We start from the raw sequence: 144,179 nt of genomic DNA, 5'->3' as shown, positions 1-144,179 counted from the left end.
AGAAATCCGTCTCGGGACATGTCAAATGCTTAACCGATGGGAAACTAAAATCCTGTCCATGCTGGACTCAGTCGCCTGCAATATGGAGGACCTTATTAGCAACCCAGTCAGAGTAATTAAAAAAATCAAAGAAATGGATTGGATTAACACCCTTGAAACAGCTACTCGATATAAACTTACCAACCACCTCCCCCCGTTCTGCAAAAAATTAGACTCTGTTCAACCATACTTGAAACTATTCCCTAATAGATCAACTAGAAATTTCTTCTTAAAAATTCGACTCAATCTACTAGAAACAAACGAAATCTTGGCGATTAGATGCATATCCACGACCAGTAATTGTCGGCTTTGCAAATCTACAGAGACTAAAGAATCCATAAGACACCTGCTTTTGACCTGCCCTGCGACGACAGACATCCGTCGAACTTACCTGAAAGACACCCTCTCAAACTTCACCTTGCAAGAAGAAGAAGCGTGTTGGAATAAACTGATAGACGGAGACAAACAAACATGGCAGTTGGCAACAACAAGCATCATGAAGCACATTTTTAACGTCCTCCTTCCGCTGCAGTCTCAACACAATGTTCCTCCGATTCAATGATTTTCTTTTTCTCCTTACATTGACAAATACGTGAGGCAGTTCTCGACTATTCAACTATTAGGAACGTCAAACGTCACAACCGCATCAAACGTGTCTTCAAATTTTCTTTCTTTGTTAAAAAATCTTATTTAGATTAAATACAAAAAAAAAAAAAAATATATTCACTAGAAAAAACTTTGTTAGAGGGAGGTTATGGTTAAGTTGCACTACTAAAAACCTGTGAAATTCACTAAAAAAAACTGTATAAATGTCACATTATGGTTCAAAGTACAATCGAAAAACCCCTGAAATTCGACAGTTATGGTAGGCTAAGCAACCATAACTGCCCGCACCACTGTGCACTGCTAACACTAACACCCAGGACATCAAAAATGACATCACAAATGTCATTGATGACATCACTGATGACATCACATGTGCATTTACTCTTCAGACGAGGGGTTGTGAATGTAATTTTAGCAAAGAAATATCAGGGAATATCACGACATGTGTAATAAAGTACATACTTCAGCACCCAATGTAGTGTTGTAAAGAAAATTCCATTGCAGTGTTTTTTCTAGTACAGGAACCTACTCATACAGAAATGTAGGTATTGGCTGCAGCAGACACCACAGAGGTGCTAAGTTTGTACTTTCCAAAGTTGTATAATGAAAAGGTGAATGCTTCCGTATCACACTTTTCTGGTCTGTGAAACATGTACTAAGTTGCTAATAATGCATCACTTACTACATATATCTAGTACTACACACAAAACATAAATAGACTACAATGCATACAAAGATGGGGCTTATATATGGAGAGTAAAGTAAGCAAACAAGAGGCAGCATCAGTAGCAACTGTGTATAATCTACATGATTGGATTCACGCACAGAAATGATTGCTGTGTTTCAGGCCTGCTTCTACCCCTATATACATATGTACATCAAACGCTGCGATTAAATTCTAAAGAAAGTAGTGCAAGAACATGTGAGAATAGCAACGTTAATAAATGTAATACCTTTTGAAAGTGAAGTTTCTGACTGTCAGTAAATAAACCCACCTGGCCTAGATATGGCAGTGAACAAAAACGAAGGGGCTACACATGTGATGTCATCAGTGATGTCATCAATGACATTTGTGATGTCATCTTTTATGTCCTGGGTGTTAGTGTTAGCAGTGCACAGTGATGCGGACAGTTATGGTTGCTTAGCCTACCATAACTGTCGAATTTCAGGGGTTTTCGATTGTACTTTGAACCATAATGTGACGTTTATAAAGATTTTTTAGTGAATTGTACAGGTTTTTAGTAGTGCAACTTAACCATAACGTCCCTTTAACAAACTTATTTTTACTCAATCTTACAGCTTTCCAGTAGAGCAACTTAACCATACCGTCCCTTTTGCAAAGTTTTTTTGCTAAAGATGATCGGTTTACAGTAGTGCCACGTAACCATAATGTAAAGCAACTTCTGACTTATTTAAACACCTTGCAGAGAATACCACTTGACAATATGCTGGTGTACAGCACGGTAACATGTCCCCAAATCCGTAAACACTTAACAGTAAGATGTTTGTGTCGTTGACAATGTGGAAACAGATTTTATATTGATGTAGGGACGTCCACCTGCAACATTTGCCTTGCACAGCGCCAACACGTATTGGTAGTTAGCCATTAACAATGTAGTACACACTGCATACTTTCAGCAAACGTTTTAGTTATCTGAAAATGACATCAGCTAAGGCCATCCCTCCTCCCCAAGAAACAGCAGCACTACTGTAATGAAGGAGCATGACGAACACTGCCCCAACCTTAGAAATATCAAACGCACAATATTTTTGCACTGGACACCTACTCCCCCATATCACGGTTTGATGCGTCTTTCCTCATTTCCGTTCGCAAATGGCCTTTTTAGCTATCCTACCAAAAACGAAAACAATCCGTTATCAAAGTAAATGTTGCGTTAGGAACCACCTTTCACATTAAAGGACATAGACGCAATAAGATTTGACAATAATAGTATAGATGCGCAAAGCATTAACGTATGCTACGGAAAAATAGGATTTCTGGTTATAATCCGGCCCGCCGCGGGCCGGATTACAAAACAAAATCCTTTTTCAAGATGGCCACCATCGAAAGGAAAGGCGGTTGTTCCATACATAGCCCCTCTTTGCTTTCCATGACAGCAAAGAAAAAGCAAACGTATGTACCGTGACGCAGAACCTGTAAATAAACATACAGCGACGTATAACGTGGTACTTTACATTTCGATATGATACACCTGATTTTAAAAGAAAATGGTAACATTTTAGAATTTGGAAAGTACTTTTATTTAACAAACAACTGTCAGAGATGAACGGACTAATTCCATTTCCAAATAATTTGTAGCAATGACTCTAAGGCCAACATTGAAAATGTTCATGGAGAGACACATGTAGTTAATTTTGCATACACAAAGTATGCGTTTCTGTTAAAGCACTCGATTTGTTTGCACAGGTATTTCCAACATGGCGGCATCACTGTTGCTGTACACCACCATAAATGATATTAAGTTGCTCCTTGTCGCTAGTTCAGCGTAGGGACAGAGCGGCCCTGGCCTGTCGTCCCATAACATTATAATGGACAGGCACCCGGTCACCAACAGTTGCATCTGGCGTGGAAAGAAGCCGTCACTCTGCATCTGGAAACCATGGCACGCACAGTACGGCAAAATGTAGCTAGGCGGAAAACGTAAGAGAAAATCTGTGTCAATACCCAACCTTTAGGAAAAATTTCCAAAACAGACACAAAGATTGTGGAAAATACTACACAAAAGTAAGTGGCCAAACATGACATTTTAAAGAAATATTAGAGTTGACCATGGCTACATATAATGACACCCTACAAACACAGATAAACAGCACTTGCCGTAAGGGTTAAAAAAAAAAGGACAACTACACAGTGAGATGGTAATTCAGTTATGGAGGTAGCATGAATGGACAAGCAAGAAAAAATTACATGTCGTAATGTTACACAAGACCAAAGGAACATGCAAACTGATACAGAAAGCTATGTGGGCAAGCATAACATTTCAAAGAAAAAGAAATAACGGTCACCAACGGTGACTCTAGTCTTAGCCTGCAAACGCGAACAATGTACACTCTTTGTTATTGGAGGAAAATTACAACTGCGCAAAAATATAATACTTCAGTTACATTATCACAATTAGTGTACATTCGTTAAAATTAAACTTACATCATCTTGACAGCCTCCATTATTTTTGCCAAAGTCAGACAGCAAACTGTTATTAGTATTATTTTTCCAAGCTTTCATTCCTTGTGTAGCTTTTAAACTTTCCCTTTCGCTCAAGGTCAAAAAACAATAGCCCCTTATGAATTGACTTGGATGCGTGGGCCTACTGAGCTCGCAACCGAAAAAGCAAATCAACGGACCTTCACTCAGAAGGCAAATACATTCTCACTTTGCAACAACATATGAGAACCGCTACTCCCATACGCCGCGTAAACCACTGTTTCCATCAAACACTAAAGGTGGCCGCCTCAGATTTCAAAACATAGGACGCCAGACCGACTTTAATATTAATCTGAAAATATTGTAACACAGACGCAGGCACAGGTCGCCATGCATTGAGCACCAACTTCCACTTTACCGTATGAATTTGGTGGCAAGAAAACACCACTTTCTCAATTTTCCGCGGCCACATTCCATTCCAACCTAAGTAAAGCTCACCTTCAGAACAGTATTTCATAATTGTGACAAGTGCATTAGTGTCTTGTTTTGTATGTGTTACCGGCGATGTCCGTATACGCCAAAACATGAACATAATATGGCGGAGGCCGTGAAGAAATCTGACACACTTCACGCTGTTCCACAACCAATCAGTGTAAGCGCTACATGTCCGCAGACATGACGCTACGGATTAGCCAATCGATTTCTTGTCCGCGGAGCGTACAGGGAAGTGCGACCGCGGACATAGATATCACTAATTTTTTCAGACCTACTTTTTCATTGTTTTGAAGAAAAGTACTGGACAGATTTTCACCAAATTTACAAAAGCACGCTTTCGAGAGCATGCCACTGCTCCTGCTGCAAATTTGGTGAAAATCCGTCCAGCGGTTTGGGCTGTAGGCATGCGCAAAGTTTTTTCCCCATTCAGTCTATTGGAAAAAAATACGTTTTGGGACCCCCCTATAACTTTGCCCCCCCCTGGACCAAACCTCACCAAACTTTACAAAAAATACAGAGTGACCCATATACTTTCTCTGCAAAGTTTGGTGAGGATTCGTCCAGGGAGAGCAAAGTTATAAGCCACCCAAAAAGGGCTCTTCCTATGGAAACAGCAACTTAACCATAACTACACGGCCACTACCGTGGCCGTGTAATATACATATATATATATATATATAATATAGGAATTCATTGTTTGTCTATAAATTAAAGTATGCATAATAGAAAGGGTGGTCAGTCAAAAAACCGAAAACAAAATCTCGAACTGCAAAAATATCGAATCCAAAATCTCGAAAAACAAAAATCTCGAATTATTTATTTATTTAGTTATATGTGTTTTTGGGGTCAGGTAAGTAAAAAAAAGGGTTAAAATAAAAAAAAATAGAAAAAAGGGGGGTTGGGGGGGAACCCCCCCATTTCGAGATAAAAACGTATTAAAAAAAAATTCGAGATTTTTTTTTTTCGAGATTTTGAACTCGAGATTTTTTTTTTCGAGATTTTGTATTTCGGTATTATCACTATAAACCAATAGAAAGATTCATAGTTTGTTGCGGGTTCATCTGTAAACATGATTTATTCACAGTAAAATGATCAGAGAAGGATCTACTTAACCTTTCCCTTGTGTGACTGTTTCCACATACATATATTGAATGGTGGCATCGACAACGTCCTCTTAATCTCAAAAAACATGTGGGCATCAAAAAAGGACTGCAAGCATGTTAACAAAATAATTCCACAAGTGTCAAAAGGGTTACTAAATATCAAGGAAAAGGAAAAATATGGAAAATGTGAAGTAAGATTACTCGAATGCATGCCCGGTGTTGCATAATTCTACACCTTCTTAGCTGTGCGTGAAATAGTTTACATTAAATCATGAATACTAAAGAAGTATGGTAGGCCGGAAAATGCAGGACAGACCTGTCTCTTCTTTGATACATGAAGAGAGTGAAAACACATTTTATTTATTATTTTTGTGCAGGTGCTGAACTGGAGGGGCAACGTGCTCGCCTTGGAACCAAGACGACACGGAGCAACACAGGTTCGATCCCCTGGTCCGCACTTAGAAACCTCTGGGTATTAAGCACGTTATAAATAACCTATCATATCATAAGGAACTCATGGTGGTAACAGTAAAGAAAGACACAAGTGATCACAGTTCATGGGTGTTTATTGAACTTTAAATGCACGGTAAACCTGAATCTAAGATGGGAGCAAGCATCAACCATCAAATGAAAAATAAGGCAGTCCTAGTGGCGTTGTGGCAAATAACGGGGCCTATTCTAAAAAAAAAACGATTGCCAAATCCTTACAACTAATTACAGAAAGAGTGTTGGATAGGGTTTCAATAAAGAAAGAAGTGTTCACAACAGTCAGGATGTGATTGCTAGGGATCTCCCTTACCCACATTTTGATGACAGGATAAATTGTATCTCCTGTGCCCAGCACACGCTCAAGCTTTCCCAGCACGAGCTAACAGTTCTGTATCAGCTAGTAGGTGCTTTGATGTTAATGTTAAAGGATATTTGTACCGCGCACTATCACCACCGGAGTGGTCCCCTGGCACTCTGGCAGATCTGAAAGGAAAGGGGGGTAGGTTAGGGGTGTGTTAGTAGGACAACGTTTGGAAAGGAGCAAGGGAGCTGTGATGTACTGTTGGCAGCTTCAGTTCGGTTAACACCGTTCGCTGAGCTGTTTGGTGTGCTATTCGGTCTGATTCCAGAGTGTGCTGTTGTGTGTAGGTCTGTGTGGTGTGTTTTTTGTTGTGGTGTGGTGAAGTGTGTGCAGGTTGCTGCAGTTTAAGAGGTGTGGTTGTGTTTAGTTAGAGTGTGAGAGGTGTGTGAGGAATGGTGAGGGTTTTGGAGGTTTTTGTGTGGTTGGTTAGTAGCCTAGTAATTCGGAGAAATGCACACTCCTGTTGTGTGTCGTTGGCAATTTAGACATGGTTATCTTCCTTTCAATGACTAAGTTTCAGTATGATAAGGCTGTCTCCCATCTCTCTGTCATTATGTTAAGTTAGCTAGTCTTTGAATTTCTATCTTTGTATTTGGCAATCCTTACCTCGCAGTTTGTGGTTGGTGCAAACTGGTACTTTCTGATCAGTCTGCTTGCGACCTGCACCCGTACCCTATGCCCTGTCTAAGTGGTTGAGGTTGGTGATTGTGCCTTTGTGTTAGGTATGTTTGGTATTGTTCTGTCCTGATGGGGTTGTCGCTCGTGTTCTGCTCCACCTAGTGTTGTGTCTCGTGTTCTTGTAGGAGTTTCCCTTAGTCGGTTCTAGGTGTTGTCTGTGCCGTCATATAGTCTGTTAGCCAGTTCTTTTATATTTCCTGTTTGATTGTTTCAGTTGTTTCCGTTTGGTTCTGAGGTGTTGAAGAGCCAGGTTTTTATTAGTTTTCTAAATTGTAGGTGATCTTTGGTATTTCTTATTCCTTTCGGGAGGTTGTTCCAGGTTTTTGCGGCTAGTTGGGATGGCCAAGTCTCTTTTCAATAAAAAGTCTCTTGCCTTCAAGGCCTGATGTATCCAACAGACAAACACAAAATTCAGTTCCACGTATACTTTGGGAGATGACTTCACGCCTGGGTCTCCCTCTTCGGGGAAAAGACCCCTCACATTCAGCAAATCAATCGAATAGTTCCCTTCTCAATGAGCTTTGGGTGGGGACTTTCCACCCCGGATCTCCCTCGACCGGGCTTGGACCCACTCGACAAGGGGGACAATTCACTTGCCCTAGTCTTCCAATACTTCTTACTTTCATATGTTTTAATGTCTTTTTGAGCAGTTCTTTGGCTTCGCGCCTGGGTCTCCCTCTTCCGGGCATAGACCTTTCACAAATTGTATTCAACAACTCCATTGAACAGTTCCCTTTTCAATCACCTTTGTGTGCTAACTTTACACCCCTGGATCTCCCTCCTTCAGGTTCACTTTGGCTCTTCTTACTTTTTCAAAACAGTTCACTGTGGACAACCCTCTGCCAGGTTCACTCCTGCCAACACACTGTTCATAGGGAACTCCATCTGCATCCCTCTGCCGGGTTCACTCTTGCCAACTTTTACAAAACACACTGTTCATATACTTATTTCACAAAGCGGGATTCATTTTCCTTAACTTCACAATCATCTGTTGGTCAAAGACTTTCGACGGTACAGAGGTTTTTAAAAGAACCCTGTTTGACCACTTTGACCTCTTCCCAACGGCTTCTTGTTACAGTAGTTTCTACCTTCGGGTAATCACCCAGAGTGTCCTTCATGAGCACTCATGTGGTGTGGGACCCCCCTGTTGCTGGTTTTACCCCTCTTAAATCAATAGTCTTTTTATGCTTTTTCAACAGTTCAAATTAGCCATTGGCTATTTATCATTCAACACAGTTTGGTTTCTTATTGGCTCTCCCTCAACTCACCGGCTGTGATGAACTGCTTGTCTTTCTTCTCCTTCGAGTTAAGGTTGGTACCATAGAGACCCGTGTCTCTCCCCTGCCTGGTTATCAGCGGAGGAGGGTCTCATGTACCATAGACATCTGCTGCAAAAGACGCTGGCTATTTTATTGGACTTATAATTCCCTCTGCAGAGGCTTCAAGGGCCTTGGTTGGAAAGTGCAAGGTTGCTTCTCTCCTTGCCACCCACTCGGTCTGCGCCATCTTTCTCCTCCACTTGAACTGCCGTGCAGAGTTTGATCACATGTTGTGCAGTCTGCCTTGCTCATCCTGTGCTCTTGTGCTCCACCTTTTATGCCTGTGGGTGTGATTCTGGTCAATTGCCTGACTTTGCCTGACCCTTGTATTGGGACATGTCAGGTAAACGGCTCCAGTGTTAGTCCATTGTCTTTCATGTTGTGTGAAAGTGTTTGTGTCGGAAAAGGTTGGGGGTAGTGTTTTGGAATATCTTACGTGGTAGGATGGGGAAAAGGTGTTGATACAAGGGGGATACTGCATCTCACCCATCTGTGTCCCACTCCCCATGGACCTCCCATCCAGGTGATCCTCCATCACTGATCCACATCCAAGAACTGGATCCAATAGTGATGGCTGTGTCCTAGCCACTTGGATGATAGATCCCCAGGGACCAGCCAGGAAGACACCTTCAGGTTTCTCAAAGGTGTCTCTCCTCCTTCCTCTTTTGCCCCACCTCCCCACGGGCTGCTTCTACACCTCTGCCGGGCATACCTCTGATTTGTACCTCTCCACGGAAGTCTTTCAAGGACGGCAACCTTCTCCATATTGCCACTCTAAACACTCGCTCAGCTGTCAAACACTCCTCTGACATCTGCCGCTTCCTGGTGGAACTTGACCTTGATGTCCTCGGTCTCACCGAGACATGGTTCACAGCCAGCTCTGCACAAGCTTTGACACTCTCCTTCCTGAAGGCTACAAGATCCTCTCGGTGCCCAGATCCAACTTTTCCGGAGTGGGTGTAGCCCTGATCTTCCCTGAGTGGATTCCTGCCTCTGATATTCCTATGCAGGCCTACTCCTCTTTTGAATGCCTCATCTACAGGCTCTCCCTCTCCTGGCTATTCCCTTACTGTGGCTACCATCTATCAACCACCTGGTCAGATCTCCTCCTTCCTCTCTGAGAGGGTGGACCTCTCCTCTTCCCTCCTGGTCTCAGCCACTCAACTCCTCCTTCTTGGAGACTTCAACATCCACCTGGATGCTTCCTGTCCTTAGTCTGAACTCTTTCGTGACCTCTGCGACTCTCTCTCACTCTCTATTCTCCCCTCTGGCCTGACTCACTCTGCAGGGCACACTCTGGATGTTCTGATCTCTTCAGACCTTCCCCTTTTGATCCCTCTCACCACTCCTCTCTCCTGGAGTGATCACTTTCTCCTTTCCTCCCATCTCACCCTCTCTACCCCTCAAGCCAAGCCAACTCCAGCCCTTCCACCTACCTTCTTGGTTATCCGACCCATGAAGCGTGTGTCAGTTGATGCTTTCGCCACCACATTTGCACTCCTCCCTCCCCCCTTGACTGACTCACACGCTGACACTTTCCATGCGCCACTCTTCTATATCTGATACTCTTAATGTTCTTGCCCCTGTCATGAGGATCCGCTTGAAGCCCAAAGCCAAGTGCAACTCTTGGTATGACTCAGACCTCGTCACCCTGAAACGCAAGTGCAGGGTGGCTGAGAGGAAATGGCGTGTTTCCAGTACATCCTCTGACAAACTGGCCTGCCACCTGCTCCAAAGGCAATACCGGCTTTCCGTCCGCACCAAGAGAGCCTACATCCAGGCCTGCATCTCCGCGGCATCTAACAACTCAGCCAAACTCTTTAAAATCTGCAAGGAGCTGGCCAATCCTGCTGCAGTCTCTACCTCTCCTGTCCCCTCCCAGGCTCTCTGCACGGCCCTGGCTTCTCATCTCATCTCTAAAACTCGGGACATCCTGTCCTCTCTCTCTTCCTCTCCCTCTCCTCTCTCTACTCACTGATCTTCCTCTGGCCAATCTTTGGCCACCGCTCCACCCTCCTTCTCTGCCTTCCCCCTGTTCTCCTCAGATGAGGTTTCTAGACAAGTCTGATCTATGAAAGTCTCGTCAAAACAGGTTCACCCCTGTTCTTCCAAAACCATCAAGGACCACTTTGACACCCTGGCTCCTGCTCTGGATGACTTCTACAACCACTTGTTTCTCCACTGGAGTCTTCCCCTCGCCCCTGAAGCACTCCCTTATTCACCCTCTTGTTAAGAAACCCTCTGCCGACCCCTCCTGCCCGGCTAACTATCGTCCAATCTCCATCACTCCTTTCCTAGGCAAACTCCTGGAAAAGCTGGCCATCTCCCAGCTTAATCTTCACTCTGAATCTGTTGGTTGTCTCCTTGACCATCAGTCTGGCTTCAGAGATGCCAGAATCATGGAAACTGCTCTCCTGAACATCCGTGAAGACCTGCTCTCCAACCTTGATTCCAATACCCCCCGTGTCCTCATCTTACTTGATCTCTCTTCTGCCTTTGACACGGTCAACCATGCCATCAACAGTCTGCGTGATAACCTGGGTATCACCGATCAGGCCCTGGTTTGGCTGGCCTCCTTACTCTCCGATCGACCCTCCCATGTCCTACTTGGGTCCTTCTTCTCCACTATCTCTATCTCTACTTGTGGTGTTCCCCAAGGGTCTAACCTCTTTCCCTGGTTGTTCAACCAATACCTTGCCCACCGCATTGCTGCTCTCTGCCCCAACTTTCAGTGCTACACGGATAACACTGAACTCTCATCTCTGATTGTCTGTCCCCCATCCCGGAGTGGTGTGCCACCAATGATCTCTGCCTTAATGCCAGTAAGACTGAGATTCTCCTCATCGACACACTGGCCTCCTTTCCTGTCACTCTCTAGCCGGCCTCTCTTGGCCCTCTTTCTGCTCCCACCTGTGAGGTGAAAAACCTCAGGGTCATCTTCGACTCCACTCTTTCCTTCTCTCCTCACATCTCTGATGTCTCTGAGAAGTCACACTACGAGCTGCACCTCCTCAGAGGTGTTCTTCCTTTCCTCTCCTTCCCCAGAAGCTCACTGTTTCCAGAGCTCTGGTTCTCTCTAGGCTGGACTACTGCAAAAGCCTCTTTCTTAATCTTCCTGCCTCTACTCTCCGCCCTCTGCAACTCATCCAAAACAGGACTGCAAGACTTGTCCTTGGCCTCAAGCCCAGTGATCGTGTTTCTCCAGGACTGAAATCTCTGCTCTGGCTCCCAGTGGTGGCGAGGATTAAGTTCAAAACCCTCTGAATTGTCCACAAGGCCTTCTGGGGCCTGGGGCCTCAATACCTTCAACTCTCTCTTCCTAAATATATTCCTTCTCGAGCTCTTTGCTCATCCGCCTCCAACTCCCTCACGGTTAGTCGCTTCTCCAAGCAGCGAGTTGGTGGTAGATCTTTCTTCTGCTTGGGCCTCCCTCTGGAACAACCTCCCTGCCTCTCTGAAACTTGAGGAGAACCATCTCCTTTTCCAGAAGCACCTCAAGACCAGCCTCTTTGCTTCTGCTTTCTCTCCTCATCTCCCCTACTGATCTCCCGGCTGAATCTGAAACTGGTTACCTGGCTACCCTCTGTTCTTGGGCCCAGGTCCCCTCCCCACCAGTTGCACACCTGCACTGCCCCCCTGGCAACCCTTGTACTCGGGGACTGTTTCTGTATCCTTACAACCCCTACTAGCACTTGACACCTGATGTCTGCACTTACCCGTGCACTTGCCACCAGCTGGCCGCACTTTTATTTATTATTTATTGTCTCTATTTATTTTACTGTTATGCTATGTACTGCACTGCCCCCTCCCCTTTCCCCCCACACTTGCCCCCTCCCCTTCCCCTGCACTTGCGTGATCTCAATGTCACCTAGCCTAGTAGGATCGCTGTCTCTGTCTTCCCTCTGTTTCCCCTCTCTTGCCTCGTCGCGTCTTGAAAAACTTGTGTATAGGCGCGTTATAAATGCCATATCACATCATATGAATATCTATCCATCCTAATGAAGGCCAAAAAGAGCACCCCACTAGTAGCTCATGAGGCCGAAACACTCTGTGCCGACAACACTCTGACAATGCCCATAAAAGCATTGGTCCAATAGGTCAATATTGACATGCAATAACTGGTGAGCACAAATAGGATTACTCACAAGATGTTTCAAAAAAACACACTTGTAAAGGTTTCTGTGAAGTCTTGGTTGTTTTTTCTTCGTGCTTCCTGTGCTACTTTGTTGGTCCAGTTTTAACAGTTGGAAGAATTGTAAAAATGTCACTAGGTGTCAACACATTGGGATTGTTTTAAATGTTGAGAAGGATACGGATTCAATTTGTCTTTTGACATTGGAATAGTTTTAGTATTATTCCAATGAACTAATGTAAACCGTTAGTAATGGTTAATAAAAGGATTGCTTTATATTTGATGTAATCAGAGATTGCTGAGGTCATTTCACTGCGGCATGTTTTGATTGAAGGTCTGTCCGAAAGGGACCCTGATCTGTTGTATTTTTGTATGTGCAGAGGAACCTGGGAGATCAGGGTCAGCACCAGAAACCCCTGGTTTAGACAATGTAAAAAAAATGCATACATGCTCGTAGCACAAGAATATAGTGTTGATGCATATTCAAAAGATAAGCTCAAAAAGGGTATAACAAACAGTACAATAACAAAATAAAGGTGCAACACGACAGCAAGCCACATTGCGTCAAAACTATGAAACTTATATATATATATATGTGTGTGTTAATAGCTTGATGACACCAAACAAAATATGTGTTTACAAAAAGTGTTAGAAATAACAATTAAAGTTCTAGCCCTCATTCATGCCTCCTGGTATTAGTAAGAGAGGCTGGACATCATCATTGGGTACAAGCAGATTGTATTTAACAAACTGAGCTTCTCTCCTGGACCACATTCAAGACATAAGGTGCCAGGAGAGTCTCTTCCCAACAGTTCCAATAGGACAGAGTTTTCCTCTTAAAGTTGTCATGGTCCGGGGTACTTATTCATCATTCACATTTTCTAGGGTACTCACGCTGAGTTTCTTCTGGCTTCTCTCTGCTTGTTGGTGGGATACCATAATCTCTGATTTCCCTGGGAGATCCTGGAGACTTTGCTGTGTCTCTTCCACAAGCTATAGGTAACACCTGAGATTCTCCTCCACTTTTAGACTAGGCAAACTGAGTTTTCCATCCCCAGTTTCCACAAGTGATTTAGAAGGACTTTGTCACCTCCCTCTTTACTGCCTCTACTATCTCTGGTCTTGCTGCTCCTCAATGTCTTGCCACATGTTTCCTCCTCCCTCCATCCTTGGTTTAACCCATTCACATTGGTGTCTTACACCTTACCCCCATGCCCTCCCATGCCTTTTTGATCTTGCCAGCTATGGCTTTGCTAGCCACTGTCTTCTGATGTCTCAGCCCACCCTCCTCCTGATGTCTCAACCCACCCTCCTCCTGATGTGACCAAACACACTTCTGCTGATGTCACCAACCACCACCATCCTGAGGTTTCCAACCAACTTCCTCCAGACTTACCTTTTCCTCCTTCTTGCTTGGCCTGCTGGTCCAATCCTCTTTAGCATTTAACTGATTCTTGGCATGGGATAAGCGTCAACACGATAGATTTACTTTCCTGAAATCTTTCCAAAATGCCTGCTCCCATCAGTCTTGGGTACCAAGCTAATCGGGGATCACCTTGGCTTTGTGAGGTTTCAGTGTGGCCAATGCCCAGTATTTTCTTCACCTCCTCCTTCTGACAGCCTTCTCTTCTCCTCCCTTAACTCGCTCTTTAAACTCTGGCCTCACTCCAAACTCCTGTCGTCAGCCTCTACTCCAAACACTCACACTGCCTGACTGGGACCATCAGTTTATAGAGCCCTGTGTCCACTCCTTAGGGTTGGGCTTCCTCTGAGGGACTTTCAAACTTTGGGGCCAGATGATTGGTTGAACAACCAGGGAGAGAGGATAGACCCACGACAGGTAGAGAGTGAGATAGAGGAAAGGAAGGACCCAAGGTGGACCTGGGACCTGGGAGGGACCACTAAAGCTAATAAAGCCTGCCCCCCTAACCCAGTGCCCTGACCCCCCCCCCCACCTATTTTGCCAACCCTCCCTTCCATTTCCATCCTCTCACAGATCTGTAAACCTCTAAACGTATTTCTGGCCTGAAACCATCACGTTGCCAAGGGGACACCTGCCCTGTCCCTCTCATTAAGGATTGTGCAGAAGCTCTAATCCCCATCATTACCACTTTCATCGACCATTCCTTCACCAACAGCTTTGTCCCCTAGCCCTCAAGGAAGTTTGGATCTCCCCACTCCTCAAAAACCCTCTTTAGACCATATGTTCCCTACTAACTACAGACCCATCACCGCTAGTCCCATCTTATTACACATTTTGGGCTGCACCGCCTACTCCCAAATGCAATCTTACCTTGAACTATACCACATCCTCAGCCCCTGAAATTCTGGCTTCCACCCTGGCCACGGCACCAAGACTGCCCTACTAGACCTAAAAAATCAACTGGATGACATCTGTGACTCAGGTGACTTGACCCTGCTTGTCCTGCTGGACCTCCTAGGCGCTTTCGACTTAGTCAACCACCAGACTCTCTGCCACCACCTCATCACAGCTGCCAACTTCTCCCTGTCAGCTGTCAATTGGATCTGCCCCTTCCTTATAGATAGATCTGCTTGTGGCTATGCAGGTAACGGAGCTGCCCACCCAATTCCTGTCCCTTCTGGAGTCCCATAAGTGTCCTGTAGCTCCCCCACCCTCTACCATGTCTACACAAAACCTCTTTTCGACCATCTTGACTTTTTGGGCATATCGTTCACAAACTACACTAATGATACCCAAATCCTCACCCCCCTCTCAGGAAACCACAAACAGGACTGCAGCAATGGTAACACCATCTATGACATCATCCAAGCCTGGATGATGTCCCATCAAATCTGTCTGAACAATGACAAGACTTAAATCTTCATTGTTGGTCCCCCGTCCCACCTGGCCAAACTCAATCGAGCCTACCACACATTTACCATTGGCGCCTGCAACATACCAGTCTCCTCTAACTTCAAAATGCTTGTCGTCTACCTAGGCTTGAGCATTACGATGACCATTGCATCTTCCGCAGCCCACACCACTAAGCTTTTGAATGCCACCAACCACCTACTTTCTACACATAAAAACAAAATTGAGGTGTGCCGGTGTGGTGAGGCGCTGGGTTAGAACTAAATTTGAAAAGACAAACTAAAGTCAATGCGACCCTTACAAACCAAATAAGTTTGGGTTGCTGCACGAAAGTGGGACCAGCAGTCACCTCAAAAACTGCTAATAGATACAAACACTTGAAAAATGTCACCTCTAAATGATTGCGCAGCCCTAAGCGAATGGTAAATGTTCTATTCAAATTGAAAGTGTAACTGGACAACAAATACAGTGAAACAAAGAGTCCAAAGCAATAGATTCTTCAGTCAAAATAACGCTGTTGAAACAGATTTTATGAGTTGATGCAAAAACAAGACTGCCGACACGTGTTTCGACCCAAAACAACGGGTCCTTTTCAAGACAAGACGTATGTTATTCAAATTGAGTTGGAAAACCCAAGCCCTTCTTAGGGGCAGATATATGGGCCAATTCTAAAGTAGTTGATTCTCCTCAAGAATATAAACGGCAAATAACTGAAGCAGTCTCTGTTACTGTTAAATTTTTCAAGTGTTACTTTCTACACATGACCATAGCAAGAGCCACCATTGGTTCCCGGCTTGTATAAGGCTTCCTCTTCTGGCAGGCACCACCAAACTGAACCTACGCAAGCTTCAGACTATCCAAAACAATGCCATCCAGGCAGGTATGGACCTTCCCAAATGCAATCACGTAGCAGCACTCAGGATAGAAGCTCACTGGCTTCCTGTCAAAGAACGCATGAACTTCAAAATCCTCTTAATTACATGCCACTGCATTTCGAACATTGCGCCTCCTTACCTCTTGTAAAGACTTAACAAATATACCTAATCGAAGCCTACAAGATCCACTTACATCCAGAGACTCATCACACCTCGCTTCAAATGAACAAGAGCTAGATGTTACAGATTCCGAGTCATCACTGCCCATCTCTGGAACAACCTCCTGCCCCAACTACGCTCTGAACCCTCTTTCTGGCTGTGAAAGGTTTAATCCCGAAGAGGTCTCCAAAAATAACAGACTGCACCGCAAGGAGAAGGTGCAAGGAAAACATCATGTGGACGGTGCTTAGTTAATTGATGGACAAGTTTGTGCTACAATAGAACATGTATCAGTAACGGCCTGGGTTCTTTTCTTTAATGCTCTTTGTTTTGGTTGCCAGGAAACAGCTTGTAGAGGCGTCGCGAGAGCTCCCGCTCTCGCGAGACCTCACAGCGCGACGAAGCCCGCCCCCGCGGCTTCGCGCGCAGAGACGAGCGGAGAGAGCGACACGACAAGGTGCGTCCCGCCGGCTCCTCCATAAACGGGGCCTGCAGTGCGTACACTGCACACGGACATCACGGCAGCTTACCATGAGCTCCATTAGGCACGTTGGCCTTTATTGTTGAGACACGCACGTTGCGTGCATTGATGCATGAAACCAAGAAGGAATAAACAGATCGTTAAAGATTCCCCGACTCCTGTCTTTACTGCAAGCAGTTTACTACATAAATTGGCGACGAGGATCATCACCAGAACCCACGGAGAATCATGCAAGGCGCAACGCCACCGCCACCCTTTCTACAAACTCCAGGTAGGCCTGCCATCCCATGGCCACAATGGCAACCCCTGTTCACAACATATGTGGAAGCTCTAGGAGGAGCGGGGTTCTCAGCGGCTAGGCGCAGGGCCATGCTACTCAATGCCCTGGGAGTTGAAGGCCAAAGAGTGTTCAAGAGTCTCACCCCCATACAGGTGGCTGACGAAAATGACGATGTTTTTAAGGAGGCGGTCAGGAGAATCATAAAAAGATTTGCCAGTAAGGAGAACACAGTGCTCCACAGGATAAGGTTTTACACCCGAAAGCAAGAGATGTCTGAACCAGTGGACGATTATGTCACAAAACTGAGGGAACTAGCGGCGCTGTGCAGTTTTGGCAACAATGCAGAGAGTCTCATATGTGATATGTTGGTTGTGCACACCAACAGTCGCAAAGTCCAGGATAAATTCATCGTTGAAAAGGAACTGCAATTGGAAAAAGCAATAGAAATTGCCAGAGCAGTTGAGGAAACGGCTGGAAGACGAAAGGAGCTTACAGGAGCCCAGGGTCCCGCTGAGATACAAACGGTAAGATTCCATTCAAAAAAAGAAAGGCCAACAATGGACACGAGAGAAGGAAGAGGGAACAGGAAAGAACCCCTCAAGTGCCACAGGTGCACTAGCACAAAGCATCTAGCGTTCGACAAGGAGTGCCCAGCCAGAGACAAAGAGTGCTCCATCTGCAAACGAAGTGGCCACTTCTCTATAGTGTGTCGGTGGAGAAACAAGAAAGTCTCCAGTCTCGACGCAGATCGCAATGCAGAGAAAGAATCTTCCTCAGAAGATGAAGGAAGACCCACCGTCATCATGGTGAACAGCACAAGAGCAAGAAGAGAGAAGCCCCACTGCACGATCAAAATCGATGGCAGGGAAACAAGGGTCATGGCGGACTCAGGTTCTGATTTAACGATCATACCCCTTCGGACCTACAAGGAAATGGTGGGAAAAGAGAAGGTGCAAGTACTAACCACGAGGCACAAACCCACTGTGTTTGGAGGGGCGTCAGTCGAACTGCTGGGATATATCAAGGGCAGAGTAGAATTTAAAGGAAGGGAAACCACAACCAGAGTGTACTTCAGTCACGAAGGTCCAGCAGTGTTGGGTTGGGATGACCAGGACAAGCTAAAAATCAGACTGGATCCCAGCACCGAAGATCAGGTTTTGTCGGTCAGGGTGACGAGTGGACACGTTGTCAAAAGCGATTACCCGACACTTTTCTCGGAGGAGCTGGGGCACATCAAAGGTTTTCTACACAAAATTGTGCTCAAAAGAAATGCTGTCCCAGTAAAGCACCGTGTGAGGCTGGTACCAGCCACAGCAAGGGACACCTTTAAAAATCAGTTAGAAAAAAATGAAAAGGGAAGGGGTCATTGAAGAAATTGAAGCATCCGAATGGCTGAGCCCGGTCGTGCTGATAAAGAAGCCCCAGTCACAGGAACTAAGGGTGTGCATAGACCTGCGCAGCTTGAACCTGGAAGTGGTCACTGATAATTATCCCCTTCCAAGCATCAACGAACTCATTCTCCTAATGAAAGAAGCAAAAATATTTTCAAAACTGGACATGAGAAATGCATATCACCAAATACAACTGCATGAAGAATCGAAACCCCTCACAGCGTTCATCACCCCCTTTGGGACATACCAATTCACCAAAATGCCATTTGGATTGTCATCAGCAGCATCGGCTTTCCAACGCATGATGGATGTCCTGCTACGGAAAGTTCAAAATGTGGTGTACTTCCAGGATGACATCCTAGTGTATGCAGCGGATGAGCAGGCGCACGATGCCACGCTGAGGACGGTTCTAAGCAAGTTACAAGAAGCAGGGGTGCGACTATGGCATGAAAAATGTCTATTCAAGGTGAAGGAAGTAGAGTACTTGGGATACAAAATTTCAGAAAAAGGTATCAGTCCCAAACAGAATCTCATGCAAGCCATTGTCAAAGCGCCGGAACCCACCAGTAAGGAGGAAGTGAGGTCATTTCTTGGACTGGCCGAGTACTATGCTAAGTTCATACCCAAATTCTCGGAGACCACGGCACCTCTCCGCGAATTACTCAGAAAGGGATCGGAATTTACATGGCAAGAACCCCAGAAGACTGCGGTGGAGAAGATAAAGCAACATATCATTGATGCACCTTGCCTCCAGCCATTCAATCCGTTGTGGGAAACAGTCGTCACCACAGATGCCAGTGCATATGGACTAGGAGCGGTCTTAACTCAAAAGAAAGGTGACACGGAACATGTGGTGGCATTTGCCTCGAAGGCCTTATCAGAGGCGGAACAGAACTATTCCACCATAGAAAAAGAAATGTTGGCCTGTGCATGGGCGGTGGAACATTTCAGGACATACGTTTGGGGCACGAAATTCAAGCTGGTGACTGATCACAAGCCCCTCATTCACATGCTTAGCCCGGGAGGCACTAAAGTATCCACACCCAGACTAGCACGCATCGCGGCCAAGCTGCAGGAGTACACGTTTGATGTCCAGCACATCTCAGGCTGGAAGAATTCGCAAGCTGACTGCATGTCGAGACTACCAGAGTGTAAAGAACAAGCCACCACATTCCTGCAAGGAGAATGCATAGTTGCATTCATCACAGACTTGAGGGCACCTGTTTACCTAGAACTCAGTGAAAGACATTGGGAGGAAGAGGATGGAAAAGACCCCACCATGGCCATGATTCGCAAATGGATAAAAGAAGGCTGGCCAAGTGAAAAAACGCTGCCCGAGGCCCTATTGGAAAGTGTCGGATGAGCTGTCTGAAATGGAAGGGATAATCATGAAAACCGATCAGATTATTCCCCCCGCAGGAATGAGAAGCACCATCCTCTGTAGAGCCCACGTGGGCCATTTGGGAAACACAATGACGCGCTGCAGGGTGAGAGAGGCCTACTGGTGGCCATCCATGGACCAGGAAATTCGGTCCATGATAGAGCGTTGCCATGAATGTCTAAATAGTGACAAGAGACTTAAGGTCCGCCAAGCACCCCTGATACCCACAGAAATACCAGAAGCGGTGTGGTCCAAAGTGGGCATCGACTTCATAGGGCCGTTGGAAGCCATGGCACCTGAACATCGATACGGCATAGTAATGGTGGACTACCTATCCAAGTGGGTGGAGGCGGAGTTTGTCCCGAACATAACTACCCAAACAGTCATAGAAGTACTCACAGAAATTTTTCAGCGGGAAGGCCTTCCCAGAGAAGTGGTCACTGACAACGGGGTGCAACTGGTTTCTAAGGACATGGAGGAATTCTTGAAAAGAAACCACATCAAACAAAAGAAAGCGGCCCTATATCACCCCCAGGCCAATGGGCTCGTAGAGAGGGCCAACCGATTCATAAAGGGTGCAATTCAACTGGCAACCGCTTCGGGTAAGGACCCTCTCAAAATCACCAAGGAGGCCATAGCGGCTCACAGACTCACTCCAAATGGGATCACCCAAATATCTCCGTTCAAAATGTTGAGAGGGAGGAGTGCGGCATCCATGCTGATTCCACCATGGTTGTCGAAGGTACGAGAGGACGAAGCAGTTGACATGTCAGAGGTAGTGTGGAGAATTGAAAGCAGTAAAACACGCATGAAGTCATGGAGTGATCGGAGAAGAAGTACTAAGCAAGCATCCGACATAGGGAAAGGAGATTTGGTTAAAATCAGACTACCCCAGAAAGATCAGGTCACGGGGTCTCGGTATAGCCGACCCATCGAAGTGATTCACAGGGGAACAAATCACGTCCGCACGGAAGATGGACGCGCATGGAACATTGAAAGAGTTGCACTATTCCAGAAGACTCGGGAGAAAGTGAGTACGCAGGAGAGATCTCGAATGGAAGCCGAAAGGGACTACGAAAGACCTGAAGAACGAGAACTCGTAGGAGACGACAGAGAAAGGATGGAAATCGAAGTTGAACCTGAAGCATCGAGTGCAGATCCCGAACCAGTGCAACAGGAAGAGTGCCCGGGAACAGGCAATCGGCCCAGAAGGGAACACAGAAGGCCGGTGAGATATAATGACTATGTTCTACAGTGAGTTTGCTGTTGGTTGAAAAAGGGAGATGTGTAGAGGCGTCGCGAGAGCTCCCGCTATCGCGAGACCTCGCAGCGCGACGAAGCCCGCCCCTGCGGCTTCGCGCGCAGAGACGAGCGGAGAGAGCGACGCGACAAGGTGCGTCCCGCTGGCTCCTCCATAAACGGGGCCTGCAGTGCGTACACTGCACACGGACATCACGACAGCTTACCATGAGCTCCATTAGGCACGTTGGCCTTTATTGTTGAGACACGCACGTTGCGTACATTGATGCATGAAACCAAGAAGGAATAAACAGATCGTTAAAGATTCCCCGACTCCTGTCTTTACTGCAAGCAGTTTACTACACAGCTGAAGGAGGTGAGGAGGAAAATGTCAGTTATGAGTGGGTTTATTAATGGAGCTCTGTCGTAACTGAAGAAGAGAGAGAAATATAAGAATCTTTGTTTCCAGCTCTGCTGCGTTTATTTTGTTGAGGAAGCAGAAAACGTTGCGCCGTAGCGCCAAAGCATTTGTTTTAGAGATTAAGGAAAAGTAGCTGCTCGCTTGCCTGCGCTGTGGCTCAGCTGTGTAACTGTTGAAGAGCGTCCCTGACGCTGGTTCCCCGAACAGAGCCTGAAGAGGCGGGGCGTATCAACGTAAACAGAAAGCTTTTGCTTGATCAGCTGTGCAGAGAGAGAGAGGGAGACGAAATCGAAGCCGACGCGTAGACAACGGCAGTAAAGGGAGGTGTGTCCTACGGGGGCTCAGCCCCTCCAAAGGTACGGCTCTACGATCAGTTAGAGGCTTACAAGGGTGATGGAGATGCAATCTGTTTCATCAAGAGACTTTGGACGCTAAGCTACAACCTTCTATGTCTACAGTACAGTGAATTCAAAGGGATTAGTTTATATAAAACTAATGAACTCAAACCAGACAACTGAAGGGGGATTTTTCCTATCTTGTTATATCAGAGCTGCACCAAAGATATTCCAAAGTGAGAAATCCTCATACAGAGACATATAGAACAGAGAATAGTGCTCTTCAGAGAAACGTATTTATAACTCCCTGGAAAAAAAAACTCTGCTTACAAAAAAGACTGGTTGAAATGAAGAGCTTTTTTGAAAGAGCAGAGAACTGCTGGTTCCTCTTTAAATGTTTATAGTTTGGAATACCAGGAAAAGGAACAGTATTCCGTGTGATACACCTTACTTTACAGGAAGGAAAAGAAATCCTGCTTGGTCTTGAAGAAGTTTCACTGATACGTATCCTTTTCAGAAATACAAAATTAATAAAAGTTATGTTTGAAGAAGTTGCTCTGCCTATGTGTTATCTTATTCCCACAAGAAAAGGTTGACATGTGGTGGCAGCGGTGGGATAAGACTGAACCCCATGGAGGCCTTAATTAAAACTTTGAATGAAGGTCAGCACCTTTCACAACAAGCTCTACAACTGCAAAGCCAACAAGCACAGGCAGATCGTCAGACTTTCCAGCAAGCCCTACAGGTCCAGCAGGCTCAACTAATGGAAGCTACCAATATACGGAGGCATTCACAAGTACCCGCCTCAGTTCTTCAGGAGTATGCATCAGGAGAGGACCCTGCCCATTGTTTTGTAAATTTTGAGCGGGTGGCAAGAAATGCCCAGTGGCCCACAGATAGATTGTGCCATTACATCGCTCCACTAATGACGGGGGAAATGCAGAGCGCCTACCAAGCTGCAAACCCTACCAGAGACACAAACTATGGGAATATAAAAAGGGTAGTACTCGAAAGACTGGGTTATGATGAGGAGGCCTATAGAATGAAGATTAGGGAAATCAACCTCCAAAGTGATGAAACTCCCCGTCAATTGTACTACCGTGTGAAGAAGCTGGGGGACAAGTGGTTGCAAATAGTTACAAAGACTACACAAGAAATGGCTGAAAAAATTGTGTTGGAACAGTTCATAGAAGCACTTCCCCTACCCATACATCGATGGGTTAGACAACATCACCGCCCCAGTTTAATGGAAGCGGTCAATATCGCATATACCTACCAGAGAGCGGGCCAAGGTCGACTGGTAACCTATACGGGAACCCCTAGACCTATCACTGGTCCTCCTCCTCCTTCAACAGGCAGACCATCAATTAATCAAAGGTGGCCGAATTCTATGATCGGAAGACCAGACTGGGAAAAAAACAGACCATGAGCTACCAGTGAAGGCCCTCCCACTATTCGGCAACCAAGCCTAAGCTCTAGAGGTCCACAATGTTTTGAGTGTGGTGAGTGGGGACACCTAGCCAGATTGTGCTCTAAAAGAATCAAGCCAGAACCAATGGATGTGGGAACGTTCGAGGTTCCAAAGGAGGGTGAAGGCCAGGAATCTACTCATTCAGCCAAGTCTCCATATGTATATACGTGTGATGCCGAGGTCGATGGAAAGCAGACCCAAGCAATGATTGATTCTGGGAGTCTGCAGACAGCGGTCAGCTCGGAACTGGTAGGTGGAATGACTGAATCGAGTAGAAAGATATCAATTCGATGTGTGCATGGGGATGTGAAAAGTTATCCAACAAAAGAAATCCAGATAAAAGTGGCTAGGGAGCGAATAGGGGTAAGAGCTGCTGTAATGCCTGTGTTGCTGGAGACTCTTCTAGTTGGGTCTGATGTACCCAATTTTTCACAGCTAGTAAAAAACATAGAGAGGAACTGGTTAGAAAGTGCCCCCTTTTATGACCAAGAAATTACAAGCCTTCTCAGAAAAGAGCAAAATAGTCGGGCAGACAGAAGAAGGGTGAAGAGGGAATAGGGCGAACGAAACTTCTTACCAATCGCAACAAGATAACCACTAGGCTATGGAGATTGTATCAATCGCATATGCACCAGTTACTTCTTTTAATGTGAGTCATTCTGAATTGTCCCGGGAGGATAGCTCAGCGGCAGCGTGCTCGCATTGGTAGCAAGATGACAAGAAGCAACACAGGTTCGATCCCCGGGTCCGCGCTTAGATGGTATTTAAGTGTGTTATAAATATGAAAAAAATAATAATAATTAAGAAAAAAATAACTCCTGTTACAGCGCCTCAATGCCCCGGGTTGTGTGAGTGCTTTAAAAATGCAAAATAAATAAAATTAAAATAAATAAATGAGCAACTGTTGCAGACGAAATCAATAAGATCGCTAGGGCCTTCTGATTAACTGATCAGTCTGGCAATTCTGCATGCCAGGTTTTGTGACCACCCTAAAACTGTATATATATATATATTTTTAATTAACATTGTGCTAAACTGGCCGCACCAAACTGGCTCCTGCGGCGAAACCTCCACGCCAAATCGGCCCGCGCCGATCTGGTGCCGCCGAAATGTCCTGCTCCTCTCAATGCGATGTATAAAGTGGTTTAACGGGTACAGCACTGTGATGTTTGCTGGGAGGGATGCTCAACAGGCATGTGCGGGTGCCTTAGATGGTATGTGTTTTGTGTGTGCTAGAATTTGATGATATTAGTGCTGGGAATAATCAGTAAAGACTTCAATCGCCCTTTGGAACATCCATCGTACCAGTGCCAACATCTTGGTAGTGGTGTACCTTAAGTACAGTCATTGTGAGTGGAGGTCCCAAGGCACCCTGGAGTGGGCTGGCGGTCTTAGCAGCTGACCGCGCACAGCGCCGGGTCCTAAATCACATTGGAGAAAGATGAGGAAGACATACAGGTGCAAAGGACAGTGGGTCCCCAGTCAACAGTGGAGTGAAATCACCCGAGGGGGAAATCACAATAGGGACACCTTGTGGCAGAGCTTCAATGGGGCTCCTGGGAACAAAATGACAGCAGGACACATTTACAGTGTGACACGTAGGAGCAACATTACAGTGGGACACCTAAGAGCAACATTACAGTGGGATACCTAGGAGCAACATTACAGTGGGATACCTAGGATCAACATTACAGTGGGACACCTAGGAGCAACATTACAGTGGGATACCTAAGAGCAACATTACAGTGGGATACCTAGGATCAACATTACAGAGGGACACCTAGGAGCAACATTACAGTGGGACACCTAGGAGCAACATTACAGTGGAACACTTAGGAGCAACAGTAGAGTGGGATACCTAGGAGCAGCATTACAGTGGGACACCCATGAGCAACATTACCGTGGAATACCTAGGAGCAACATTACAGTGGGACGTCTAGGATCAACATTACAGTGGGACACCTAGGAGCAACATTACAGTGGGATACCTAGGAGCAACATTACAGTGAGACACATAGGAGCAACATTACAGTGGGACACCTAGGAGCAACATTACAGTGGAACACTTAGGAGCAACAGTAGAGTGGGATACCTAGGAGCAACATTACAATGGGGCACTTAGGAGCAACAGTAGAGTGGGATACCTAGGAGCAGCATTACAGTAGGATATCTAGGAGCAACCATACAGTGGAATACCTAGGACCAACATTACAGCGGGCACATGGGGTCAATTTTCAGTGGTTAGACTCCTAGTGGGACGCCTAGTGCAGAACTGCAGTGGGACACATGGGAGCAAAATAAGTAGGGAACCTAGGAGTAGAATTGCGAGGGGACAACTTGGAGTAATATGGTATAAGGTACCAAGTGGAATGTGAGAGTTCTAGTGAAGGGCGAAAAGAACCAAGCAGCCACAGGCAGCAAAGCATAACAGGGCATACAGTTCTACTTATTGTTCTAATGACCTGTTCCAGCTTGTATATAGGTTTCTCTCACTTTCGTACCTGTTGTTATATTGTAAAGCGCTTTGGCTTAAAGCGTTATATAAATTCAATAAACATAAACATAAAGAGGCCTGATGAAGCAAAACAGCCTGGCCGCCTCTTGGCACCCCTGCCACTGGCCTCTGCGGACAGCGCCCATTTCACCGTTCCAGCTTCACACCGCCCCCGCTAGGTTCCCTCCTCGCCCGCACATTGCACTGTGCACTCGTAGCCACGTGTCTGACATTGGTGTAGGCTGTGTTTCGGAATCATTTTATGGAGAGCAAGGCAAAGTGCAGCTCCTCTCAGGAAATCAGAACTCACCTGCACGCCCTGTTTGCACCATCTTGCGCCAGCAGAAGCGAGGGGGGCCCCAAACGTCCCGAACGGCCCTGCTATTTTGGGAATACTGTACCATCAGAATACGCAGCCCAGCGCCGAGATGGCAATCTTTGCGGTGTTTTGTAAAGTTGCTGGCGCATTGGCGCTATTTGCGGCGCGTGTGGGCCCCTTGCAGCCACATTGCCCGCCCTGTCCGGTTAGCTCCCCCCGTTCCCCTGTATCTCTGCTCCTCTCACCACCCCCCACCCACCCCCCATGATTGTAAAGCGCCTTGCTCCCCGAAGCCAGGTCAGCGCTCAAGAAATACCCCAATATCGAAGCGTGGGGTTTTTACACACCCTGTGTACTGCACATGCTAGTTGCCCTGTAAGCATTAGCAGCGTGTGTGTGTGAGATGCAAGAACTAAGGAGACTTCAACGGTTCCTTCGGTCCTTGCAAGCCCTCCTTGTGCCCCCCCTCGCCCTTTCCCTCACGCACACACCCGCCCTCTCTATTCTTACATGCGCGTGTGCTTGCCTGCGGCCTAATCCCCTGGATTAGCAGCTACTCCATTGATGAGCGCTATCTGTCTCAGAGATCATCCAGACAGAAGGGCCTGGGGGGATTAGGGGGGAGGGGTGGTTCATAACAGCTGACCACTTCCCGTCTGGCTGCTGTGCCCTGACCCTTTGTCCCACCTCCTAAACGGCTTTCCTTATAAGACGTGAAGAGCCGGCGTTTCCAAGACCCCAGGGAGAAGAGCGGAAACGTCCCATGGACTCGGCAGTAAAGGACAGCAGTCTCCCAGCACAGAAGAGTGGACACTAGACTCAGCAGCAAAGAGCAGGTGTCTCCTGGACTCCACCGTGAAGGGCAGGTGTCTCCTAGACTCAGCAGTAAAGGGCAGGTGTCTCCTGGACTCCACCGTGAAGGGCAGGTGTCTCCTAGACTCAGCAGCAAAGAGCAGGTGTCTCCTGGACTCCACCGTGAAGGGCAGGTGTCTCCTAGACTCAGCAGTAAAGGGCAGGGTGTCTCCTGGACTCCACCGTGAAGGGCAGGTGTCTCCTATACTCAGCAACTAAGGACAGCAGTCTCCCAGCACAGAAGAGCGGACACTAGACTCAGCAGCAAAGAGCAGGTGTCTCCTGGACTCCATCGTGAAGGGCAGGTGTCTCCTAGACTCAGCAGTAAAGGGCAGGTGTCTCCTGGACTCCACCGTGAAGGGCAGGTGTCTCCTAGACTCAGCAGCAAAGAGCAGGTGTCTCCTGGACTCCACCGCGAAGGGCAGGTGTCTCCTGTACTCAGCAACTAAGGACAGCAGTCTCCCAGCACAGAAGAGTGGACACTAGACTCAGCAGCAAAGAGCAGGTGTCTCCTGTACTCCACCGTGAAGGGCAGGTGTCTCCTAGTCTCAGCAGTAAAGGGCAGCAGTCTCCCAGCACAGAAGAGCGGACACTAGACTCAGTAGCAAAGAGCAGGTGTCTCCTGGACTCCACGGTGAAGGGAAGGTGTCTCCTAGACTCAGCAGTAAAGGGCAGGTGTCTCCTATACTCAGCAACAAAGGACAGCAGTCTCCCAGCACAGAAGAGCGGACACTAGACTCAGCAGCAAAGAGCAGGTGTCTCCTGTACTCTACCGTGAAGGGCAGGTGTCTCCTATACTCAGCAACAAAGGACAGCAGTCTCCCAGCACATAAGAGTGGACAGTAGACTCAGCAGCAAAGAGCAGGTGTCTCCAGGACTCCACCAGGAAGGGCAGGTGTCCCCTACACTCAGCAGCAAAGGACAGCAGTCTCCCAGCACAGAGGAGTGGACACTAGACTCAGCAGCAAGGAGCAGGTGTCTCCTGGACTCCACCAGGAAGGGCAGGTGTCCCCTACACTCAGCAGCAAAGGACAGCAGTCTCCCAGCACAGAGGAGTGGACACTAGACTCAGCAGCAAAGAGCAGGTGTCTCCTGGACTCCACCAGGAAGGGCAGGTGTCTCCTAGACTCGGCAGTAAAGGGCAGGTGTCTCCTGTACTCTACCGTGAAGGGCAGGTGTCTCCTATACTCAGCAACAAAGGACAGCAGTCTCCCAGCACATAAGAGTGGACAGTAGACTCAGCAGCAAAGAGCAGGTGTCTCCAGGACTCCACCAGGACGGGCAGGTGTCCCCTACACTCAGCAGCAAAGGACAGGAGTCTCCTGGACTCCACCGTGAAGGGCAGGTGTCTCCTACACTCAGCAGTAAAGGGCAGGTGTCCCCTAGACTCAGCAGTAAAGGACTGTCGACTCCTATCACAGAAGAGTGGACGCTAGACTCAGCAGCAAAGAGCAGGTGTCTCCTGACTCCACCAGGAAGGGCAGGTGTCCCCTACACTCAGCAGCAAAGGACAGCAGTCTCCCAGCACAGAGGAGTGGACACTAGACTCAGCAGCAAAGAGCAGGTATCTCCTGGACTCCACCAGGAAGGGCAGGTGTCTCCTAGACTCGGCAATAAAGGGCAGGTGTCTCCTATACTCAGCAACTAAGGACAGCAGTCTCCCAGCACAGAAGAGTGGACAGTAGACTCAGCAGCAAAGGACAGGAGTCTCCTGGACTCCACCGTGAAGGGCAGGTGTCTCCTACACTCAGCAGTAAAGGGCAGGTGTCCCCTAGACTCAGCAGTAAAGGACTGTCGACTCCTATCACAGAAGAGTGGACGCTAGACTCAGCAGCAAAGAGCAGGTGTCTCCTGACTCCACCAGGAAGGGCAGGTGTCCCCTACACTCAGCAGCAAAGGACAGCCGTCTCCTAGCACAGAAGAGTGGACACTAGACTCAGCAGCGAAGAGCAGGTGTCTCCTGGACTCCACCAGGAAGGGCAGGTGTCTCCGAGACTCAGCAGTAAAGGGCAGGTGTCCCCTAGACTCAGCAGTAAAGGACTGTCGACTCCTATCACAGAAGAGTGGACCCTAGACTCAGCAGCGAAGAGCAGGTGTCTCCTGTACTCCACCAGGAAGGGCAGGTGTCTCCGAGACTCAGCAGTAAAGGGCAGGCACCCCTTAGCACTGAAGACCAGCCATATTCTAGACTCATTAGCAAAGTACAGGCGTCTCCTACACGCAGGAGTGAAGAGCAGTTTCTCCCAGCAGTGGAGAGGGGGCCTGTTCCAGAGTCGACAGTGAAGAGAAGGCACCTCCCAGGCTTAGCAGGGAAGAGCAGGCGTTTTCTAGACTCGGCAGTGAAGAGCAGGCGTCTCATAGGCTCAGCAGATAGCAGCAGGCAGATCCTAACCTCAGCCTTGAAGATCCTGGCTCTGAAGAGCTCTGCACTTCCTGGGTCACGGCAGAGGAGAGACTGAGAAAAAGAGCACCAGTATTGAAACGTCCAGTGTCATGATTGTGCTGTCTGCATGTGACACTCGCCCGCTGCCAGGCATCTTCACCCTCTTCTAGCAGGAACGAGTGTGGTCTGAAGCAGACGTCTTCCGGAGTCTAGGGGGCAGTGATGGAGTGGGCTTCCCAGGATGGCTTCAGCCTGGCCCCTGGCAGCAGCACCCCTGTCTTCAGAGTGCCCGAGGAGTGGGAGAGCATTATCGGCGTGTACCTGCTGTCCCTGGGTGAGTACTCCGCCGGCCTGAGGCCTTCTCGCCACTGGATGTGTCTCTTTGGTGTGTTCCGGCTCAGGTACCCAAAATGCCGGCAGAAAAGAGAAACAGCATCATTTTCAGAACCTAGTAAAGGGGTCGTCTGTGTAATGTGAAATAAGGCGTAATCATGTTTTCCGCTGTTGAAAGCTAGGGCTGAAAGTTTACATGTTGTCTGTGCTCTATTTGGGGTAAGTGTATGTTGGGGAAGACTAGAGGGTCCTTGGGCTCTCTGGGAACTGAGGGCTCTTGCTGTAGTTGTGTAACGATCTCTGCCTGAATGCCAGTAAGATCGAGATCATCCTCATTGGGACCCCTGCTCCCGCTTTCCCACTTTCTCACTGGCCTGCCTCCCTTGGAACTGCACCCTCACCCACAAGTGAGGCAAACAATCTTGGGGTCATCTTTGACTCTACTCTCTCCTTCTCTTCTCACATCTCAGACATGTCCAAAAAGTCCAACTACCAGCTGCACCTCATCAGAGGTATTCTACCTTTTCTCACTTTCCCCCAGAGGTTCATCACCTCGAGAGCCCTTTTACTCTCGAGGCTGAACTATTGCAACAGCCTCTTTCTCAATCTTCCTACTTCTACTCTCCGTCCTCTACAACTCATCTGGATCAGAGCCACACGACGTATCCTTGGCCTCAAGCCCAGGGACCGCATCTCTCTGGCACTGAAATCCCTCCACTGGCTCCCTGTGGCTGCTAAATCAAGTTCAAAACCCTATGCATAATCCACAAGGCTTTCTGGGGCTGGAGCCTGCAAGATCTACAACGCTCTCTTCCTAAATACTCTCCCTCTAGAGTCCTCTGCTCGTCCTCCTCCAAATTTCTGCTGGTGAGCCATTTTCTCAAACAGAGATTTGGGAAGGTTCTTTATCCTCTGCTGGTGCCTCCCTCAGCAACAGCCTTCCTGCCTATCTCTCTGGCTTGAGCCGAAGCACCTTCAGTTCCGGAAACTCCACAAGACCTTCCTTTTCTCTTCCTCCTTCTCCTCTGTTAACCTCCCTTCTTTTCTCACCACCCTCCTTCTCCTCCCTTACTCTGTTCAGTTTGTTTGCTGACTGGTTGCCTGGTTCACCTCCAGAGCCTACAGGTCCCAGCCTCCCCCACCAGTCTTTTGCACTTGCCTCCGGGCCACTGCACTTTGTTTAACACTACTACACTTTCAGCTCACGCTCCTTGAGCGGGGAAACTTCTCAGCACTTAACCCAGGGCCCTGCTGGACTGAACTCTTTGTTCTCCCCACCCTCCTCCATCTCTGCACCTTTGTCTGTACGCATACGGGTCCTAAATGCACCAATACCAATTAGTTCACCTGTCCTTCCCACTCAACCCCCCACCCCCACTGTTTTCTGTCCCCACCCCCGTGCTTGTTCTCAACTGTACCACTTCATGCACTTGCACGAGGAGAAATGTCGCCAGGCCTAGTATGCTAGTTTTTCTGTTTAGATCATTCGGAATCTTCAAGGCCTAATAATGATTACTGTACTCCCTTTTTACCTTCCCGCCTTGAAGCGCTTTGAAGCACTCCACCTGTGTATATGCGCTATATAAATAAAATAAATAAAGGAACACAGTCAACCACAGATGTTCGAGGCTTATTGCTACGTTTGTACTTAAACTGGCAGCGTGCTTCTATCACACATCATCTGTGTGCTTGGCTTAGAATTGGATGGTCCGCAAGCCCAGGGTGCAAAGATGTCCATCAAGTATTTGGACTGAGCAAATACGAATATATTGCGCCCAGTAGAACAGGTGCTTATAGGAGAACGGTCGATCGATTAAGCAGACACAGTGCATGCATGGACAAGAGTTCCATAGCCAATGTTAAAAAAAATAATACATTAATCAACAGTACTTTCGGTAAGTATAATCTGGATTAAATTGTATTTATTGAAAATCCTATTGTTTTTGGATTCTTTCATGCTGCGTGCCCCTGGTCCTCTTGGTATATGAACGTGGTATGGCCTGCCTCTCTTTCAAGGCTGTTTAGAGGTGTCTGACCAAACATATTAGTCACCGCCCTGCACGCCACCTGTCTCCACTTGTTAACTCTCCCCATGGGCTTTTGTTCACCACCATCTTTTCGCTGGTTAAGGGCTGGGCTGTTCCTTGACACCCTTCCCCAAGCCTTCCTGGGGTTATTTCATACCCTTGACATTATGACCTGATGATGCAGGACAGCTGGGGGTGGGGGGGGGTGGCAGTCTCGAGTGCTTTAATATGTGCGACGGGCTAATATCAGATGATGGTACTCGCCATTTTATCATGTTCAGTAGTTTAATTGATCGACTCTGAATCAGAGAATTCCTCAAATGGGGAATGAGTGTTATTATCTTGTTTGAATAGCAGGATTTGAATGGAAAGGTGTGCTCTAGCACCTTTAAGCATCAGTCGCGCTAGATGGGATTACCAACAAAGATCACAGACCAAATAACCGGACAGACACAAAGAATATGGCAAAATACGACTTTATCCTTAGTTTAATAAAGCAGGGCAAGCTGGCATGCATCAGACTGATGCTTGCAAACTCGCACACAAACTTGATTATCCAGGGTTTTTATACTCCAATAAAAGTCACATATATGATGTCATTTTACATCGCAAATTATAAAACCTATTGAAGGAGGGATTGGTTAGGTAGGAGAACATATGTACCTATAGTATATGTATGGGTTGACATTCAATAAGACACAGTGAACAGGGTCAGAGAGACCTAAAGTACACACTCCTCTTAAACATACAACGAATTCCACAGTATTTGTTGGTTAGACAAAGGTTTTACTATACATCACAGCAGGATGCGCAGTGTTTTTACAAAACGTACAACAAAAGGAACAATTCGTACATAGCCAGAGTCATGAATCATCTGGTTAATTTACACGTACACGCCCTGAAAAACTCAAAAGGTCACATGAGTGATCAATTCTAATCAAACAGTACATAGTGCTTAAGTGCAACCGAAATGGAACCATGGAACCAGTATGAAATGGGCACTGAGACTCAAAGTCATATGGTCAACACCACAATGTTTCGGCCTTAATTGGTATTGGCAGCTGTTCTTAGATCGGCCTTCATCAGGACAAAATAAGTGCTTGTGGGAGCTTCCTGCGGACTCTGTCAACAAAATGAGACAGGAGGGCGTATGAGGAGTGTGTGCAGGAATCTCAACTACAGATATTATCAATTACAAAAAGGCAATCAATGCATACTATCAAAGAGAAAAAAAGGAGAAAAAACTCCTAAGGAGGGAGGTCTGCGGTTCCTTACCGTGATGTGTGAGTACCACGGTAGGTGGTGGCAGACTGTTGGGACTGTTTCAATAAGTCCTGGACAAAAGCACTGTGTGGATCCAATGCAATGGGCCAAATCTGTTTGAAAGGACCAAAGCTGTTATTAAAACTATACTGGGCCTGGCCTTAGTGTACATAGTGTAGACAACTTAAATGTACCAGAGTGACAAAATCTGTCTTAACTAATAAGCGGACATCAATCCGACATCAGTGGTAGTGTGATGTAGTGTTCAGCGCAGAACATCAGCGCAAGTGATTTCTGTAGTTTCTGTTATTACTGTATATGCGCAGGTTAGTACCTGCAAAAAGGGAAGAGGCAACGGAGGAAACCTCTGTTATCTACATGAATTCGGGGTACATTCATGAGTACCACTAGAGGGATGGAGATTGTGCAGAGACTGATCCCTCCAAGCTGCTAGCATTGGTCTTACCTAATATGGTGGCATCACTCTTAGATGAATCGTTGGGTGATGTGGAGATCCGCGCAGCACAACAGCGTATATGGTGTATGTGTGTCCACGGGATCACACCTAGGGAACAGAACACACAGAATGGGACACCCTCTATTAGGCGATGATCGTTCGAGTGTGATCGTGTGCCAAAGTATTAGGGCGTAGTCGCAGACTGGCCCTTGAAGTGATCGAGTATACTGCAATCAGCGTACAACACAATGCAGTGTGTATCTTAACTAGCGCTGTAGAAAAAGACGTATCTGCAGGGGTCCAGAGCCTCCGGACGAGCGCGAGACAGATATGTTTCGTTGTCATGGAGACCCCTCTGTTTATAGCGATGGCCATTTTGCCACCTATTGACGTGGCAGTAACTCGAACCACGGGTCACGGCGGAAGTGATAGACCTCTGAGTGTCCTTAGTCAAAAATAAATAATTCACGTGGGTACTCCATCACGGACCAGAAAAGTAATCCAGAAAAATAAAAATAAATTTTCAGACGCCGGTTGTCATGGCAACGCAATATGCCATAGGGTACAGATGTTGTAACACACATGTAATTAATCAGTGGAGCTACTGGAAAAGGCCCATATATGCAGCCAAAAAAGGGAGGATTGCCCAAGAGGCTTAAAGCTAAATGGGGGAGCACAGGGCTAGAGATCAGTTGGTTATAACGGCAGAACAACAACAAAAGCGTATATTCTGTATGTGCCGATGCTCACGCGTGTAAGTGTATAGAGAGAGGGTACATGCCAATTGATTTACATTGCATCTTATGGTAACAGTAACACAAAGAAAGAGCCGTTAGAGCTGGATACATTAAATATTGTCCAGTGCCGACTGAATTATAGCACATCTGATTGTGGCAATGACACAAGCAACAAGCCGTTAGAGCTGGATACATTGAATATTAAATATAGTCCGGGGCCCTAAGTGCATAGATGCCCATGCTATTTCAGCCAGTAACAGTGGGTGCTGAACATATAGGGGGTATGGCCTCACTCTCGTTTTAACCTATATATAGCATGGATTAGTAAATGCCAGTAGTAGTAGAGTGGTAGATGTCAAAAAAGGGGGGGATTTTTCATGTGACTTCCTTTGATATGAGACCATCAGTTTCAGAGGAAAGTCATGCATTCAACAGAAATGTTCAGTCCTTCCTTAACAGTGTTTAACTTATGTACCCACTTTTGTTCCAGTTGTGTTAGGGCTTTGCCAATATCTCCTCCCCTGCGTCTCACGGAAAGCTGCTGAAACACAAACCACTTGCTGTCTGTGTTACTGTGCTGTTTGCGAGTGTAGTGGTCTACTAGAGTCTTATCAGCCACTTTATTCTCGATACAGGAATGATGCTCGGAAATCCTGGTTTTTATCGTCCTGATTGTTTTACCGACATACAGGAGTTTGCACGGACACTCAATGATGTAAATTACTTTGTTTGCTGTTGCAGGTAGCTTGGTCGTGTAACTCCAATTTGATATTCTTGTGTTCAAAGACCTTTTTTGTTTCGGTGAAGTTGCAGGCAAGACAATGCCCACATTTGAAATGGCCCTTAACTGGGGGCAAGTCTCGCAGTGTTTCGGTAAGTCGAGTGGGTTCCAAGAACGTGTGGACCAATGATTCCTTGAGGTTTGGGTTTTTCTTAAATGCAAAGAAATGTTTTTTGCTGAGGCTTCACGGATTCCTAATCAAGTGCCAGTGTTTCTTGATTGTCTTAGTGATTAAGTTGATTAGGGGGCTAAAAGTGGTGATGCAGACCAGTCTATCCAAATCAGTCTTTGATTTTGTGGTGAGACAGATATCTCTCGCTGTGTTGGCTGCTATTTTCTTTGCATCTTTGATCGCACACCGTGGATAACCCCTGTTGGTGAGTCTATTCTGCAAGTCTCATGCGTGTGCCTGGAATTGCTCGGTGTCCGTGCAGTTCCTCCTAATTCGTAGAAACTACCCATAGGGCAGATATTTCAAGGCATCTGGATGGTAGCTGTTAAAGTGAAGCAGGCTATTCCTGTCGGTAGGTTTAAGGTAGAGTTCAGTTTTGAGCCTGTTCCCAGACCTATAAATATGGAGGTCCAAAATGTTGATGCACTGGTAATCCCATTTAATCGTGAAATTGATGTGTACATTGCAGTTGTTCAACCACTGATGAAAAAGCAATAGATCATCATGAGTCCCCTTCCAGATCAATAGGACGTTGTCTATGTAACGCTTCCAGACCGTCATGTGGTCTCTGTATGGGTTGTTAGTGGAGGTGATGTTGTCCATTTCAGACTTGGCTATGTAGAGATTGGCAACGTCTGGGGCGAAGGTGGCCCCCATACTTACCACAAAGTCTTCTTGTCTGTAGTTGACACTGTAGCCTGCTTTCTGTTATGGGGCATTCAAGAGAGTGTAAGCACATCACTATCTTCATCCAGAGCTTAATGAATATCCCTTGTTTTCAACTTCTGAATCACATCTGAGGAGACCGCAAATGTGTCCATTTCAACCTTATATTTACTGCTATTTGATTCACTTATACTGGGTGTTCCTGCTCCTCTTGGCCTCTAGAGAGTTGCTGACTCCATGTGTATAGACTTCATACACTTTTAATTGTCCAATACTTGGCTCTTACAGATGTTTTCATGTGCTTTACACTATGAGAAATATGTCTCCCTTTCCTAGCTTATCCATCTGCCTTGAAATAATTTCACAAAATAGCTTCATTGATCCCAGGCCAACATAGACTCCTCTTCGTTTTGCACACCAAGCTATTCTCCAGTGTTTCCTGATTCTTGAGGTAACTGGGTTGAAGTGGACACAAGCCAAGGTCCATTTTCCTGTCATGGCTGTCCTTGCCACTCTATATTTGTCTTTATAGCAAGCTTCTATATGTCTCTTCCACCTTGCGTTACTGCATATTTACATTACATTTATTGGTCAGCAAGTTACTGTATCTTCTTTGTATGTAGGATAACTTTATCCTTAAGTACATGTTTCTCTTGTTGCTTTGGTTATTGTCACTCTTAAGGAATTTCATATCATTTCGGTATGTCTTCATATATCTTCTTTATGAGATCACTCTGCCCTCTTCAGATTTCACTTAATGCTCCATAATGTCCAATGGTGCATGCTGACATCCTTCTATACAACATCCTTCTACTCTTTCAGTGCGCGGGTACATACTGTATGGTTGTCTGAGTGCATATTGTCTCTCATACACTCAATGCGGTTTAGGGACAATGCATGGGGTCCCATTTATAGCTCTTCTCCTATTATTCCAATATGATGGCGTTGAGGGGGCAGGAGCTAGTGAAAACACATCCATCTGCTCATCTACATCCCCCTCTCTGGTCGAGTCCTCGATCACATTCTCTTCTTCAATCTGCTTCATCTTCTCTTCATACGGTTGTTTCTTTGGAATACATATCTTTGTCACGCCCCTCAGGTGACCTGCACTCTTCATATGTTCATCCACACTGCAGGTCATGTGACAGCAATCTCCTCATAGTGGGCAGAATTTACAATGTCCTACTTATTTCTTATGATCCTTGGGTAGTAGAGCTGTGTTCCTGGAGGAGCAAGGATACTTTTCTTTATATTCACAGAAGTTCCTTCCTCATTTTGCACTTCTTCACCAGTTCCAGCGTCTATATCAATCATTATCTTCATCCCAATAGCTTTCTTGGATGATTTCTGGCACTGTCCCAAGATAATCCTTATGCAATTAAATCCTAGAAATACCAACACTAGTACTGCGCCAAGTATTTTGAAGGCATTCGCCAGCCAAGTTATAAGATCGACGACAACAGGAACGAAAAACAGTCTTCTCCTGCTCTCTCATCAGCTTCATCTTCCATTTTTGTATGCAGGGTTGTCAGCATAGTTATTGCTTCTGTCAGGGTTTCATTCTCTCCATCATGAGATGGTTTGAATGTACAGTAAGAAGGCACGACCTTGGCGCATACACCTCCTTCTATTGCTGTAATTAGATCCAGGACATATCTGTTCTAGAGGGTCATCAGCCAGATGGCTCTCAATTCTTCTCTGATTGCATTAACTCCTTTTATTGTTGCATTGATTGTCTGCAGCAGCTCCCAACTGGTGATCTGCAACCACTTGGCATTCACTGCAGTCTGGAGTCCTGGCAAGAATATAGCTGCCATTAGCATTGCTGTCTTGCTGAAAAAGTTATACTGATCTGGAATGTCTTCATAGGCCTTTATTGATTTGGATGAGAAATAGTTCTCTCCAGCCGACGGTGGTTGAGCGCCCACTTCCTCCTCTGATGATCATACATTTTTTTTAAATCCATCAATATTGAGATCATTTTGGGGAATCACCAATGCTGGAACATGTACAACTATCATGGAACATATTCCTCCCCAATTCGTAGGCAGCTGCATGTATGCCCTGGATCCACAGGTCCAATATCAGTCCATCAGTACTGCAGTTCCTCCATTCATTCCTGGGGCTTCAATTATCTGCCCACATCCTTTTTCTCCAACCTGGACCAGGCCTCCATTCTTCAAACACATTGTTGCATTCTTCAGTGGTATTATAGATACTGGTCCTGCTTTGTTTTCGACCCGTGTTAGTAACTTACAGTATTTGGCCCGTGACTCTAGGCATCTGTCATTCATTATTTGCACTATGCCTGCTGGTTCCTTCTTTATTAAGAGAGCCAACGCGGAGGACATATAATGCCGAACGTACTGGGATTTAACCCACTACTACGATTGAGCAAATAAAATCCAAAAGAACTAATGGACAAATGACCATGGCCTGATTTGAAAAAGGCTTATGGCCGAAACACGTGTCATATAAAGGGCACTATTCTTTGGAGAATAAAAAATCGATGATGATAAATAACTTGGCACCTGTCTTGAATAGAATATCTGGAGAGAGACTAGAATAAGCGGTATTGGGCTTTTTACCGTCATACTCTTAAAAGACACGACAACCAGATTACCGAGATACTGCGATTGGGGACGCCAAGCTAAAACAGTGGAGCTAAATAGCCTTCACCGGTTTTGTATTTTCTTTAATAAGTGTGCAGGGCAAAATAATAGTCCACCTTCCCATCCGGTACTGGTGGCAACACGTCCATAGACCAATAGCCGAGGTCTCTCCCAGCATCGTTGTTCTCCTGATCTTTCAGTCATATCTGATCAACCCATCCTCTTCATCTCAACAACCTTTATTTGTTCTCTAATCTGGGATCGATAAATAAGTTTCTTGTCTGTCCACCCCATTCCATTTTCCATCCTCTTTGTTTTCACATAAGTATCCTCATATGGAAATGTTCCTCTTGATCACCATTGTAAAGTTGCCCATTTTCTTTCAAACTGCCCTCTGGTTGTACATGCTTATGAGGACTGAGACAATTTGCATCATGTGCAGACATTTCTTTTGCAATAAATTTCCTCGCTGCATTAATAACATATGATATTAAGGAACAGACGTAGCATCTTTCATCTGACGCTGTCTGTCCCACCTCTTTCATGTGCTGATACCATAGATTATTTTTTAAATGAGCCGAATTATCAAGATATGTAGTTGTATCTTCATGTTCTTACTCTGCATCCCTTCTAAATCGAAAAAAAGGTTCCTAGTTATATTAAAAATCAAGCTGTCTGAAACTCTAGTAGGAACAATAATAGATGTTTCATTGACACCCTTCATATCTATATTGCTTTTTATAATGTGTTGAAATGCCATAATAAGGAGAAAAACTCAAATCAAAATACAAAATAACACTGCAATTTGCATTCACGAAAACTCATCGACTTTCTTGATGGCAATGCCCCTCTTATATTCTGAAATCTCCCTATTCTGCTTGTACTTTTAATATGTAACTCTGTTATTCTTTATAGATCACACTTTTATGTCAAGAACTGCAAGATAATGACTCTAATTATTCTAAAAATAATAATAATAACACCATGTCTTGGAATTGCTGAAAAACGTCACTATATTCACATGTCTCCTTATTAGAGCTGGATACGCCTGTAATATATATGTAAAAACAGAATACAAGAATGTGTGTATTGTGATTATAATGGGTAACATAAAAGATGAAATGTGCTTCTTTTCTTCAGGCTCCGAATCTTCGAATGATTGTTTCTTTGGACCTATCTAAAGAAGTTCTAGGATAACTACAAGTGTATTTATTCCTCATCAAATTTGGAAGATACTGGTCCTCAGTTTAAAGTGCTTCTGTGCTTTTCATTTTCCATACCCTTGCTTTTGGCCATCTTGCTTCACTGTTGGCCACTATAGGAGGGGTCACTATTTCTCCTTTATGTAGTTCGATGTCTTGCAGGTGCAGCCAAAATCTTCTTCCCTACAATTTGGTCGCTGTAGGGCTACCTTCGTCTACCTCATATGGTCCCTCAAAATGGGGCGTTCCCCAAGTGCATACAAAGTTGTGTACCAGCACCTGGTCCCCTGGGTATAGGCTATGTGGTTTTAATAAATCCTCTGAATCAATGGGTTGGTCGTCTTTTTCACTTCTTTTTACCCCTCCCTCCGGTTTTTGACCTGTTGAGACATGAAAGGAACACTTGCAGTCATAGTTGTTAGGTAATCATGCATCTCGTCACCTAGTGCCTTTGCTACACTATGGGCATCAGTTCTTACCCTAGTAGGAGGAGCAACGCGAGTTCTCATACAGCTTCCAGTCACCAACTCATGAGGAGTTAAATGGTGATCTGAACCACGCTGATTTCTTAAAGCATATAGAGCAAGCGGTGGGCAGTGTAGCCATCCCTTCTTTAAGGTCATCTTGATTTTTGCAATTCTTTATTTTAACAATCCATTTAATCTCTCACAGACGGCATTCACCTGTGGATGATAAGCAGAGGAAAACGTGTGCTTAATGCCTAATAAAAGAACAATTTGCTCAAATAACTCATTTACAAAGTGTGGTCCATTGTCAGACTGCAAAACCTTGCACACACCCAATATGGGACACACCTAACGCACAAGGAACCTGGCACGCATGTGGCCTCAGGGTGCGTGCATGGGCCTGCCTCAAACCATCTAGAAAAAGGACATACCATGATCAGCATATATCTGTAGCCATTGCATTTTTGCAGAATATCCACATAGTCTATATGTAGATGTTGAAAGGGGCCATTTGGTCTAGCAATTTCTCACACAATGCAATTGACAATAAACTGTGCCAAATTTGGGGAAACCCATTCTTCTGCAATTGTAGCAGCAAGACTCTCTCAAGTCATATGCGCTGGGTAGTGAAGCTGCTCCAGTGCTACCCACAATAATACTAGAGGCGTAACTAGCTTTCCAGTGCTATCCTTCCTCCAAATTGCCTCAGTGGGGGATAACGAACACCCCCACTTTCTCCATAGATCCTGCTCTTCTTGTGGTGCTTGACCTTGTATCTCAATCAGCTGGACAATAGATAGCATGCTAAAGGCCTTCTTTACCAACATGCATCTGGTTAACGTTTTCTATTTCAAAATTAGAAATGGTTGGGAAATAGACTGCCTTCTTGGCTTTTAAATCTCCGGCTTCATTTCCGCCAGAGATTACATCAATCCTTTTAGACTGCAAAGCACATTTTATGACTGATAAAGTCAATGGAAGACTTATTGCTTCAATAAGACTATCCGATAGGGCTTCATGTTGCACTGGCATGCAGTCTGCGTGGAGGAAGCCCCTCCTTTTCCAGTATGACAGACCTGCATGTACAGTTGACATCACATAGACAAAGTCAGAGTACACCGTCACTTCCTCATCATCAAATCTTTGTAGTGCCACGATAAGCGCCTCTAATTCTGCAGCCTCTGCTGAGTATTGCAAAGGCAATCTCGCGCTTGTCACTACCTTTCACCCTTTCGGTCCAGCTTTACTACCGCTGATCCAGTATTCCCTTCGCCAGTTGTTTTTGTCAATTTCTGATAAACCATCAATAAAGACCACTTTCCCCCTTCCCAAGAGCATTTTCTCTAGCTTGGGGGATATCATTTAACATTCAGTATACGTCATGTAGTCATGTACATAATAATCCTCTCCTACTGGTTCTGCTCTGAACGTTGCTGGATTCACTGGGGGTCATTATGAGTTGGGCGGTAAGTGGTTAACAGCGCCGGTTAAGGTGCCGGAGCCGACAACCCCTTACCGCCCTATTACAAGGTCTCCTCGTGGGCCCGTTGTTAGCATGCTCCCCATTCCCATTGAGCCCTATGGGGGCTCGAATAGAAATGGGGATGTACCGGGTCTGGGTTCCTTGAATGAGGAATTACCGGGCCCTCCAAGGTTGGAATGGCCCAGTAATTCCTCATTTAAGGAACCCGGACCCGGTAGCCGGTAAGGGGGTAGCCATGCCGCTAATAGCGGCATGGCTACCTCCTAACTCGTAATGACCCCCACTGTCTTACATCTGACAATTTTAATCACAGGATTCAAGATTATTACCTCATATCCTGATGCTCTCTGTGTAGTTTATGTACTTTTGGGCTACTCTAAAAGTGCAAATAATGTGTGTTCCACAAACAGTGTTACTAAAAACCTGATTGTTATAGTTGAAGCTTTTTCAATTGCGAATGCAGCAGCAGCTAAAGATTGCTCACACGATAATGTCCTTGCATAACTGGGTCTGAAAACCCACTATAATAATCTAATGGTTTATGTCCATGTCCTAATGGTGTTTTCTGTGTGAGGACTGCTGTCATAACTTCTCCATTTGAATGAGAGTACAGAGAACATTATTCATGTTAATCTGGAATTCCTAACACAGGGTCTGTACTGATTGCCTTTTTTAATTCTTCAAATCCTTCAGTCATCTCATCTGTCCATGTTATTTTATTCTTCTTCACTTGTTCTCCTTTAAATCATTTTAAAAGTGGTTGAATATATGTACTGTAATCGAAAACCCAGGCCCTACAATAATTACATAGTTTAAAAATTGCTGCTTTTCTCTCACTTTTTTGGGTTCTGGAGTCTTCATAATTGCTTCTGCTCTTTTAGGTGTCACTTTTCTCCCTTCATCAGAGATCAACTGTCCTACATACAAGACCTCTTCCTGACAATATTGTAACTTTTCTTTGTCCACACTATACCTTTTCTCTGAGTGTATAGTCATGAGCTGAACTGAGTCTTCGCTGCATCTTTCTTCTGTCTCACTGCCCACAAAAAATCTCATCTACGTACTGGTTTATTGCAATTTTCGAATTGGACATTACCTAGATCCATCTGGAGTACTCTGTTAAAGATTGAAGGGGACTCACAGTACCCCTGGGGTAAACAAGTATGCTTCAGGTGGATAGTTCTATATGAAAAGGAAGTCAAATCTTGTGAGTCTTCGTGAAGGGGAATTGAAAAGTATACATTTTAAAAATATATAACTGTGAAATATTTGGCCTTACATGGGATATTGCACAATATTGATACAGGATTTGGAACTGAAGAAACTCTGCTTTGACTATATTGTTTAGGGGGTGAAGGTCCTGTATAAATCTCCACAATCCCTCCTTTGCTTTTTCACAGGGTACACAGCCGTGTTACATGGAGAATCAGATGGCACCAATATTCATTGCTTCATTAAAGCAGAAATGGTCTAGAATATGCCTTCATCTGCCTCTTTGCACATAGGGTATTTCTTTGCTCCTGGCAAAAGAGCTCCTGGTTTAAGCTTGATTTTAACTGCTCCTATCCTGTTTAATAGACCCACGACATACAGGCTAGTGGTCCATAAAAAACATGTCACATTCTCCAAGTCTTCCTGAACAATTGATGGTTTCTTTTTTACCAGCGCCATTCTCTGTGGTATATCTATACCCTGGACTTTAATCCAATAAGTGAGACTTATAAAAAACATGTATTCATTGTCTGAACAATCATCCCTAAACAGCTCTTTGTCAAATCTGTCAACCTATAGCCTTCACTGAGGGCTATCACTGTTCTCCATTGTCTTCCCTCATCATCTGTCCCATGAAGAAACCACCCTTTTCTCTCTAACCACTGCTGCTTCTAACTCCAAGGGGATAATCTGCCCTTCTTCATCATCCATAGGAATTTCTGGTCTAAACAAAAACTAATCTGGTATTCTTAATAGTTTACCTATCAACCTGGGTAACCATGATCATAAATCAGTCACTCATACAAGAAACACTTCTGGATCTAAAAGAACTCCTCGTATTGCCTTCTGTCCTGTAAGAGCTAATATAAACAATCTCACATTCATATAATGTATCCCTGGAGTAGAACACACCTTCACCAGTAAAAGATATCATCATGTTAAGTTTTGTCATCAAGTCACGCCCTAATATATTCACTGGTGTCTGCCGAGAATATAATAATGTCATCGACATGACATGTTCTCCTATAGAGATTGGCAATTCGTCTGTGAAAGGAACTAAACTCATCGCCCCAGAGAATCCCTGTGTGTTCATGGCAATGCCTGACATTGGATATTGTTCCTCATGGACAGAGGAACGAGTTGCTCCAGTGTCTACAAGAAATGAAAATGTCTTGCCTCTATCATCACCTTGACCCTTGGTTCCTCTTGGGGGTCTGGTATCACTGATAGTACTGAACACACCAGGTCACTCTGTGGGCTGTCCTATTGTGGATATAAATTCATCACTGTGAAAGGATTTCCTCCTACCACAGTCACACTCCCTAATTTGGTTGCAGGTGATTGCTGGGCTCCTGTAGTCATATTACATTGTGGTACCATAGCCTGTTGTGTTTGTGCTTGTTGAGTTTGTACCTGTTGTGTTTGCATAGGCACTTGCTGTGGTTGTCCGTGCAGCGCTTGCATTTGTACTGGCTCTTGCTGTATCTGCTGTTGTTGCCGGTGTCCAGTCAAATGGTCGAAAATAAAAGATCGAATGACCATTTGATCGACAGTCAAATGGTCAGAAAAAAAGGTCGAATTTTTTATTTATTTATTTATATATATATTTTTAGTTTTGTTTGGGTAAAAAATATTTGTAATAAAGAAAATAGGGGGGGGAACCCCCCATAAAAAAAAAGAAATAAATCGACCATTTTTTTCGACTATTTGACTGTCGATCAAATGGCATTCGATCCTTTGGTTTTCGACCAAATGACTGGTAACCGTTGTTGCCACACATATGTCTGAACCTTCGTGTGATAATGGGCATAATACTCCTGTGGTTCTTTATTATACTGTGGAGCATAGCCCCTCCCCCCTCTTGGAGCTTGTCAGTTTTGTTGCATGCTTCCTCTGCTTCTACATGTTCTAGCTATGTGTCCTATTCTTCCACAATTCCAACATTGTTGCGGTTGTCCTATGTTAAATCCTCCACTTACCTCAGGGTTCTCAAATCCACCTCGTCCTCCTCCTCTAGGTCCATTCCCTCTTCTTCTTGGCCAAAAATGTTACCCCCCTTGATCCATGGGATACGCTATGTTGTTTTGCTGCACTGGTTGCATCTCCTGTGTCACTCCACCTTCATCACTCATCAATACTGCTCCCTCTATGGCTCATTCTATGGCTAGTTTTGATAATTTTATCTGAACAAACTTTGCCTCCTCCTGTTTTCTGCTCTCGGATTGCTTTCTACTCTTCTCTTGCAACAATTGGCAATGATGCACATGCTTCTTCATTTGCCGCTACACTGGCTCGGGCAGTCCCTGACACAAAATGTGGTGAAATAGTCTATCCCATGGTTCACTAGTCTCAAGACACAATCTCTCTTGGATATCTTGAATAAAAGTGACATGGTCTTCATCCTCCCCATTTTCCTAGTCATAATCGCACCCATATCTGATGTATTGGGATATTGCAATCTGAGCACCCGCCATACATATACTCTACATTTATTAAATGACGCTCCATCATGTGCCGTGTTTTGTGCAGTAACAATTGCGTATCCAGCTCTCTTTCAAATGTCACAGCTCTCTCCCCTGGAATGGCTGGTAGCAGGCCTTTTATGTTGCCTATGGCTAACGTCATTCTTGATGTCATTCTCTCTAACTCATGAATCCATTTTGCCGCACTGGAAGTTAAACTCGGTAATTCACATTTTAAATTGTCCATACAACAATGCCAATGTGTACACTGCAACAATAGTGTCGCTGAAGCAGACCGACCAGCGTGCCGTCAACAAGCATAACCACTTTTGAATAATGTCTCTAAAAAATGTCCTTAGCAAGTTGGAACTGCCGAGGCCACATGCATTTTCATTTAGCTGTGGACAACAATCTGAATGACTTTGAGATAATTGCATTACAAGAGACATGGCTATTAGCAACTCCAACTTGGGACAACCATGACGTGCTACTGGTGCCGGCAAAAAAGGCAATACGAGGCAGACCAACGTCCGGTCTTTTAGTGGCAGTGAAAATCAGTGCAGGAATCACTCTTCAACCATGGGCCTCACCAAATAATTTCCTGCAATTAGTGTGAGTGTCTACAGGTACACAAGACATAGCACTAATTAACATCTATCAAAGCCCGGGAGGAATTGCTGACAATGCCTTTGACAAATCTTCTGGAACTAATCGCTAACACCTCCAACACACAACACACCATCATAGTAGGAGACCTAAACTTGAAATGCATACAATTAGATGGGAAGCCCAAGAACACAGATGGGAAAAGATGGGAAACCTTTATGAGAGAGCGTAACTTCAGGATGGCAAATGGTGCAATAGCGGGTGATATACCCGCCCAGAATACTTGAAAGAGAGGAACATCTTCAAGCATCATTGATTACATCTATATGAATGAAAAACTGTTTCAGAACACAGATAAGTTTGAAGTTCAACAACAAGCTAACAGTGACCATCAAATGCTGACGATGAGCTGGCACGAAGAAACATCAGAGGCACCACCTCACTGTGACTGGTCATCCCAGACCTTGATCATCAATAATGCAAGAACGCGGTTTCGATGGTCTGAAGTAGCTCTACATTCCCTCCATGAAGATCTGCACAAACACCAACAGCATAAACATGTGTCCTACGTCCAAATGCTGCAACCATATACAGTTACTGGAAGACAGATGCGCTTTCTTGTTATCAAACATCTGCACAGTTATGATCATGAATTACAACTAGTCAGAGCAGTTTACAGAAGGGCAAGAAAGCACATCCAATTGTTGCCTAGGCAAGATCAAGAACAAGCCTATAAAACAGCAAGATGCAGATATAAAATCTGGGAACGAACAAGAAGAGCAAAAAGCTTTCAAATAGATAGTGAGAGGTTTCTCGATTCATTGCAAAACAAGAAATCCGCACAAATATGGAAGATGCTGAATTCCGTGAATTCTTTACAACAGCTATCCGCACAAACCAATGGTGTGACAGAATCGCAATGGCTTGAAAATTTTACTCAACTGTACGCAGATAAAATCTTCGAAATCTATCAGTACAAGCAACAAGCATCACAGCAATGGGACCTGGAATGTGATGTGGAAATAGTAATAGACCTAATCCAAAAGGAATCCAGCTCCCGAGCCGCAGGCCCAGATGGTCTGAATAATTCGATATTTAAGGAGCATCCTACACATTGGGCCATAATATTGAACTAAGAGAAACTTCAGGGTGAGAGGTCACATAGTTCCAACATTATAGCAAATATAACAGTCACTTCTTACTGCATTATTTTTCACAAAATGTATTTAATGACATCTGGATAAGGTTGGTGGGGATAGAGCACCCAGAGATGTTTAGAAAAAACAATACATATAGGTATGATCCAGTAAGACAGGCTGGATCCCAATGCAATAACAACAAAAGATAACTGCTACTATTGGTTGATCATTTCAATTGTGCAGTCACAAGAATAAACATAAACCCACATCAATGGACATATATACAAAAAAGCACATTAACAATGCTTCAAATGTGCACTGTTCAAATGGTGATATCGTCGACACAATGGTGTTTCGGCCTCGAGGAGCTGTGTAGTGCAGCTTTATGGGCAGGCCTTCATCAGGACGTGTGATGGAGTGAATGGTCCCGGGGTCTCTATCAAAAACTTATCCAGTGTAAGGGTAAGTAAGAAAGTCCATCATGGGTATAGATATCTTTGGGGCATTCAATGCGTCGTTGAGGGAACAAATGTTTACCTCAAATCGGAAGATGTGTCTTCTAGGTTCAGAATGGTGGAGACACCCACTGTAAATCATGGTTCCTACCCCAGATTGTCCAAACATGACAGTATCTTCATGTGTTCGTCTGGGCTAGGCGAGGGAGCGCAGCGTCTCCAGACGTGACGTGTCCAGAGACGCTGCGCTCCCTTGCCTAGCCCAGACGAACACATGAAGATACTGTCATGTTTGGACAATCTGGGGTAGGAACCACGATTTACAGTGGGTGTCTCCACCATTCTGAACCTAGAAGACACATCTTACGATTTGAGGTAAACATTTGTTCCCTCAACGACGCATTGAATGCCCCAAAGATATCTTTACCCATGATGGACTTTCTTACTTACCCTTACACTGGATACGTTTTTGATAGAGACCCCGGGACCATTCATTCCATCACACATCCTGATGAAGGCTTGCCCATAAAGCTGCACTACACAGCTCCTCGAGGCCGAAACACCATTGTGTCGACGATATCACCATTTGAACAGTGCACATTTGAAGCATTGTTAATGTGCTTTTTTGTATATATGTCCATTGATGTGGGTTTATGTTTATTCTTGTGACTGCACAATTGAAATGATCAACCAATAGTAGCAGTTATCTGTTGTTGTTATTGCATTGGGATCCAGCCTGTCTTACTGGATCATACCTATATGTATTGTTTTTTCTAAACATCTCTGGGTGCTCTATCCCCACCAACCTTATCCAGATGTCATTAAATACATTTTGTGAAAAATAATGCAGTAAGAAGTGACTGTTATATTTGCTATAATGTTGGAACTATGTGACCTCTCACCCTGAAGTTTCTCTTAATTTAAGCATACCCACCTGGGTTTTTCAGGGCTCTGCCAGGTGCCCTTATCTTCAATCAAGCCATAATATTGAACGACATCTTCCAACACACTCTACAGACCACCACATTACCATGGTCCTGGCGCAAATCTATAATTGTCCCCATTTTTAAAAAAGGGGACCGAGCCTTACCGATCAACTATTGGCCCATCGCGTTACTGGACACCCCAGGGAAACTGTTCACAAAACTGGTCTTGAAAGCATCTAACAAATGAACGCAATAGTGCCAGCAACGAGACCCACACCAGTCAGGGTTTGTGGCAGGAATGGGAACTGCAATAAACTTACTAATGCTGCATGCACGTCTTCAAGAACATCTGCTCTGATTTACCTAAACTGGCGAACATAGTTATACAAGCCCTATGGTACGCGGATGATCTGGTCCTCATAGCGAAGACACCAATAGGGCTCCAGAAGCTATTGACTGCGCTCTCAGTATATTTAGATGCTAATGAACTGATCATCAACTTGAAAAAAAACACAAATTGTAAGATACTCTCCAGAGGATTCAAAGCGACACTACATGCCTCGGCATATCAAGAATGCCAGCCTGGAAATAGTAATGGAATATACCTATTTAGGCATGCAATTCAGTGGCACACCTCACAAGAACCCACATTGGGAATCTATACAATTCAAACTAAATAATGCCATCTCGCAGACCAGATTGATCTTGCACAGAAATGGAAAATGTTCCATCACCTCGGCAGTGACGTTTTGGAACCAAAAAGTAATTCCAACTCTACTATGCGGGCTGGAAACTAAAAACATCATTCCAAACACCGCCCTAAACAAACCTGAAGCCAAATATTGGCGTAAAGTTCTCAATCTTCCACAATCTGTGCCGGGTCCCTGGCTGCGCTATGAGCTTAGTTTAATCTCAATGATAGCCTTATGCAGCTGGCGATTATGTGCACTGTTCCGAAAATGTTTAATCTCAACAAATCTTGACAATGTCTTAGCAATGATATCAAGGTATATGTTTACATCACAGCATGATTTTGTACGAGAATGAACAGGTCATGTAATGCAATTTTTGGTAAAGGCAGATGTTTCACTAGAAATTTTCCTTACGAACCCGGATAGAGCTAAATGTAAGATTTATCAAAGAGACTGGATTGAAACAAGAAACGCCATAATGAAGAAAAAAGTTTAGATCCACGGAAGCATACTTGATTAGGGCACCATGCCCAGAACTGAGACAGACCATCTTGCGAATACGCCTGAATATCTGGCCCACGCGTGACCTAATGGCAGAACGTAAAATAATTGATATGACTCAAAACTTCTGCCGATTCTGTATGGTTAACAGAAAAAGAAACAATGGAACACCTAATAGTGAAATGCCCAGCGTTAAGCAAATCAAGAGCCATTCACTTTCACAAGCATCTGACATACTTCGACAATATGCTCCCAGAACAGAGATGGCCCATAGCATTGTCCACTCCACTGATGAGCATCTGAATGGCCACGTATTCTTTCATTAAATCCTTAAGGCTTGGTGAATGATCCAGGGCATAGTGTGTAGGGAAAAGACCGAAAAAGCAGAAGGGGCTTGAACCATCGTTTCCCCTCGAGCAAGCTAGGGGCATACAGTGTAGAATACAAATACATGTGTGGAAATATTGAAACGTATAGTTTTAAAAACAGTGATGATGAATTATTCTTGTTGAATTTGTTGGCATAAACTCAAGACCACATCAGGAGTTTAGGTTGAGTAAGGGAAAACATTATGTACGATGGTTCATGTGTGATTGCAAAAAAGCTATGATATTGATTGTAAATGTAATGAAATGACAATGATGTGATAATGTCATTTTGTAATTGAAAAAGATATGTATACAAATTGAAAGGTTGATGTAAATCAGCTAAATCAATTAAAAAAATGTTCTTTATTCATTTGTGGCCATGCAATATGTTGTGGTCTTCCTTCCCCTTTCTCTAGTAATGGGAATTGTGAAAATCCTTGCCCATAATCATACCTTGCCTACATTTCGTGTTCTCCAGGTGGGGCTAGGCTCGCCTTTTTGCCTTGGTCCTGGTAGTGCCCCCAATCTGCTTACATAAGGCGGGGGCACATCCCCTGTACTCCGCAATCGTGCTTGTGGTCGATCAGCGTATAGTGTTGATTTTGGTGTTCTCTCCTTGGGGTCGTCTAGATCTGACCATTTTACCCCTTTCTGTACACTCAATTCTTTTGAAAATCTGCTCTCCTCCCTTTGTGCTCTCTCATTTTCTTCCCTTTCTTCATGTGACATTATTATGCCCCAGTGTGTGTGACTGTTATCCTTTTCCACATCATCAACTTCTAGTTTACTTAAAGACAGCATTCTAGGCTTGTCTGTCATGACATCATCGAGCCTTCCTCCAGTCTCCCTCAATAGAGATCCTTCTATGTTCTGTTGGGTTCTATAACCTTCTTTATCCCTCATTTGCCTATATAGATCACCAGGTTTCTTCCCTGCATCTTCTGTGTCTCGCTCATCAGCCTATGTTGATAAAGTCAGTATTTCCCTACAGGGCTGTTGTAATCCTCTCTCCTCCTCAAATCGTTCTTATGCTTCGATCGGCACTATACTTCTATGACATAGATATTCTATCTCGTCATCTTTTAACCCCCTACTTCTGTTAATTTCTTCTTCTCTTTTCCCTATCTCCTTCAGTTCATCCTCCTCTTGTCTTCTCTGCAACCTACTTACTTTCATTCTTTAAGCCTGTACCTCCTCACGTCTCTTCTCTTCTAGTCTCTCCTTTTCTTTCCTTGCATTGTACCTCCTTCATTCTTCCCTTTGCTTACATTCTCTTTCCTTCTCTTCTTTATATACTCTGTTCTTCCTTCTCTTTCTTTTCCCGCTCTTCTTTCATTTCTTTCTCCAACGCATCAATGCCCTTGTCATCCAATTTAAGCAATATTTGTCCTCCCATCCATTCATTCCTTACTATTGTTGCTCCCATAGCTTTGTTCCTTATTTCTTTCTGTTTCCTTGCCTCCTCCATCTGTCTGTCTTGCATGTCTTTTCTTTCATCACGCTGTTTACTTTTATTGCGTGTCAATATACATTTGCTTTCTCTCCTTTCGCTCTCTTTCATATGTCCTCACTGTTATAAGCAGGTGGCTCATATGTCCGATTGACGTACTCTGCCGCTGCTTTCAATTCCCTTAAAGGATAAAATCCCTTCTCCTCTGTGCCTACACTCTTGTTTTCAGGAGGGGAAAGGGGAGCCGAAGGTGTTACATCCTCCCCTTTATTCTAATTAAGCATCCATTCCTTCTCGGCTGGGTCTTCTATTTTGCTCTGATTTATCTTCCATAACTCTAAAACAGCCAGACTTTCCTGTAACTTCTTTCTCTTATATGTGGCATGCAAATACATTGTCATATGTCGCAATATTGTCTTATTGGTCGTGCCTCGAACACACTCCGAATGATATTTCCTAATCTTAGCTGTGTATCTTGGGAATGTCCTACATAAGTGTAGAGGAGGAGTGTCTCCATGATGACAAGCTTATCTCGACTGTTGATACTTACCCAAACTTTTCTTTTGTTCTTTATTTTATCAAACATATTACGCTGATCAATTTGAGTAGGCACCTTCAATCGCCGCGTATTATTCGAAATTTAAAATATTTTAACTACTTTTAAAAATGTAAGCATCAATGTTCTTTTTGTTCCTTCGTTTCCACTTTCTAGCAATGTTTATTATGATATGATCGGTCGTTCATAGGTCATTTATAATGCGCCTGTACACAAGTGTATCTCATTGTTTTATCGTTGATATTTTAAGAATCTCTTCTTTATTTATTTATTAGTTTCCTTTGAATTTTACCCTTCTGACGTCAATCCCTTGGTTAAAGAAAAATCTACCAATCACCTTCATTTTTTACTATCGTTTTATACCTATTAGTCTGAACACAACAAAACCTTTTATACTGACATATAACCCTATACACATGTGCACTTTTTGTTAATTTTCTGCGTACACCTTTCTTTACCTTTACTATCTTTAGTAAATGTATCTCATCTCATTTTGACTCCATCTTGGAGTTTGATATGCACTCTTCTGTTGCCTTGCCTCACGAATCCTTAACCCCTCTATTTGGAGTCTTTTAGTGCATACCATTCCGCCCCTCTTGGAACCAGGAATCTAGGTATTTACTTCTTCTCCTTATGATCCCCAGAAATCATGTTGCTTTTATACATACTATTTACAATACAGTCCCCCTCTATTTTTGCCACTTCCGATGTTCTACTAACGTCCGCGGCTCAGCTTGAGCCACTCACCATCAATTCTCCTTCAACTGACCAGTTTGCCTTCCATCTACGAGGCACCCGCAGGGACCGGACAGGAATTTCAGCAAAGAGGGAACTGTCAACCGTATCGTCTAATATGTTTTTTGCACGCCTTTCTCCACAGGAAGCTCTGCGGTCGGCTGGCTAATGGCAGGAGTAGTCGAGCGTTTGGGGGTCTGGATCTGGGCCTAGATCAACTGGACCTGAACCATCCTCGGCTACCAAAATATGATCTAGCATTCTAAAGCATCTCATGGGATTGCCAGCAATGATCTCAGACCAAATAACCGTACAGGTTTGACAGAATATTGCAAAATACTACTTTATTCTTAGTTTAATAAAACATGGCAAACTAGCAGACATCGGACTGATGCTTGCACACACAAACTTGATTACACAGGGATTTTATACCCCAATATCATCATCTATGACGTCATTCTACAAGTGAAATTATAAAAACCTATTGAGGGGAGGGATTGGTTAGGGGAACATATTTACCTATAGAATATGTAAAGGTTAGTACATCATTGGATGACTCGTATCTCTAAGTCACGCCTCAAACTACCTCTAAATACACATAATACTGATAATAGCAGAGAAAATGGCAGCAGATTGGTCTGTGCCACTTTGTTTAACAGGTTGCCCCATAGACCCTCTGATTGGTTGGCATTCTCACCCAACCTTGGACTTTGCGGATTGTTAGCAGCATGTAAGAGAAACGAAACCCAGGTGCTTGAGTCACGTCAGATTACTCCCCGCTTTCCCAAATTAATCCATCACTTCTCATCAGTCCGGCCATGAGCCAAAGTCTTCTTGTCTGTAGTTGACCTTGAAGCCTGCTCACTGTTCTGGAACATTTAAGAGAGTGTAAGCACATCACTATATTCATCCAAAGCTCAATGAATAGCCCTTATTTTCGACTTCGGAATCACATGTGGGGAGACCACAAATTGTTTAATTTCAACCTTTTATTGGATTTAATTATATTGGGTGTTCTTTCTCCTCTTAGACTTGCTCACTCCATCTTGTATGGTCTTCGTACTCTTTTAATTCTCCAATACTTGGCTCTTACAGATGTTATCAGGTTCTTTAATCTAAGAGAAGTATGTCTCTCATTCATAGCTTATCCGTCTACCTCCCATTGTGCCTTGCAATTATTCCTCAACATAGCCTCATTGATCCCAGGCCAACATAGACTCCTCTTCGTTTTGCACACAAAGCTATTCTCCCGTGTTCCCTGATTCTTGAGGTAACTGGGTTGAAGTTGACACAAGCCGGTGGCCATTTTCCTTTCCTGGCTGTCCTTGCCACTCTATATTTTCCTATATAGCAAGCTTCTATATTTCTCTTCTACCTTGCGTTACTACGTATCTACATTTATTGGTAAGCAAGTTACTGTATCTTCTTTGTATTGTTATCTCTATCCTAAAGAAGATATTTGCGATCTAAATGGAAGACTTGGGAGTGACATGGTTAAACCAAATATGCCATCCATATGTGTGATAATCAGATACTTGGTGAAAATCATTGAGATTTCCCACACAATCTTTTATTTAACCCCCAGCAAGTACCTAAAGGAAAGGTGGAAACGATACAGACTTACCATCAACTCACCTCACCCTGAAAGGGAAGAAAAAAGAGATGCTTAGTGTAAAAAACAGTGCTCTGTCTTAGACAATGTGCTCATGTGCTGAATGTGTTCATGCAGTAACCTCCATGCAGCAGCCTGCCATGAGACAGGCCAAACAGGGATGTCGCATGGCGTGGCCCAATATGCAGAGTGATCACTGACGGGTGTAGCAGGCTGCAATGTCACACTGGCAAGGAGACGATATGCTACGTGGTGACATGTAAGACTTTTAAATAGTGAGATGCCCCTGCCTAAGTTGATGCAAAGTTGGAATGTAGATAAGATCAGAACTAAGTGAATGTGTGGTTTAATGCACGTGTTGGGCTGTGAATGCAAGGAAAAAACTCAATTCTGTTCAGGTCACAACTGGTTTCTCAGTGCACACTTCACTGTGATTCATTTGTAGGGTCTTTTGAAAAGTTCTTGACTCAATCACATTCTTCTAGAAACTGCTTTTGCAACTAGCAGATGCCCTTGTTCTAAAGGCCGATGTAATCAATGTGGTGCTCAGTGCCCTTTTACCATTCCTTTGTAATGGGTCGAGATTTGATGTGTGGAAACTCAAGATGGTTTCTCCTCTCGCTGCCCTATCTGGCGGGCTACAATTGTCATGCTGTAGAACCTGTACTGCTTTGTTGAAAGGGTTGCAAGTTCTGCCTTAATGGGCAGTGGCATTGCAGGATTGGGAAACACATTGTCGCTAAGTGGGATCTACTAAGCTATGTTTCCCTGATAAGAGGGATTGTCCAGGAAGGACATTATGCACCAAGATTTACAACTTAAATATAATCTGACGGTGCCACGATGGAGTAATTTCAGACCTCCGTCATGTGTTCACATTTAGAAAGACCAAGAACCAAAATGGTGGCCGTATTCTGCGAGATCCGAAGTGTAAGGCACAGCACCACAAGGCACTGCCTGGTTGGCGGCTTCTTAAATCACCCGGACAAGACCTGCAATGAAACCCTGAAAGCAGCCCAACCTAAGAGTATTCAGCAACTGCCTCAAGACATACTTGCCTCCCCTGTTCATCCTCCCATCAGAGACCAAAGGATGGCAGAATCCAACTCACACAAATCGCTTGGCAGTCCCATTCGGATTTATAACTATACAAACGAACACAATATAACAAGGCTTGAGACTCAGGCCGCGCCATGAACCCCTGTGCCGAAAACACCTTCATTTTGTACGGTGGCAAAAAGATTCTGATTCAGGCAAATGGATTTGGCAACACTTTGTTGCTATGTCCGTATTTCATAGAACCGCATTACTGAATAGGCAGAAAGGAATGTCTGTACCTAAAGGTTGGACCTAAGAATTAAAAACTCAACTTTAAAGGACCCTGGCGTGATAGAGGGATATTCATCCATCGTTTTCTCTATCCCAGCGAATGTGACACAAATGCAATCTAATTTCCCTTTCTGACGTCCCAAGAGTCCCAAGTACAACTGTTGACATTTGCATATAGATGAAGTCACACACTTGAGGTTACACAGGATCCTGGTGAGGTATGACACAGTCTAGAGGACGCCAATTAGTGATCATCACTGCTTGGTACATGTCTAGAAAAAAGCACAGGAACCTTTCCAGTCCCTATTCCGGAGAAGATGAAAATCAAGAAGAAACTTACAATGAACAATCCTTACCTAAAGCATCGTCTATGGATTTTCATGCAAGAGCCCACTTTTTTTTAAAATAATAAAAATGTTTTTTTTAAAATCCATGAAAAGTGATGCTTAAAAACCTCCCATCCAGCAGACACCACTCCTGTGAATACACGCACAGCACTTTTGTATTGACAGGCCCATTGTAACTTAGCTACTTCCCATAAATATACATGATAAAGATACAGGCAGGCTAAGAAGCCTGGGATGGGTCTTCACCGGCTGGCACCCATGGCCGCCCTGCTCGTGGTTCTGCCCTTCTCCCCTCTGGTTTCTGCACTTGGTATCCCGGTCTGCTTTGTGTTTTGTGCCAGTTCTCTGCCACCTGTGAATTGCGTCATGTTTATCTGTCCTGTCTTCACTATTAAAACTAAGTTGGCAGAAAATGTGTCTGCTTCTTCTCTGCAATAACCCATGTGGTGAATACCCTGTTCATAATTAGATGATATTTGAAATTTAAAAATGTCTTATGTTTCTGGGAACACCCTACTCACAATGAAGCCCATTGTCTTCGCTTTTCTTGTTACAAGGTATTGATTTGGGGTTAGGATTACTAATTTTTAGGCCTAATGAATCTATGCTTGAACACTGATTTTGGATACAATAACATGGCATCTATGTGCAAGTGCTTCAAAAGGATCATTCAATTTGCGCCAGTTTATGCGATATAAATGACCACTCCACAATCGAAAAGGGTGATGAAGATGTTAATCAAAGGTTTCTGCTTATATTGTCAATGATTTTCTCATTAAATGAAGAACCTTAATTAACACACAAAGAAAATGATTCCATCAGGTTCTGTCCAGTAAATACTCGATAAATGAATGCAGATCCCAATCTCTGTTATTTGTCAGAAGAAGTATAGATTTTAAGCCTCACCAGGTGTTTCCAGTGGGTCATCAGGAGGTTTATGCTCTTATTATTATTTAGATTGTCAAAAGAAAAAGAAAAAATATGAAATAAAATAAAATAAACCAATGTGAATAACCTAAAGTTTATAATATGATTATTATGTAAGTTAAATATCTATTAATTCACATAGAGAATCGCTCTACTGGTCACGTTGGTTCAGTGGTCAGTGGGACTCATACGTAAATATGATATTTATGCACTCAGCGATATTCGGTATTTTGTAAGGCTTGTATAATATCTCTCCTTTTTTGGTGCGAAAGTCTGAACATATTAATATGATCAGTATTAGGGTGATCCCAAAAAGCATACAAACTACATCTAGGGATGCATATTTGTGAAGGACCCAGATCTAATTTATCTGAATGTAGAAAGTCGGCATAAGGATGCGATTGCCCTTACTTCAAAACTCTGATCTGGAAGATTGACCTTACTTCAAAACTCTGATCTGGAAGATTGACCTTACTTCAAAACTCTGATCTGGAAGATTGACCTTACTTCAAAACTCGGATCTGGAAGATTGCCCTTACTTCAAAACTCGGATCTGGAAGATTAAATCCAATGTACCGTTCTATCCAGTTTTATTCAAAGATATGCAGTTTCTTTACAACAAGTAGCGCTGTTTCTCAAAATGGCTTTGCAACGGTTTTGACGTAATGACATAATTGCGCACACAAGCGCGATCATGTCATTGCGCACCCATATAGAAAGCGGAAAGTGTCAGACGCCGATCCCTTGCGCGGATCAGCGTTTTGCAGTAAAAATGTGATTAAAATCTTCATCACCCTTTTTGATTATGCAGTGATCACTTATCACATAAGGTGGCACAAATTGAATGGCCTTTTTCGAGCAATTATTCATTAAGAATGTTGGGCAGTCACAATACTGGGCCTTTCTTTGACGACAAGCATCCAAATTAATATCATGATTCACCAAATGGGTTGATTAATGTCTGCACTTGTAGTGTTTAAAATGATATTTATGTATAACTTTGATATTTCCCAATGCAACATAATACACTATTTAATATGAACGAGTTAAGACCTAGCAGAGGGGATTGTCTAACTAAAAGTGATTAATTTAAGTATGTTTGTTCTTAAAATAACAACATATGTTGTTTTGCATATAATAAAACCAAAGACTGATTACCCATCACTTTGTCTGTTTTTGTTTGGGTTAGTGCAACACTGTTTAACCTTTCTTAGGTTCTAATTGTTCACATGATCTCCAAAAGAAGGCCAAAAAATACTGAAAAAGGTGCTAGAGATGGCACTTAATTAAACGAACGGCCGAAACCTATGTAGACCGGCTACGAGGCACTGACTAATTAGCCTCAACATTCTGGAGACCGTATTAAGGGTCGACCATAGAAAATAAGTGCTTGGGACTTACATCTGATGTTTTCGTGGATTTCTAAATACAAACCAAATTAAGCATGTCATAATAACACGACAGATTTCCGTTTGCCATTTACTGCCCTATAGGACTACCTCTGAGAAGTGTTATATAGTTTGCATAAGGACTCAAGCAACATACTAACCCCACCTTGATTAAGGTTTTTATTTACAGTATGAACTGTTTTTACTCGTGTTTGAAATCATCAAATAAACTATTTTTGTTAATATGAGTGGTTTTGGAGATCATGTGAGCAATTAGAAGCTAAGAAAGGTTAAACAGTGTTGCACTACCCCAAACAAAAACGGACCAAGAGGGGGGTAATCAGTCTTTGGTTCTGTTACATGCATCCTGTATTCTTCCCACATTAAGACTGATCCCCCGTCAACAAAAAATCAGGGAAGTACCCCATTACACATGACTGTCCTTCCTTCTGTAAATAACTGCATACCTAAGACATGTCTTATCCGCCAAGGGGTTTGAACCCCTCTCTGTGGAAGTGACCGCAGTACGTGACGTAACATGATCCGTTGATAATGGTTCGTACTGTGCGACCCTGTAGGGTACTCGTGGAAGCGGGTCCGTCTTGGGTCTGCATGTGGATGGATAGCATTGAGCCGTTTTCTGGTCCCACACCTATGGATTTTTCTCCCTGCTCCAGGATGGCTCTCTTGGCTTGGTAACGGAGCTGTCATCTTTATCATGTACAGTCACAGACACTCGCTGGACCCCCATGATTACCTCACCTTCAACCTTGCCGTCGCCGATGCGGGCATATCAATTTTTGGATACTCCAGGGGAATTCTGCAAATATTTAACCTGTTCAGGGACGACGGGTTTCTCATCACTTCACTGTGGACATGTAAGGTAAGACGGCGGGTTTCCCAAATCCCCACTGTGCATTGCGTGCGAGGAGCACATGTATGTTAATTGTGAAAGGTCTAGAATATTGAATCTGTATTTCTGCCCCTGAATAATGTGTCTGAATCCCTACCTGTGTGTGAGGGAAGGAATCAGGAGATGTTTTTTGAAGTAGGTTAGGGCGCATTTCATGCGGTAATACTCATGCAGAATGCACCACAGCACCTATAAAGCGTAAGAGGATGGTTTTGCGTTACTGGTTATAATTAAATGATTGAATTAAGCCTATTGTCTGTGGCAGTCACGAACGACCGCGGTCAGTGCTTCCATCTGCTCTAAACCACAGATCGCCCTACTTATGACCACCTCACATTGTCTCTTTCTGTCTCATCAGGTTGATGGGTTCTTAATACTGTTGTTTGGTCTGATCAGTATTAATACCTTGACAGTAATCAGCGTGATCCGGTACATCAAAGGATGCCAGCCCCACCAAGGTACGTCTATTATATCAGCAAAGTTCCTGCAATCTGACTATTTGTAGACAAAGGTTATGCCTGTAGCCCCAAAAAAGAGGGACTGCACAGAAAGACAAAGAGTTCAAAAATTGATAAAATGGCAATGTGTAGACTTGGAATGAGGGTCTTTCCTTCCCAGTAGAACCGGTCTTCTGGCCCAGAAGGAAGCTACATGCAAGATGTCTCATTGATACAAGTTCTCACGTAGAGGCAGAACTTCTGGCACCGTCCTCTGACACAAGATAAGGACTTTCGAGTGTTTTCAGAGTGGGTGACCAGGGCGGAGAGCAGCCAGGGCCACATCCGTGTAATAGCTGGGACCATGATAAAGCACCAGGTATAGTCGGTCACCGACTCCACTCCACCACTGTCCTCACTCCTGCACTCACACTAGCTCTCATACATATACGTTAGTACCTGCGCCAAACAGCAAATGTGTAAGCCCCCTCAGGACCACTGCCTTTTCCGGGGCACTGGGGCAATGCATGGACATTTTTCTTTATGTATTTTTGCGAATTGATGAGCAGTGTCTTGTTGTTTCAGGACTAGTGTAGAAGCTTCATGGACTAATAGGTGCCACCCACCACCATGAAGCGAGTCAATCAAAGATAGCCATGCACTCCGCACTCCGCACCCTGGGCTAGTGCAGAGGCAACGGCCGCTTCAGGTTGATCTGCCCTCTACTCACCGCCAGCACTGTTTCGCCGCTCTTCTCACATACACCCAGTAGATGGCATGAATATGAATGACCCTGTTTCCAAATAAGAGGCAGCTACACACAGCCATTCTGAACCAGGACTCCCTAATGCTCATCTGTAATGAACACGCGGCCATTAGAGGCTCAGTCATATTGGGAGTGAATGAAGTTTCGATTGCACAAGAGCATCATCTATTCAGGTAATGCAGTGGGCAAAGTCAGACGACCTGCGGCGGGGACCAGATATGGTGAGGCACCAATGATGTCTTTAGAGGAGCTTGCTAAGTGTGCCATGGTATGTCGACATGTGGCGCTATGTGGGTCTGCTGCGCTGAATGGAACAGGTAAGGATCAGTTAGTTAAGAAAAAGTTAGTCACTCTAGAGACTTCTGTATTCCTAGACCATAGTCCCCTTTCCTCAATACATATGGATTTCTCCCTGTTAAATGTTTTGGTGCGCTGCCGCGCTGTCGTTGCTAGCCCCACCAACCGGCTACACCCGTCAGACCTTAAAGCTATCTGTTGAGATATTGTACCAAAGACTCTTACGGGAATGGCGTGCGGGCCATATAAGGCAAGGAGGACTATGGACTAGGAGTAGAGAAGTCACTAGGGTGAGTAACTTGTTCTTACTCCTATGTCCCATCCCCTTTTCTCCATAGTTATGGGAGAATGAGTAGCACTAAGAATGCAGGACGGTCCTATTACTCTAACCAATGAGATTCCTCAAAACTGCTAGAGCAAATTTAACATCTGCTCTGAAGCTTGTAGCCATGCACTAATGCTTGAAAAAGCTTAATGAGAGGCTCAAGTGGCCGCCTTACGAATGCCATCCCACGGGTCATGTCGTTGAAATGCCACAGCTGTGGCCTGAGCCCGAACTGCATGCACACAAAGACACTTGGGAGCCTGCATGTTTTGAAGTCTGTAACCAGGATGCAGGCCATTATTGTCACAATTTATTGGGTGGTCACATTCAACTCAGGGAGTTCCTGTTCCCCCCCAAGCCAGGTGGCGCACAACAACTTAATTGAGGCCTCCATACCACCAATGAGCTAGGAACCAGGGTGGTGTATAGTAAGTACATATATTTATTTGTTTACAAAGACTACTAGAACAGTCCCAAAAGCATCAGCCACCAAAAGCTGTGATACTATGCAATATCACAATTTGAAATTGACTTGCACCAATTGACTGACTTATATTTCTAATGGACTTTCAGATACTTCAACACACAGGTACAATTTAGAGATGGACTGTCATCACTTTACATCAGATGTCTTGCAATTGAAACCCATAGAAACATGTCAAACATGCTCTTTTCTCCAAGCAACCTCCGCTCTGCAGGCATCAAGCAGATATGACCCCTTTGGTGTGAAGGCAAGGTACAGGGATGGGGAGTGCAATGGGAACATCGTTTTGGCTTCTTATTTGAAAGGTATGGTTTGGGAATGAACTCTCTGGGAAAAATTGTTTTTCTGCACACAATAAAGTTAAATGCAAATCTTTGAGGATTCTGGTTCAAGAATAAATGGGACTAAATGGGACATTTCCTTTTACACCACTCATACAAGGGAACTGCAATGCTTTGGAATTCTTGTTTAAAAGGAATGGGAACATTCGTTTTACACACTCTACATTCACCTGAAAGGCAGAGATTTAGGGTTACTTCTTTTTGGGATTAAGGACACCCCCTTCTGTCGAGAAGTCTGGGGTTTCAGAAGGACAGTCACCCCAGCATTTATTGTCTATACCGGCTCTAACACACTGGGCATGAACTGTGTTAGTTTCAGACTCTAACAAGACTCATTCTGAGATTTTTCTATATAGGAATTAATTGATGTAACTTTAATTAAATATGCTAAGGGTCTACACTGTCTTACCCCCTGCCCCACAATTTAATGGAAAGGATTAAGGCAGACAGTTCCCAACACAATTCAATTTAAATGGATTGGGTGGTTTTCTATGGGGGAAATTAATGTGAGTTATATTAAATAAAATGTGCCAAGGCTCTCCCCAGTTCCATCCCCCACCTACTATGCGAGATTGGGATTAAGGCTGTCAGATTCCACCCACACTTTTGTTGGCATTTGGATGAATCTACTTACATGGGAGGGCTTGGTTATGGGGCCTCCAGGGAAACAGCAGGGCTCCTCTGAGGACAGCACAGATCTGGTCAAAGGCTTTGGTCAAGGATAGTCCCCGGCACCCAGTCCTCCTCTGGCTCCTCAAGTGAAAGGCCCAGTTAGCTTCTAGATTGCCCAATCTCTGTCTCCTGTGCAAGGTTTCAGGCCTTTCTGGGTAAACAGCGTTTCTCCTGGCAAGGTTTACCCTGATGGCATTGGTAGCTCTCCTTGCCCCTCTGCTAGATGTTCCTCGCAAGAGTCCAGAAGTAGACTACCTCCAGGAATAGAATGGAAAAGTCAAAAGTCCAGTCCCTCTCAGATTGAAAATGGATCTCTTACGGGGCAGATGACACTCCCGTAATATAATAATTCCCATGATATTGATTGGGTAGCTCTCCCACCCCATTGGACAAGGAGTTGGGTGGTGTGTATCATGGAGGCTGAGGAAGGAGAAAGATTCATCATTCCAAAATGACAAGTGGGTTTACCTTTTTAGTGTTCTTAAAATCTCACAACATGGAAGGTACGTTAATTTTTCAGATAACTGTAGGCACACACATATATATTTATCTTTGAGTTATATAGAATCAGAAACTACTAATCTTCCTGGGAGAAGCTACATTTTTTTGCTATTTGCTACTTCGATTTGCTACTGCACCACACTAGTGAAAAATATGACACTCCCCAATTCACATCTTGATTTCACAATCTAACACCCTACCAATTTTCCAGTTCCTCAGAATTATGAGAATGCCAGAATCATAATCATTTTCATAACTCAAATTGTATGCATCCCACGGAATTCATATTTACATGGCACTGACTGGCTTCTTATCCTCTTTAATATGTGTCTGGGATGAGATCAGCGGAACACATAATGCTCTTTATATTAAGTAAAATGTATTCCTATGTTAATCAGCCAATGTTTCACATGTGCCCCTCAGTTTTATAATAATCCCCACCTTTTCTTAAGTTTAATTTCTGTATGGTCACATGACCAGGACATCTGCCTGGTTCATATTATTCTACCGTCCCCTCCTTTGCTTCCAAAAACCCTGTCCGAGGCTAATGTACAGTTAATGGGGAGGTTTGACCTTAAGGTCATTTCTGCTGGCCGTGTTATCTACAGCCTCCACAACTCTGATCTAATTCTCTCTATTTCTTTGTATTTTAAACTGAAAACCAGGCCTGCTTTTCCTGGTGGGCCTAGCCCAAAGGTTTTGAGGTCAATGTTTCAGAGGCACAGACCTTTCAGTTCAGTGGGGAAAACAAGCTACATCCATAATTCTAACAGACTTGCATTTTAAATTGAAAAGATGTGTTCAACATGGCCTTCTGTATCACATCCTGTTCTGCTTTTTATAACTTCAGTACGCTATTTAAACAGATATAAGTTCACTTTTGGTATTATTCACCCCTAGGCCACAGTTAACATAGGACAGTGTTCACTTCAACAAAACCAAATAGGCCTTTCTCTTTACATGCTGTCATTTAATATGATGAAAATAAGTTATTTGTATGGTAACAATTGCAAAATGCTTGATTTGACTTTGGATTTCTGGATCACTGCAGTGTGCTGCATAGACGTCAATGTCACATGCTGCTATCTGTCTCTTTAAGTTGAAACTGTAACGTTTCATATTTTAGGAAAAAAGCATTTCAGCCTCATGCGTCTTATTTTTCCATGCACCGGGCACATTGAGTAATTTTAAACTCTCAAGCATATTTTTCTTCACTTGTGTGCCTCTCCATTTTAGTAGAGTGGAAATAGGCCCATTTATGTATTTCACTCAGCCTTATGTCGAAAATCAATGTTTTTAATTAGCCTGCATCTTTCTGTGGGTAGCACCATCAGCCAGCTTCATTCTGATAATAGGGCCTTGCATGCCCTCTCAATCTCTGTCACCATGGGGTTGTATTTTCACCCCACATTATCCATCATGCGATAGTAGCTTTTGAACCCTGAAACCCTGTTTTGTAGCTCACAAAAGTAACAAAAATGCTGTTGGATTTAGTGAATGTTAAAGACTGATTCAGATAATTTTGAGAGTTCTCTTTACATCAATGCATTGAAGACTTCTTTATCGCTCCAATTGTGAAGGAGAAAAAAAAGTGGGCAGGACAACCTCCTGGTTGATATGGAAAGAAGAAACCACTTTAGGGAGAAAGGCAGGATGAGTTCTCAGGACATTGTGAAAAACTGTGTGAGGTTCAGAAGAGGAAAGGACTTCAATTTCCCTTTTTGTTTTGGCTGATGTTACCACTTCTAGAAATGAAGCTTTCTGCATAACTAGTTTAATATCAGCTGAAGCTATGGGTTCAAAAGGTTTGTGAGTAAGAGCAGCTAATATTGCATTCATATCTCAAGAAGAGTGGGGATTTGTCACTGGAAGATACAGATGTAAAAGACCTTCAAAATGTCTTTGATGACTGCAGACAAAATTTGTATAGAACTTTTATTATCAAATGGGACAAAGGAAATGCATATAGTTTATTTTGATCCCATGAGACCGATAGCCTGTCACCCACTGAATCAGGGCCCTGGCTCATCAGGGAAGCATATAGGTTCCACTTGCAGTTCTGACTGGTCGCAAATAAGTTCACCTCAGGCGTTCCTCACACCTGAATAATCTCTTGTAAAACTGAGCACTTACTGTCATGATGCCTACCTCCAAGGAGCCAGGTCCGACCCAGCGACCCCAGAGGCAGGCATCATTTTCCCCAGGGGAGTGCCAGCGGGCCCAAGCTGGGGCCCTTTGGATGCAGTCCTGGCGCCTTAGGCGCCAGGCTCATGTTGGACCTCTGTCCTGGCGCCTTAGGCGCCAGGCTCATAAAGCTAGACATGTGTTCAAGTGTTTTCATGTGCACTTACCTGATGCAGACCATGCTGCCACATCCAGGCCCTCTTGAGGCCTGAATGGAACTACTTTACCTGTGGGACTACTTTCCACCCGGGTGTGGTCGGGGAAGGATACATACCTGATCGGAGGAAGGATACACACTTGGGACTTCTTCCAAAGCTATTTAAACCACACCCGATCAGCAACTCACGCTTCGCGTTTTTCTGCTCCTCGCAGCTGGACACTCACCGTATCAGCTCCTGCATCTGGACTTCAGCCACGCCTGTCAGCATCCTGGGTCACCTGCAAAGGGAGACAAGAGACCTTACCAGCTAAATCTGCACCACAGAGACATCACCGACGATCCTGAAAGGGAAGACATTATTTTTAAAAGCATTTCGTTACGATCGCTGCAGCGCTGCATTTCACTCACCTTTCCTGGGTTCCTCCATCTTCAGCAGCGATCATCTGGATACACAGCCACTTCCCAGAGCCTAGAGAAAAGGACAAGAATAAGAGGTGAGAGAAGGAAGGGAATAAGACTTACCTCATTTCATTTCGGGTCTTGCCGCTTCCAGGCATTTTCCGGACCCCGGCCCCTATGGGGAAAAAAGACAAAGACATTGAATGAGCGTATGCAAAGTCAGTTCCCGAGCGCTCATCCAGAACTAACCTGCCATTTACTGGAACTGGAACTGCACATTTCACTTCGGGTCGGTGCCATATCTTCGGCATTCCGAACCCCGGCCCCTAAGGGGAAAAAAGACATAAACATTAGCGCTTGCTGCAAAAAGACAATGAACATTATTATTAAGCTTGGACTTTTGAACTTGCAACAGAACTTTTACAGAGCCTTACGAGAATAGTCAAGCTTACCTGAACTCCCATCAATCCTCAATCCAGTGAAGTAACTGGGTTTCAACGCGCCCCTGCATCAGAAGCAGGATGGAGAGCTCATCCTTCCTGACCCTAAGGTGAGACTTCACGGGGAATCGTGGAAGGGTATCGTGGAGGGTTGGAAGAGAGTGGGAGGCTTGATCATAACTCAGTCAGTAGGTAATACTCCCTTTTCATGCACAGGGGAATATTCCTGCGAGCCGGAGAAGCCAGAGTAGAGGGCCCTTCCTGTCCATCTTCAGAGTCCTGCGCTTCACCATTGAAGAAGCATCAGCACTCGAAGTCAGACCTGCGCCTCCGTGGGAATCAGGTGAGCGTTACAGAACGCGAAGCCTACCCACAATTTCCCACCCGGGCGCTTTGGAGACTTCCGAGACTGACCAGCTGGCCCAGCTTTTGGGGGAATTATGGGCAGAGGTGCACTCTGCCCGCCAGGAGACTAACGCTCTCAAAAGAGAACTGATCTTATCCAAGGAAAGAACAGATGACCTGGCCAAAAGGTTATTACAGGCCCAGGCAAGGCACACTCCTTTACCTAATTCCGGAGACATTTCCACATCAATGGGTTTGAGTAACCCGGTACAAATTAATCTACCTGGACACATGCCTTTGGCCCCGCCTGAACGTTTTGCGGGGGATCCCAAGAAATATGCCGTCTTTATGAACCAATGTCGTTTACATTTTCTATGCAGACCCGGAGCCTTCCCTAACGACCAGACCAAGGTAGCCTTTATACTATCTTACCTCAGTGGCAGTGCTGCCGATTGGACTATTCCATTGGTAAATCAGGATGATCCCATTCTCCAGAATTTTCAGGGCTTCCAGGCCAGCATGGAAAGGTTGTTCGCTCGACACTCTCAAGGACAGGCCCTTGATAACGAACTGCTATCCTTACGACAAGGTAATCAGGATCTTCTGCCCTACATAGCCACCTTTAACAGACTGGTTGTGGAAACTGGATGGCCAGAAAGCAAAAGGATCACATTGTTTCATCGAGGCCTGCGCGGAGAGCTTAAGGATGTTCTAGCTCAGATAGTAAACCCACCCCGGGTCTGCGCAGACTACATTGACTTGGTGGTTCAACTTGATCACAGACTTCAAAATAGAAAAGCAGATCGGTTCAAGTATGAAAACCGAGCACCGATCAAAACCCACGCTAACTCCAAGAGTACCGACGTATCTGAACCTATGCAAATCGGTGGGGTTAAAGGCCCATTAACGCAGAAAGAACGAGAGAGAAGGCGGCAAATGCAACTTTGTCTGTATTGCGGGACTTCCGGTCACTTTCTTCGAAATTGTCCAGTTAAACCACTTAAGAAGGTGGTTGGAGCTACTGATAACGAATTAGTGACACCTGATTCGGGAAACGACCTAGCCCGGCAAGCGTAGGGGTCCACTTGCCGAGCTTGAAAACTAACTCTTTGACCTCACATTTTGTCATGCCAATGGTGCTCGTGGACCCAAAACAGCCTCAGCAGTTGCATGCTATAAAAGCATACATCGACAGTGGAGCTATTGGAAATTACATAGACCGTGAATTGGCTTTAAGGATTAAGCTTCCTCTCCGCCCGAAAGTAACCCAAGATGTCATTACTACAGTAGATGGAACCGAAATAGCCTCAGGGCCTGTAACGCATTCCACTGTTGAAGTGACACTGGTGGGTCAGGATGGACATCGGGAAGCAATCGTGTTTGATGTGATCAAGGCCCCACAATTTCAAGTAATTCTTGGAATTCCTTGGTTAGAAACACATAATCCCAGAATTGACTGGCGAGCAAAGAAGATAAGTTTTCCTGATTGTGAACCAACTTGTTATCTAAGAAATCCAGCTATGGGTCTAGCCTCAGCAACTTCCACCCCTGTACAGCTACCATCAGAATACCAAGAATTCCAAGACGTTTTTCAGAAAGAATAGGCTAACACGTTACCTCCCCATCGGTCTTATGATTGCCAAATCCATCTGGTACCCAATGCTCAACTACCTTGTAGCAGGATTTATGCTCTTACGGAACCTGAGAACCTGCATTTGCGTCAGTATTTAGATCAGTACCTAGCCAATGGTTTTATTCGCCCGTCCAAGTCTCCTGTCTCTTCAGCTCTGTTCTTTGTGCCGAAAAAAGAAGGCGACCTTAGAACGTGTATAGACTATCGCGCCCTAAATCAAATAACGATTAAGAATCGTTATCCTCTGCCCTTGATCCCTGAGCTTATCGACCACGTGAAAGACGCTTGTGTGTACACCAAGTTAGATCTCCGAGGAGCTTATCACCTGGTGCGCATAAAAGAAGGCGACGAATGGAAGACTGCATTCCGCACCAAGTTCTGAAAGGAGCTTTCTTTATTTCCCTTTTTTCCTTTCCCAGTTCATTTCTATTTATTTTGGTCTTCTAACACATGGCACAGAAGGAACGGCAGGCAAAGCCTGGTACGGATGTGGCAGCACCTGCATGGATAACATAGGGGATGTGCAGAGAGAGGGAAATATTGGGTGGCACTCACCTACTGGGCTCTTCGAATATCAGGTGATGCCCTTCGGTTTGTGCAATGCACCTGCCGCCTTTCATTACTTTATGAATGATGTTCTTCGGGAACTTATCGATGTCTGTGTCATTGTTTACATTGACGACATCCTGGTGTACTCTTCTTCAGAATCTGATCACAGAAAACATGTTAGGGCAGTTCTTGAGAAACTGCGCCAGCACAGATTATTTGCAAAACTCGAAAAATGCGTTTTTCATACCACAGAAGTTGAGTTTCTCGGATTCATCCTGACACCTCAAGGAGTCCGAATGGACTCGCGAAAGGTGGACGCCATCCTCAAATGGCCATCTCCAAGCTCGGTGAAGGGAGTTCAGAGCATGCTCGGCTTTGCCAATTTCTATCGAAGATTCATCCTGGAATTTTCCCGAACAGTCCAACCCATCACCGCTCTCCTAAAGAAAAACAAACGCTTCGAATGGACTCTTGAGGCCGAACAAGCCTTCAAGGACCTGAAAACCAAATTCACCTCTGCACCTGTATTGAAGCACCCGCACCCAGATCTCCCGTACATAGTGGAAACCGATGCATCCAGTTCGGCCATGGGAGCTGTCCTGTCGCAAAGAGACCCAAAAACTAACCAACTACACCCAGTGGCCTTTTGGTCCAGAAAATTTTATCCTCCTGAAATCAACTACGCAATCACCGATAAAGAGTTACTGGCCATCAAATCTGCTTTCAAGGCTTGGCGTCACTACCTTCTCGGGGCAAGACACACCATCACCGTGATTACGGACCACAGAAACTTACAGTATTTAAAAACGGCCAAAGCTCAATCTTCACGACAACTCCGATGGGCTCTATTCTTTGCGGAATTTGATTTTGTAATTACCTATCGCCCTGGCTGCAAGAATGGAAAAGAAGACGCTTTGTCCCGGATTGGCATGGAAGAACCTAATTCGAGCTTAGAACCTGTGCCCATCATACCTGAGCAAAGAATCTTAGGCTTAACTTCATTGCAAACTATTGAGAATATTCAAACGCAAGTAAAACAACTTCTAGACTCTTCAACCTTACTGGAATGGAGTCAAAAGGGTCCTCATTACACCGTTAAGGATGACTTACCCTACTTCCAGGAGCGGTTGTTTCTGCCAAGTAAAGAATTGCAAGAACTTGTTATTGCCCATCATCATGAATCTTTAATGGAAGGACACCCTGGTATCGCTAAAACGGAGGAAAAAATCAAACGCCACTTCTGGTGGCCTTCTTGGAGAAAAGACATAAAGTCTTTTGTACTGTCTTGTGGAATTTGCGCCCAAAACAAGGCTCAAAAGAAAAGGCCAGCCGGCCTACTTCAACCCTTGGATATTCCACCGGCGCCATGGCACACCCTGTCAATGGACTTTATAACAGATCTGCCTCCTTGTGCTGGTTACAACACAATCCTTGTAATTGTGGACCTATTCTCCAAAATTGCCCACTTTATCCCTTTAAAGGGTTTGCCTTCAGCTTCCACCTTGGCCAAGGAATTCCTGGAGAATATAGTTTGCATACATGGTTTCCCTTCCATATTAGTCTCGGATCGTGGAAGTCAATTTATCTCACATTTTTGGAAGAAGTGTTGCCAACTAGCACAAATAGATGTGCGGTTATCCACCAGCCACCACCCCCAGACCGACGGACAAACCGAGAGAACCAATCAGACTCTCGAGCAATATCTTCGGTGCATGTTACACCAATCCGAGTTAAATTGGAAAGACATCCTTTGGATCGCAGAATATGCATACAACAATTCAGTGCATTCTGGAACCGGACAAACCCCTTTTATACTTTGTATGGTCACCATCCTCGGACCTCTGACCTAGATCCACCTCTGACCCTGGAAATGCCCGCAGTAAATCATCTGCATTCCACAATAACCCGAGCCTTCAAAGAAGCTGCAACTCATTTACAGCAAGCCAAGAAAAAGTATAAAGAAAACGCTGATTTGCACCGAAGTAAAACTCCTCCTTACCAAGTAGGAGACCAGGTATGGCTAGCAACTAAACATTTACCCCTCAAGGGCCCGCGAACCTTCAATCCCAGATTCATAGGACCTTATCCCATCAAAGCTATAATCAACCCAGTGGCCTTTAAACTGGATCTACCGTCCAACATGCGTATTCATCCAGTTTTTCATGCATCACTTTTGAAGCCAGTACAACCAGGAACCCGATTGTCCAAGACTCCAGATCCAGTTCAAATTGAAGGGGAATTAGAATTCGAAGTTAAAGACATTTTAGACTCCAAGGTGGTAAAGTCGAAACTCTTCTATCTTGTTGACTGGAAGGGATATGGACCTCAAGAGAGATCGTGGGAGCCTAGTAACCATGTCCATGCACCTCGATTAGTACAAAGGTTTCACCAGAGATTTCCGAACAAGCCCAAACCCCCGGAGGGAAGAACCTTGGGAGGGGCCTTGAGGGGGGGTACTGTCATGATGCCTACCTCCAAGGAACCAGGTCCGACCCAGCGACCCCAGAGGCAGGCATCATTTTCCCCAGGGGAGTGCCAGCGGGCCCAAGCTGGGGCCCTTTGGACGCAGTCCTGGCGCCTTAGGCGCCAGGCTCATGTTGGACCTCTGTCCTGGCGCCTTAGGCGCCAGGCTCATAAAGCTAGACATGTGTTCAAGTGTTTTCATGTGCACTTACCTGATGCAGACCATGCTGCCACATCCAGGCCCTCTTGAGGTCTGAATGGAACTACTTTACCTGTGGGACTACGTTCCACCCGGGTGTGGTCGGGGAAGGATACATACCTGATCGGAGGAAAGATACACACTTGGGACTTCTTCCAAAGCTATTTAAACCACACCCGATCAGCAACTCACGCTTTGCGTTGTTCTGCTCCTCGCAGCTGGACACTCACCGTGTCAGCTCCTGCATCTGGACTTCAGCCACGCCTGTCAGCATCCTGGGTCACCTGCAAAGGGAGACAAGAGACCATACCAGCTAAATCTGCACCACGGAGACATCACCGACGATCCTGAAAGGGAAGACATTATTTTTAAAAGCATTTCGTTACGATCGCTGCAGCGCTGCATTTCACTCACCTTTGCTGGGTTCCTCCATCTTCAGCAGCGATCATCCGGATACACAGCCACTTCCCAGAGCCTAGAGAAAAGGACAAGAATAAGAGGTGAGAGAAGGAAGGGAATAAGACTTACCTCATTTCATTTCGGGTCTTGCCGCTTCCAGGCATTTTCCGGACCCTATGGGGAAAAAAGACAAAGACATTGAATGAGCGTATGCAAAGTCAGTTCCCGAGCGCTCATCCAGAACTAACCTGCCATTTACTGGAACTGGAACTGCACGTTTCACTTCGGGTCGGTGCCATATCTTCGGCATTCCGAACCCCGGCCCCTAAGGGGAAAAAAGACATAAACATTAGCGCTTGCTGCAAAAAGACAATGAACATTATTATTAAGCTTGGACTTTTGAACTTGCAACAGAACTTTTACAGAGCCTTACCAGAATAGTCAAGCTTACCTGAACTCCCATCAATCCTCAATCCAGTTAAGTAACTGGGTTTCAACGCGCCCCTGCATCAGAAGCAGGATGGAGAGCTCATCCTTCCTGACCCTAAGGTGAGACTTCACGGGGAATCGTGGAAGGGTATCGTGGAGGGTTGGAAGAGAGTGGGAGGCTTGATCATAACTCAGTCAGTAGGTAATACTCCCTTTTCACGCACAGGGGAATATTCCTGCGAGTCGGAGAAGCCAGAGTAGAGGGCCCTTCCTGTCCATCTTCAGAGTCCTGCGCTTCACCATTGAAGAAGCATCAGCACTCGAAGCCAGACCTGCGCCTCCGTGGGAATCAGGTGAGCGTTACACTTACGCTCCCCCTCGTGATTCGAATGCAAGAGACGCTGAGCTTGTCCGTTTCCACACTTGGATCTCTTGCATGATGAACAGCTGTGAAGGTCACCTGAGGAAGCATGGACTATCACCAGGTGGCAAAAGGGAGGGGGCCTTGTTTCTCCCTGCTTGTTTATATAGAGATAACTGTCAGATTGTCTGCTTAGTCAGAACAGAAGTATTCCGAGTACCTGGAAGCAAAGACTATCAAACAGTTCCAGGACATTTCTGTGGAGATCATTCTCTTCTTAAGACCATAGAGAACGCATCTGAAGATGACCCAGGGTCACACCCCCCACCCTTAAGGGATGAGTCTGAAGCCAACACTAGCTGATGAGGAGGGTCCTGAAAAGGAGTCGCCATTTGCAGATTTCGGTTGTCACTCCACCACTCCAGTTCTGCTTCAATCCCAGAGGAATTGAAATTGTGAAACTGATTGTTTGTCCGATTCTTACTCCAATAGAAGGCGAGCTGAAGGTGAATGCGACTCATCTTTAATCGAGCAAAGGGGAGTGGTAGCATGCAAGACTCCATAGGACCGAACAGATGCTGGAACCACCAGGCTGACGACACCTCAGGAAATGGATGGGCAATTGGCTATCCTGCACTCTCTCTGAATTGGGAAAATCTCTCCTTATACCCGAGCTCTATCGAAATGTGATGTTCTGAGTGGGTCAGAGACAAGGGAGTATACCTGCAGAACCACTCCTCATTCATTCCCAGATATATCTGAATTGAAACGGTTGTTAGAGAGGAGAATCCCTGCGAAGTAGTTGAATCGTGGATTGTTGGGTTTGTGGAAGAAAGAAGTGTTGTCCATTGTGGGAGATACTGCATTTTTTAACATGGGATGAGAGGAGAGAAAGCAGGCGAAGACTTAAGGGTATTATAACACAAAGAATGCTGCACGTGAGGTTGAAGTGAAGGTGGGTTATGGAACGAGAGTGTGAGTCCCTTGGAGAGCGAGACACGGTCACTAGCTCTTTTTCTTTAGAAGTTGTATGGAGGGCAAAAGGGAAGTCTGGAGAGTTGGACCATGACTGGTGGTGGCAGTAACAGTGGATCGGATGAATGTGAGCAGGTGGTGGGAAGCAATAGTTTATATCTTAGAAGAGGTGAAATCGGCAGGCGGCGTTGAGGCTATGTTTACGGCCTTGCCACACATTCATGCTACACCAGAATGACGCCAAGCTTTCAGGATTATTTATCAACTAGCAAAACGTACCCGTTCTCTGAATGGATTCTGTGGACAGACATGACAACACTCTCATCAATTGTTGAAAATCAATGATCCTGGGGGTCGCTGTTCCGATTCGCTTATCGCTTGATATGCTTTGCACCCTGAAGTAGACTGCACTGAGAATGGGCACGTGTGACTGGCTGACATACCCTAGAGCAGTCCAGTCGCTGGGGGGAGGTGAGAGTTGGTGTGCTGCTGCATACTGGGACCTTCTGTGCTCTCTCCCCACCTCTCGCCTCACCCTGGCATGGTGCAGTTCGTTGTGGTGCATTGCAGTGCAAATATCTCCGAAAACATGCATCCTAGGGCCTTGAAACATGGTATGGGACCTCGGGTTGTGTTCCTCGCGTTGAGACCGGTCGTTCTACGACCACATTGATGTTTCGTTGATTTCTGCCAACTGTCTCATGTGTGAAGCGGCTGAAATCCGGGGAAAGGGGTGGGGTGTCCAACTGTCATGTAGCCAGTAATGTCCAGAGGGTCCTAACAGGTAACTATGCAAAATGTGGTGCAGATTGGTGAAACGGTGTGGAATTGCACAAGGAACAACGCTTCGCTAATCCACAAACCTACACAATTTGACTTGTTAAAATATATATAAATGCATATTATTTGCTTTGCCTAGAGGACGTTTGTGGTCCCTTGAGGGCAATATTTCTTAGCTAACTAGGGGAGCATTTCCACCTTAGAGAAGGAGAGTAAGCGAGGCGCATGGGTGAATGAAGGAAAGCACACAGGTTGCAATGCATGTTGATATGATAGGTTAGTTATAACACACTTAATACGCAGAGGTTTCTAAACGCAGGCCCTGGGGATCGAACCTGTGTTGCTCAGCGTCGTCCTGCTTCCAAGGCGAGCGCATTGCCACTGAGCTATCCTCCCGAGAGCTAGTTATGTGGGACATTTCTATTGTAAGCTGTTAAGTTGGTGTGAGACACCAAGCCCCTAGGGTAGGAAGACCTCGCCGCTCTTCCACACCAATCTCTTACTCGCAGGAACGTACGCACTTTGCCAGCAGTGCACACTGTCATGTGTGTTCGTTTATCTACTGAAAGCGGGCACACATTCATCACAATTTTCCCTAACGATGCGGTGTGGTTCCAGACGTCACAATGCATCCACAAGGCGGTCTGTGTACACAGCATTTGGTGTTCCAGCAGAGTGGGAAAGACTTCCAAATGGAGACTCTCTCCTTAGTAGAGGCGCGTGGCCCGGTGGGGGATAGTGCCCTCATACTAGAAGAGGGCCTTTGCCCTGCCTCTGTTCACACTGCCCCCAGAGGGGTGGCAGCCCTGTTTCAGCTGCCCCCGTGCCACATTCATACAGATGTGGTGACATATAGCGAGGGTTGCCACCAGAGCCGTAATGGGCTGCGTCATTCCAAAAGCATTAGCCACTAAGCGGCATTAATGAGCAGGAGGGGCCTGTTTGTGGAGCCAGCCTTTCAACTTCTCCTTTCAACTTCTATGAGCTTTAATCGCCCAGGCGCGGGTCCTATATAATGGGCAGTGAATGTGCAGGCCGGGTTCCGATTCAGGTGCCCCCCCCCCCCCCGGAGCAAACAGAAAGGCCTTTCTAGTGGGTGAAAAAAGCGTTCTCGAAACATCTGCCCGCCTTGCCGTGCTGCAGGAGCCCCCCCTCCCTCGAGGCTCGTGGGGAATTTGCTCCGGCCGAGTGGCCCCCTGCTGAGCCCCAAGGCAGGCTAATCGCGGGAAGGATGGAGGGGACCCCACACGATCAAATACTTGGCGTCTGGAAAACGTGATGCTCAGGCCTTCTCCAAAACGACTTCTAGACGCTAGAAATGGAATACGGGTTTCCCACAATGAAAAGGGGTGCGTGTGACAGAAATGGCCAATGCAGTAAATGGGTTGTTTGGGGGGGGGTTGGCGGGGGGGTTCATGGTATTCCCGACCCTATTATTTGCCTTCTTTGGAGGTGAACAGTAAACATTAACCAAAGAAGCAAATTCGGGACTAAACAGGCGGCGGGGGGGGGGGGGGGGGAGGGGTAACCCATAGAATCTAAAACAAAGTACATGACTGCCCAACATCACCCTGGAGACCCCAAATCCCCTCTGCGTGCACCCCCCCTCCCCCACCTGCCCTGAACTACGGCCAGTCGTCCATCAATCTATTCTCGTAACTTTGTGCCAGTCGCTGTAGAGTGGCACACAGCCATTCTAAAATGGCAGCAAGCAAGAGTCACTTGGTGTCTAATATACATATTCCTGTAAAGTCTCTTGCCACTCACCGAGGTGCCGCTGATCATTGCTTCATGGTTTCCTAGAAAAGATCACGCAGTATACAAACAGAGCCTACGGGGTCATTCTAGCAGGTAGAACTGGCCAACTGGCCAACATATCCATCATCAGTTATATCCATCAGGATAACGACCGAAGACTCCGGAGCTCCAGGACCCGGCCGAGTCCCAATATCTGTGTGCACAGTAGACCCGACTTGCCTACAGGGTCATTCTAGCAGGTAGAACTGGCCAACATGTCCATCAGCAGTTATATCCATCAGGATAACGACCGAAGACTCCGGAGCTCCAGGACCCGGCGGAGGCCCAATATCTGTATGCAAAGTAGACCCGACTTGCCTACAGGGTCATTCTAGCAGGTGGATCTGGCCAACATATCCATCGGCAGTTATATCCATCAGGATAACGACCGAAGACTCCGGAGCTCCAGGACCCGGTGGAGTCCCAATATCTGTGTGCAAAGTAGACCCGACTTGCCAGGAGATCCTTTCACTGCTATGGGATCACTGTGATTTCCTGTTATAGGAGTGTTGCGGTTTCACAGAAAGTGCCCTCTATATGTCGATATACAAGAAGGGTCCTCAAGGTTGCGCAGGCTCTCGCAGCCTGATAGCGTGACTCAATTCAGCGGGAAAAGACCTAGTAAATTAGTTCTTAGTTGCCTGGAGAATTGGCAACAAGCCGAAGGTCCTGTTGGGCTTGTTGTATCAGATGGGGCTATGCGTGACCACCATTTCAACCCCTCGCCTAGATCCGTTTGCGGCAAGGGCAGCAGCCATTTTACTGTTTTGTTGGCTTCTGGAAGCTTTCACAAGGTGGACTGGACCACGCTAAGGTCCATATTGGAAATCGTCAGGCTTGATGAAAAACTCAAATTATGTAAGGAAGTGTGTCAAAAAAAAGAAAAAAAATCACTGTTTTCCAATTGTGTCAATGCTACAAAACTCTTCTAAGTGTGGCAACAATAATTTAGCTTAGATTAGTAGGACATGATGCGCAGTCCATCAAAACCACCCACTGGAGTGTTATTAGAAAATTGGGTGGTGGGCCTTCAAGAATTGCCCATAAAAGGGATACTGACCATGGTTCCCAGCATTAGGCTAATCCTAGGAAAAACATGGGGTCATTACAGGGACAGACTATTCCACAGCTTCTTTGAGAAACAACGCTTTCCCTAAGTGCCGGGTGCACGAAGCACCTTTAGAAGACCCTCTCTCTTATTGGATGGTCCATGGGCGGCACCCACCATTGGAATCACAAATAAAGAAGGAACCAGGGGAGTGGACTTAATCACACAATCTAAATCTTCTCTCCAAAATGATAGCTGCTCCACATCGCTGAAAAGCAGAGAGAGCGATCATCTGAAAGTCACGCGTCACGAAGACGTCCAACTGGAGCTCCCCAACACTTATATAGTCGCAAACAAGGGTAAGGGAAGAGGTAGTGTTGCTGCTATAAAAAATATATAACCTAAACAACGGGAGCTATCTCGGCTCTAGATTCTCCCCTTTGCCCTCCAAGAGGGCAACTAACATAAAGGTAGGACTAGCACGTGAAAGTGGCTGTCAAGGCACTACACTTCAGAAGCGGTTGTGGGAGAAGGAGGATTAAGTATTACTGGTGGAATAAACACATATTATAATTGATCACAAACGACCGCTATCTTAATTTGGAAAACACAGCATTTTGTCTGTGTGAGACTGCGCATTCCTGCCCGCCAGCTATGAAGACCTACGACCAAAAATCGGGGGCCACTGCATTTTCCAATGGAAAAACAATCTTGAGAAGGGGGGACAGAGCACCCAATTCCGGCAAAACTCGGACATCCGGTCACCCTACTCCTAAGGTTCCCAAGTGAGTTCCCCTTCGCAATTCAGGGCGTGATTCCAGACTGAATCCCTATGGCAGGGATTCATGCCCCTCCTGCCAACGAGTGTAGGCAGGGTGAATGTGGACAAATACCTGTGGGAATCAAGGGGGCAAACTAATCGACTCAAGAGATGGTTTCTAAGAGGATTGTGGAGTAGGGCTGGAGAAACAACACGTAAAGCAAACCTATTCTTGAAGGACCGAAAGCCCTGGGTCCCTTCTCTACGCCAACAAACTCCCTGGGGCATCCTCACCCAGGAAGAACTCTCTCACAAGACTCACAATCACAAGGGGAATCTTCGTGGCTCCGCCCACTCCCAACCTGCAGCTCTTTTGCCACACATTCGTCTCGCTTCCAGCTTGTGGTCGATGTCTGTGGTTATTGCCGTCATCGTCAGCTTTGGGCCTAACACCTGTTGCCTCTTGCAAGGGCTTGGCCGATTCTAGTGGTTGTGGGCAAGACAACTGGACACCCCTCTTGCCCTAGAGTTATAAATATGTGATGGTAGAAAGCCCTCCTTATCCTACTGGGGTTGGTTTGTGTACATTGTATTGGTCCGTTACCATGGCTTAAGATTAGCAATGTTCTTTATTTCACCTGGCGGGCGGCACCAGGGTCCGATTAAGGAGCTCCACTGGTGTGTCCTTCTCATACTCTGTGCGCTGATAGTGCAGACCCTGCCAATCTCCGGGCCCAGGTCAGCAGCTCCTTCTCACTTCTGTGTCCTTGCGATCTGACTCTCCACCCGCCCTGCCCACACTGATCGAACCACCTACGCCTCTGAACCTCAGCTTCCTTCTATTGGCGTTTGTGGCTTGGCCAATGGTGGATCACCACTGTGTACACCAATGTACCTCCCCCTCACCTCCTTTCAACATTACCTCTTACGAGTACTAGGAGTGTCATTGCACCAGTCCTACTCTTCCATCTGCTATTTCTTCCTTATTCTCTCCTCTTCATTTTTCTTCCCTCAAACTCTCTACTTCTGGTATCGCAGACTCCTCACTCTCTCCCTTTTCCAACTCCAACCTTTCCCTGTAGATGATCTCCTGCTTTGCCTCTCTAGATCTTTTCTCTATCCAAAAACCAACTTTAAAAAATGGCGTCCCATTCCCCACCCAGTGAGTGGAGACAGTTCACCGTTTATACTGTGATTAATAGTGTGATTAGGGCAATATGGACACCCTTTGTTTGTCCAGGTCTTGATTAACCCTGATGAAGCCCACCTTCTCCCCTGTGGGTAAAGCCTCTACTCCTTATCTCAGGTGAGGAGAGTTTTCTTCTGGATTAGGTTGTTTGTGCACCGTGTTTGGGTCATGTTGGGTCAGTGATCTGCCTGGAATGTTCGTTGGAAATTGGCTGTCTCCAGTCGCCCTGAGTTGTGTATGTGAGCGTTCTCACTCGGCTATGGGATTCTCATTTACTATCTGTAGAAGGCAGCTGTGTCATAGGTCTCCATTAGCATCTTGGGAGGGTTAGTGGATCCCCAACTGACCACTACAACGGGGTGCAACATGGAGCGCATGGCTCTCCCTCACTGCTAGAGATGCCCCAGTTCATTCTGAGTCTCCTTCCAGTGCCCTCTTCACACACACAACTCAGAAAAAGAGCAGAGGATGCCCTTTTCCAGTTGAGTGGTTCAGAGAAATGTGCAGGTCACCTTATGCACAAAGATTTGGGCCGTGCGTGAGTGCATGTTATATGCTGGCCAGCACCGCTGAATACATTAGGGTCCACTCTGTATCCATAACACTAAAGCATTATAGAGCACCACCACCAACACCGCCTTAAGGGATATTGAGGATCCAAGAACCCAAACCTTTGCTGTCTCTTTTCCTTTCTTTGAGGATAGAGTCAATCGGGACCATTGGCAGGGGAGAAGTGCCTGGGGAAGGGGGAAGTGCGGTAACTCACAAGTGCAGCCAGCGGGTGGCTTATAAGTGCAGAGAGAAGGGACTGTAGGGTTGCAGGTACAGACCCTTAAGTGCTGGCGAGCCCGGAGGCAGTGCACGGGCAACTGGACATGCAGGAGTCTGGGCCCGAGTCCAGAGGGTGACCAGGTGACCAGTGCGCAGACCATTCAGGTGCATCAGCAGGGGAGAGGAAAAGAGAAAGAGGAAGCGAAAAGGAAGGTCTTGAGTTGCTTCCGGAGCCAGATGTGGTTCTGCTCAAGTTTGAGAGAGGCAGGGTGGCTCTTCTAGAGGGAGGCCTCAGCCGAGGAGATAGATCTGCCCCCAACTCTCTGCTTGGAGAAGTGTCTGACCCTCAGAGATTTGGAGGTGGATGAGTGGAGAGCTTGACAAGGTAGATGTTTTGGAAGAGAAAGTTGGTGTTAGAGCGGTCCCTGGCCCCAAAAAGCCTTGTGCCCAAGGCAGATGGTCTTGAAGTTGATCCTTGCAGCCACGGAGTGCCAGTGAAGAGATTTCAGAGCTGGAAAGATACAATCCCTGGGCTTGAGGCCAAGGACAAGTCTTGCAGTCCTGTTCTGGATAAGTTGTAAAGGTCGAAGAGTAGAAGCAGGAAGATTTAGAAAGAGACTGTTACAATTGTCCAGCCTAGAGAGGACCAGAGCTCTGGAGACAGTGAGTTTCTGGGGGAAAGTAAGGAAAGGAATAACATCTTTGAGGAGGTGCAGCTGATAGTTTGACTTCTTAGAGACATCAGAGATGTGAAGAGAGAAGGAGAGGGTGGAGTCGAAGATGACACCAAGGTTCTTAGCCTTACAGGAAGGAGCAGGAAGAGGGCCCAGAGTCGGCGACCAGAGAGAGAGAGGAAAGGAGGGAGCGGGTCTCCCAATGAGGCGGCTCTCAGTCTTACTGCCATTAAGGAAGAGATAATTAGCGGCACACCATTCCTGAATTGTGGCCAGACAGTCTTGTATGAGAGAAGAAGCAGAGGGGGCTGAGGGGAGCCTGAAAAAGAGCTGAGTGTCATCCGCATAACATTGAAAATTGGAGCGGAAAGTAGCGATGCGGTGGACCAGAGGTGCCAGGTAGTGGCTGAAGAGCCAGGGAGAGAGCTTAGAATCCTGGGGAACACCACAAGTAGAGAGAGAGAGAGAGACAGAAGAGAGGAAAGACCCCAGTTGGACCTGAGAGTGTCGGTCGGTGAGAAAGGAGGTCAACCAGGCCAGGACCTGGTCAGTAATACTAAGGTTGTCCCGGGGATGATTGAGCAGGATGGCATGGTTTGTCAGGGGGTGCGCCCGATGCCCTCCACTTCCTCTCCGCCGCCCTACACTTGCATTTAAGGGCGGTGAGGCCGGAATCGTACCAAGATTTGCACTTGGATTTGGGTTTCAAGAGCATCCTCATGACAGGGGCAAGGACATCCAGAGTGTTAGAGATAGAGAGATGAAGGTTAGAGCAGGCTGTATCAGGATGTGAGTCAGCCAAAGGTGCAGGAGGAGAAGAGAAAGTAGCAGCAAAAGCCTCAACTGAGACACGTTTCATTGGTCGGATAATCGAGAAGGCAGGTGGCAGTGCTGGAGTCGGCTTGACCTTTTGAAGAGAGAGAGAGGAGTGAAGAAAGGAGAAAGTGATCACTCCAAGAGAGATGAGTGGTGAGAGGGTTAGAGAAGGGGAGGTCTGAGGAGATCAGAACATCCAGGGTGTGCCCTGCAGAGTGAGTCGGGCCAGAGGGAAGAATAGAGAGAGAGAGAATTGCAGAGATTGTGAAAGAGTCCTAGGCCACAGGACGTGAATACTCCCAAAAACAATGCCAGTCAGTGATTCTGAGATAATGTCTTGGTTCTATGTGAATGCCGCCTTCTTCCCTTAGTTATCAAGCAAGTCAAATCAATGCACCAAAGCATTTCCATGTCAGGGGGGCTTCAGTTTGATCTTGGCAATGCCTCTACAATCTGCTCTGTTATCACTGTGAGCCCTACACACCGAAACACAGGTATTCAAGAGACCTCCCCCACCACAACCTGATCCTTGCACTTCCACTAACCTAAATTCTGAAACCCAGCTGGAATGGTCAAGCCTGTAACTCCAAGTGTGCCTCCTCAAGCGCCTTCCGAGCAACATCCCCCTCCCCGCAATGATCCCACTCGCCTTTCAGTCATCAGTACATCCCATACACAAACCCTCAAACACTTTGCTGGACATGGAGGAATTCATAAGGTTAGTTGTTCCTTCCCTTTAAAAAATGTCTCCCGCAGGAATTTTATCTAGGAGATTCTATAGTGTAGAATCTTCTTCTCTTTTTTCCAGTGGCCAATTAATTACCTTAAAATAATCTTAACGAGGTATTTAATCGGCTCCTGCTTGACACATTGCTGGAGGCAGAATAATGAAAATGTTTCCCCCTCGAAGTAAATGAGGTCATCTACATGTATTTGTGTTGCTTTATCAACATTGTTGGCCATCTGGGGGACTCAAGCCGCTTTTAAACCATGTATTTGCCACTCTAAGCTCCTATAGCGGCATCGCAGTATGGGAAGTAGCCTTTCCCTTGTGTAAGAATGAAGTTCTCGTAACATGGCGCGGTCAGCCATGTTTTGTTAGATTTATGCGGCGTGCATTTGATATAGTTGTAATAATTGACTTCACTTATTGGTTACTCTTTGATTACCTTCACCTGGTGCAGTTTCTGAATAATACTACCTTGCAGGACTCTCATTAGACGCTGTTGTTCTGCTTCTCCTTCGTGAAGCTTCAGCGTTTTCATTTTGACTCCTGTGTCTGACTTCAGTTTTAGTCAGACTATTAAATACAGTTTTTTAAAAACACCATTTCTAATTGATGTTTTTTTAACCTTATTTTTTTAACCAATACGTATAGTTGCTAGGTATGTATTGGTTACAGGTTTATTGAATATTGTTTGCAAGGAAATTGAGATTTTGCCACAGTAAACACTATGGCCCTGAAGAAGGCTTGGCCAATTGGAATAATATTGATCCAAATTGCCGAAACCTGCTTGCCAGTTTAATGAACTTTCATACAGCCACGTACAAGAATTGATTTGATGCATGACAATTTATTTTCGATGGATTTTGCATAATTATGTTACCTTACGTAGCATATATATGTGTATTCACGTGACCAAGCGCTCAGTTGAGCGTGCAACGCGTTGTCTGCAGGTCCTGCCTCTGTTTCTGCTGCTTTGCCAGCAGTGTTTCTACACACTTTTGTGTTGGTTTCATTACACCTTCTCATGGCCTTCCTCGTGTGAGCTGCGCCTTTTTTCTTTGGATTTTGCCACCTGATCCGCGGAGAGTGCGGTCTTCCCTCTCTCCTCTCTTTTCTTCTGAATATATATATATATATCCCTGCCTTTCCTGTGACCCAGATAAAGGAGTATCCTCTCACACCATGATAGCTACTGCGTGATGCATAATGTCCTCGCATGCAATGCTATAGGGTGTGGTTGTCTTTGTAAAATAACCTCCTATGTCTGCTGTGTAGAGCGTGCTGTGCCTGTCGGGGCACAAACCTATCCAAAGCAGATGTAGCATCGCTGGTAGAATATGCATGGTCCTGCTCCCCTTACCCTGTGCCAACACTGTGCAAACTCCCCTTGTTACCCCTAAACGTGCATAACACATGCATACAGTTCACCAAACTCTGCACAGCAAATGACCCATTATCAGGTCAGCAAATGAATAGCTCTCGGCTCTGACCGTGCCCTCCCGTGCGCTCTGACCGTGCCCTCCCAGGACACCTTCTGGAAATCTACTTGGCTTCTATCCTGCGCTACTCCACCTCACATCACACTGGACCCAACTAAGACCATGTGTATCCTTATGGACACCCTGAAAATCCCCCCATTTTTAACAGCCAATGCCCTGTGTTCCCTGAGCTCAAGGGTTACCCTCAGGCTCTGCAGGATACCCTCTAAGGGTCCCCTCTCAGCAAACGGCTGGTCACGAAAGAGGTGCCATTGGGGATGGTCCTGTGGAGGAGTAGTTGAGGCGGTTCGCCTCCATGTGGTAACATTGTGACACTTGTCGTTCCTGCCATGCCCATGGGGTGGACTTAAGGGTCTAGCGATGATACCGCACGGAACACAAGATATAAATACATAAGCCCAAAAACGCCAAGAAGCATTGGGCGATTACTACAGAACCTGGTGGGTTGCAGTAGCGTCTGACCCAGTCTCTCAAATGCTGCTGCCAAGAACATGTCATGGTACCAATACTTATACCACGCACGTTCACCCAAGGGCATCCTGGCGCTAGCTGTGCGCCCCAAAGCTGGCCATCATGTAGGACTTTTTCTTCCTATCCCCCCTAAGCGCTGGCTCTCCTTGAAGCATTTCTATGGGGTTTTTATTCTTGACCCTCTTTTTGCCCTAATACATGCAACCCTTGTAATGTGTAATATTAAAGTTATTGATAGATGTGGCCAGAACACTGAAAGACAGCAGATGGCCACAGAGAAGGGTGCAGGACATATGGCCCTGTAGGACCCACGCAGGACCCACACAGGAGGCTGTGTACAGGCACTGTTCTCTTTGTAAACACATATTTGGAGCCACAGTCTCAGGCTCCTCCTTGTAAATCTCAGCTTCCTTTGTCCTTTGTCGCTGTTGCTTGCTCCATCCCCCGCGTCACCTGTTCTCTTTTCTCCTCCTCTCTTGCAGCTCACAGAGTAGACAGGCGAAGCATTGCTGTGGCCCTGCTGGGCATCTGGGCGGGCGCCCTGTTCTGGGCTGGCGCGCCACTCCTGGGCTGGGGGAGCTACACAGGTAAGCAAGCTGTGCCATCAGGGCACCTTTAAAAAAGTCAGAATTTCGGGAGTTGGAATTCTGAGGGCGACATTTTGGGCCATTACCCCTTTCTCGCTCTGTCCTTTCCTTGGGTTGCTAGTGTCCTGCTGTTGGCTGGAGAGTTAAGATGTACACCTCTCTGTCCCTGGTACCTGGTTCAGGCAGCTAGGCAGGGATTTCTCCCGGATCTGCCTTGGGTAGGCACCCCATTGTTAAGCAGAGCGCCTACCTCCCTTCCTCACCCTCAGAAGGAGCGGAAATGCAAGTATGGGGATCGCCGTTCTCCTACTCTCTTCCGGCACATGGAGGCTTATGAGGGTTTGCTGGAAGGGTGATTGCACAGAAATCTCTGAAAGGCTTAGAGGTGCGGTGGTGGGGGGAGGGGAGGTGAAAACGAGACCAAAGTGGGCAAATCCCACCGAATGAGGGTGAGTAGGGATGAATAATCTGTGGTGTCAGCACAAAAAACAAAGTGGGTTCATGAAAACTAAAATAAGTGTTTTTTAAATGGCTTAGTGTTATTCCCTTTTCAAAATGCCCCTGGGAAAAGCACACTAACACCCCCCCCCCACCTCATAGCGAACATATGAGGATTATGCCTCGCCTGAAACGAGCGCGCTGGAGTCAGGTCTCCTAAGGGTATCTTGGTGTTTGCTCTTTTCTTGGTTACAACCTGGCTGTGCTTACAAGGCCAAAGTACACACATTCACTGGCCATCCTCACAGCCCCCTGGCACAGGCACGTTCAGACGGACCCCTCACCCAAGCCCCCATGCATACAGGCAAGGACGCCACTGTCTCCGGCAGGCTCATACATTCAACCCAATATAACTGAACCCCGTTTAATGCCACCAACATCAACCATTTCAGGAAAAGCCAACGACTCAGCTGAATGTTTTGGGGGTGGGGGGGACAAGGCACGTTTTAAGTGACTACTCAGAGAAACTCCAAAAGGGAAGAAGATAGATTTGAAGCAGTCTCCCTGGTGCATGTGTATGTCACTGGGTCAGAAGTAGGTACATTGTTTTATTTTTGGTCGAATATTTTTTTCTCTCGAATTTTGCTCTTTGAATTGCCCCCAAAAAATGTAGATTGTGAGTTGAGGTTAGGTAATATTGGTGGAGGTTGGGAGAATGTAGGGGCAGTGGGCAGAGCGTCTCCTCTACGTTCGGTAAAAAAAATATCTAGCAAAAAAATGTAGAGAAAACAATGACTCGCCTAAACACATTATCAATAGACAGACATACAACTTCAGGGTCTGCTGGAAACATGGCTTCTGTGTCCAAACGCATGGTTACTCATTATGTGCCACTCTAAATGTTTTGGACGCAAACTCCCATCAGCCCTAGCCAGCATAGTCAGTGGTGCAGGATCGTGGGAATTGTAGTCCATAATTGCTTTATGGCCACATAATGAGTTGGTTTGTTCTCCTCTTGTGCTAGGAAAACCATAACTAACATCAAACCTATGAGTTATGCATGCATTTGTTTTTTTGCCTTATTCACAACCACGCAGCTTCACGGGCATACCTCCCCACCCGCTTCTGAAACCCGCTGCCCACCCGCCCGCCCGACTGGGTATTAGGGTTACATAGGGCCACAATCAATGCATGCAAATAACACCACCAAGAGCGACTGCTGAGAGCACGGGAGAGGTTGCAGGCAACTCTTGATCTGGCCCCACAGAAGGTCCGGAGGGCAAGTCTTCCTGGCGCCAGGTGAGAAGCGTAAGGTCCATGCTGACCGCTCGCACTACTCACTTCACACAGCCCGAACACAGCCTCAAGCTTCATCTGAACTGCTGCCTATCTGTGTCAATGCCTCGCCTTCTTGAATGGATTTGCTCTGTGTGCCTGCATGCTCTTTGTTGAGCTCTTTACATTCCCTGTGAGTACATTCTTTAGATTATCCCTCCAGGTCCTCCTCCCGTCTCACGGCAGGTAGTTTTAGAAGTGCCCTTCTGCTGACAGGTGCTTTCGTCTATTACTGTGATGATTACATGTCACCGTCTTCATTTTACTTTCCTCCCATTGATTTTGAAACCTAGCAACGCCACCGTCAGGGATGCCCAATAGGCAGAGTTTATCACTGCAGTCTTGGTTCTCCAGATCCTCACCAGATCTCAAGCATGGAAGTCAATGGGCCTCATTACGAGTTTGGAGGTAGCCATGTTGTCATTACCGGCATGGCTACCTCCAAACTCGTGCCCGGGTCCCAAAAAAAGGGAATTACCGGGCCATTCTGACTTTTGCAGGCCCAGTAATTCCCATTTCCGGGCCCGGACCTGGTACGTCCCCATTCCCATTTTAGCTCCCATAGGGCTCAGTGGGAATGGGGAGGATGCTAACAATGGACCTGTTAATGACAGGTCCATTGTTAGCTTCCTGGTCTGCTCACGGGTGCCGATATTCACGTCTGGCCAGACCAGATGTGCATACTGTCAGCCACGAGCAAACTCGTAATGTGGCGGCCCGGTATGAACGGTGCCGGTACGTTACCGGCACCGTTCATACCGCGGCCGCCAGGGTCGGTTTGAGGCCCAATGCCTCTAAATTGCCTCCAGAGTAACCCATTCAATTAGTTATCTAACCCATTCTTGAAATAGATCTGATCCATCACATGGATCTATCATCCCTTTTCCCACCTGTACCACGCCTAGATCCGCCCTCCATGCGCTCCTTCTTTAAATGTATGGATAGCTCATTGATTTGCTACTGGAAACTTCTCCTGCAGTAAGTAAAGTCTTCAATAAGGTATCTTTTAAAAAAAATACTAGAGTTAGGGCCTCATGGCCTAAAGCCTCGCACAGCCAGGAGAGGGGTCTCTCCAGGGAGTGTCTCATGCTTCCATCTGAAAAAGAGCACCTTTGCGTTCTACCGGAATGGGTGTAATTTAAGTGGGGAACAAGGGTGTCTGTCCCCTGCCCCAACTGTTGTGGCATATCATTTTGTCCCACGCATTTGCAGCGGCCCCTTTCATTTAGATGTCATATCCCCCTCCGACATTTTCAGCAAAGTTACTCCACTGTCTCCCGTTAAGTGTGGCATGCATAACATGTTAAGAATCTGAAATGCCAGCGTCCATATATCATGTAAACCCTCCAGTGTTCTCAGAGAATCCACTCCTGCTTTTCCACAATCCTGTCCAGGTGGCATGCAATAAGGAAAACAAGGTGTGGATTCTCAAACAACACTGGTGGAGAGCAAGTTTTGAATTCAAATCTTTTATTTCAAAGTCCTCCACTAAACCCTTTTTAAACAGATATTCCATTGTTAAAAAAAAATATGAGAAACTCTCAACCAAGAAAGAAAAAGGCAACAATCTCTCAGTACCTTTCAAAGAGGACAATATCTACTTGTGAATTACAACACGTTTTATATTAAGACACATAATTAGGTGCATGTCAAAGTGTGTTAGCTTTTACTAAAGGGCCTGTGTTACTAATGTTGCCCGTGTTTTGTCTCATAATAGTCGCTACCTTTTTTGAAGAGCCAGATGCTTTCCTGCGGTCTAAGTGATAAACCCCCGGCCCCTACCTCAGATGTTGGGGTGGCGACCCCATGCCAGAGTTAAGGAACAGGTGGAAGCACCCAGCCTTCAAGAGAAGCTCAGGGGTCCTTGTCACAGTCCCAGCATGTTCAATATGCATCTGAAACCCATAGATTATAATCCTCCCGCTGTACGAATGACTACCAAGTCATGTGGATATGAAACCTCTCCTACAGTGTATGTATCCACAGAAGAGGTCTTCTCAGCTTCCTTCTATGAGAGATGCAGTACGATCAGAAGAGGCAGAAGGGTCCGAAGCCCTCTCACCTCTCTATTCGGCGCCTCAAAAGAAATTCCACCTGTTTTCTCGCTGAATGTTATTTTTAATTCATCGAATGATGAAAAATAAAGAATTCAATTCATTTTATTTTAACTGCTTGTTTGCTCAGTGACGCTGTACCGCCATATGAATGCACGTAACATAAACCTAGCAGGTATTAGAGTGAGAATTATATACAAACAGGTAATAATGAAGAACCTTAAAAGCCTGTGTCCGCCACTCAGTAACCTCACTTACAGTAAATAGTGACGGGTACACACACAATAAAAGCCTTGTGGACACATCTCCATTCACAGCATTTATTATTATTATTATTATTATTAGGGTATTTATTGTGCAGGGTCCTGGCTTCAGGAAGCAACGGATCGATCTACAATCATAGGGGGAAGAACACAGTGAGAGAAGCAGAGAAAAGGGGAGTGGGGCGCTCACAGGGGAGGGTGAGGGCTGGGCAATTGGCAGCAAGGGATCTACAAGCAACCAGGGGAAGAGATAGTGGGGAGCCGATCACCGCGTCTAAGGTAGGGTGGGGGGTCGAGGGGGTGTGGACGTAGGTTTTAGGGAATAGCCAGAGGAGGATCTTGTGCTCTTTCCTGAACTTTAGAAGTGATGGGGAGAGTCTGATGTTGACAGGGAGGAGGTTCCAGAGCCTTGGAGCGTAGACAGAGAAGGCCTGTCTTCTGGTTCTTTCCTTCCTGCACCGGCAGAGTTCAACCTCTGGTGGATTGCAGTCCTCAGGAGATGCTGACTTTCTCAGTGAGTTAGCCTGGTGACTTCGGGGTGACAGCCTTGCCGATAATGCAACAGCATTTGAGGTGATACAGGCTTGCAGAGGGAGCCAGTGCAGTTCGATATGGGTCAGGTGATGTGACCGAATTTGTGGAGTCCTTTAATGAGTATTGCTGCAGCATGCAGGACATATCTCAGGGTGTCAGGGTTGTAGCCGGACGGCTTTCCAAGAAGGCATTGCCCCCATCCACGTGTAAGACGACCAAGGCTTGGACAGTGGATCTGATGTTGTTTTCTGGGATGAAGGGCTTGATTTACTGCAGAAGAGAAAATTGGTCCCAAGCCATTTTTGTTTTCCTTGCTATGTGCTGTTTGAACGTGAGGTGTCTGTCGATGTTGACCCCAAGAGACTTGGCACAGATGGCCAGCTGGGGTCTGAAGCCTGCAAGGTTCATAGCCGACAGCCAGGTCTGGATGTCAGAGTGTTCAATGTTGTTGGTCAGCAGTAGAAATTTTGTCTTGGACGTGTTGAGCTCCAGGTAAGCACTGGACATCATTGAGCCTGTGGATGTCTTCGATGGATGATATCTTAAGGTAGATCTATGTGTCACCTGGGTACTGGTAGATGTGGATGTTTTGTTGAGCAAGGAGGGTTCCGAGCGGTTCCATGTAAAGATTGAAGATCACGGTGAACATGAATACATCCTTGCAGGACTCCACGGGTGATGGGTGGAATTGTGACCTGGAAGAATCCATTTGTCTGAACTGTTGACGATTCGCAAGGTAAGATTTGAGCCATCGGAGGACAATCTCGCTGATCCCCATTCAGCGATCTATATTGTTCGTGAGTCTCTGGAAGTCTACTGTTTGAAATGCTGCTGAGAAGTCAATGGGCCTCATTACGACCCTGGCGCTAAGTGAAAAACGATGGCGGTAAATGGTTACCGCCATCGTTTTCCGCCAGGTCCGATCATGACCCGTGACCGTTAACTACGATGCCATTAGCGGCATCGTAGTTAACGCTGGCGCTAACTGCGCCAAGGGTGCGCGCACGCGACCGCCCACACCGTACTTAGCGCCATGGCGGAAAGGTACGCAAATGCCGACCCAAGCGGACATGCACCTAACGCCATCACCCAGGCCGTTAAGTACCTTACCGCCATGGTGCAAATAACGCCATCGCGAACCAACCGTAAAGGGCCATGTTAAGTGAATGCAGCTGCCACAGGTGCACAGAAACAGCACAGGTGAAGGCAATACAGACTCAGGGAAGCACAAAAAGAGCACACCCCACCCCTTCCCACACCCAGTCACACTCCACAATGATGCCAATACGACTAGCAATGTTGGGGCTGGAGGACCTGATAGCAATGCATGTGCTTCAACAGCAACAACAACAACAACAACAGGCAGCACAGAGGAGACGCAGGAGGAGAAGGAGGGCAAGGCAGGCCCAGCAAGCCCCACCAGCACAGCCAGTGCCACCACGCAGGCAGCCCCCAATCCCACGCATCAGAGCCAATCCATTCAACCTCACTGCTGAGCAGATCCACACCCTGTACCGTTTGGACCGGGACACCATCACCGCCATCGTAGACATGACACACAACGACATCGTCAGCATGATAGAAAGTCCAACCGCCATCCCCCCCCTACTGAAGGTAGTGTCTGTACTCCAATTCCTGGCCACAGGCACCTACCAGCACACAGTGGGGCACCTGCATGGCATTTCACAACCATTATTCTCACGAACACTCATCCAAGTGCTCGATGCCCTCCTCAAGCACACAGACGACCACATCTCATTACCACGGACTGCCCAGGAGATTGCAAACACCAAAGTGGGTTTCCATGCACTAGCCGGCATACCCGGTTGCATTGGTGCCATCGACTGCACCCATGTGGAATTGGTGGTTCCACGTGCCATGGAGGTACCGTACCGCAACCGGAAACAGTTCCACTCAATCAACGTGCAAATGGTCTGTGACTCCAACAAGATCATCACACAGTGTTGTGCCCGATTCCCCAGTTCAACCCATGATTCTATGGTCCTGAGGAACTCCACAATACCACGCTACATGGAGCGACATGCAGGCCCAAGATCCTGGCTACTCGGTGAGTCCAATGTCATGGAAGTGTGCAGGTGAATGACGTACCGATGCATACTCCACCTGGCAGAAAGGGGGGGGGATGATGCATACTCCACCTGGCAGAAAGGGGGGGGGGTGATGCATACTCCACCTGGCAGAAAGGGGGGGTGATGCATACTCCACCTGGCAGAAAGGGAGGGGGATGATGCATACTCCACCTGGCAGAAAGGGGGGGGCGATGATGCATACTCCACCTGGCAGAAAGGGGGGGGATGATGCATACTCCACCTGGCAGAAAGGGGGAGGGGGATGATGCATACTCCACCTGGCAGAAAGGGGGGGGTGATGCATACTCCACCTGGCAGAAAGGGGGGGGGGATGATGCATACTCCACCTGGCTGTGAGTAACACAGAGAACAGAGACAGCGGATGGGCACTCACAATGCACACAACCCCTCTGCATACATTGGGTGATGGCATGCAAAACAGGCCATGGGAGCCATGAGCATATACTGGTTGCATTGTGTGAATCAATCAGTGCATGTAGAAGTGAGCCAAAGTAACAGTTGGATGCGAGCCATGGTGGAACATCATGTTCCTGATCAGACAACATGACTGACACATACATTCTCGCCTACATACAGGTGATGCAGGCTATCCCCTGAAGAGGTGGCTCCTTACACCAGTCCGGAACCCGCAGAACCAGCACGAGGAGGACTTCAACCGTGCACATACACGTACTCGTGTGGTCATAGAGCAGACATTCGGCCTATTGAAGGCACGGTTCCGAAGCCTCAGCAGGTCTGGTGGCGCACTCCTGTATGGCCATGAGAAGGTGGCAAAGATCGTCATGGCATGTGTCATGCTACACAATATGTGCGTCAGACGGAATGTGCCCCTGCCCCCTGACGCAGAACTGCAACCACCTGACGATGAGGTTGAGGAGGGTGCAGATGGGGCGGCACCCCATGGAGGAGGCGATGCACAGGAGGGGCGTGCAATGCGCCAAAGTATCATCGACCACTGCTTCTAGCACACACGGCTGGTGTTTATCACATGGAGACTGCACTTGGGGCACTGTGTGTCTCTGGGACATGCACACTGTGGACTGTACACCAATAAAGCACACATACGCAATGAAAATGTCCACACATTACTTTTTTTGAAAGAAAAAAGTGTATTGAAACTATGAAATGTCGTGTCACACCCCCTCCCACCTCCCCCCTGCACACCCCAACACACCCCCTCCCACCTCCCCCCTGCACACCCCAACACACCCCCTCCCACCTCCCCCCTGCACACCCCAACACACCCCCTCCCACCTCCCCCCTGCACACCCCAACACACCCCCTCCCACCTCCCCCCTGCACACCCCAACACACCCCCTCTAGGTGTCAACAGATGCCTGTGACAGTGGCCACAGGCTGTTACAAGCCCCCTCTCCCGGCCCCCGGGGCACCCCTGGCTGTGGAGCGCAGGTTACGTCCGGAACGTCGCACGGGGCTGCTCTGTGCAGAACTGGCAGTGGAGGATGTCCCTGCCTGCCCCTGTGCATGCACATCCGGTAGGGTGTGGGTGTGCCCAGTGAGCGCACGACGCAAGGCGGCAAGTTCCGCACAGATGTCCCTGGACATGGCCTGCATGGCATCCCTCAGGGTGGCAGTGCACTGTGCTACTTCGGCCCTTAGGGTCTCCGTGGCCTGTTCAATGGCAGACCTAGCCCCCACACATTCCGCGGCATGCTCATTCAGCATCGTGGCCAGTTGATGCTGCCGTTCAGTGATGTCCTCGAGGGACTGCTGGCCCTGATGGCCCATGGCCAGTGCTGGTGGAGTGATGGAGGGGCTGCTCCCCTCCTGTGGAGTGTGGACAGGGCATGGGGTGGAAGGCCACTCCTCTACCTCTGTGTGCCCCTGTGTGTGATCCTCATGGGGGCTGGCGTCTGAGAAACAGGGGGAATGTAGTAGGTCAGTGGGGCTTCTGACCTCGTGCTCCATGTCTGAGTCTGAGCATGCAGCTGTTGCAGCTGTCTCACCGATGTTGCTGCTGGCCGCTGACCCCGTGCCTTCTGTGGCAGGCAATGTCGGTGGAGGTGGTGCAGCTGCTGCTGGCCTGCTGCCTACAGGGGTGCTTGCCGGTGGGACGTCAGGTATGCTTGCAGTGGGACCTGCTTGTAGTGGGGTCTGCCTCACTGCAGCTGAGGTTGAGGGTGCAGGGACGTTATTGATGGCCTTCTTGGCTCTCTTCGGCGCAGGGGTGTCCTGGTCCTCTGGGTGTGAATCTGTGCCTGTGGTGGAGCAAAGGAGGGAGGGCGTTATTGATGGGTCTGCGGACTTTGGAATGACAATGATTGACATTATTCTGGTCAGTAGATGAGGCAGATTTCAGGCAGTGCCATGCAGGTTGTCTCCTATTAGTGTGGAATGTGGATGCAGGTATGCGGGTGCCAGCAGTGCATACAGGGTGGTGCTTGCATGTGGCTATGGGCAGTGTTGATATGTGTTGCATTTACACTCTAGGGCAACCTTGTGCTACACATGATTGGACTGCAGTGACTATGGCATGTCTTGTTTGAGGCACCTACCTTCATCGCCTGATGTCGGAGCTCCCCTTTCCATCCCTCCGACGCCTTCAATGGATTCCATGCCAATCGTGGTAGCACAGATCTCCTCCCACGGTTGGAGTTTTAGGGGGGATTCCGACCCTCCACCGGTACCCAGGGCAAGGTTGCGGTTTGCAGAGATGACGGCTCTGACCCGTATGCGGAGGTCGTCCCAGCGCTTCCTGCACTGCTGTGGGGTGCAGGGTACGGTCCCCACCGCGCTGACGCGCTCAGCCACCAGGGCCCAGATGGCCTTCTTCTTCCCTATGGCTGTCCTGGTCATTTCCGGGGAGAAAACGACACCTGCATTGTCTTGCAGGGTCTCCGTAAGCATGCAGAGTTCCTCCCGGCTGAATCTCTCCTGGCGCTGGCGGTCACATGCCTTTTTCACAGCTTTTGGCATTTTCGGGTACTTGGATGGGTGGGTGATAGGTTGGGACAGGTGTCAGGGTTGGGTCTGGTGTTGTTCGGTAGGATGGCAATGGATTGTGTTTTTAAAGATGGCCGACGGGCTGTTTCCCGTTCCGGCGCGATGACGCTATTTCCGGTTCTGCTTTTTACGGCCGCCGCAAATTGCGGTGGCCGCTACTTACGGTGGCCGCTACTTACGGTGGACGCTACTTACGGTGGCCGCTACTTACGGTGGCGGAAGTGCACCTTGCTCGCTTTACGATGCCTTACCATGGCGTAATGCTCGTGCGCGATGGGTCGTAATGTGGCGCTCTTTACGCCATCGGCCCACGGCGTAAACGCTCATTACGCCATGGCGGTAATGACGGACGATTACCGCCTGGGTCGTTATGAGGCCCAATGAGAACTAGAAGGCAAGGATGGCCATCATCGAGGATTTTAAGGGCATCGTCGATCACCTTGAAGGGAGCCGTTTCTGTGCTGCATCTGAATCTGAAGCCAGATTATTAGTACTGAAGGAGGCTATTGGCTTCGATGTGATGGAGGAGTTGCATGGCTACTGCTTTCTCAAGGTCAAGGATCTTACCTAGGAAGGGAAGATGGGTGATGGGGCGGTAGTTGCAGAGATTGTCAGAGTTCAGTGTTGGTTTCTTAAGAAGCGGGAGGATTTGCCCGGTCTTGAGGGCCGAGGGGAAGAGGTGACTTGAGCTAGTGAGCTGTTGATTGTCATGTAAGCGAAGAGTGCTGCATTCAGAATGGTAATGAGTAGGGAGGTCTTGATGTGGCCTTGAGGGATCCTAAGGGGGCAGTGAGGTCTTCCATAGTTAGTGTCTTGAAAGTTGTCCAGGTAGTGTTGGTTTTGCGAGATGGGATGTGTAGTGTGCTGTCAGTTGTGGCATTGTCTATGGGGGTCATTATAGGTTTGCAGTTCCGGGAAAAATACTAGTAAGAGTGGCGGTAATTCCGTGACTGCCACTTTTCCCAGACCGCCAAACTACAGGTTTGCCGCTGGGGTTCACTGATTTACCTCCAGCAAAGCCCCCACTGGCAAAAAACTGCTGGTATTTCCGGCACCGGTATACGGTGCTGGAAATACAGAAATCCCCTCCAGGGAGTCCTATGGGACTCCATGGAATGGGGATTTACTGCCCTTTCCGCCACCTGTAATATCCCAGAAATTCTGGGATATCAGGCTTGGAAACGGTAGGTCAGTTTCCGGGAAAAATACTAGCAACAGTGGCAGTAATTCCGTGACCGCCACTTTTCCCAGACCGGAAAACTACAGGTTTGCCGGTGGGGGTTCACTGATTTACATCCAGCAAAGCCCCCACTGGCAAAGAACTGCTGGTATTTCCTGCACTGGTATACGGTGCTGGAAATTCAAAAACCCCTCCAGCGAGTCCTATGGAACTCCATGGAATGGGGATTTACTGCCCTTTTCCGCCACATGTAATATCCCAGAAATTCCAGGCTATCAGGCTGTGGACACGGTAGGTCACTTATCGGGTATCCCGCTAGAATTACCGGCGGGATACCGGCAAACTTGTAATGAAGGCTTATGTGTTGGAGGATCAGGTTGATCTTGTTGACGAAGAAGGAGTTAAGGGTGGTGGATTTTTCAATGCCGTGTGCTAGGGGTGGGTTGGGGAGACGGTTGATGCAGTGCTTGCAGACTTTGTAGAGGGCTCTGCTTTCATTGGTGGCCTTGGCTAGGTTGTTTTGATATCAGTTGACCTTAACAGTGTAGTAGAGCGTTCCTTGAGTAGGGCGAGGTCGGATGCGTTGCAGGAATTTCACCAGTTCTATTTTTTTTCATCATCAAACAAGCTTTATTCGGATATAAAAACCATCAAAGCACTCATTACAAAATATGCATCAATCATCATCAAAATATGAACCATAGAACAATTTGAATATTAAGAATTCTTCAGAAATATTTAAAAAGAATATAAGATCAGATGGATAAAAAGCTAGATTGTTTTGTCAAGTTCATTAAGGAATCTCAATCTCTTTAGCCAGATCATATACAAATACTTTAGCAACATTCTAAATCTCAAAAGGATTTTTACATTTAAATGCAAAAATTAAGTGCATCCACAACCCTGCAGATATCATGCAATCTGCATATAAATAAACGGTACTGTGATTTTAATACAGCATATTCAGCGCATAACAACAAAAACATATTTTGTTTTCTGATGGTTTGTTGAGGTTTAGTTCTTGAGTGTACTAGGGTGCAGAAGGTTTAGGTTTGATTATGCGCTGTTTCACTGGGGCATCGGGGTTGATGCTGTTTGTGAGGGTGGTGTTGAGTTCTTGGAGAAGCGAGTTGCTGTCCTGGTTAGTCAGAGGTACATCAGCCAATGTGAGGTGGTGTTTGGTGAGCTCTTCCATGAGAGCCTCTAATGGGAGGTTATTGAAGGAGCTGAAGGCTTGTTTGCTTGGTTTCCAAAGGGTTTGCTTGAGAGGTGGGGTGTGACTAATCTCAAAGGGGCTTGCCAGATGGTCCGACCAGTCGAGCAGAGTATGAGACCTGTGATGGAGGGTGGTCAAGGATGCTGATGATGAGGGAAAACCTTTACTGTGAGTTTGGTAATTTGTGTGCTGTGTGAGGTGTGTCGAGTAGGTAGTGGAGATCTTCCTTCATTGATTTGGTTGCTGGTGTTGGGCGTAGGTGGTCTGTAGATGAGGTGAAATAGACTGTGTGCATTGGGGAGGGTGGGAAGTGTTGGGGTAGGTTTCAAAAGAGCCAATGGTGGCGACATCCAGTTGGGTGCATGGCCATGATGCCTTGTGAATGATGGTGAGACCTCTGCCGATCTTGTTTGGACGGTCTCTTGTAGAATTCTGTAGCTGTTGGGGGTGTGGACATCTAGAATGTGGGAGGAGGTGTAAGCCATCCAGGTTTCAGTAATGACGATGGCATTCAGGTCATCTGCGGTGTTGAGGTTGGCGATGTCAGTGGCATGGATGATCGCTGAGCGGAAATTGATAAGCGTCCGTTTTTGTGTAGTGGTGGATTTTGGAGTGGTGAAGGGGTGTATATTGATGTGGGTGAGGTTGCTGCGATGCATTTTACTTGATGTTGCCGGTGAGCAGTGTGGTTGGTGATGAGTGGTGATGGTAGCAATGGGCTGTTGGGAGAGAGGGGTGAAAGAAATATTCAGGGAACTTACCTGATGTTAAGAAGGGCTGGGGATCTGGTTCAGGGTCCTCCTGCGTTCAGGTCAAAACCGAAATTTCCATTTTCTCTGTCTGCCCTTCTCTTCGGATGCCTGGGTGAGAGACATCCTTGATCTAAGAGTTAAGAACAGAAAGGAAGAGGCAAGACTAAGAAGGTGGGCGTGTCTTAGGTCACGTGACCTAAATCCACTTGCTTACCAACTACAAAAGAAAAGAGGCTGCAGGGCTGCTTAAGTAGGGAAAACGGGCAACAAAACAAGAAGGCACCAACAGATTGGTAGTCATTGATAGGTGGGTGGGGCTTACATCATGTGACCTAGATCCACTTGCACTTGCTCACCAACTGCATGAGGGACGCACAAGCAGAATACATCTCAGGACCAGGTCTGACCCCATAAATCATTCAGTAGGGTTAATGTACTGCGACAAAATAAATGTTACAAAAAGGAATACCCTGTTATAGCCCTAAAGTGATAATGGGCTGGAAGCGTGAAGACGATTTTATGTCGGGAGTGGGCCCGCAAGGATCATATGCAAAGGGATATAAACCTAAAGATTTATTTTCAGATCTCACAGACAGTCCTTTTGTGTTTTTCCCACTAGACCGCAAATATGGTACGTGTGAAATTGACTGGATAATGGCCACCGTGTCTGCTACCTACAAGCTCTACGTGATCGGTGTCTTGTTGACCGGCTTCCTTATCCCAGTCTGTGTCATGGTCTTCTGCTACGTCTCCATCATTAGGACAGTCCGGTTTAGCCACAAATGCACGCGGGGTTTGGAAATCAGCCAACGACAGCAGAAGATGGAGCGTGACATTACAAGGGTAAGGAGTCCGATTTGAAGGCTAGAGGGAAGAAATGTGAGCAGGGGTACTATGGTGAGTGGCCGACACCTCGTCTGCCTTGCGCATGCAAGAGGTCGGCCATGTTTAAGCTAGTACTAAGATATTAGTTCTGAAAATGTAGGAACCTTTCAAAGAAAACTCAGAAAAGAAAATTGTGCCCACTACAGTTGACCATCAATAATTCCATGAGGGCTAATATTTCAGTTAGGACCTCTGCAGGTCATAGTGCCTATAGTAGACCATTCAAGTGTATTGTGCATTTTAGACATAATCTGCATTTAGTAAAATGCTGGTGTTCAACATAGCTCACCAAAAAGTGTAACTCCTACCAACTAAACCAAACCCTTGTGTATTTTCTACCCCTAGGTTGGGCTGATGGTCTGCTTATCTAGGGTGACGGGATAGATAGAGAAGCTTGCCCTATCACTTGTCTTCACAACTTACTGCGCACCATCAGCCCAACCTAGGGGTAGAAAATTCAAGAGCGTTTAGTTTAGTTGGTAGGAGGGCAAGAAAGGTAGGAGTTACACTTTTTGGTAATGATAAAATGTAAATGTTGATGAATTAAGTACCTGAGATTTGTTTGTGTGATAACCTACGAATCGGGAAGTCCCCAGGTGTGAGACCGTTTACGTTCCAATCCGTGTGGTCTTGGTTCAACAAGGCTCTCCATCAAAGGGTCTAGTGCTGCACGTCATACGCTGACAAGCACAGTACCCGCTACGTTATTTAGTGGATTATTCTGCATGAGTTTGCGTGAGTGCTCATTGGGGAACACTTTCTCCTACCCGCACACTCCATCGCATGTAGGCACAAGGCATCCACACTATCCAGCGAGGCAGGTGCCAAGAGGACGTTTCAAAAAGATAGAGCGTTCGCGGGAGGTCTATCCACAAAGGAAATCACCAGACTTACCAAACCTTGGCCACCAGTACGTAGACTGGATTGCACATCAGGGGAATGTTCTATTGTAATTGATGTTCTCCAGGAAAGGTAGCTTGAATAGATCTGGGGCAGCGTGAGGGTCATCCCTTCGAGGACAGAAGAGCAAAACCCTCTAGAATGTGTACATTCGGATCATAATGAATCTACAAACCCTTGTTTTCGTTGTCTAAGTCGTGATCTCAAACTCTTGTTTCTCTTGGCTCCAGGTGTCCTTAGCAATCTGCGTGGCGTTTCTCCTGGCTTGGACGCCGTATGCTGTCATTTCTCTGTGGTCTGCATGTGGCGTGCAGGTGCCACCTCTCACCAGCGTCCTGGCCAGCCTGTTTGCCAAGTCGGCTACTTTCTACAACCCATTCATCTATATCGGCATGAGCTCCAAATTCCGCAAGGACATCAGTGGCCTGTTCCGATGCACCCGTCAAGACCGGGATCTACGCACCGATAAGCGGAGGCCAGTGAGGGAACCAAAGAAGAAACAAGCTCCACCTTCACCACCGCAGAAGTACACTGATGCTACAGCAATAGAGGGGACATTAACAGAGTTAGCACTTATCCCAAATTCCAACACAGGTGCAACATCAAATGGGAGCAACCCCACAACAGTGCCCAAGACCCTGGGAGGAAATCCATTGGCTTTGGAGAACCCTATGGTGCTGCCAACAGTTGACAGCAGCAAAACGCTAGGCAACCACAGCATAGTTCATAACCCTTTGGGGGTAAATGAAGGAGAAATTAACAAAATGTTGAATGTGGGTAGCCTTCCAATAGTTTGTAGGGATGTTGGAGTAAATACATTGCCACTGGCAGACTCAGTAGTGGTTCCAGAAGAGTGTGAGGGTGGTAATGTGTTTGTAGGTGGTCGGACCATGGATCTTTGGGCTTTGGGAAAAGGTGCATTGCCTTTGGTGAACACTACAGTGGTTTCAGCAGCGGAATTTAGCAACACGTTAGATGTAGACAGCCACACAGTGGTTTGCTCGCCTTTGGGAGGAAACACTTTGAAGTTGGCGGACGGTACATTGGTTCGAGCAGAGTGCAGGAACAATTCTTTTGTGGTAGGCACCCTTTCAATGATCTATCAGTCTTTGGAAGGAAACACCTTGGACTTAGCTGACCCTACAATGCTTCCAGTAGAATGTGTGTGTAACACATTTGTTGGAGATGGCCTTTCAGTAATGGGAGTAAATTCATTGCCACGGGAAGACCCTACAGTGTGTCCAGTAGAGTGTGAGTATGATATTTTAGGTGTAGGCAAACTCACTATGATTCAGACGCCTCTGGAATACTCTCCATTGTGTCCAGTAGAGTGTGAGGATATTACGTTAACTGCGGGCAGACTCACTAAAGCTCCAAAGCCTTTAGGGGCAAATAAATTGCCACTGGAGACCCAACTGTCGCGCCGGAGCGTAACAACTAGACTTTAGCTTTACGCAGCTGCCCGTGGATTGTAGGTCTTTGGAAGGGAATTCATTGGCACTGTCAGATCGATCCCATTGCGGTTGCTGCTGAGCACAGGGACAGGACGTTCACACGGAAAAACCCACCAATGGCCGGATCCGAAATGGACAAAGGAATGGCTCTTGGGACAAGCTTAAACATGTTAGAAACTTGTGACGGCAATACATCGACATTGACGGAATATACAATTGTTCAAGTGTTTTTTTTGTTTTTAAGACAATGGGCTTCATTACGAGTCCGGCGGTACCGAGGTGGTAAAACCGCCTGGTTACTGCCGGACTCGTATTACTATTCCGCCTCCGTGATTCCCGGAATTACCGGGGCATTACAACCCCGGTTTCCCGGGAATCACGGAGGCGGAATGGTGTTAATCCCCATTCTCGTTGATTCCTATGGGACTCAATGGGAATGGGGATCATGGAAACACCGGCAGCCTCTCGTGATGCTGCCGGTTTTTCCTCGTCCGCCTGCAGGCGGGTGGTGTTAAACCCACCAGGTCAGACCTGGCAGGAACATCACCTCCCGCCTGCGGGAGTTGTGATCGCCCGGCATGGAAACAACGGTGGCGGCGGGTTTACCGCCACCGTTATTTCCGGACCGCCTGATTTGTAATGAGGCCCAATAAGTTGATTTCGTGGACACTGCACCTGCTGTAAGGGCATGTGGCAATAATGCACTGGCTTTGGGGCATTAAGAGATGAATGGGAGCAGACAGACAGCACATTGGTATCAGCTATTTGTCAACTATTTGTAAAAAAAGAAAGCCATAGCGGTTTACCTCACGTGGACGTTGCAAATACCTTTGGAAAACACCTGATGCATGCTCTGGATGACACCAGGATGGTGTAGGGGGGTGACAAACGACACCAGGATGGTGTAGGGGGTAACAAAATACACCTGGGTGGTGTAGGGGTTGACAAAAGGCACCTGGATGGTGTAGGGGGAGACAGAATACACCTGGGTGGTATGGGAGGATGACATAAGACACCTGAATGGTTTAGGGGTGACAAAAGACACCTGGATGGTGTAGGGGAGACAAATTACACCTGGGTGGTATAGGAGTGTGGCATAAGACACCTGAATGGTGTAGGGTGTGACAAAAGACCCCTGGGTGGTGTAGGGGGTGACCGACCAAAGACACCTGGATGGCGTAGGGGGCAACATTAGACACCTGAATGGTGCAGGGGTGGACAAAAAAAAGACACCTCAATGGTGTAGAGGTAGACAAAATACACCTGGGTAGTATAGGAGGGTGACATAAAACACCTGAATGGTTTAGGGGGTGACAAAATACACCTGGATGGTGTAGCTGTGACAAAAGACACCTGGATGGTGTAGGGGTGACAAAAGACATCTGGGTGGTGTAGGGGGTTTCAAACGACACCTGGATGTGTAGGGGGTGGCTAGAAGACACCTGGGTGGTGTTGGAGGTGGCAAAAGACACCTGGATGGTGTAAGGGGTGACAAAAGACACCAGGATGGTGTAGGGGGTGACAAAAGATACCTGGGCGGTGTGGGCAGTGATATAGGGGGTGGCAAAAGACACCTGGATGGTGTAGGGGGTGACAAAAGACACGTTGATGGTGTAAGGGGAAGACAGAAGACACCTGGGTTGTGTAGGGGGAGACAAGATACACCTGCTGGTATAGGAGGGTGGCATTAGACACCTGGATGGTGTAGGGGGTGACAAGACATCTGTGTGGTGTAGGGGTGACAAAAAGACACCTGGGTGGTATAGGGGGTGACAAAAAGACACCCAGGTCCTAGGGATGACAAAAGACACCTGGATGGTTACGGGGTGACAATAGACACCTGGACAGTGTAGGGGTGACAATAGACATCTGGGTGGTGTAGGGGTGACAAAAGACACCTGGATGGTTAGGGGTGACAAAAGACACCTGGATGGTGTAAGGGGTGACATAGGACATCTGGGTGGTGTAGGGGGTGACAGAAGACACCTGGATGGTGTAGGGAGTGACAAAAGACACCTGGGCAGTGTAGGCAGTGACATAGGGGGTGACAAAAGACATCTGGATGGTGTAGGGGGAGACAAAATACACCTGGTGGTATAGGAAGGTGGCATTAGACACCTGAATGGTTTAGAGGGTGACAAAAGACACCTGGATGGTATAGGGGGTTGACAAAAGGCACCTGGATGGTGTAGGGGGTGACAAAAGACACCTCGATGGTGTAGGGGGAGACAAAATGCACCTGGGTGGTGTAGGGGTGAAACAAGACACCTGTATGATGTAGGGGTTGAACACACACACCTGGGTGGTGTAGGGGTGACAAAAGACACCTTGATGGTATAAGGAGGTGACAAAAGACCCCTGGATGGTGTAAGGGGAGACAGAATACACCTGAATGGTGTAGGGGGTGACAAAAGACACCTGGATGGTGTAAGGGGTGTCATAAGACACCTGGATGGTGTAAGGGGTGTCATAGGACACCTGGACGGTGTAGGTGGTGATGTAGGGGGTGACAAAAGACACCCTGGATGGTGTTGGGGTGACAAAAGACACCTGGATGGTGTGTGGGGTAACGAAAACACACCTCTGTGGTGTAGGGGTGACAAAAGACACCTTGATGGTGTAAGGGGGTGACAAAAGACACCTGGATGGTATAGGGGGAGACAACATATACATGGGTGGTATAGGAGGGTGACATAAGACACCTGAATGGTTTAAGGGGAGACAAAATACACCTCAGTGTTATAGGAGGGTGACAAGAGACACCTGGATGGTTAGGGTGACAAAAGACACCTGGATGGTGTAGGGCGTGACAAAAGACACCTGGATGGTGTAGGGGGTGACAAAAGACACATGGATGGTGCAGGGGGGTGGCAACAGACACCTGGATGGTGTAGGAGGTGACAAAAGATACCTGGATGGTGTAGGGGGTGACAAAAGATACCTGGATGGTGTAGGGGGGTGACAAAAGACACCTTGATGGTGTAGGGGGTGACAAAAGACATCTGGGTGGTGTAGGGGGTGACAAAAAGACGACACCTGGGTGGTGTAGGGGGTGACACAGACACCCGGCTTCCTAAGGGTGACAAAAGACACCGGATGGTTAGGGGGTGACAAAAGACACCTGGACAGTGTAGGGGTGACAAAAGACATCTGAGTGGTGTAGGGGTGACAAAAGACACCTGGGTGGTGTAGGGGGTGACAGAAGACGCCTGGATGGTGTAGGAGGTGACAAAAGACACCTGGGCGGTGTAGGCAGTGACATAAGGGGTGACAAAAGACACCTGGATGGTGTAGGGGGTGACAAAAGACACGTTGATGGTGTAAGGGAAAGACAAAAGACACCTGGGTTGTGTAGGGGGAGACAAAATACACCTGGTGGCATAGGAAGGTGGCATTAGACACCTGAATGGTTTAGAGGGTGACAAAAGACACCTGGATGATAAAGGGGGTTGACAAAAGACACCTGGATGGTGTAGGGGTGACAAAGACACCTTGATGGTGTAGGGGGATACAAAATGCACCTGGGGTGGTATAGGAGGGTGACATAAGACACCTGAATGGTTTAGGGGTGACAAAAGACAACTGGATGGTGTAGGGGTGACAAGACATCTGGTGGTGTAGGGGTGACAAAAGACATCTGGGTGGTATAGGGGGGGTGACAAAAAGACACCTGGGTGGTGTAGGCGGTGACAGACACCCGGGTGCGTAGGGGTGACAAAGACACCTGGATGGTTAGGGGGGTGACAAAAGACACCTAGATGGTGTAGGGGTGACAAAAGACATCTGGGTGTGTAGGGGTGACAAGACACCTGGATGGTGAGGGGGTGACAGACGACATCTGGATGGTGTAAGGGGTGCCATAAGACACCTGGATGATGTAAGGGTGACAAAAGACACCTGGACGGTGTAGGTGGTGATGTAGGGGGTGACAAAAGACACCTGGATGGTGTTGGGTGACAAAAGACAACTGGATGGTGTGGGGGGTAACAAAAACACACCTGTGTGGTGTAGGGGTGACAAAAGACACCTTGATGGTGTAAGGGGGTGACAAAAAGACACCTGGGTGGTGTAGGGGGTGACAGACACCCAGATGCGTAGGGGTGACAAAGACATCTGGGTGTGTAGGGGTGACAAAAGACACCTGGATGGTTAGGGGGTGTCATAAGACACCTGGATGGTGTAAGGGGTGTCATAAGACACCTGGATGGTGTAGGGGTGACAAAAGACACCTGGACGGTATAGGTGGTGATGTAGGGGGTGACAAAAGACACCTGGATGGTGTTGGGGTGACAAAAGACACCTGGATGGTGTGGGGGGTAATGAAAACACACCTGAATGGTGTAGGGGTGGCAAAAGACACCTTGATGGTGTAAGGGGGTGACAAAAGACATCTGGATGGTGTAGGGGAGACAACATACACATGGGTGGTATAGGAGGGTGACATAAGACACTGAATGGTTTAAGGGGAGACAAAATAAACCTCAGTGTTATAGGAGGGTGGCAAGAGACACCTGGATGGTTAGGGTGACAAAAGACACCTGGATGGTGTAGGGGGTGACAAAAGACACATGGATGGTGCAGGGGCATGACAAAAGACACCTCGATGGTGCAGGGGGTGACAAAAGACACATGGATGGTGCAGGGGGGTGACAAGAGACACCTGGATGGTGTAGGAGGTGACAAAAGATACCTGGATGGTGTAGGGGGGTGACAAAGACACCTTGATGGTGTAGGGGGTGACAAAAGACATCTGGGTGGTGTAGGGGGTGACAAAAGACACCTGAGTGGTGTAGGGGGTGACACAGACACCCGGATTCCTAGGGGTGACAAAAGACACCGGATGGTTAGGGGGTGACAAAAGACACCTGGACAGTGTAGGGGTGACAAAAGACATCTGGGTGGTGTAGGGGTGACAAAAGACACCTGGATGGTTAGGGGGTGACAGAAGACACCTGGATGGTGTAAGGGGTGACATAGGACACATGGGTGGTGTAGGGGGTGACAGAAGACACCTGGATGGTGTAGGGGGTGACAAAAGACACCTGGGCGGTGTAGGCAGTGACATAAGGGGTGACAAAAGACACCTGGATGGTGTAGGGGGTGACAAAAGACACGTTGATGGTGTAAGGGGAAGACAAAAGACACCTGGGTTGAGTAGGGGGGAGACAAAAAACACCTAGTTGTATAGGACGGTGGCATGAGACACCTGAATGGTTTAGAGGGTGACAAAAGAAACCTGGATGGTGTGGGGGGTGACAAAAGACACCTTGGCGGTCTAGGGGGTTACAAAATGCACCTGGGGTGGTATAGGAGGGTGACATAAGACACCCGAATGGTTTAAGGGGTGACAAAAGACACCTGGATGGTGTAGGGGTGTCAAAAGACATCTGGTGGATTAGGGGTGAGAAAAGACACCTGGATGGTGTAGGGGGTGACAAAAGACATCTGGGTGGTATGGGGGGGTGACAAAAAGACACCTGGGTGGTGTAGGGGGTGACAGACACCCGGATGCGTAGGGGTGACAAAGACACCTGGATGGTTAGGGGGGTGACAAAAGACACCTGGATGGTGTAGGGGTGACAAAAGACATCTGGGTGTATAGGGGTGACAAAAGACACCTGGATGGTTAGGGGGTGACAGACGACACCTGGATGGTGTAGGGAGTGACAAAAGACATCTTGATGGTGTAAGGGGGAGACATCATACACATGGGTGGGATAGGAGGGTGACATAAGACACCTGAATGGTTTAGGGGGAGACAAAATACACCTCAGTGTTATAGGAGGGTGACAAGAGACACCTGGATGGTTAGGGTGACAAAAGAGACCTGGATGGTGTAGGGGGTGACAGAAGACACATGGATGGTGTAGGGGGGTGACAAAAGACACCTGTATGGTGCAGGGGGTGACAAAGGACACATGGGTGGTGCAGGAGGGGACAAAAGATACCTGGATGATGTAGGGGGGGGGTGACAGACAACGTGATGGTGTAGAGGGTGACAAAAGACATCTGGGTGGTGTAGGGGGTGACAAAAGACAACTGGGTGGTGTAGGGGGTGACACAGACACGCAAATTCCTAGGGGTGACAAAAGACACCTGGATGGTTAAGGGGTGACAAAAGACACCTGGACAGTGGTGGGGTGACAAAAGACATCTGGGTGGTGTAGGGGTGACAAAAGACACCTGGATGGTTAGGGGGTGACAGAAGACACCTGGATGGTGTAAGGGGTGACATAGGACACCTGGGTGTTGTAGGGGGTGACAGAAGACGCCTGGATGGTGTGGGGGTGACAAAAGACACCTGGGCGGTGTAGGCAGTGACAAAAGACATCTTGATGGTGTAAGGGGGAGACATCATACACATGGGTGGTATAGGAGGGTGACATAAGACACCTGAATGGTTTAGGGGGAGACAAAATACACCTCAGTGTTATAGGAGGGTGACAAGGGACACCTGGATTGTTAGGGTGACAAAAGAGACCTGGATGGTGTAGGGGGTGACAAAAGACACATGGATGGTGCAGGGGCGTGACAAAAGACACCTGGATGGTGCAGGGGGTGAAAAAAAGACACATGGATGGTGCAGGGGGTGACAAAAGACACCTGGATGGTGTAGGAGGTGACAAAAGATACCTGGATGGTGGTGTAGGGGGTGACAAAAGACACCTGGGTGGTGTAGGAGGGGACGAAAGATACCTGAATGGTGTAGGGGGTGACAAAAGACATCTGGGTGGTGTAGGGTGTGACAAAAAGACACATGGGTGGTGTAGGGGGTGACACAGACACCCTGATTCCTAGGGGTGACAAAAGACACCTGGATGGTTAGGGGGTGACAAAAGACATCTGGGTGGTGTAGGGGTGACAAAAGACACCTGGATGGTTAGGGGGTGACAGAAGACACCTGGATGGTGTAAGGGGTGACATAGGACACCTGGGTGGTGTAGGGGGTGACAGAAGACGCCTGGATGGTGCAGGGGGTGACAAAAGACACCTGTGCGGTGTAGGCAGTGACATAAGGGGTGACAAAAGACACCTGAATGGTGTAGGGGCTGACAAAAGACACGTTGATGGTGTAAGGGGAAGACAAAAGACACCCGGGTTGTGTAGGGTGAGACAAAATACACCTGGTGGTATAGGAGGGTGGGATTAGACACCTGAATGGTTAAGAGGGTGACAAAAGACACCTGGATGATAAAGGGGGTTGACAAAAGACACCTGGATGGTGCAGGGGGTGACAAAAGACACCTCGATGGTGTAGGGGTGGCAAAAGACACCTGGATGTTGTAGGGGGTGACAAAAGACATCTGGGTGGTATAGGGGGGGTGACAAAAAGACACCTGGGAGGTGTAGGGGGTGACAGACACCCGGATGCATGGGGTGACAAAGACACCTGGATGGTTATGGGGTGACAAAAGACACCCGGATGGTGTAGGGGTGACAAACGACATCTGGGTGTGTAGGGGTGCCAAAAGACACCTGGATGGTTAGGGGGTGACAGACGATACCTGGATGGTGTAGGGGGTGACAAAAGACACCTATGGAGTGACACAAGACACCTGGTGTAGGGGGTGACACAAGACACCTGTATGATGTAGGGGCTGACAGCACACACCTGGGTGGTGTAGTGGTGACAAAAGACACCTTGATGGTGTAAGGGGGTGACAAAAGACCCCTGGATGGTGTAGGGGGAGACAGAATACACCTGGATGGTGTGGGGGGTAAGGAAAACACACCTGTGTGGTGTAGGGGTGACAAAAGACACATGGATGGTGCAGGGGGGTGACAAAAGACACCTGGATGGTGTAGTGGGTGACAAAAAACACATGGATGGTGCAGGGGGTGACACAAGACACCTGGATGGTGTAGGAGGTGATGTAGGGGGTGACAAAAGACATCTGGATGGAATATGTGGGTGACAAAAGACTTCTGGATGGTTTAGGGGTGACAAAAGACACCTGGATGGCATAGGAGGTGACGTAGGCTGTAACAAAAGACACATGGAGGGTGTAGGGGTGATGAAAGGCACCTGGATGGTGAAGGGGTGACAAAACACACCTGGGTGGTGTAGGAGGGTGACAAAAAGACACCTGGGTGGTGTAGGGGGTGACAGACACCCGGATGCATAGGGGTGACAAAGACACCTGGATGATTAGGGGGGTGACAAAAGACACCTGAATGGTGTAGGGGTGACAAAAGACATCTCGGTGGTGTAGGGGTGACAAAAGACACCTGGATGGTTAGGGGGTGACAGAAGACACCTGGATGGTGTAGGGGGTGACAAAAGACATCTTGATGGTGTAAGGGGGAGACAAAAGACACCTGGGTGATGTATGGGGTGACACAAGACACCTGGTGTAGGGGGTGACACAAGACACCTGTATGATGTAGGGGTGACAAAAGACACCTTGATGGTGTAAGGGGGTAAAAGGCCCCTGGATGGTGTAGGGGGGAGACAGAATACACATGGGTGGTATAGGAGGGTGACATAAGACACCTGGATGGTGTTGGGGTGACAAAAGACACCTGGATGGTGTGGGGGTAACGAAAACACACCTGTGTGGTGTAGGGGTGACAAAAGACACCTTGATGGTGTAAGGAGGTGACAAAAGACACCTGGATGGTGTAGGGGGAGACAACATACATATGGGTGGTATAGGAGGACGACATAAGACACCTGAATGGTTTAGGGGGAGACAAAATACACCTCAGTGTTATAGGAGGGTGACAAGAGACACCTGGATCGTTAGGGTGACAAAAGACACCTGGATGGTGTATGGGCGACAAAAGACACATGGATGGTGCAGGGGGGTGACAAAAGACACCTTGATGGTGTAGAAGGTGACAAAATATACCTGGATGGTGTAGGGGGTGACAAAAGACACATGGATGGTGTAGGAGGTGACGTAGGTGGTGACAAAAGACATCTGGATGGATTATGTGGGTGACAAAAGACTTTGCGATGGTGTAGGGGTGACAAAAGACACCTGGATGGCATAGGAGGTGACGTGGGCTGTAACAAAAGACACCTAGATGGTGTGGGGGTGCCAAATGACACCTTGATGGTCTAGGGGTGACAAAAGACACATGGAGGGTTTAGGGGTGACAAAAGACACCTGGATGGTGTAGGAGGGTGACAAAAGAGGCAATTATTTGTCCCTTCAGCACATAGTCCAACTGGAGCCCTAAAAGGCCGGTCCATCACTCAATGAGCCTGTACATTGCCTGAGACCCCAAATGTGGACTTGCTTGCCCCAAAAAAAACCATAATGGCTTTTGCAGACCCAAAGGGTCACTATTGGAAGTGCACAGGACCACAGAGTGAGCGTAGCACTGCAGAGTGTGAAGTCGTTGCCAATGAGGAGCCTGCAACGGTTCTTGGAGTGCAACCTGGCAGGGCCTTGATTCTGTTGCACCCGGGTAGAGCGCTGAGGGCAGAAAGGAACAGGTCTGAGGTGCTGGTGTTTCCCACCATGGGGGAAGTGATTCAGACAGACACACATGTAACGGGTAAGCAGCCAGCAGTGGAGGCAAGCAGGCAAAGAGAGCACACTGTGTCTCCACCACACAGTGGGGTAAAGCTGGGACACAGGAGGATGTCAGTACAGACCCTCAGGGCCTTGTGTTTCATCTAGGAATCCACAAGGACCCGACTGCAGTCTTTGGCAACTTTCAGATCATGAAGAGATCCAGTGGGGAGAACCTTCTGGTCCTAAAGGCGCCGAGAGGGGTTCAAGGGGCCTGCAGGGGCAATAGTTTGTCTCAGGGACACCCGGCCATGTTGCCACTTCTCCCTGCCCCCTTATCATTTGGGGCAGCACAGCTCATCAAAGAATTTAGGACCTCGGTCTGGAACAAAGTAAAGTGAACCACCACCATGGACGATACCCTTCAAAGGAAGCCCCCCCTTGTCCGCTGAAAAGCGCTTCGATGTTCCCCGGGATTTATGGGCCTGGAAGGCTCCTGTGTTGCGTGTTAGCCCCCTCCTTTTGTCTTTAACACTTTTCCCCCAATTAAAGAAGGTACCTTGGCCTGTGCTCACCAGCAAATCAATCCTGTTTTATTCACCTTTGCTTTTTTGTTTGAAACCCCTCATTTGAATTAGGATATTCACAAAGAAACCCAAACAATATAGTTGGGACAAACCCTGCAGAAGCCACAGATCGAGCGTGAATCTCCCCAACCATTGGGCTTGCAGCGACCACCCCGCAGGGGCAGGCTTTGGTAGACACCACGGAGTCTGATTCGTTTGCTTTGCTTAGGGGGCCTTTCCTTGCTTTGTGTGGCCCCCGGGCCCATGGCTCAGAGGCATCTGTGGTTGGAATCCTGGCAGCTCTTCTCAGTCCGTCATCCTTGCGGGTCGAAAACACGAATACCATTGAAGTGAGTTACAATAACGAGCTGTCATTGTGCAGTGCCAAGAGGCGGGGGGGGAGGGGGGTAAACATGCTGTTGTGATGGAAGACGGAGGGCTGAAATAAGCACTCAAGAGACTTGGCAAAGTTCTATGGTTTTAGTAGCTTCGTATCCATAGCTAAGTACAATTAGGTTACAATACAGGACAAGTTCATGGTAACAGAAACATCCACCAGTCTCCCAGTGCCAAGCTTAGTTTCCAACTGACTATAAGATCCTGGGCACTCACACAATAACATTCCAGGTGGAACACTATAATACAAACATTCCAGATACAGACTCACACATGAATGGCAATAGCTACAACACAGGATAGGTAAAACATAACAAATGCCCTTTATTAGAGTGGTTTAGGGCTCCACCCGCAGTACGCAGAATGCTTTGAGACACGCCACGAGGGTGGAAGCGTGGGGGGGGGGTATTACAGAAACGAAGGGACATGGAGCAGACAAAGAGGTGGCCATTCCCAGTTCCTGTAGCACTCAGACCTGGAGGGGAAAGGAAGGAGGTGAATAGCCACAGAGACAAGTGCATAGGGAGACAGCAAGCCCACGCTAAGGGAGCCACAAGTGCACTCATGTGGCACGGCCACTAAGGGGATCCAGACTGTAAGTGCAGGAAAAGCCCCCGCGAGGGCAGAGACCTGAAGAGGAAAAGAAGGAGGTGAATAGGTGAATAGACACAGAGACAAGTGCATAGGGAGACAGCAAGCCCACGCTAGGGGAGCCACAAGTGCACTCGTGTGGCACGGCCACTAAGGGGATCCAGACTGTAAGTGCAGGAAAAGCCCCCGCGAGGGCGGAGACCTGAAGAGGAAAAGAAGGAGGTGAATGGGTGAATAGACACAGAGACAAGTGCATAGGGAGACAGCAAGCCCACGCTAGGGGAGCCACAAGTGCACTCATGTGGCATTGCCACTAAGGGGATCCAGACTGTAAGTGCAGGAAAAGCCCCCGCGAGGGCGGAGACTTGAAGAGGAAAAGAAGGAGGTGAATAGACACAGAGACAAGTGCATAGGGAGACAGCAAGCCCACGCCAAGGCAGCCACAAGTGCACTCATGTGGCACGGCCACTAAGGGGATCCAGACTGTAAGTGCAGGAAAAGCCCCCGCGAGGGCGGAGACCTGGAGAGGAAAAGAAGGAGGTGAATAGACACAGAGACAATTGCATAGGGAGACAGCAAGCCCACGCTAAGGGAGCCACAAGTGCACTCATGTGGCACGGCCACTAAGGGGATCCAGACTGTAAGTGCAGGAAAAGCCCCCGCGAGGGCGGAGACCTGAAGAGGAAAAGAAGGAGGTGAATAGACACAGAGACAAGTGCATAGGGAGACAGCAAGCCCACGCCAAGGGAGCCACAAGTGCACTCGTGGCACGGCCACTAAGGGGATCCAGACTGTAAGTGCAGGAAATGCCCCCGCGAGGGCGGAGACCTGGAGAGGAAAAGAAGGAGGTGAATAGACATAGAGACAAGTGCATAGGGAGACAGCAAGCCCACGCCAAGGGAGCCACAAGTGCACTCATGTGGCACGGCCACCAAGGGGATCCAGACTGTAAGTGCAGGAAAAGCCCCCGCGAGGGTGGAGACCTGGAGAGGAAAAGAAGGAGGTGAATAGACACAGAGACAAGTGCATAGGGAGACAGCAAGGCCACGCCAAGGGAGCCACAAGTGTACTCATGTGGCAAGGCCACTAAAGGGATCCAGACTAAGTGCAGGAAAAGCCCCAGGGATAGTTCCGCGAGGGCAGAGACCTGGAGGGGAAAAGAAGGAGGTGAATAGACACAGAGACAAGTGCATAGGGAGACAGCAAGCCCACGCTAGGGGAGCCACAAGTGCACTTGTGTGGCACGGCCACTAAGGGGTTCCAGACTGTAAGTGCAGGAAAAGCCCCAGATATAGTTCCGCCAGGGCGGAGACCTGGAGGGGAAAGGAAGGAGGTGAATAGACACAGAGAGACAAGTGCATAGGGAGACAGCAAGTCCACGCTAGGGGAGCCACAAGTGCACTCGTGTGGCACGGCCACTAAGGGGATCCAGACTGTAAGTGCAGGAAAAGCCTCAGAGATAGTTCTGTGAGGACCTGGAGGGGAAAGGAAGGTGGTGAATAGTCACAGAGAGACAAGTGCATAGGGAGGCAGCAAGCCCACGCTAAGGGAACCACAAGTGCACTCGTGTGGCATGGCCACTAAGGGGATCCAGACTGTAAGTGCAGGAAAAGCCCCAGAGATAGTTCTGTGAGGGCAGAGAACTAGAATCAGTGTGGGGGCGGAAGAGGTCCCAGCTCAGGATACAGCGGGCCAGCCTCTCTCAGGTGCTGGCAAGCTAGCTTGCAAAGGTGAGTCTTGGCTCTCTTTTTGGAGTTAGAGCGCAGTTCTTTAGATTGGATACACAGACAGCAGAACCACCAGACCCTATAGACCGCTGGTCAGGACCCTGCGTCCTTGAGGTGGAGTTAAGGAGTCTCCTCACAGTGATGGATGAGGGGGGGAGACAACGCTAAGGTAGATATGCCCTTTGCTCTGATTACCCTAGTGAGCGATGCACTGGACTTTGAATTCGATGCCATCAGAAGAGGCAAGTGTGGGACCTTCAATGCAAGGGAAATGCAATACGGTTCAGGGGATTACGGGCTGTGAACACGATTCCAGGTGTGGGTCAGGCACCTCAGGAGACCAGAGCATAGACTCTTTCATTAATCCACCCTGGGGCCACTACCCTGCTCTGGTGACCCCCATCTTATGTTGCAGAATAAGGTAAAGCAGGTTGTGTTGGGGCGCGTGGCCGGAGTAGGGACCTGCTCTAGATTCCTCTTTCACCTGTCTTTTGTGGATGAATTAAACCCCGCTTTCTTGCCTCCTGAAGCAGGAGGGGGGCCCATGGAGGCAGGATATTTGAAGGCGAGAGAAGTTGGGCTATTGTACCCAACGAACATAGCCCTTTTCTTAGTGGCATGCAAGCAGAGGGAGTAGCGAATCACGCCAGGCTTGCAAGGTCACCAGGCATGACAAGAATATCTGGGCACTGCCCAGAGCGTAAGCAACCTGAAGGCGCTTTCAGTGCCATGTGCACAGAACGCAAAGCGGGTGGCGAAGAATTTGAGGATATCAGCCAGGGGTTTAAGAGAGCAGTTCAGAAGTCCGGGTGATCTTGTAGAGCCTTGAGGGATCCCACATCTCGAGCGGAAAGGGGCAGACCCAGCAGCGACACTTCTGCCTTGAAGGGAAGAGGCGGCCTATTTCAGGTGTAGAACCTGTGCTCCAGTGTCTCCGGCAGGATTGGGAGATGAACCTCCACTGATAGGTGAAAGAGAAAGAGGACAGCAGCAGAGTCGGCATCCATCTTGGACAGGATCATCTCTTTCATGGGCAGCAGGGTGGTTTCAGGGTTCTGGCCTGGCTGCAAGCCAGACTGGTTACAGTGTAAGAGGGAGATGGGTTCGGTGTACTCAAGTACTTTCTCTAGTCGCTTCCCCATTAAAGAGGTCTTGGTAATCGGGTGGAAGTTGGACAACATATTAGGATCAGGCGAAGGAGAGATAATGGCGCATTGAGCTCAGTGGGTAACGGAAGCGTCCGGAGGTGCCGTGGGGAGCCTATTTTCCTTCATCATGGAAAGGCTTCACTATAGACACTCTCTGGGTGAGGTCTTCTGGGGGACTCCTGCTCAGGGCGCTGAAGGAGCTTTTCAGGAGATTTTCTCAGTAGACACTGGTCGGTCGGATCCGACCCGGGAGATGATCCAAAGATGACATGACAAATACCTATGTTATGATAATTCCTCAGCATTCCCTAATTTCCTCCCTGGAATAAAGTAGAGTGTGAAGGATGAAATTCTCACCCTCTTTCAGCCTTCTTCAAAGTCCCCTCATGTTCCATCTCAGGACCTGTGGAGCGCCTTTGCTGCATCTGGAGAAAGCTGTAGTCATCTTGTGCTACTAGGAACAAGGCTAGTATATATATAATCAACGTCATCTCTTTTCCAAACCTGGTGAATGTATTATGCCTCGCAGGGGGGGCTGGGGGAAGGGGTGGGGGGGTTGGTGTAGTGAGTGAGCTTTCGGCTCATGGACACTGAACTTGGTTTAGAACTATGGCGTTCGTCTTTGTACCTGTGACTGTGGCGTTTATTGTGATTTTAATGTATTTTTGTGTAACCCTATATTCTTTCCTTATGTTTAAGCACCAGCTTCAAGCTTCACAGGTTGATAATTGCTGCACCTGATAAATATCTGTAGCACTACTAATGTGATATCCTGCAGAGGAGGAATCGAGCTGATGGGCTGTGCAATAAAGGCTATGGTGTATTTCATCAATGATGATTAATAAGGCACGAGCTGTGAACCCAGGAAGACGTGGGTGAGGCTGTTATACGGGGCAGATCCGTGCTAGAGGGTGGGGCTGGGGGGGGGGTTATTATTAAGAGATGGTGCAGCCGGGAGGGAGTAGATGGGAGAGCTGCATTAGCATCCCATATTTATTTATTTATGCATTCACTTATAAAGCCCACTGAGCTCAGAGGCATCAGGGCGCTAATATAGCATAAGCGGCGGAATAACACGATCCAGCCACAGGAGTGATCCGCAGAACGGCCGCCGTGACGTAGGGAAGAGCTTCGGGGTACATCACGAGAAGCAATACCTCCTCCCAGCAGCCAGTGGTGACCTGAGGGTCTAGGAACTTCTCCAAGAGGAGGGAGGCGCTCTCTCCTGCCCTCTATGAGGCCGGCAGATCGCTCCTGAGAGTAGCCCAGTAGCCGCAGGTGCCCCCAGGGTTCAGCCACGTTAAGCTTCTTTTTCTTTGCATGCCAAATGGACGGGACTATGCAGGAGTCTGATCTTCGGAGCCTGGAAGGGCAGTACCAGCTATTTGCACCCACGGAAGGGCGTTCAGCCAATTAGGTTCCTGGAAACACAGGCAAAAACGTTCACGTTGTAACTTGTAACTGTCCACAAACCATGTGCCCAGATGCCCCGGGGCATGGCGCGCAATACAAATAAACAAAGTCCAAATACGTTCCACCATCCGCTCGGGCCTCTCCGCGGGTGTCGCCATTTTTTTCTGTGCCTCACGTCCCCTACTTACCTGTGCTGTGTATGCCTTACGTCCCGCAACGCGGTGACGTAAGGCGCTAATAATAAAAGGCCCGCCCCGCCACGAGCCAGGTAGTTCCTGGCGAGATCTCCACCACGCGAGTGCCTCTGATTTATTGCGCTCCCCCGCCAGGCCTATTCCCTGGGGCCTCATATATTCTCTTACCCGCCTGCACACTGGCCTGAGAGAACCTTACGACCTGCTGGTCTCTGACTGCTGCACTCCTTTCCCGTCTGACCACCAGAGAAACAGAAAAGAGACTTAGGGCCTCATTACAACCCTGGCGGTACGGAGTGAACGGCGCCGCAAAAGGTGCCGGCGCCGCTCACCCCGTACCGCTGCATTACGAGTTCCCCTCGCGGGACACGGTAAGCACGCCTGGGAAAACCAGGCGTGCTTACCGGGTCCCGCGAGGGGAAGAGGGAGCAAACAACGGGCGATCTCGTAATGGCCCGTTGTTTGCTCCCTCTCCCATTCCCATTCAGCCTTATGGGGGCTGAAATGGGAATGGGGAAGGACCGTGTCCGGGTCCTTGGAGGGAGGAATTACCGGGCCTTCCGAACTCGGAATGGCCCGGTAAATCCTCATTCCGAGGACCCGGACCCCGACGCGATTTCGGCCGCCGAACTCGTAATGAGGGCCTTAGTCCCTTTTCTATTCACTATGGAGGAGGCCATCCTAGTTTTATTTTTTTAATAGGTGGTTGGGCTCACGCAAAACCTGTGGCACCCATCTCCCATAGAGAAAATAGTGTGAATGGCTATTGCCCCCTGGTTGGGGGGCGTGCAACAGCCCTGAGCCCTCCTCAGGCCTTCATGGGCTGGCAGGCCGTTACCGGCCCGTACGCCCTCCACGCAGGGGTGATAGCTCAAATCTTATATTGAAGTTACGAAGGGCCAGTGCCCCAGTAGGCTCAATGAATGATGCAGAGTATTTTATATTTGTATTGTATTTAAACTTTTATAGTGCTTTACGCCAACGTGCTGAACATATTAAATGAAAACGTAAACAAAAATAACAATGAAGACCATTTAGAAGAACGAAGGTGAGCGTGAAAGAGAGAGTAGGAAGAAAGGAAACGTCGATGCAGCTGGAGCACAGTCCAATGTAGCGGGCCAGCAGAGCAAAGGGGCAAAGGAGGGACTGGGCACGTGGAGAACGAGGCACTGTGAATGGAGAGAACCAGTAGGGGAGTGCAAGGACACAAGAGAAGACAGATAAGGCGGAGAGAGGTTAGCAAGAGACTTGAAAAGCAAATAACGGAAATTGAACTTGCGGCGAGAGGGAAAGGGAAGCCAACACAGAGAGGAACGAGCAGCCGAGACAGAGGCCCGAGAAGACAGAGAGAACACAAGGGTCGTGGAAGAGACATACATAGACCTAAGAGGATTTAAGGGTGAGAGTGGAAGACCAACCGCACTGGAGAGAAGACCAGTGGCAATGACGTGAGAAGATTATCAAAGATATTAAAAGCTTAGAAGGGTGGAAAGAGAGAAAAGGCCCGGCTTTCGAATATTGTAGAGATGTGCTCTGCAGCAGTGAGAGAAGGAAGAAATGTTTCGATGTTGGTGAGCTTTGCACTACTTCCGTATTCAAAGGCGATTTAGTTTCATAAAATAATATAACTTGTAAAGTTTGGGGTGCAAACCCACTGTAAAGAGAGCCTCCGTGATGTAGCACACTGCGTAACTAATGCAAACAATAGAGACCTTGCCCGTGAGGCCAGCAGTGTGGGCTGCACACCCTAGAACCGCACTGAGGTGGTCTAATAAAGTCATTCTTATTCCATAAAGGTAGATATAGCTTTTGAAATATTTTTGTTTTTATTTCCACTAATTAATTCAAAAGTGGTTTTTCTAGATTGGTATTCAATGTAATTTAAATGGCAGCTATGTCACATTGTAGGCCTATGCATTTCGGGCACTCATGACCTTCCTCAGGGCCTGTCATCATATATCTGTTATCTAACATGTGCTCAAATCAACGGAGATGGATACACTTTTAAGTCCATAAGCAAACGAACCATTTGATGACAAGGTATTCCCTCCGGATTGGTACATGAAAGAACATTGCATGTACATGCATCGTTTTCCAGCATCAACAGTTAGAAGAAATATCATAGCAAAATACTAGCGTTCGTACGCGTAGAACAGAATTCCAAAATATGCAAATATCTCATAAGCATTATCATATACATTACCAAATATCATGTCCTGTGATGAGTAATTAAAGGAAGCATCGTCAAGGATACATGAAATGATAAGAAAAGGAGAGAAAAAAATAATAAAAGAAATAGTGAGCGGGATATGTCGCGTAGCAGTTAAGTTTTGTTAACTGTACTTCGTCCATGAAATGTGACAGGCAAAGGATAGGGAGGAATCCAACTAGACTCCAGGATTACAAGCGATAGGTGAGATAGGAGAGGTAGAGGGCGGGAAAGAGAAACAGGCAGGTGGGTGAGGGGAGGCAGATGGCGGAGGCGCAGAAACAGTAGAGGCACGAAAGAAAAGAACCTCTGTTTTAGAGGAATTTAGAAGGAGATCGCGGTCGGCCATCCAGGCTTGAATGGCCAGTAGACACGAAGATATCATGGCAGGAATGGTGGGGAAAAGAAGGAAGGGGATAGAAAAAGCTGGGTATCATCGGCGTAAAAATGGTAGGATAGCCCGAAGGAAAAAAGAATAGATGCAAGAGGGCAGCCGTACAGAGAAAAAAGGGGCGACCCCAAAACCTAACCTTGTGATGAAGTTTTGAAGGTGCTCCAAGCATCCTCTGCGGGTCATTTGGGTGATTGGGGTACTTAGAACTGCGGTCTGGGTATACCCTTCCTTTGAATGTCCTACACGAGGCGAGTCAGCTCTCTGGAGAGGCCGTCCTAGAGACTCTTGCAGTAGACTGGCCTCGCAAGTTCCAACGCCCAAGTCACTTCCACCTCACAGGCCAGACTGAGAAAGGGAGGTCTGGGTCTGAGCACACGCAGCGGGTAATGCGATGGGCCGCAGCTCAGGGGCGGGCTCAGTGTTCACTATGGGAGGAGTTAGAGTGATCTGTGGTCTTTCCCCCATCTTGCAATAAGATTTGCAGAACGCATGTAACATGCCATACACAGCACCCTACGTCTCTTGAGCTGTTGCACAGAGAGGTCATGATGACTCTTGGATGCTGTGCCTTGGAGACAATAGATTGTGCTGTTTGGTATTCGTTTATTCCCTGCTCTAGGGATTATAAACCCACATCCTTTGGAATACTTAAATACCTTTCAGTTTAAGCAACTTCCTTCGTGAAAGGAGGATAGCACAGGGGCAACATGCTGGTCTTGGAAGCAAGACCACGCAGAGCAACAATATCCATCATCCAATCTGAACCAGAAGGTGGTTGCATACTTTTCTAGTTCCTTAAAATAATTTTCTTAGCAGATATCGAAGCTCATGAAAACCAGCATCTCTGTTCTATCAGGCCTTCCTCCCCAAGAATAATACTCTCAGAGTCATACTCTGCATCAATCATGAAAGTGTCACATGCCTCCAGAAACCCCTCACCGTTCCACATTCCCATATCCAGTGTTCGAAGGATCCCACCATATGCCTGCCTGCCTCTCCAGCATGCCTCCCACTCTAACATGCCCCTCTTGTATCATTTCTCTGGAGACCAACACACCCTATTCAGGATCTTAATTAGTCTTGCTCTTCCCCTAGAATCATTGAAGTCAAAGACACATTCCTGCAGATCTTGTTCCATCTCTGAATGTATCATCTCAGTCCATTTTACAAGAAGTTTTCGTTGGGAACCTTATACTGCCCTAATTGTGTTTACACCTTAGAGGCGAAGTGCCCGTTCTGCTTGAAATCTAACAACCACCCATCCAGTCCTTGCCAGCTTCGTGAATTGGAATCCCCACAGCTTTTTTTAGTTTCCTATATTCCCAGCACGTGATGTTTTCCAGCTCCTGTTCAATTTTCAAACTTTCGAAGAACTTCCATTTTCCCCTCCTTGAAGAGGTCACCCAACCATTGGAGGTCACCCAACCAAAGCAGAGAGTTGGATGCGATCTAGTGAAACTTCATGTAAGTCTTTGCCACAGTCCCACACAGAATTAGTCAAACAGTCCTGGGATGGGAGATGGGTTTAGAAAGGTGCTGAGTGACAGGTGGCGGAAGAGTTAATTTTGAGGGTAAGCTGCTGGAGGTACTGGCACTTAACCTGGTTGCTCCTCAGAGCATTTACACTATGATCGATATTGGCCAGGACCAGCAATTTCATGATGATTCAAAGGTCTGTTACATGGTTGGTGCTGCAAAGAAAGTGGGATGAGTATCCAGTGTTTATATGGAAAATTCTATATATCAAATCCCACATATATCTAAACCTATATCTTGAAAACCTTTATATCGAATATATGTAGGGTGGGGTAAAGTGCTCATTTATTGGGGGAAATGGTCAGGATGGGTTTTTAGTGGTCGGAAACAAGGTTTTCAAGATATATATGTTTCCATATATGGGCATTCCGTATACCACTATCTCAGTATAAAGACATGTAACCGTGGGGTGAAATGTGGTAGGGTTTAGAAAAGCAACTGGAAGGGTTTCAGAGTTAGAAACCTGGCTCCAGGGCTGCTGTGGATGTCAAGCAGTATGGGAACTTGGAGATCTCGCATGAGGGTGTATTGCGTTCTCCACTCACTAAGCCTTCTTTTCACGATGTGGGTGAGCGTTGTAGGACTGCTTGCCTAACATCTCCTTTTCTATCAGTGTTTCCCTATGTGCTGTAATCAGAGTTGGACATGTTGACTAAATCCATGGCCACAGCCTCTGAGAGCTGTCAGGAAAGAGTCCACAGAACTCATAGACACCAGATGTGGATTTGGCAGAGAGATGAGAATGCGTGCATGGCTACATTGAACCAAAATGGGGGCGTTATGAGTGCATAAACAGTGTCCTGGTGGGTGAACCGATATCAAGTATTCCCTATTGTAGAACCTAGAGTCCAAATGTACAGGCGCTAGGTTAGAAAGAAAGGTCCCTGAGTGATCACACAGAGTCCAAGCAAGTCACTCACAATCTCGGAGAGTTAGCGGGCCTCAGCACACTTCTTTCTCCTCGGCGTCCTTCGGGATTCCGGTCGGTGCTCACTGCCGGTGCCTCGGCTGTGTTGCCTCTTCTATCCCTCGTGTACTCAGAGGTCTGGTAGCCATCTGATTAAGCCAGATGTGTAGTTTCCCCTTCTACCCTAGGGGTCTCTTGTTGTGCTTGATCACGTGGTCTACACGGCCACCCCACCTAAGTGCTCACTCTAGGATTCTTGCAGTTGTGCAGATGGCCTCATCCCACTAGTCTGAACTCCAACCCTGTCTCTCTGGCCTCGCTTTGGAGTTTGGGGATATAGAAGCCCACTCACTCTGCTCATTGTAGGTGGTGCGGTGCCCCTGACTTGCTTCAGCAACTCCTCGTTCAACTGTCCCCCTGCTCTAGCCTGGAATCTCAACCAGGGCTCTTGCTGCTATGGTTCCCTGCAGTTAGCGACCTCCAACTTACCAGCCCGGCTTCCAGGTGACCCTCCTGGACCAACCACCACAGCTTTTGCCAACCCTCACCTGCTCCTTCTCCTCCTCTTGCACCTCTCGCTATCCTGCTGCCCTGTCCTCTCTCCCCACACCACAAGCCGCTGTATGTCTTCTTCTTACTGATAGATTGTATCCATCAGCTGTGATTTTTGGATACCGAGGCTTGAGCCTCGTTACTCCATCTTCTCAGGTTGAATTTCTTCATGGTCTGTGTGGACCTGTCAAAGGGAAGCTGGTTCCACAGGGTCCTCGCCGTGATGGGCCGTAGGTAGCGGTCAAATGGGTTTGCAGTGGTGGTAGTGTGCCTTCTGATGAGAAGGTTCGGGTTCTGATCCAGTCCTTGGCAGAAGTTCTTCCTCAGCTTCACTAGATGTTCGTCCAACATCTCGATGTCCAATTCTCTGTGAAGGTCAGCTATCCTTGTGAATATTGGAGCTCTAGAGTAACCACACCACAAGGATATTGCGGCCTCCTTTTATACTGTTGACAATAGAGTAAATTCAGCAAGAAGGGCTCTCGTTTGCTGGCCCGTTACCTCATTGGTTTCCATGCTCCTGATTTGCTCTGGGAGATACCCCGCCTACGGTCTCCAGGGGTTTCATCATGGAAGGAGGGGATCACCCTGGATCCTTGTGCCCCCAGCCTGGCCCCTGCTGGCGCACAGCCAAGTGATTTCATCACAGAGCGCTGTGTTTCTAGCTCACTCTCTGACTGTTTCTAATGTCAAGGTCTTAGGGTGGATGAGTTGGAGGAATGACACAAATTCGTATGAGCCTCTTTCCTATATTACATAGATCTCCTATCATTCTTTCTGCTGTCTTGCTGCTGGAAGAGCCTTATAGTTGTAGATTCTTGCCCCCACGCACGGGTAGAGATGAGCGCCATGTAGTCATATTTTTACGTAAACTCAATTTAAGCCGTTCTCCTGTTTTATTGCAGTTCCAACACATCATTTGTATACCAACTCAGCCAGAGTACGAAGTGAAGGGGAACTAACCAGTACAGAGTTCCACTACTTTTAGCTCCTGCTATTAATAGTTTTGCTCATTTTAAAACCATTTTCACATTTCTTGAACTGTTCTTTTTGACCTTTGGGAGCACACCTTTTTTATTTCACTTGAATTCCTTTAAGGCAAACCACTAAAGGTGGGACCCTGCTGAGCTGCTAAGCAGTAAAGCAACCTGCGAGGGAGGGGTCCCCAACCTACTCCGCGCAATGAGCAAAATGTGCCTATCAAATGAAATGGTGTGCAACATCGTGGCCCAGAGGAACTGGCGAACAACAATGTAGGGTTCCGCGGGAAACATGTTCCTCCTGAGCTACACGTTGGGTATCACTGGTGTAAGGCATTCTTAAGTCTGAGGAACCAACCCCAAAGCCATCCTTTAGCCCATCTCAGCCAACATCAGAATTCTACACTGCTCCAACAAACACGTATCCAGGGCTCAAGTGGAGGGTACAGGCAGGTCGACGGCGCACGCCCACTTTTTTCAGAGGGTAGCAGTATTTTAGAGGCTGTGTGTAAAACAAGAAATGTCACTGTTTTTTGGGAATTTATGAACTTACGCGCAAACGGGGTCGCCAGGTTTCACAAGTCGGGCGCTTGACCACTGCACCATATAACCTGGTGAAAAATAAAGAACAACTAAAAGTGAAATGTCACATTTTAGGACTGCACTCTCCAGGGAAATCATTGCCAATGATTCTTGAGGTTTAAAAGGTTCACACCTTTTTTTTTTTTATTAAAATGTTATTGATTTTTAAACATAAGGATTGAACATACAAGTGGAAGCGTGCTATGCTCGCAAGGTTACATCAAAATACAATATCGTTCCACATGAATAACATTTTGATAAAAAATAAATGTTGCGTCCAAATGAAGGGTTGTTATAAACCCGCCCCCTGCTCCCCACCCCCTAACAGTGCTCTTAGTCCTTCCAGTTCATTGGCATTTATTGTGGTGATTTGTAGTGGGCGACCTGACGTTTATCACTGATAGTCCTTTGGGTTAAGAGTTGGTCACTAAGTTTGTGGCAGACATGGTTAGCTGGTAACGTGTCATAAGATGCTCAGTTCGTGCTGGGGTGGGGTGTTTTCTAAAGTCCTTAGTACGTCGGGTCTGTCCCAACTGAGCCTGCGATGTAATGATTGGCAAAGTCGACACTTCCTCGTGTCGTGCGGCCTTGTCGTGGAGGGCTGCCGTAATTTTTTCCATTGTGTAGATGTTTGTTGCGATCTGTAGCCAGTCCTTTTTTACTGGAAGGTGTGGGGATTGCCATTTGATGATCAGGCCCACTCTCGCAGCCAATAGCAGAGGGGATGCCAGTCCTTTTACCCGGATCAATTTATTGTCCTCTTCTCCAAGATCAAAAAGAATCAGGAGGGGGGATGGTTCCCTTTCTAGGCCGTCTAACTGTTTGATCCAACCTAGGACTTCCTGCCATTAAATGCGAACTTTGGGGCAGTCCCACCACATGTGCCAGTAATTGGCGTCCATGCCACATTGTCGCCAGCATCTCGAGCTGGAGGCCTCTATAACATTTTGGAAATCCTGTGTGGGTCGTACTGCCATCTGTGGTGTAGCTTTATTGCATTCGGGATGGTATTTCACAAATTCTGTCCCAAGCCTGCTGATCGAATTCTCTGCCAAAATCTTTTCCCATTCCTCTCTTTAAGGCAGAGACTTGAAGTTTGTTCCTTACAGATCAATGTGCTGTACATGTGTGCTATTAGGCCTTTGTTTGTGTTGGTCGTGTCCAGAATTGTCTCAAAGGGCGTGAGCTCTCTTTGCATTTTGTCCTTCCACTCCCTTTTGGATAATACGCTTTTCAATCGTAGGTACAAGAAGATCGGGATCGGATGTAGTTGGAGAGCTTCCTCTAGTTCTGTAATTGGTATAAATTTCCCATCTCTCCAGAGCTGGCCGACTCTCTCAAGTCCAGCATCGAACCAAGCTTGGTATCTGGCGTGTTTGGGATTTCCTCTCTGATCCCAGGGGACCAGAGATGGCTCAGAGGAGAAGGCCACGTGGTGACTCCAGACATTCCCTTCCCTTCCTTCCATATGCTCCATATTGCTCCCAGGATTGGGTGGTTGCGTAGTCTTCTTGTAAGTTTTGGTCTGCGGACCCATAACCATTCTGCGAGAGTTGCGGGGGTTAGATTATCATTGTCCAACTGAACCCATTGCAGGTCCTTTCTATCGCGTAAGTGTGGGATCAGGATTCTGAGTTGTACCGCCTGGCAATATCGCTCTATATCTGGAAGGCCCACTCCTCCCTGCTCCTTTGGTAGTATCAGGGTTTCATAGGGTATCCTTGGTTTCTTTCCTTTCCATAGGAATTCAGATATTACCTTCTTTACTTGTTTGAAAAATTGGTCCGGGATTGTGATAGGCAGGACCTGAAAGGGGTATAGGAAGCGTGGGAGGCTCACTACCTTAATAGCTTTAAACGTCCCATCCAGGAGATTGTGAGTGGTTTCCATTTTGTGCAATCCGCTTTAAGGGCGTCGAGGAGTTGGGGGAAGTTTGCTTCGTATAGGTGTTCGATGTCTTTCTTAGATTGACCCCCAAGTATCTTAATGTTGGACCTCCGATAATTAGTCCCAGGCGCTCAAGGTCTATTTGTTGATCCGGGGTGGTTTTGTGGAGCGAGAAAAGGATAGATTTGGTTTTGTGTACTTTGAAGCCTGACAGTGCACCATATTCTTCTATAAGGCAGATCGCTTGGGGGATCGATGACATCGGATTCTGCACATGGAGCAGGATGTCATCTGCGTACAAAGCCATCTTGAACTCTCTGCCGTTTACTTGCATCCCCTCCACGCCGGCATCCGTTCAAAGCGTTTGCGCAAGCGGTTCCAGCGATAGGGCGAACAGTATTGCCGAGAGAGGGCAACCTTGTCTTGTTCTTCTACTGAGGGGGAACCAGCAGGAGTATTGGGAGTTCACTACAACAGATGCTCGTGGCGCTGTGTAGACAGCCTTAATCCCTTGTCGGAGAGTAGAGCCTAGGCCTATTTTCTTTAGTGTGGCCTCCAGGAAGTGCCATTCAACTCTGTCGAACACCTTCTCGGCATCAATCGAAAATAATGCGGGCGTGTTTGGCATCTTCTTAGCCTCGTGTATGAGGTGGAGGGTCTTACCGGGTAGAATCTGCGCCTTGTCTGCCAAGGATGAAGCCCACTTGGTCATTATGGATTATTGCGGGCATGTGTGACTCGAGCCGCGCGGTGAGGACTCTTGTATAAATGTTGGCGTCAGTGTTTAGGAGGGAAATTGGGCGGTAGGATGCGCACTGTTTGGGATCCTTGCCTTCCTTGGGTATGACCATTATAAGCGCTTCTGAGAAGGATTCGGGTGCAACGCCGGATTGGAGGATGTTATTGAAAAGGTCGACCATGAATGGGAGGAGGACTTCCTTAAAGGACTTGTAAAACCCTGCTGTGTAGCCATCGTTTCTGGGGGCTTTCCCCGCTGGAAGCCTTTTGATTGCTTCTTCAATTTTCTCTCCTGTGATGAGGGCGTCGATGGCTATGTCCAGGGGGAGGCTTGGTAGGGATACCCTGTTCATATATTCTGTGATCGCCTCTAGGTGTGGGGGCGGCGTCTGAAGTGTATAGTGTCTCGTAGAAGTCGGCGAAGGCTTCCGGGATATTGGGAGGACGGTTTCCGTGGGATGTTCTTCACTCTGTATCATTGGGACCCATCGCTCTCTGCGTTGCACCCTGAGTCTTGCAGCAAGTAGGCCACCTGCCTTGTCCCCATGTTCGTATTGTTTTTGCTTAAGGCATTGGAGTTTGCGCACAATGCTACCGTTTCTAATTGCCTCAGTTCCTCCCTCTTGTCGTTAGCTTGCTCAATTTTTTGGATTCTGTCGGGGCCAGAAGATTGGGCGATGAGGTCCAGTTGGGCGATTTTGTTTCGGAGCCTGTGTTCTATGAGTTGGCGTTCTCTTTTCTTTGCTGCCCCCTCTTTAATGAGTATTCCTCTCCAAGTGGCTTTACCTGCCTCCCATACTGTGTTTACGGAAGTTTCACCTGTATTGTTTTGCTCAACGTATTGGGTGATGTCCTGCTTGAGTTGATCCCGAAAGGTCGGGTCCTTTAAGAGTGTCTTGTTGCATCGCCATTTAGAGCTTCTCTGGGGGAGAGCCATCTGATCGATGGTGGCCGTGACCATGTCGTGATCTGACCATGTTACGAGAGATATACTGGATTTGGACATCGCCTCGGTGAGTTCTGAGGTGAGGCATATATAGTCAATTCTGGTGAACGTGGCGTGCGGCGTCGGGTAGAACGTGAAGGCCATTTGCATCGGGTTCATGTGTCGCCATGCGTCCTTGAGGTTGTAGGCATCCATCATGTCCGCAACCAATGAGCGTCCGGAGCCAGGTGGGGGGGCTGCGAGTGGATTGCCTGCTTGTCTGTCCTGATCTGGATCCATCCACGAGTTAAGATCACCTCCCAAGATCGCCTTCTGCTTCGGTGATGACTTTAGGAGTTGTTTGTTTTAGGAACCTGGACTGTCCAGTGTTAGGTGCATACATGGATGCAAGTGTGATGATGGTGCCTTGTATTTTGCCGACCAATACAAGTGCTCTATCACTTACATCGGCGCATGTTTTTAGGAGTTCGAACCGGATCGCTTTGTTGACCAAGATGCCGACTCCAGCTTTCTTGAGTGGGCCTGAGCCCCAGTATTCAGAGCCTGCTTTGGCATATAGGATCTTCCTCTCATCTCCCTTGCAGTATCGGGTTTCCTGTAGGAAAAGTATGTCAAGCTTCGCCCTCTTGAATTCTCTGGACATTAGCGACCTTTTAGTGGGAGAGTTAAGCCCCTTGACGTTCAATGTGACAATTAGAATTGTGTCGTGCCTGTCACTTGGTTTGTCATGTCTGTTGATCAGTGGTGTGTCTATTTGGTTTGCTCATTGTGTCCCGTCGCTGGATGCCGCCGCAGTGGAAGTAACCTGGTAAATGCCCCCAACTCCCTCCCCTTCAAGGTATTAAACATGATACCCTTGTCCTCAGTTCTGTTTCTTCATCCTTCCCCTTTTCCCTGAGGGTCTGCATCTTGGCTCGGTGGCGTCCAAGTTGAACTGGGTGTGTACAGCCGGTCCACTATTGGATCACCAGTGGGGGTTGCTACCGCACAACCCCTACCACAGTTATTATCATTGTAAAATTTGGAGCCCCCTCACCCCTTTCCCTCAGAACATTTTAATAAACAACAACAACTTTTACTTGTAATTGGAAAATGTAATGATAATGCGGTTTCTGGATTCATCGTTCACTGACTGCTCATCCGTGCCCTCCAGGAGGCGGGACCACTGTGGGTCAGGCTCCGCAGCAGGGGCATGCCGGGTACCGGGATGTTGGTAAATATCTGTCATGATGCCTACCCCCGGGGACCCAGACCAAGTCCAGCAACCCCGGAAGGAGGCATCAAGTTATACTAAGCAAACCCAACAACCCCTGCTAGGGGCTATTTGGGTGCAGTCCTGGCGCCTATGGCGCCAGGCTCATATGGAGAGGCAGTGCTGGCACCATAGGCGCCAGGCTCATAAATTAAAACTTACCTGATGCAGACCATGCTGCAAACTCACCTGATGCAGACCATGCTGCAAGAGCTCCAAGCCAAAGGAGGCATGGAAGGGACTACTTTACCTAAGGGACTATTTTTTACTCGGGTGGGGCTGGGGAGGTATACTTACCTGGGACTACTTTGGAGGCTATTTAAACCACGCCCGAAGAGCAGCACACGCTTCGCGTTATTCTGCATCCAGCAGCGTAACGCTCACCGTGCCTGCAAGTCTGCATCCAGTCTTCTGCCACGCCCACCTCGAGTCCGGAGCTCCTAGAAAAAGGGGAGAGAAGGAGAAAAGGTTAGAACAAGAGCAATACCTTTGATCCTTACCTGAATTCCCAATCCATCGCGCCTTCGAGCTGGAAGAAAGAAGTTATTTTATGCGCGTCGCCTCGCCTGCAGCAGCGCCGCGCTGAACTCACCGGCCTTCGCATTCTTCACATTTCACCGCATCCTTCTGCATGCTCCCGCCGCACTCCGGTACCTAAGGGGAAGACAAGAACAGCAAGGTGAGCCAAGGGAATACACAGAGGCAATATTAGTTACCCCCTATAGACTTACCTGATTTTACCACCGGGGGTACTATTCCTCTTCACGGGTCGGCGCAGCTTCCACTGCATCCTCGCCGAACCCCGGCCCCTAAGGGGAAACAAAAGGACAGCAAGGTGAAACAAAGGGACAAACAAGGGGAAACCTCCTCACCATAATAGACTTACCTGATTTTACCGCCGGAGGCATTATTCCCCGAGACTTCATACTTTCTCTCAGCGCCTGAATAATGGAGAAAGCAACAGGTTACATATTGACATTATTTTATCGAACTGTGTTGGATAATACAAATCCTTACCTGAATATTACCGGTTGCCACGAGGAACTCTTCGCTAGGGTCAAGCTGCAACCTGCAAGGAATCGGACAAGAGTGAAAGTCAGACATTTGAACTCTTACGAACTACATACTTACGGCGTCTTGCCGGGAATCTCAGAGTCAATATTGTTCTGGAACTCACCAATTCCTTCGAGCCAGTGAAGCAACTGGTTATCTATGCGCCCCTACGCTCAATGCAGGATGGAGAGCTCATTTTCATTTTTCCAAACCATCAGGTGAGACTATAAGAGGGGACACCAAAGGTGATCAGTGGGGAGAACAGCGGGAGTGGGGGGGGGGGGGGTTAACGCTCAACTCCACGGGTGGTTAATTCCCTTTCTCTATTTGCAGAAGAATATTCCTATGGGCCAAGCAAATGTAGCTGGGTGGGCCAGTCCAGTCCGTCATCTCGGCACTACGCGTCACATTGGTGGAGACCGCAGCTGTCCAGTTCAGATCGACGCCCCTGTGGGAGCCAGGTGAGCGTAACAATATCCATGCAGTAATATCGTGGTAGCCATCGCTGAGATTTGGGACATAAGTGAACGGTATCATTTGTTACTGTCCGGTGTGTCGTTAGGTCGTCTATACTTTCTGGATCCCTTGACTCTTTTCCTCCTCAGGCCCTGGATCTCCCATCTCGCTCTGTCCTGCTTGGGCTCCTCTTGTGCCCCTTCTTTTGGGCCTGTCCCAAGAAGCTCTGCGATACATTCTCAAATTTCCTCTTCGGAGCGGAGCTGTATCTTTCTGCTTCCATGCTCAAACGTGAGGGAGAAGGGATATCCCCACCTGTATCTCGTGCATTGGTCTTTGAGCCATTTCATTAGGGGGGTACATGAACGTTGCAGGGCCAGGGTGAGTGAGGATAGGTCCTGAAAGATGGTGATCTGAGCCCCCCCGAGAGTGAGGGGGCCCCCGGTCCTGGCTTTTGCGAGTATCCTTGTTCTGTCCTGATTTCGGTGGAATCTGGTGAGGACTGACCTCGGGCCGCCTGGTGGGCCACCGGCTCTATGTATTCTTTCGGTTTTAGGTTCATTGATGTTCTCATCTGCTGTCAGGATTTTAATGATGTCGTGTATTGTTTGTTTGAGGTCTTCTTCTGTTTCCCCTTCGCGCTCCGGAATCCTGAAGAACCGTAGGTTATTCCTTCTTTCTCTGTTTTCTAAATCATCCATCTTAAGGAAAATTTCGTCCTCTCTCTTCTCTATGTTACATAACCTGAGGTCCAATTGGGCTTCCAGGGTATCGATCGAGGCTTGGTTGTTCTCAACGCCCTCCAGTCTCTCCTCGATGTTGTCCACTCTCGGTGTCATCCTATCAATTTTGCCACCGAGGCTAGGCCCCATGTTTTTAATTTCACTCAGAAGGGCAGCAATGTCACCCTTGGTGGCTGCCGCTCCCGTCTCCGAGGCTTCCAATGACATTGCGGTTCCGTGATCAGGGTCCGGAGGAAGCGGGGTATATGTGTATCTGGCCAACTTGCTTTTAATGTTCATATGGCACATGTGTGCAAGGAGGCACACGCCTCGGGTGTGGCAGCTCTACCCTCTGCATACTGTGATGTATGGTTCTTGAAGTATGATGTTGGTCATTGTGCGAGACCTCCCGTGGGTCGGAGACCTGTGGGTGGGAGGAGGCACACCCCCTGGGTCCAGGGGCCCTACCCTCTGTTTGAGTTGGTGTCTGTCGGCGGGCCCAATGTGATTTCAATGGTGCTCCAATGTTGATGCGGTCCTGTGCGTAGGCACTGGTGGGGTTGCGTGGGAAAGATCTCTTAGCTGGGGGCTTTAGCTCTGGGTAAAGATCAGGAGGGGACACACTTGGATGCTATGTTTCTCTTCATCACTGGTCCTCCTGTCTGGTTCTGTGGGGGACAAAAAAACTGGCGTTCGCACAGAGGAGGGCTCATGCCCCGTATGTGGGGGCCCAACCCTCTGCACTGCCCTCGCTGCAGGCACAAGCTCCTTGCCTTGGTTGCTGTGGGCGTTATTGGTATATTTAGCAGGGATTATGTAGGTAGTCCATCAGTCGTTTGCAGTAGGTCGAGGGCTGCCAGTTATGGTGTTTTGGCTGGGTGGACGAGGCCTGGCTTTGCTGTGGGAGGCTCCCAGGGCAATACGCTACACGTGGCAGGTGGGAAGGATTTCTTGACTCGGTGCGTATTTCTGTCCTCCGGGGGTGTTAGGTGACTGCTGGCTTTAGTATGACAGTGCCTGGGGGAAGCAGTGCCTTTGTAGGAGATACCTAGTGCTTCAGCGTCATTGGATGGTGTACTGCACCCCTGTGGGCGGAAAGGGAGTTTGGCACAAGGTGTTCTGTAGGCCGCTTATGGTTGGGGGCGGTTTAGTGGCACATAAAGTTTTATAGGCTGTTCCCTAGGGCCTGGAACGGCGTTGCGCGGGGCACGGGGGTCGTGGCTGGGCCAACGGCCCCAGAAGGGTGTTGGGATCCCCCCCTTCGAGTCCTTGATGCAACGCTCGTTAGGGCCCTCCGGGTCCATTGGGGCAGGGGTGAGAACAGAGTCCAGAGCGTGGGCGCCCCGTCTCGGGGGCCCGTGCGTATTGCCGCATTGTGGGAGGGGCGGTGCGCGTAGCTAAGGGCTCTCACAAGCCCGCGTGCCGCCGTCTGCAGTGGCGCCGGTCCGGTCCTCAATTGGGGTGGGGGGCCAGGGGGCATTCTTCCCTCGTGACTCGAGTACTGCTGCCCGCACCCGGGCCTCGGGTGGGGGGCGTTCTGGGAGGCAGCGTTCTGGGAGGCGGCGGGGCCTCCGGCTGTGCGGAGCGTCTCCGTGTGTTCCGAGGGGCACACTCACCCTCTCCGTCGCTCCTCTTTGCACGGTGTGACACGGACGGCTGTGCAGGGTGTGCGCACACGGCCGCCTGCCTGGAGTGTTCACCCGTCCCACAGGGGTTCAGGGGTTGCGGGACAGACGGTGATGCGGCGTCTGCTGGGGGAACTACCGCACGGTCCGTACCTTCAGCTGGGTGCCTCAGATCCCGTTCAGCCATGGCTTGCGCTCTGACTACTGTGTACGTTGCTGGGAGGGGGAGGCTCAGACCAACGGTTTTTTCTCAAGGATGGCTTGTCCGTTTTTCCCCGAAATTTCACCCAGTGGGTGGGGGGCCAAGTTGTACAGCTTGGGCAGCTGTTGTTGTGCATGGGGGGGGTCAAAAATGGGGGCTCAAGTCACTTTTGGGGCCCGTGGGTCTGGAGCTCACACAGAGGAGTTCCTCATCCGCGCACCCCCTGGTGGCCAACCGGTTCACACCTTTTAACCACTATCAGAAGAATAAATACTGGTGAAGTCACATACTATTGCGTATGTCAATGCGGCCGCCCACCTTTTTTTAGGACTTGACCCCTGCATCACTGTCCTGCCCAACGACATCTCGTGCTACAGACACTCGAGGCTCCCTCTGGACACAGATGCCCAAGTGCACACAACACACACCACCTAGGGACAGCACGCATTCAGTGGCTGAGCACCTGCGGGCTGCGCCCATCAAGCAAAGCTATCTTGCATTTTTCCTGTGTCTCCACTAACCAAACCCAGCCCCCCTCTTGTTCAGGGCCGATAGCGCCAAGAGAACATGCTAATGGCTACAGCAAGTGATGTAAATTCCCAAGTGCATACCATGTTTGGTGGCGGGCCTGTGTGTCTCGAGCAGCCAGGGGAAAGGGGGGTGGGGGCTACATAGTATGGGTTTTCATGGCATAGCCCGTACACTTCTCTGTGGGGGCAATGCCAGGGGCAGACTGGGACGTGCATCTATCTGGTCCAGGCACTGTTAGGTAAGATTTCCACAGAGCTGGTAAATCTTCCTTTCCTGGTTCAACTCCAGAACTTTTGGCTTTTCTAGTGGGATATTTTTCATTAATACCTCAGTGAGTGGGAACCTTTTTCCACACTCACCTAATCTTTAACTCTTTTTATGGGTGTCATTTTTAAGACTCTCCATAGTGTCTTTTTAAAGTTATCATGTCTAACAACTTGTTGACAATACGTGCCTGTTGTTGCTGGGTTGCCCTAGGGGCTCCCCCTTTAACTTTCTTGTGCTAACCTTGAGTGAACTACAGTTCCCAAGGGTAGAAAGGATCTTTGGATCCTTTTTACATTTTATTCTGTGAAACCAGCACACCCCACCTTATGTGGAGTGCTGGGCAGATACAATGTATCCCCTTTCACATTAAAACTAACAATTCTGTTACAGTGACAAGCTTACCTTTAATGGCTGGTGGCAGTGATACCTTTTACTAATTTGGTGCACCTTTACTGCGGGCTGTAATCACAGCTGCAGTAAAGGCACCTAAGGGTGCTCATTTTACCAAAATGGCCCCTGTCTTCTTTTTCTGCCATTTTAGTGTTTCTTGTCGTTTCTTGTTCCTTCCCCTGACATCCAGGGCAGGAAAATCCTTTGTTTGAGTTTTGTCTTTGGCAGGAGTCCCCTGGACACCCTGCCCAGGCTCCAGTCAGTCTGTAAGCACAGCAAGTGGGGGAGGAGTCCAAAACTCCCTCATCCTTTGTCTTACACCTTCGTTCGACTGAGACAAATCCCAGTGGGGGGCTGGCTGTCCTGATTGAACAACCAGACGCCCCTTTCTTGTAAAATGCGGGGAGAGAATGCAGAGGTTGTGCTGCAGTTCCTGATAAATACTGGAAACCTGGAAGCTGAAGTGATGTTGACCACTGGAACAGAAAACCAAAGAGGATGACGAAGGAAAAGCGGCGGGAATGATTTCCAGCGACCTGAGAGCCTGCTGTGTAACCGGAGCCTGCTGCAGCCCTTCCTTCCGACCGACCTGGGGTCTCGCCTGAGGAGACCCAATAGACTCATGAAGACCTGCATTTTGAGCCATCCCACGGGTTGCTGCAACCTTGCGTTCTTGCAATACCCTGGGACCTCCAGCCACTGTGCGGTGCACGGTCTCCGAATTCCGAATCTCGCTGAAACCTCGTGGGCATCCTGGTGTATCTCCAGAGACACAAACCGAGTCCAAAAAGTCCCCTCACAAGAGTTCTGGACCTTTTAAATGACGAGAATTCAACCGTGAGAAAAGGCACCAAATCCGCAGAACCGCATTCAGCCGCAAGGGAAACCTTGCCTAGAGCCTTCTTCATCGATCCCTGCTGCGAAGTCCCTTCTGAGGTCTTGTGTTCAGTCTCCAGGACAAGGAATCCACTGACCGGGTATTTGGCTGGAGTCCCTGAAGTTCTCCTGCTGCAATCTCTTCTTCATTGCTGAGGTACTGTGTTGGCTTGGGTATATACTTATCTTAAGCCTGTTGGGATTTCTGTGTAGCTTTGGGGTGTTTTCTGTGATTGGGAGATCCCTCGTCCAGTGCATCCAGCCCCACTGCTAGAATCCTGCTGGGGTGTCTTCTCTGAAGCCCCTGGATCCTGTTCTAACCCTAAAAGTAAAGTACTCACCTGTTTGCCCAGTTTTCCTAAGGAAACTCTGACTTTTGCTACTAAAGAACTTATTCTAACACTGCCTTTTGGTCACTAGTCCTAGTGACCCCCCTCTGCCACTGAGAACACTCATGCTCTAAGGGAAAGACTTTGAAGGGATTGGAACTTCTGCCTAGAAAAGAAATCAAGTGTTTTACTTACTTGTAAAGAGTTGGTTGGTAACTAATTCTAAGAGTGAACAGTTACAAACGTTCTTACTGATCTTGAATGGGTGATGCACTATTCTTAAAAGTATGGTTAACATATTTTCTTCCTTAGCCACTGTTTTGCCAGTCTAAAAGAAAGTAGATGTGAAGGTATTTTACTCTCCTGTGATTAGGTTGTGCCTCTTTACAAAAGTAATGTGTTGGTTTCACCAGTTTATTCCTGTAGGGTAATTGTATGAGTGTCCTCCAACTGTTGGTATCACCAGGTTAGTCCTGTTAGGATAACTGTATGATTCTCCTCCAACTGGGTCTTGCTTCCCCTGACTTGCTGCTAACCTGTCCTTAATAAGTCTACATTAGGTTGTTGCCTACCTAGAATAACTATTCAGTAAAGTGTGACATTGGGTTTTACTTTCCCCTTCATTGTGAAGTTAAAGTATGTGGGTTTTACTTACCTTGTGTTAGCTGTGTGCCATCCAAAACAAGTTACCAGAGTTATTGCTTACCTCAATCTAGGGTTCCCTGATTTCCAAAGCATCTGTAATTGTATGTTACTTCATTAGGTTTCTACTGCACCTAGAATAAGTGTTTCACTATTCACCAAAAGGGTATATTGTCCAGTTGACTGTTTATGTGATTTGTTCCAAGGGTCACTGAACAACTGGAAGGGCCTACTGCCCTTGTATTACCAAAAGTAATCTGAAAGTAACCATTGGTCATTTGCTCCCAAAGAATAGGCTTGACCTATACCAACTGTGTATCACAAGGTTTTGACTTCCCTGGAACTACTGTTAGGTGTTCCAAATAAGGTTTATACTTGGGTCTGTGTACTTTCAAGTATAGTGTTGTGTTTTATATTGTGATTTCATATAATGTGCTAGTACTTACTTAACCCCTAGATTTATCTGGGCCTACCTGTATTTAAATAAATCCTTTATTTTTACAATACATAGTGTTTCAGTGTTTCTTTGGATCATTTGTATTACAATTTCACTTGTACTGTGTCTACTGCCCTTTCTCCCTCCTAAAATAGGCCTGGCTGCTCTGCCTATGCTGCCATGTACTCAGGTGGTACAGCCTTATACTAAGAGTGGGGTCTTGTACTGCCTCAGTTGAATGGTTTTACTAGGCCCTTAGTTGGACTTCAGAAAAACTGTCCTAACAGGCACCAATAAAAACAAAAGTGGCCCATAGTCGCAAATGGAAATACATTGCCTGTGTGACAGACTGGGTGAGGATACAATGTGAGGCAAATAGTTAATTTTAAAGTGTATCTGTCAGTAAAAGAGATCAAAACTAACAGCTGCACATGGAAGTAACTCATCAAACTGGCCCACATTGGCTAAAAAAACAGCCCATGTGGGCAGGGCTAGCCTTAGCGCAGGAACGCCCTGAACGAATTGGCGCCCCGCCCCACCCCTGCCCACAGGGGGTAAGTGGGGCAGGACGTGCTGCATTATTTTATACCTCCTCACTCAGGCGCCTCGCAGGGGGTTATTCACTGGAATAGGGCGCTCATGCTAATACTTGAGCGCCTTATTCCAATGCAAACTGTCTCGCTCCCGCGTTAGAGCGAGGAGGTAATCGCGCCTTCTCCCACTACGGCAGCTCGGGGGAGTCCTTGAAAGACTCCCCCGAGCTGGCGTGGCACAGGGCTAATGGTGCCCTGGGGGGCATGGCGCCCCAGATGGTCGCACGGCCCGCCCTTCCCGAAGGCCGGCCCTGCATGTGGACCAGTTTGATACGTTACTTCACCATGCTGCTAGTAGTTTTGTCCAGTATTACTTTATAAATATTCTTTAAAATTCGCTATTTGCATCACATTTTATCCCCCTGCCTCCCTTGGGTACATCTCAGTTTGTCTGAAAAGGAATGAATTGCAACTCTGGGCCACTGTTCATTGGTGCCCGAGACACAGTTATGCCCCAGTCCAGTCCGACCCTGGAGAGGCGGCCCTAGGGATTCTTGGAGCTGCAATTCGCAGCCTGCGCTGAGCTGCAGGGCAGTAAGTATGGGTTGTTTAATGACATTGTTGCTTGAAAGCAAGCCTGCTCCCAGGAATCAAAGGATTGCACAGTAACAGCCGGAATAGGGCCTTCCGGAAGCAGGTCTCCATTATTCCCAAGAGCCTGCGCATGCGCTGTTCTCGCAAACAAGGCTGGGGCGCTTCCCACATCTCCTTGGAAGTGCTTCTTTGTGCGGTACCGGCAAGGCAAGTGTATTTTAGGTGGCGCCTTAACATTTCTTCCCGTTTCCTCGCAGTTGAGACTAACGTTCCACGCTGTGAAGCAGCACTCGAGCAGAAGTCCTCTCTCCTTCATTCCGGCAGGACCAGAAGTCCTCTCCTTCATTCTGGCAGGAGCAGAATCCTCTCTCCTTCATTCCGGCAGGACCAGAAGTCCTCTCCTTCATTCTGGCAGGAGCAGAATCCTCTCTCCTTCATTCCGGCAGGACCAGAAGTCCTCTCCTTCATTCTGGCAGGAGCAGAATCCTCTCTCCTTCATTCCGGCAGAACCAGAAGTCCTCTCTCCTTTATTCTGGCAGGAGCAGAATCCTCTCTCCTTCATTCCGGCAGGACCAGAAGTCCTCTTCTTCATTCCGGGAAGAGCAGAATCCTCTCTCCATCATTCCGGCAGGGCCAGAAGTCCTCTTCTTCATTCCGGCAGGAGCAGAATCCTCTCTCCTTCATTCCGGCAGGACGAGAAGTCCTCTCTCCTTCATTCCGGCAGGAGCAGAATCCTCTCTCCTTCATTCCGGCAGGACCAGAAGTCCTCTTCTTCATTCGGGCAGGAGCAGAAATCTCTCTCCTTCATTCCGGCAGGACCAGAAGTCCTCTCTCCTTCATTCCGGCAGGAGCAGAATCCTCTCTCCTTCATTCCGACAGGACCAGAAGTCCTCTTCTTCATTCCGGCAGGAGCAGAATCCTCTCTCCATCATTCCGGCAGGAGCAGAAATCCTCTCGCCTTCATTCCGGCAGGAGCAGAATCCTCTCTCCTTCATTCCGGCAGGACCAGAAGTCCTCTCTCCTTTATTCTGGCAGGAGCAGAATCCTCTCTCCTTCATTCCGGCAGGACCAGAAGTCCTCTTCTTCATTCCGGGAAGAGCAGAATCCTCTCTCCATCATTCCGGCAGGGCCAGAAGTCCTCTTCTTCATTCCGGCAGGAGCAGAATCCTCTCTCCTTCATTCCGGCAGGACGAGAAGTCCTCTCTCCTTCATTCCGGCAGGAGCAGAATCCTCTCTCCTTCATTCCGGCAGGACCAGAAGTCCTCTTCTTCATTCGGGCAGGAGCAGAAATCTCTCTCCTTCATTCCGGCAGGACCAGAAGTCCTCTCTCCTTCATTCCGGCAGGAGCAGAATCCTCTCTCCTTCATTCCGACAGGAGCAGAAGTCCTCTTCTTCATTCCGGCAGGAGCAGAATCCTCTCTCCATCATTCCGGCAGGAGCAGAAATCCTCTCGCCTTCATTCCGGCAGGAGCAGAATCCTCTCTCCTTCATTCCGGCAGGAGCAGAAGTCCTCTCTCCTTCATTCTGGCAGGAGCAGAATCCTCTCTCCTTCATTCCGGCAGGACCAGAAGTGCTCTCTCCTTCATTCTGGCAGGAGCAGAATCCTCTCTCCTTCATTCCGGCAGAACCAGAAGTCCTCTCTCCTTCATTCTGGCAGGAGCAGAATCCTCTCTCCTTCATTCCGGCAGGACCAGAAGTCCTCTCTCCTTCATTCCGGCAAGAGCAGAATCCTCTCTCCTTCATTCCGGCAGGAGCAGAATCCTCTATCCTTCATTCCGGCAGGACCAGAAGTCCTCTCTCCTTCATTCCGGCAGGAGCAGAATACTCTCTCCTTCATTCCGGCAGGACCAGAAGTCCTCTCTCCTTCATTCCGGCAGGAGCAGAATCCTCTCTCCTTCATTCCGGCAGGACCAGAAGTCCTCTCTCCTTCATTTCGGCAGGAGCAGAATCCTCTCTCCTTCATTCCGGCAGGACCAGAAGTCCTCTCTCCTTCATTCTGGCAGGCGCAGAATCCTCCCTCCTTCATTCCGGCAGGACCAGAAGTCCTCTCTCCTTCATTCTGGCAGGAGCAGAATCCTCTCTCCTTCATTCCGGCAGGACCAGAAGTCCTCTTCTTCATTCCGGCAGGAGCAGAATCCTCTCTCCTTCATTCCGGCAGGACCAGAAGTCCTATCTCCTTCATTCTGGCAGGAGCAGAATCCTCTCTCCTTCATTCCGGCAGGACCAGAAGTCCTCTTCTTCATTCCGGCAGGAGCAGAATCCTCTCTCCTTCATTCCGGCAGGACCAGAATTCCTCTCTCCTTCATTCTGGCAGGAGCAGAATCCTCTCTCCTTCATTCCGGCAGGACCAGAAGTCCTCTCTCCTTCATTCCGGCAGGAGCAGAATCCTCTCTCCTTCATTCCGGCAGGACCAGAAGTCCTCTTCTTCATTCTGGCAGGAGCAGAGGTCCTCTCTCCTTCATTCCGGCAGGAGCAGAAGTCCTTTCTCCTTCATTCCGGTAGGACCAGAAGTCCTATCTCCTTCATTCCGGCAGAAGTCCTCTTCTTCATTCCGGCAGGAGCAGAATCCTCTCTCCTTCATTCCGGCAGGAGCAGAAGTCCTTTCTCCTTCATTCCGGTAGGACCAGAAGTCCCATCTCCTTCATTCCGGCAGAAGTCCTATTCTTCATTCCGGCAGGAGCAGAATCCTCTCTCCTTCATTCCGGCAGGACCAGAATTCCTCTCTCCTTCATTCTGGCAGGAGCAGAAGTCCTCTCTCCTTCATTCCGGCAGGAGCAGAATCCTCTCTCCTTCATTCTGGCAGGACCAGAAGTCCTCTTCTTCATTCTGGCAGGAGCAGAGGTCCTCTCTCCTTCATTCCGGCAGGAGCAGAAGTCCTTTCTCCTTCATTCCGGTAGGACCAGAAGTCCTATCTCCTTCATTCCGGCAGAAGTCCTCTTCTTCATTCCGGCAGGAGCAGAATCCTCTCTCCTTCATTCCGGCAGGAGCAGAAGTCCTTTCTCCTTCATTCCGGTAGGACCAGAAGTCCTATCTCCTTCATTCCGGCAGAAGTCCTCTTCTTCATTCCGGCAGGAGCAGAAGTCCTCTCTCCTTCATTCTGGTAGGACCAGAAGTCCTATCTCCTTCATTCCAGCAGAAGTCCTCTTCTCCATTCCGGCAGGAGCAGAAGTCCTTTCTCCTTCATTCCGGTAGGACCAGAAGTCCTGTCTCCTTCATTCCGGCAGAAGTCCTCTTCTTCATTCCTGTAGGAGCAGAAGTCCTCTCTCCTTCATTCCGGCAGGAGCAGAGGTCCTCTCTCCTTCATTCCGGCAGGAGCAGAAGTCCTTTCTCCTTCATTCCGGTAGGACCAGAAGTCCTATCTCCTTCATTCCGGCAGAAGTCCTCTTCTTCATTCCGGCAGGAGCAGAAGTCCTCTCTCCTTCATTCTGGTAGGACCAGAAGTCCTATCTCCTTCATTCCGGCAGAAGTCCTCTTCTCCATTCCGGCAGGAGCAGAAGTCCTTTCTCCTTCATTCCGGTAGGACCAGAAGTCCTGTCTCCTTCATTCCGGCAGAAGTCCTCTTCTTCATTCCTGTAGGAGCAGAAGTCCTCTTCTTCATTCCTGTAGGAGCATAAGTCCTCTCTCCTTCATTCCGGCAGGAGCAGACATCCTCTCTCCTTCATTCCGGCAGGAGCAGAATCCTCTCTCCTTCATTCCGGCAGGACCAGAAGTCCTCTCCCCTTCATTCTGGCAGGAGCAGAATCCTCTCTCCTTCATTCCGGCAGGACCAGAAGTCCTCTTTCCTTCATTCCGGCAGGAGCAGAATCCTCTCTCCTTCATTCCGGCAGGACCAGAAGTCCTCTTCTTCATTCTGGCAGGAGCAGAGGTCCTCTCTCCTTCATTCCGGCAGGAGCAGAAGTCCTTTCTCCTTCATTCCGGTAGGACCAGAAGTCCTATCTCCTTCATTCCAGCAGAAGATCTCTTCTCCATTCCGCCGGAGCAGAAGTCCTTTCTCCTTCATTCCGGTAGAACCAGAAGTCCTGTCTCCTTCATTCCGGCAGAAGTCCTCTTCTTCATTCCTGTAGGAGCAGAAGTCCACTTCTTCATTCCTGTAGGAGCAGAAATCCTCTCTCCTTCATTCCGGCAGGAGCAGACGTCCTCTCTCCTTCATTCCGGCAGGAGCAGAATCCTCTCGCCTTCATTGCGGCAGGAGCAGAAGTCCTCTGTCCTTCATTCCGGCAGGAGCAGAATCCTCTCTCCTTCATTCCAGCAGGAGCAGAAGTCCTCTCGCCTTCATTCCGGCAGGAGCAGAATCCTCTCTCCTTCATTCCAGCAGGAGCAGAAGTCCTCTCTCCTTCATTCCGGCAGGAGCAGAATCCTCTCTCCTTCATTCCGGCAGGACCAGAAGTCCTCTCTCCTTCATTCTGGCAGGAGCAGAATCCTCTCTCCTTCATTCCGGCAGGAGCAGAAGTCCTCTCCCCTTCATTCCGGCAGGACCAGAAGTCCTCTCTCCTTCATTCTGGCAGGAGCAGAATCCTCTCTCCTTCATTCCAGCAGGAGCAGAAGTCCTCTCTCCTTCATTCTGGCAGGAGCAGAAGTCCTATCTCCTTCATTCCAGCAGAAGTCCTCTTCTCCATTCCGGCAGGAGCAGAAGTCCTTTCTCCTTCATTCCGGTAGGACCAGAAGTCCTGTCTCCTTCATTCCGGCAGAAGTCCTCTTCTTCATTCCTGTAGGAGCAGAAGTCCTCTCTCCTTCATTCCGGCAGGAGCAGAGGTCCTCTCTCCTTCATTCCGGCAGGAGCAGAAGTCCTTTCTCCTTCATTCCGGTAGGACCAGAAGTCCTATCTCCTTCATTCCGGCAGAAGTCCTCTTCTTCATTCCGGCAGGAGCAGAAGTCCTCTCTCCTTCATTCTGGTAGGACCAGAAGTCCTATCTCCTTCATTCCAGCAGAAGTCCTATTCTCCATTCCGGCAGGAGCAGAAGTCCTTTCTCCTTCATTCCGGTAGGACCAGAAGTCCTGTCTCCTTCATTCCGGCAGAAGTCCTCTTCTTCATTCCTGTAGGAGCAGAAGTCCTCTCTCCTTCATTCCGGCAGGAGCAGAGGTCCTCTCTCCTTCATTCCGGCAGGAGCAGAAGTCCTTTCTCCTTCATTCCGGTAGGACCAGAAGTCCTATCTCCTTCATTCCGGCAGAAGTCCTCTTCTTCATTCCGGCAGGAGCAGAAGTCCTCTCTCCTTCATTCTGGTAGGACCAGAAGTCCTATCTCCTTCATTCCGGCAGAAGTCCTCTTCTCCATTCCGGCAGGAGCAGAAGTCCTTTCTCCTTCATTCCGGTAGGACCAGAAGTCCTGTCTCCTTCATTCCGGCAGGAGTCCTCTTCTTCATTCCTGTAGGAGCAGAAGTCCTCTTCTTCATTCCTGTAGGAGCAGAAGTCCTCTCTCCTTCATTCCGGCAGGAGCAGACATCCTCTCTCCTTCATTCCGGTAGGAGCAGAATCCTCTCTCCTTCATTCCGGCAGGACCAGAAGTCCTCTCCCCTTCATTCTGGCAGGAGCAGAATCCTCTCTCCTTCATTCCGGCAGGACCAGAAGTCCTCTGTCCTTCATTCCGGCAGGAGCAGAATCCTCTCGCCTTCATTCCAGCAGGAGCAGAAGTCCTCTCGCCTTCATTCCGGCAGGAGCAGAATCCTCTCTCCTTCATTCCAGCAGGAGCAGAAGTCCTCTCTCCTTCATTCCGGCAGGAGCAGAATCCTCTCTCCTTCATTCCGGCAGGACCAGAAGTCCTCTCTCCTTCATTCTGGCAGGAGCAGAATCCTCTCTCCTTCATTCCGGCAGGAGCAGAAGTCCTCTCCCCTTCATTCCGGCAGGACCAGAAGTCCTCTCTCCTTCATTCTGGCAGGAGCAGAATCCTCTCTCCTTCATTCCAGCAGGAGCAGAAGTCCTCTCTCCTTCATTCTGGCAGGAGCAGAAGTCCTATCTCCTTCATTCCAGCAGAAGTCCTCTTCTCCATTCCGGCAGGAGCAGAAGTCCTTTCTCCTTCATTCCGGTAGGACCAGAAGTCCTGTCTCCTTCATTCTGGCAGAAGTCCTCTTCTTCATTCCTGTAGGAGCAGAAGTCCTCTCTCCTTCATTCCGGCAGGAGCAGAGGTCCTCTCTCCTTCATTCCGGCAGGAGCAGAAGTCCTTTCTCCTTCATTCCGGTAGGACCAGAAGTCCTATCTCCTTCATTCCGGCAGAAGTCCTCTTCTTCATTCCGGCAGGAGCAGAAGTCCTCTCTCCTTCATTCTGGTAGGACCAGAAGTCCTATCTCCTTCATTCCAGCAGAAGTCCTCTTCTCCATTCCGGCAGGAGCAGAAGTCCTTTCTCCTTCATTCCGGTAGGACCAGAAGTCCTGTCTCCTTCATTCCGGCAGAAGTCCTCTTCTTCATTCCTGTAGGAGCAGAAGTCCTCTCTCCTTCATTCCGGCAGGAGCAGAGGTCCTCTCTCCTTCATTCCGGCAGGAGCAGAAGTCCTTTCTCCTTCATTCCGGTAGGACCAGAAGTCCTATCTCCTTCATTCCGGCAGAAGTCCTCTTCTTCATTCCGGCAGGAGCAGAAGTCCTCTCTCCTTCATTCTGGTAGGACCAGAAGTCCTATCTCCTTCATTCCGGCAGAAGTCCTCTTCTCCATTCCGGCAGGAGCAGAAGTCCTTTCTCCTTCATTCCGGTAGGACCAGAAGTCCTGTCTCCTTCATTCCGGCAGGAGTCCTCTTCTTCATTCCTGTAGGAGCAGAAGTCCTCTTCTTCATTCCTGTAGGAGCAGAAGTCCTCTCTCCTTCATTCCGGCAGGAGCAGACATCCTCTCTCCTTCATTCCGGCAGGAGCAGAATCCTCTCTCCTTCATTCCGGCAGGACCAGAAGTCCTCTCCCCTTCATTCTGGCAGGAGCAGAATCCTCTCTCCTTCATTCCGGCAGGACCAGAAGTCCTCTTTCCTTCATTCCGGCAGGAGCAGAATCCTCTCTCCTTCATTCCGGCAGGACCAGAAGTCCTCTTCTTCATTCTGGCAGGGGCAGAGGTCCTCTCTCCTTCATTCCGGCAGGAGCAGAAGTCCTTTCTCCTTCATTCCGGTAGGACCAGAAGTCCTATCTCCTTCATTCCAGCAGAAGATCTCTTCTCCATTCCGCCGGAGCAGAAGTCCTTTCTCCTTCATTCCGGTAGGACCAGAAGTCCTGTCTCCTTCATTCCGGCAGAAGTCCTCTTCTTCATTCCTGTAGGAGCAGAAGTCCACTTCTTCATTCCTGTAGGAGCAGAAATCCTCTCTCCTTCATTCCGGCAGGAGCAGACGTCCTCTCTCCTTCATTCCGGCAGGAGCAGAATCCTCTCGCCTTCATTGCGGCAGGAGCAGAAGTCC

At 47.5% G+C, this 144,179-nt stretch overlaps 1 protein-coding gene across 2 annotated transcripts; it reads left to right on the top strand.

Moving 5' to 3' along the window:
• Window positions 1-26,740: 26,740 nt before the first annotated feature.
• LOC138527401 (rhodopsin, GQ-coupled-like) lies at window positions 26,741-110,731 on the top strand. 2 transcript variants are annotated; one of them, XM_069638498.1, is made up of 7 exons: window positions 26,741-28,061; window positions 28,092-29,633; window positions 58,882-59,087; window positions 59,476-59,575; window positions 84,491-84,595; window positions 98,062-98,285; window positions 99,458-110,731. In XM_069638498.1, exons 2-7 carry the CDS (start codon window positions 29,522-29,524, stop codon window positions 100,673-100,675), a joined length of 1,965 nt encoding a protein of 654 aa, XP_069494599.1. In that variant the 5' UTR covers window positions 26,741-28,061; window positions 28,092-29,521; the 3' UTR covers window positions 100,676-110,731. The 2 variants fall into 2 exon arrangements, with proteins under 2 accessions (XP_069494599.1, XP_069494598.1); XM_069638497.1 differs by having other exon boundaries at window positions 26,741-29,633.
• The last annotated feature ends 33,448 nt before the right edge of the window (window positions 110,732-144,179 follow it).

Source organism: Ambystoma mexicanum, chromosome 14 (assembly GCF_040938575.1).
Source record: "Ambystoma mexicanum isolate Mex_15411 chromosome 14, UKY_AmexF1_1, whole genome shotgun sequence".
NCBI classification, from domain to species: domain Eukaryota; kingdom Metazoa; phylum Chordata; class Amphibia; order Caudata; family Ambystomatidae; genus Ambystoma; species Ambystoma mexicanum.
This window is presented reverse-complemented; position numbering and strand designations above follow the sequence as displayed.

Coding starts and splice junctions, on each gene's coding strand:
- LOC138527401 (XM_069638498.1), top strand. CDS start 29,522: ATGGAGTGGGCTTCCCAGGATGGCTTCAGCCTGGCCCCTGGCAGCAGC. Junction 29,634..58,881: donor CGTGTACCTGCTGTCCCTGG/GTGAGTACTCCG, acceptor TCCCTGCTCCAG/GATGGCTCTCTTGGCTTGGT. Junction 59,576..84,490: donor AGGATGCCAGCCCCACCAAG/GTACGTCTATTA, acceptor CCTCTCTTGCAG/CTCACAGAGTAGACAGGCGA.